Source organism: Loxodonta africana, chromosome 5 (genome assembly GCF_030014295.1).
Source record: "Loxodonta africana isolate mLoxAfr1 chromosome 5, mLoxAfr1.hap2, whole genome shotgun sequence".
NCBI lineage: Eukaryota > Metazoa > Chordata > Mammalia > Proboscidea > Elephantidae > Loxodonta > Loxodonta africana.
In genome coordinates this window covers 1,959,015-2,103,193 of record NC_087346.1, presented here as the reverse complement: position 1 = coordinate 2,103,193, position 144,179 = coordinate 1,959,015, and the positions used below count along the sequence as shown (strand labels likewise).

Sequence of the window (144,179 nt, the reverse complement as noted above, 5' to 3'; positions counted from 1 at the left end):
GGAAGACTGAGGACAAGGACCTTTCTCCAGAGCCAACAGAGACAGAAAGCCTTCCCCTGGAGTTGACACCCTGAATTTGGACTTTTAGCCTACTTCACCGTGAGAAAATGAACTTCTCTTTGTTAAAGCCATCCACTGTGATATTTCTGTTATAGCTAAGACATAAAGTATACTTTGTAATATTAAAATATACATTTTTGAAAATAGACAGGGATAGTTATCTCAGATCCATTGTTCAAGACTGCTCAATACAGTCCTTTCAATGATTAAAGTAATATTTAAATTTTATGGGTGTGTCATTGGATTGGAAAGTGTGTTTCATTTGTCTAAACTAAGTCCCTTGTCTCCATCAAACATAAACCACCTGGTTGTCTGATTCTGGTGCCAATGTTTATCTTTTGCAATATATTTCACCTTCAAGGCCCCATACTCTGTTTATGCACCCTGACTTTTCTAATGCAAATATTTTATTTAACTAAAATCAGTTAATGGTCTGACAATTAAAATGCTGCTTACTGAATACTACTGTTCAATGCTCATTACTCTGGTTTTTAAATTAGAAAAAGTGAATAAAACATAAATGACTTTTGGATTTGTTTTAAAAAGGCAGTTCCAAGTAAATACTGAATTTTAAAAGAAAAATCCTTCTGTATGCAGTCACATTTTGGCATTTGGTGGTTCTGAAAAGAATTTCAGAAAAGGCAACAATTGGCCAGGAGGCTAAGCCAGACAAACTCTTAATTCTTCATCTCTTTTGAGTAATGTGAAAAGCAAGAGCACTACAGCTGTTGTTGTTAGTTGCCTTCAAGTCAATTCCAACTCATGGCAAACCCATGTGTGCAGAATAGAACTGCTCTATAGAGTTTTCTTGTGGAAGTAGATCAGCAGGCTTTATTTCTGAGGCATCTCTGGGTAGGTCTGAACTGCCAACCCTTTGGTTAATCATCCAGCGCTTAACCATTTGCACTATCCAGGGACTCCCACATTAAAACTAGTATGCACCCAAATTCAAAGTTAAATTGTATTTCCTAACTACCTTAATTATCTATTGCTGCTTGACAAACTACTCCAAAATTATACAACCCTCTTATTTGCTCACAGTTTTGTGGGTCAGCAATCTGGGCTGGATTCAGCAGGGTGGTTCTTTTGCTGGTTTCATCTGGGGTCACTCACACAGTTGCAGTTTTCTGGTAAGGCAACTGGAGCTGAATGGTCTAGGATGGCCTCACTCACTTATCTGGGGTTAGTACTAATGGTGGGTTGGGGCTCTTTCTGTATATGGTGTCTCATTCTCAAGGAGGCTAGTCCAGGCTTCTTCACATGGCAGCCTCAGGATTCTAAGAGGGTGAAAACTCTCACAAAGTCACTTCTACAACGTTTTATTGGTCAAAGCAAAGTACAAAAAAAAAAAAAAAAAAAACTAGTGCCATAGTTTTTTTTTGTTTTTAGCTAGCCTAAATTCAAGGGGATGAAGAAATAGATTTCAGCTCTATAGTAGAGCTATAAAGAAATACTTGACAGTAGCATGCATGCAGGGGTGGGAAGAATTTGTGGCTGTTTTTTCCAGTCTACTGTACTATAAAAATAACTCAAAATCCAGAACCAATAAGAAAAAAGTTAATCAATTTGATTATACACACACACACACAAAAAAATTTCTTGTACTACAAAAAACACCGTAAGTAAAAAGACAAATGAAAAATTGGAAAAAAAAACTGTGAATTTTATATCACAGACAAAATTTTAATATTTCTAACATGTAAAGAGCTTCTAAAAAACAGAAAAGGAAGAAACAAAACACTATAAAAAATGGGCTAGAGATATAAACATACAGGTGACAGGAAAAGAAATCTAAATGGTCTTTAACCATGAAAAATGCAAAAAAATGCATATTAAAACTACATGAGATGTCATTTCCCTCCATCACCTGAAAAAAAATCCAAACTTTTGATAATGTAGTCTTATAGGAAACAGACACTGTCATATACTGCTGTATGCATACAAAATTGTATTACTCCTATGGAAGAAATTTTGCAATAGTTAGCAAAATTACATGTGAGTTTGACCTAGCAATCCCTCTTTGAGGAGTTTACCTCAACAATATACTGGCAAAAATGGGAAAACACATAGGCATGAAGTTATTCATTGCAGCACTATTTATAATAACAAATAATGGGAAAGATCCAAACGTCCATCAATAGGAGGCTGGTTGAATAAATTATGGTACCCACACAATGGAGTTCTATGCAACTGTGAAAAGGAATGATGAATATCTCTATGTACTACCACTATAGAGTGATCTCTAGGTATATTGTTAAACGAAGTGGAAAAATGCATGTATAGTATGCTATAAATATCTAAGAAGGGAAGATAACAATTTTATATACATATAAAATCTCATAGCAAAAAATGTAAGGAAAGATAAGCTATAAAGTTTTCTTCCTTTTTTTTTAATGGTTACTTCTAGGGGGATGGAAGAATAGGATGAGAGGAACAATGCCAGAAGTTAGACTTCTCTGCATATATTTTGTTTCATAGATTTGACTTTGGAATCAAGTAGTTTAAAAAAAAAAATCATTACAAAATAAAATTAAAATAGTTTAAAAAGGCAATTCCCCCCAAAAAGCAAAAGGAAACTATGGTCTGAGTTGTGGCACAGACAGGAGCAATTACAAGTGATTTTAAATCATAGTAATTTGAGAATATATGTACTATATACGCTAAGGATACGGAGCACTCCAAAGGAATCTTAAAGTGTTTTTAGTAATTATACTATTAATAGTAGTTGTCTTAGGCTGGGTTCTCTAGAAAAGCAAAACCAGTAAAGTGTATAAATACATAGAGAGATTTATATCAAGGAAACGGCTCATGAGGTTGTCAAGGATGGAATGTCCCAAGTCCATTGATCAGGATAGACTTCTCCTGACTCATGTAGCACTAGGGGCTGGTGAAACCAAGATCGTCAGGTTAGAGAACAGGACTCTTGCTCACTGGCTCTGAAGATCTATGAGTCCCGAGATCGGCAGGCAAGACCGCGAGGGTTCTCCTGATTCTTGTAAACACGGGCTGGTGAACCCAAGATTGGCAAGTTGGAAAGCAGGGCTTTTGCTCACAGGCTGTGAAGATCAACAAATCCCAAGATTGGCAGGCAAGACTGTAGGTAAGTTGCTAGCTCAAGACTCAAGAACTGGAGGTCACAGAAACAGGAGCCAGCTGCAGGATCCAGAGCAGGGAAAAGCCAGAACTTCCACTTATATTCAGATGCTGGCTGCAAGGCCGGGAAACTCCCTTTCAACTGATTGGCTATTCACAGCAGATCCCATCATAGCAGTAATCACATATCGAATCTCATCGGGGAAGTGATCATGACATCACACGACTGCCAAAACACTGAGAAGCATGGCCCAGCCAGGGTGACACACAATCTTAACCACCACAGTAGTATTTGTTATTTGTGACACTATTGTCTGTGCATTGCGGGATTGGAAACCCTGGTGGTGCAGTGGTTAAGTGCCAAGGCTGCTAACCAAAAGGTCGGCAGTTCAAGTCTACCAGGCGCTACTCAGAAACTCTATCACGCAGTTCTACTCTGTCCTATAGGGTCTCTATGAATCGGAATTGACTCGATGGCAATGGGTTTGGGTTTTCTTTTTTTTAATTGTGAGATAAGTCACATGAGTAAATATGTTACTATCCTGGTGTCTTTGAGATTCAGATTTTTGGAACTGGAGAAAGGAGATAGAGATAGAAGATGAATGAGGTTAAATAAAAACTGTATGCTCTATGGTCCTAACTTTGAACTGGAAGTAACAGTATGAATTCACAATTAATTTTATCTTAAACAGAAAAAAAAAAAGGAAACAATACTTCTTGGCTGTGTTTACTAGAGGTCTAGATACAATGACCAGCCCAGCAGCAATGGACACTCTATACACTCAAATTGTAGTCTTTAAATACCATTTCCAATTAAAAATACTCCTTAAAGAAGTAGGTGGTTCCAGGTGTAGGGTAGGAAATTTGCATCTTATTATACCAGAAAGCAAAGACGCTACCTAAGACTACTACGGTTATATCAAAAGGACCCAGAAGTCAACTTGAAGAATGTCCCATTTGTTAAAGTTAGGACAATTTGAACTTTAATAAGGATAAGTACAACTGATTGAAACATATAAACAATATTTAAATCCCTGATTGCATATGATGATACTAAAAAATAATTTATTAGTTACCTATGGAAGATGCTAGGGAGCTATTTTATTATTTTAAAACCCAAAAATAAGAACAGGCATTTATGCTGTCTTTCCTGTATAAACTGTGGCTTACTATAACCAAATAGTTGGTGAAGGGAAATTTCTCTTTGTAAGAGTAGTCCACCTAATAAATAAAGAGGAATGATAGAATTAGAGTATCACCATTTTACAACTCCTAATGAATTAATGCTCTTGCGGAACCTGTACACAGACCAGGAGGCAGCAATCAGAGCAAAACAAGGGAATACTACATGGTTTAAAATCAGGAAAGATGTACACCGGGGTTGTATCCTTTCACCATCATTTCCTTATTCAATTGTATGCTGAACAAATAATCTGAGAAGCTGGACTATATGATGAAGAACATGGCATCAGGATTGGAAAGAGGCTCATTAACAACCTGCAATATGCAAATGACACAACCTTGCTTGTTGAAAGTGAAGAGGACTTGAAGCACTTACTGATGAAGATCAAAGACCACAGCCTTCAGTATGGATTACACTTCAACATAAAGAAAACAAAAATCCTCAAAACTGGACCAATAAGCAACATTATGATAAAAGGAAAAAATATTGAAGTTGTCAAGGATTTCATTTTACCTGGATCCAAAATCAACACCCATGGAAGCAAGAAATCAAACAATGTATTGAATTGGGCAAATCTACTGCAAAAGATCTCTTTAAAGTGTTAAAAAGCAAAGATGCCACTTTGAGGACTAATGTGCGCCTGGTTCAATCCATGGTATTTTTAATCACCTCGTACACATGTGAAAGCTGGACAATGAATAAGGAAGACTGAACAAGAATTGATACCTTTGAATTATGCTGTTGGTGAAGAATATTGAATATACCATGGACTGCCAGAAGAATGAACGAAATCTGTCTTGGAAGAAGTACATCCAGAACGCTCCTCTGAAGCAAGGATGGGGAGACTTTGTCTCAGGTACTTTGGACATGTTATCAGGCCTGGAGAAAGACATCATGCTTGTTAAATTAGAGGGTCAGTGAAAAAGAGGAAAACCCTCAACGAGATGGATTGACACAGTGGCTGTAACAATGAGCTCAAACATAGCAATGATTGTGAGGATGGAGCAGGACAAGTCAGTGTTTTGTTCTGTTGCACATGGGGCCACTATGAGTTGGAACAAACTTGACAGCACCTAACAACAACAACAATGAATGAATAGGTATTCCTGGGTGGCAAAAACAGTTAAGTGCTCAGCTGCTAACCAAAAGGTTCAAGTCCACTGAGAGGTGCTTCTGAAGAAAGGCCTGGAAATCTACTTCTGAAAAATCATTTATTGAAAACCCTGACACACATGGGATCTCCATGAGTTGGCATCAACTCAATAGCAAGTGGATTTTTTTTTTTTTGGTTAATGAATTAATGGATCCAGGCAATGACTTAACATCACAAAGATAAAGACAATGAGATACTGTACACCTCCTGATGGAAGTGGAAACACCACCTATGAAGTGTTCTTGTGAAAAAAATAGCAAAACCCTGAATCTGATCAAGCCTCTAGATCTAAATACCAATTTCCAGGCAGTACAAAGGAGAACATGTTAAAAACACAACAAAACGAACCAGTTAAATCCAAACTGTGCAAAACTCAACAGAGCAATTTACCTGTTTGTTAATAAATAAATAAATCACAAAGAAAAATTAAAAAGAGATGGAGGAGGAACCTATAGAAAAATATGATGTAAAGACATATTGACCAATTGCAATATATGGGCTTTAATCGGATCCTGATTAAAAAGTCAAACAAAAGTGTGTGGGGGGGAGGACCTTTTATGAGACAATTGGGGAATACAACCTCTGACTAGATAGTAATACTAATTATATTATTATTTTATATGGGGGGGGTGTGGTAGAACATAAGTGGATGGGAGTATGGATCCAAGATTTGTCATGAGAGAACAGTTGGTGATAATAACTGTAAGGCACATGAAGGTTTGTTATACTTATCTTGCTACTTTTGTTTAAATTTTCTACATTAAAAAGTTAAAAAGAATATTCTGTATTCTACTTTGGTGAATAGTGCCTGGGGTCTTAAAAGCCTCTGAGTGGCCATCTAAGATACTCCACTGGTCTCACGCCTTCGCAAGCAAGGGACAATGAAGAAAACTAAAGACACAAAGGAAAGATTAATCCAAAGGACTAATGGACCACATCTACCACGCCTTGACCAGACTGAGTCCGGTACAACTAGATGGTTCCTGGCTACCACCACTGACTGCTCTGTTCGGGATCACAATAGAGGGTCCTGAACAGAGCTGGAGAAAAATGTAGAACAAAATTCTAACTCACAAAAAAAAGATCAAACTTACTGGCCTGAGAGAGGCTGGAGAAACCCTGGAAGTATGGATCCTGGAAACCCTTTTAGCTTAGTAATGAAGTCACTCCTGAGGTTCACCCTTCAGCCAAAGATTAAGCAGTCCCATAAAACAAAATGAGACTAAAGGGGCACACCAGCCCAGGGGCAAGGACTGGAAGGCAGGAGGGGACAGGAAAGCTGGTCATAGGGAACCCAAGGTCGAGAACGGACGGTGTTGACATGTCGTGGGGTTCTTAACCAAACAATACATGTACTGTTTAATGAGAAGCTAGTTTGTTCTGTAAACCTTCGTCTAAAGTACAATAAAAAAAGTTAAAAAGAAAAAATGTATTTAAATTATTATTATTTTTTTAATGAGGAAACTCTTCCTTCTGAAAGACTCCTGGTGTCCATTCTTGTGGCTGAATAAGATGCATCGAATTGTGGTGATCCATCCTGTAATTGTGAGGAAAGCCTGTGAAGGATGAATCCAAAACGTTCTTGATAGTAAAAAAATAGAGCAGAATAATAGAAACAACCTGATTCTTAACAACAGAGACACAGAATAAACCAACCCTGGAGCTATCTGACTTCTGGATATCTAGGTGGACAGTAACTATTATAAAATAAAAAGGAAGATCCATTTTAAGCTGGTTTCTGTTATTTGCAGTAGAAACCTTTCTAACCAAAACAATGGGGATGAATACATTTTGTGTGCATATGAAGATCTGTAAGAAGGGTGATGTTTCTGCTGTAACTTACAGTGTTCAGTAAAACAGCATCCCCCCTTATTGTTTGTTGTTGTTGTTGAGAATATTCACAGTAAAACATACACCAGCTCAACAGTTTCTCCATGTAAAATCCTGGGATGTTGATTACATTCTTTGAGTTGTGCAATCATTCTCACCCTCCTTTTCTGAGTTATTCCTCCGCCATTAACATAAACTCACTGCCCCCAAGGTTCCTACCATGTCTTTCAAGTTGCTAAAACAGCATCCCTTTAATTGCACCATAGATCTTAGTCTTGAACAGAGAGCTGATATTGAGATAAATCAAAGATAAATCCAAGGTACCATCCCATACCTCCGAGTAACCCCTGCTCTATAATGAGTGAGTCTTTACTAAGGATCAAGCTTGTCATGCCAGGTCTCCTCTTCCCATAGAACACACTTTCTCTCAGGAATACCTTTAATCCCTCATGTGGGCAAACTTCGGGTTGGTCAGCTTTTCCACTGTGCCAGCCCAGCCCAGACATGTCTGATTCCCAGAGAATGTTCAAGCTGGCACACCTGTTAAATACATATATAAATTTTATCCTGGAGTATACCATTGGTTCTTTAAGTGCAGACACTAGAAGATTTCACTTATTTTGTATTCTCTCACAATGCCTAACACATACCTAGTACATAGCTGTTGTTGTTAGTTGCCATTGAGTTAATTCCAACTCATGGCGACCCCATGTGTGCAGAGTATAACTGCTCCATAAGGTTATCAAGGCTGTGACTTTTCAGAAACAGATTGCCAAGCCTTTCTTCCAAGGTGCCTCTGGATGGGTTCAAACTGTCAACATTTCAGCTATCATCGAGCATGTAACCATTTGTGCCACAGAGGGTACGTATAAAATCAAAAAAACCAAACTCGTTGAGACGATTCCGACTCATAGCAACCGGATAGAGTAAAACTGCCCCTTAGGGTTCCCAAGGAACTACTGGTGGATTTGAACTGCCAGGCTTTTGGTTAGCAACCGAGCTCTTAACCACTGAGCCACCAGGGCTCCCCCATAGAGTTAGGCAAGTTAAGTTTGTTGAGTAATCAAAGAGATACTTATTACAAAAAAAAAAGTGGACACAGGGATAAAAGAATAATAGGAACAGAGTCCTAAAATTCTTGAAAGCTAAGCTGAAGTAAGGCAATCACAAGCAGCAAGGGCATGGGGCGTGCCTTAAGAAAATCAAGAAGCATAGCCTTAAAAAAAAAAAAATGGAAATCCTGTGCCCAAACCAGGTTGCCTGTGAAAGCTAAATCAGGATCTGCAAAGATTACCTGCCACTGTCCAGCGGATCAAAATCAGTCTTGGTCGGTCCTAGGTCCTAATGTGGTGATGTCTACCGGCCTGTAAACAGAGGGATGACAATCATAGCATGGGTTCTAAGCAATTCAAGAATCAATAGGTCTCTCTTCTCATGTGATCTTAATGTTTCTTCCACAACAAATCTCGGTGCACAGTTCCATGAAATGTGAAAATAAACAAGTCACCCTCATGGCCCAGAACTCTGTAATTGGTGGTTTCTGCACATCAACAAAAACCAGATGTGTTTTTTTCTTTACATCATGGCAACATGTTTTAGCAGTTTTATGTTAGATCAAATCACTAATGTTTTGGGGAAAAAAAGAGCTTTCTGTGATTCATTTTTAATAGGGACGTAAAACACTTCTTTGTGAATTTAAATAAAAATTTTTAAGGTGCTTAAGATATAAATCCTTAAAACTTAAGAATAATTAAAAATTTCAGTCTTTCAGCAGGGTTGGAAATAGTGTGGTTGGATATGTGAATTGTATGATGATATCTTGTGGGGCTTCATTGTATCAAATGAGACTGAGCCAGATGTATACTATGTAAAAAAGCACAGAACTTACTTTTTGTACAGCTTTATTGAGATCTTATTCACTTAGCCTACTGCTTACCTACTTGCATTGTTCAGTTTAATGGTTTTCAGTATATTCAGAGCTGTGCAACCATCACTATGATCAATTTAAAGCATTTTCATAACCCCCACAAAAGAAACCCCATACCCATTAGTTGTCACACTCCATTTTCTTCCAACCCTTCCAGCCCTAGGCAATCTCTAATCTACTTTCTGTCTCCATAGATTACAGCAGCTTGATTTAAATAATATAATTCAAACACTTGTCTTGTTTAAAAGTCATAATGTGCTATTTCTTTAAATCAATGTTTTTCTTCTATAAAGACATGCCAAAGCTATTTCATTGTTACAGAAGTTAGGAGAATATGTTTTCAGGATTAAAAAAAAATTTTTTTAATTGTAATTTTATCTTGTATATATTTACATAGATCTTCAAGGCTGATGTCTTCATGAATATTTAAAATTAAATCTTTTCTTGGAGTCCTCTTTGGGGCTCCCTGACCACAGGCAGGGTCACCTGCCAATGAAGAACCCTAGCTAATTTTTCCCCTATGTGTATTTTTCTTTTCAGAGACATCTACATACACAGATAAGCTTTACTATCAAGGTCAAATATTAAGACTAGCAGTAAAGTATAAGGACATTAGTTCTAGAAACCATACATGAAAATCAACTCCATCATCTTAAAACCTGTTTCATCAATAAGTATAAATTCATGATATCTGTAAATAGACCTTAAAAATAATGTTTGTTTGATTAAAATGTAGATAAGATAGGTCCATTAATGGTTTTAAGTTACTTCTATTTCAAAATAAGAAATGCTTTTCATACTGATATCCAAATTACATTGAAGATTTTCCCCTGTAATGCTGTAGTAATAGTGTTAGAATCTGTCTAACTTCAGGGGGGATAATGAAAATGAAGATCAGCCCAAAGCTGATCCCTATGAGGTGGAAGTCAGGCATGCCTCCACTCTCAACTTTTTACCAATTCTGACACCAGCCTTCCCTCCCACGGCACTCTCTACTTCTCCTCTGGGTTTGATAATTCATTGCAATGGCCACAGAACCCACATACCGTACTTACAGTTGAGTGGTTTATTAAGGAAGTAATAGGGTACTACTCAGGATCATGATCAACACGCTACAACTCAAGATCAGGATCAGAAAGCATGTAGGCAAAGTCTGGAACGTTCTGCTGAAGTGGAGAGCACATCCCACCCTTCTTCAGTGTACAAAAGTTCTCTCAGCTCCTCTCGGCTATGCAAGGAAGCTGGCTTTTCTCTCTGCTGTGCACGCCCCTCTCAGCCACGCAGGCCTTCTGTCAGCCCCCTGACGACACACCTTCTGTCAGCCCCCTGACGACAGGCCTTCTCTCAGCCCCCTGCCCTTGGCCTCTCCACTGCTAACTGACCCAGGTGATAGCTGCGACTGTTTTATTCAGCTCTCTTAGCTACATTCCCAGCAGCAGGTTTCTGCCATCACAGCTGACTCTGCCACAGGGTCCCTTCCTAGCTTCTCACTGTCTTCAGCCCTTGACCCATGTTACAGCTTTTTTAAGGAGGTTCCTTGCCTCCTCTCTTTCTGCTTCGTCTCTCTTCTTGCCTCTCTTGGTGTTTCCCCTTGCTCCTTTTTTCTTCTTTTGTCTGCCAACTCTCCGTGGGGTTAACTGCATATATAAGCAAACTCCTGGTCAATTTCAAGGCATGGCCCAGCTGGCAAGCCAACAAACTGACCAATCCTTTGTCAACCACAGTCACTTAATTTCATCGTCTATAGTATATTGGGAAACCCTGGCAGTGTAGTGGTTAAGTGCTACGCTGCTAACCAAAAGGTCGGCAGTTCAAATCCGCCAGGCGCTCCTTGGAAACTCTATCGAGCAGTTCTGCTCTGTCCTATAGAGTCGCTATAAGTCAGAATGGACTTGACGGCAGTGGGTTTTTTTTTTAGGTGGGTTATAGTATATCGACCAATCCCAGCCAGGTACATAAAACAGACCAATCACAGGCAAGCTACAGCTCAGGGACAGACAAAAAGTTATCAAACTATCAAGCTGTTTACAGCTTACCCAGAAAATGTCAGTCAACCTGGACAAAAGTATCAAACCCTCTGGGGTAGAAAACTAGGGCAAAGGTAACTCCTCAGGGGGTAGGGGAAAAATCTTTTAAGCCGTTTTTCCAAAGAACCAAGGTAAAAGGCCATATAAAGCAACTCATTTTACCACATCCCCATTTATCATTTCCTAGGATATATATATAAAGCCTCATTGATAATTACTGGCCATTGGAATATGAAAGCTGGAAACAAAGAAGAAGAATTGGTAGTTGGAAAATAAGGCATTGGTAATAGAAAGGATGCCGAAGATGGCATGATAGAATTTTCCAAGACCAGTGTCTTCTTCATCACAAATAATTTTTTTCAACGATGTAAATGGCAACCATACACTTGAACCTCGCCAGAGGGAATACACAGGAATCAAATTGACTACATCTGTGGAAAGAGATGATGGAAAAGCTCAATATCATCAGCCAGAACAAGGCCAGGGACTGACTGTGGAACAGGCCACCACTTGCTCATATGCAAGTTTGAGTTAAAGTTGAAGAAAATTAGAACAAGTTCACATGAGCCACAGGACAACCCTGAGTATATGCCACCTGAATTTAGAGACCGTGTCAAGAATAGATTTGATGCATTGAACACTAATGACTGAAGACCAGACGAGCTGTGGAACTACATCAAGGTCATAGTACATGAAGAAAGCAAGAGGACATTGAAAAGATTGGAAAGAAAGAAAAGACCAAATTGGATGTCAGAAGAGACTCTGAAACTTACTCTTGAATGTGCAGTAGCTAAAGTGAAAGGAAGAAATGATGAAGTAAAAGAGCTGAACAGAAGATTTCAAAGGGTGACTCAAGACGACAAAGAAAAGTATTATACTAACATGTGCAAAGAACTGTAGATAGAAAATCAAAAGCATTTCTCAAGCTAAAAGAACTGAAGAAAAAATTCAAGCCTCGAGTTGCAATATTGAAAGATTTTACGGGGAAAATAAAAGATGCAGGAAGCATCAAAAGAAGACGGTAGGAATACACAGAGTCACTGTACTAATAAGAATTGGTCGACATTCAAAAATTTCAGTAGATAGCATATGATCAAGAACAGATGGTACTGAAGGAAGAGGGCCAAGCTGCACTGAAGGCATTGGCAAAAAACAAGGCTCCAGGAATTGATGGAATACTAAATGAGATGTTTCAACAAACAGATGCAGTGCTGGAAGTGCTCACTCATCTATGCCAAGAAATTTGAAAGACAGCTACCTAGCCAACCAACTGGAAGAGAATCATATTTGTACCCATTCCACAGAATGGTGATCCAACAGAATGCGGAAATTATTGAATAATATGATTAATATCACACGCAGGTAAAATTTTGTTGAAGATCACTCGAAAGGAGTTGCAGCAGTACATCAACATGGACTACCAGAAATTCAAGCTGGATTCGGAAGAGGACGTGCAACAGGGATATCATTGCTGATGTCAGATGAATCATGGCTGAAAGGAGAAAATACCAGAAAAAATGTTTACCTGTGTTTTATTGACTATACGAAGGCATCCGGCTGTGTGGATCATAACAAATTATGGATAACATTGCAAAGAATAGAAATTCCAGAACATTTAACTGTACTCATGAGGAACCTGTACTTAGAATGAGGGGATACTGTGTGGCTTAAAATCAGGAAAAGTGTGCATCAGGGTTACATCTTTCACCGAACTTATTCAATCTGTATGCCAACCAAATAATCCTAGAAGTTGGACTATATGAAGAAGAACAAGGCATCAGAATCGAAGGAAGACTCATTAACGACCTTCGATATGCAGATGACACAGCCTTGCTTGCTGAAAGTGAAGAGGATTTGAAGCACTTACTGATGAAGATCAAAGACCACAGCCTTCGGATATGGACTGCACCTCAACATAAAGAAAATAAAAATCCTCACAACTGGACCAATAAGCAACATCATGATAAAGAGAGAAAAGTATCGTCAAGGATTTCATTTTATTTGGATGCACAATCAATGCCCACGGAAGCAGGAGTCAAGAAATCAAACAATGTATTGCACTGGGTAAATCTGCTGCAAAAGACCTCTTTAAAGTGTTCAAAACATGTCACTTTGAGGACTAAGGTGCACTTAACCCAAGCCATGATATTTCAATCACCTCATACTCATGTGAAAGCTGGACAATGAATAAGGAAGACTGAAGAAAAATCAATGCCTTTGAATTATGGTGTTCTCATAGAGTATTGACTATACCATAGACTGCAAGAAGAACCAATAAATCTACCTTGCAAGAGGTACAGCCAGACCTATGCTCATCCAAAGACTTCACCAAAAAAGTAAAAAGATTACCTACAGACTGGGAAAAAGTTTTTAGCTATGACATTTCTGATCAGCACCTGATCTATAAAATCTACACGATACTGCAAAAACTCAACTGCAAAAAGACAAATAGCCCAATTAAAAAATGGGCAAAAGATATGAACAGGCACTTCACTAAAGAAGACATTCAGGTAGCTAACAGATACATGAGGAAATGCTCACAATCATTAGCCTTTAGAGAAATGCAAATCAAAATTACAATGAGATTTCATCTCACTCCAACACGGCTGGCATTATTCCAAAAAACACAAAATAATAAATGTTGGAGAGGTTGTGGACAGACTGGAACACTTCTACACTGCTGGTGAGAATGTAAAATGGTACAACCACTTTGGAAATCGATTTGGCGCTTCCTTAAAAAGCTATAAATAGAACTACCATGTGATCCAGCAATCCCACTCCTTGGAACATATCCTAGACACGTAAGAGCTTTTACACGAACAGATATGTGCACACCCATGTTCATTGGATGGAAGCAACTAAGGTGCCCATCAATGGATGGATGGATAAATTGCGGCATATTCACACAATGGAATACTACGCATCGATAAAGAACAGTGATGAATCTGTGAAACATTTCGTAACATGGAGGAACCTGGAAGGGATTATGCTGAGTGAAATTAGTCGGTTGCAAAAGGACAAATACTGTAGAAGACCACTATTATAAGAACTTGAGAAACAGTTTAAACAGAGAAGAAAATATTCTTTGATGGTTATAAGAGGGGGGAGGAAAGAAGGTGGTATCCACTAATTAGATAGTAGTTAAAAGCTACTTTAGGTGAAGGGAAAGACAACACACAATACAGGAGAGTCAGCACAACTGGAATAAACCAAAAGCAAAGAAGTTGCCTGAATAAACTGAATGCTTTGAAGGCCAGCGTAGCAGGGGCAGGAGTTTGGGGACCATGGTTTCAGGGGACATCTAAGTCAATTGGCATAAAATCTATTAAGAAAACATTCTGCATCCCACTTTAGAGAGTGGAGTCTGGGGTCTTAAACACTGGCAATCAGCCATCTAAGATGCATCAATTGGTCTCAACCCACCTGGAGCAAAGGAGAATGAAGAACACCAAGGATACAAGGTAATTACAAGCCCAAGAGACAGAAAGGGCCACATAAAACAGACTACATCAGCCTGAAACCAGAAGAACTAGATGGTGCCTGGCTACAACCGATGGCTGTCCTGACAGGGAACACAACAGAGAACTCCTGAGGGAGCAGGAGAGCAGTGGGATGAAGACCCCAAATTCTTGTAAAAAGACCAGACTTAATGGTCTGACTGAGACTAGAAGGACTCAGTGGTCATGGCCCCCAGATCTTCTGTTAGCCTAAGATAGGAACTATTCCAAAAGCCAACTCTTCAGGCAGGGATTGGACTGGAAAATGGGACAGAAAAAGGTGCTGGTGAAGAATGAGCTTCTTGGATCAAGTAGACACTTGAGACTACGTAGGCATCTCCTATCTGGAGTGGAGATGAGAGGGCAGAGGGGGTCAGAAGCTGGCGGAATGGGCACAAAAAGAGAGTGGAAGGAAGGAGTGGGCTGTCTCATTGGGGGAGAGCAGTTAGCAGTTTATAGCAAGGTGTATACAAATTTTTGTATGCGAGACTGACTTGATTTGTAAACTTTCACTTAAAGCACAATAAAAATTAAAAAAAAAAAAAAAGAAGAAGAAGTACAGCCAGAATGCTCCTTAGAAGCAAGGATGGCGAGAATTCTTTGGACATGTTATCAGGAGGGACCAGTCCCTGGGGAAGGACATCATGCTTGGTAGAGTAGAGTGTCAGCGAAAAAGAGGAAGACTCTTAACGAGATGGATCGACTCAGTGGCTGCAACAATGGGATCAAGTGTAACAAGGATTGTGAGGATTGTGCAGGACTAGTCTGTATTTGTTTCTGTTGTACAGAGGGTCACTAAGAGTTGGAACCAACTCAACAGCACCTAACAACAACAAAATGTGTATCTTTAATATATTTCCATTACACAGCAATAAAAAACGAATACACCTGGAATTCATGTCAATCATGGCAGGATGAAACACTGTCGCTTACAGAATGGAAGTGATCTGATTTAATCAACTTGTCATCAAGTGGCTGATTGGTCTCCTTAAGGGATGATATCATGTCAGAGATTCAGTATTGGTCTCTGTTGCTGGCAAGCTGCACATTCAGCAGCAACAGTGCTTTGATCAGCTTCAGTGAGAGGGAGCTCATGCTGTTGGTCCCATGGAGAGGCTCCATGTCCACCACCATGGCTACTCCACTCACCATCCTTTTGCTCATGCACTGGGGTGGCAGAGGGCAGAGTCTTGCTGATACTTGCTGGCTGAGTCATCTGGTCCAGTTGGTTGTTTAGTGCCCCTTCTATAGTGGATATTTTTCTAGTGGATTAACATGAGATACAAAGATCCTCAGGCTTCCTGCCTGTTCTCATAGGTCCATCCACATTTCTCTTCCTTAGTTCTCCTTATACCTGATCTTCCAATATTGCTTATCCAGATCCCTGATCCCCCAGCTAAGCCATTTTCTAGTGCCCTTAAGTCTACTGATACCCTTATCTCAGACCACTTCTGCCTCACCACAAAGTGGATTAAAAAGTGCACTGCCTGAAGCTCTACTACTGCAAAAAACAACAAACAAACAAAAGGGCTCCATAGCAGGTACAGGCTGTCATAAAGCAACACTTCCACTTGGCCTGATGCGATTTGGAAGATTCCATGGTACTAGTATCTGTGGCAGAGAAATGTGCTGGCAAGCCTCAATAGGAATAGAGTATTGAATAGAAGCTCACTTGGGTCTCTACACTTGCTCAAACCCATCCCAGGTATAGCACTTCCGTTTTATTCCACTATTGTTCCTGATAACCTATCTGATCTTATGATTTGATGGGTTAGACAGTACCTAGCACATGATAGGATGTTCTTGCTGTACAATTCATTTGTCATTTCTTGATCAGATGCTCAGTAGTGTATCAGGAGCTGCTTTTCAAACAGTGTATAGTTGCCAGTGGCAGATGGTCTTGTCTTGCTCCAGAACTCTAGGGGCCTGCACTCCAGCAATCCTATCAAAGCTTGCCAGAGGCACCGCCCAGTATTTTCTCTGCCAGACACCTCTAGTACCATGGCAGCTGCCACTTTGCATGGTCAAGTGGGAGGGCTGCTTTACCACATCCTGGACCTGCTACAGAGCCCTTTTATTGCTTTGAGGCCCACTCAAAACTAGCATTGTTCAGGAGATCAGTGGGATACAGACCCGAAATTCTCATAAAAAGACCAAACTTAATGGTCTGACTGAGACTAGAGGAATCCCGGCGGCCATGGTCCCCAGACCTTCTGTTGGCACAGGACAGGAACCATCCCCGAAGACAACTCATCAGACATGAAAAGGACTGGTCAGCGGGGGGGAGAGAGACACTGATGAAGAGTGAGCTAATTATATCAGGTGGACACTTGAGATTGTGTTGGCAACTCTTGTCTGGAGGGGGGATGGGAGGAGAGAGAGAGAGAGAAGCCGGCAAAATTGTCACGAAAGGAGAGACTGAAAGGGCTGACTCAAGAAGGGGAGAGCAAATGGGAGTAGGGAGTGAAATGTATGTAAACTTATATGTGACAGACTGATTGGATTTGTAAACGTTCACTAGAAGCCTAATAAAAGTTAATAAAAAAAAAAAAAAAACTAGCATTGTTTCATGTCACTCAATCAGCTGAAACAGTATTCCCAATTGCAAAATAGGTTTTTCAAGCTTCCAAGAATCATTCCATCAGGGTATTAGAACTGGCCTCCACAGCCCTTGTCAAGGCATTAAATCCCATATGAAAGCAAAGTGCCTCCATGTTGACAAACTCTCTCTTACCTAGATCTAGGTAGATTTAACACATGCCTACTAGTCCTAGTCCCCCAACTTGCTCTAACACTCTCAGGATTCACTCCCAGATGTACTCTTCCAGTTCCTATTAGCTCATGTTAGCCAGGTCCTGTAGCTCCTTGGGTGTAAATCTCTCTTCTCCCTAAATAGGTGCGGTACTGTCCTGGACAGATTATGCTGAGATTTGACCCTAATTATGAGTCTAGAGATGAGGGGAGGAAGAGGCAGATCCTGACGCAGCCAAGTATTATTTTATGTGGCATCTGCTCATTGGAAGTCACTTTAGAGTCTTCATACAAGGGGGGCTTCCATTCCCAATGGGGGGAGTGGGCTCTTCTGTAGGACAAGAGGGTTTAGGAAAACCTAGGAAATCGAGGCTTTTTAACTATCAAGTGATCCCCATCTCAAATCTTAGGGTCTCATTCCTTACCTATAAGGGCCCTGATTTGGCACAGGAAGCTTACCTAGGTTGACAATTCAGTTTTCACTTACATTCTGCCATGCTTATAATGAAGTCCTATTCCTGCCTGGTCTTCTCTGTCTTCCCTCTTACTACAGGAAGTTGAGGGTCTTTGACACTTTGCTTTACATAACTAATTGATAAGCTTGTCATTTTCTGCCTTCACTAGTACTCAAACAAGAGCCACCTAACTCCACAGCCCTTGTAGTTAATTTTTCTGTGTACCTTTCAAATGCCAGAAACACTGAGCCAGCCCATGCACTACCTTCTACCTATATTGTGCCAGTTTACCATGGGTGAAAATCACGCTGTTACAGAATACCAAGGATTGGCCATCCCCCACCTACTCCCTGTGATGGGGTCCTCATTGCCATTTACCTTACCTGGAGAGCAATACAAACCCAGAATCTTATTCTCGGAGTTTGTTTCCTAGGACCCCATCCACTACCAATTACCCAGAGGCAGAGCTTGATACAGGGATTCTTGAGTATTTTATTGAGGGAGTGTCTTCAGGAAAACGGGAAAGAAGAAAGCAGACTACAGCAGAGGGGTAGAAAGCTAAGCAAGGATTTAACCTCAGCTGTAAACTGGCTTCAACCTGAGTGTTTGGGGAGCTCTGGAGCAAGATTTGCACCGCAGCGTTGACCCCATCTTTTATATACTACAGCAGTCAGTCCCTGGCTGTGAGCTGCCTGGCATGGGGGTAGGGGTTGGGGGTATAACAGTCATGGCAGCTGGGGGTAAATGTACTTGGCCAGTAAGGGGAATCTAGGCAGTGCATCAAGTGTCCACTAGTTTCCCAACTTACTCCAAGTGAAAGCTAACTTCCTACATGACCCTACATGAGCTAGCCATCCTTCCGTACTCAGTCCCTTTCCTCTCTGAGACCATCTTAAGCTACTCTCCCTCTGTCTTATTCCATTTCAGCCACACTGGCCACTTTGCAATTCCTCAAACTCTCCACATTCTCTTGCTTCAGACCCTTTGCACTGGTACATTTGCTCCACCTGGAATAGTCCTCTCCCAGATACCCTCTTGACTAGGTCTCTTCTACATCTTCAGGTCTTTACTCAGAAAATACCTTCTTAGTAAGGCTCCTCTGGCCACCCTATCTAAATTTACAATTTGCACCCCTTATAATCTACCCCCTAGAATTCCCTTACTTTCATTACTTTTCTCCTTAACATTTAACAGTTTTCTTATCTTGTTTATTATTTGACCCCCATCTAAAATATAAACTGGACAGAGTAGAAATTTTTATCTTTTCTTTTTTAATTCCCAGCACTTAAAACAGTGTTTGATACGTAGTAGATGTTCAATGAATACTTGTTGAATATATGAACGAATTTTTCCTGGCAGAAAGTGTTAAGTCTTCAATAAACATTGCTTAAACTGAAATTGAAAATATCTGCATAGTGCCCCATGTAATATAAATAGCATAAATACTGTTATATATAGAGTTCTCCTCAGAATATATGCTCTTTCTTCAATAATATTGCAAATACTTAATTTCTTCATGTCATTTATATATGCCTCGTGGCATAGTGGTTAAGTGCTACAGCTGCTAACCAAAGGGTCGGCGGTTCGAATCCACCAGGCGCTCCTTGGAAACTCTATGGGGCAGTCCTATAGGGTCGCTATGAGTCGGAATCGACTCAACGGCACTGGGTTTGGTTTTTGTTTTTGGTTATGTTAATATGCAATGTATTTTGTATAAATATAAGTATTAGTGAATAAAAGTAGAAGCACTGAAGATTTTTCAATTTTATTTAAATGAGTTCGAATCAAAATCCAATAATCCAGATCTACATAATAAAGGTAAAGATATAGCAAAAGTAAAGTGAATAGGAGTTACGTGGATAGTTCAGTTCCTACAAGATTTAAATTAAAAAGTGAAACCATTTAAGCTCATTACTGTAATTTTATATTCTTATTTCGGAGAGTATAAAACTCTTAAAACATGTAAAATCTCAAATCTCTCAATCCTAAAATCTATCAGTAGATACCAAAAATCTTGAAGGTATGTTAAGGTTTTCAAGAAAAGAAGCCCCGTTAAAAACTAAGATTTCCAAAAATACGAAAGCACCTCTCCGACACTCTGTGGCACGTCTGCTGAAACGTCTACAGCGTGAGATCAGCCCTGAGCTTCGACGGCCTCGGAACCAGCACTGGCTTCTTGCTGTGAAACACCCCCAGCAGGGGGTTCTGATTCGGCTGCGGAAGTCCCTTCTTCTCGTTCGGCGTGTCCGCCAGAGCTTTCCTTCGCCGTTACATCTTCGTCATGACTGTGGGCAGCAGCCTCACGCGGAGCTGCCTCCGTAAGCCCTCGGGTCGTTTCTGTACCGACTTCTGTGGTTTCACCTGGGGGTGCATCTGCACCTTCTAGCCCAGTTTCAGCACCAACTGCTGCCTTCCCCACCCGAGCAGCGACCACACCTTCCGGACAGGCTGAACCCTCTTCTGTGACTGCGGCCGCAGCACTGGGAACTTCTTCAGTACCAACCACCTCGGCTTCCACTACAGACACCTCAGGGGCTTCCGCGCTGGCTCTCTCTGCTTCCACTACATTCTCTTCTTCACCTGTAGGATTTTGTCCACCAAGCAAAGTATTAATTTAAAGAGCATGGAGTACAATGGAATACTGTACAGTCATTTAAAAAAATGAGACAGCCTACATGTACTGATATGCAGTGGTCTTTAAGGGAGAGTGTTAAGTGAAAACAAGGAAAAGAACAATGCAGAGCATATGGTACTATTTGTGTTAGGACAAAAGGGGGATAAACTATATAACTAGATAGTTGTATTGTCAAAGACTCTCGCCAGGAGAATTCAAAGATACTTGTAACACTGGTTGTCTCTGGAGAGGGGAAGTAGGGGTCTCCTTTTCTATAAACCCTTTTGACCCTGTTAAACTTTTTTTAAAAAGTCATTTGCACATATTACTTGTGCAAATACAAGGAACATGAAAATGAACAGCTAACCTGTCATGTGAGATAGCCAACTTACTAGCTGTGTGACTCTGAGGAACCACGTATCGTCTCTCAACCTAAGTTCTGTCATCTGTAAAAACAGGGATGTTGGTTGATAATACATATTTCCCAGGCCTGTTGTGAGAATTAATCAATACAATGTATATGAAAAGGAGCTTAAAACCAAAAAACTGCTAATAATAAAATGCATTGTTTTATTATTATAACTGGGGTATTCAATAATATTTGTTGAAGATATTCTGTTGTTCATTGGTATGACTAAAAGGTTAAAACTGTTCCATAAGCAACTAATATCTCTGCACCTGAATAGGGATTATAGTAATTAATAATAACAGGATTATATTGAGGGTTGTATCCTTTCGCCATACTTATTCAATCTGTAGGCTGAGCAAGTAATTCGAGAAGCTGGACTATACGAAGAAGAACACGGCATCGCGATTGGAGGAAGACTCATTAAAGACCTGAGATATGCAGATAACACAGCCTTGCTTCCTGAAAGTGAAGAGGACTTGAAGCACTTACTGATGAAAATCAAAGACCACAGCCTTCAGTATGGATTACACCTCAACATAAAGAAAACAAAAATTCTCAGAACTGGAACAATAAGCAACATCATGATAAATGGAGAAAAGATTGAAGTGGTCAAGGATTTCATATTGCTTGGATCCATAATCAACGCCCATAGAAGCAGCAGTCAAGAAATAAATGATGTATTGCATTGGAAAAATCGTGCTGCAAAAGATCCCTTTAAAGTGTCAAAAAGGAAAGATGTAACATTTAGGACTAAGGTGTGCCTTGCCCAAGCCATGGTATTTTCAATTGCCTCATATGCATGTGAAAGCTGGAACAATGAATAAGAATACCCATGAAGAATTGATGCCTTTGAATTACAGTTTTGGCAAAGAAGATGGAATATACCATGGACTGCCAGAGGAACAAACAAATCTGTCTTGTAAGAAGCAAAGCCAGAATGTTCCTTAGAAGCAAAGATGGCGAGACTTCATCTCATGTACTTCGGACACGTTATCAGGAGGGATCAGTCCCTAAAGAAGGACATTATGCTTGGTAAAATAGAGAGTCAGTGACGGGGAACACAACAGAGAACCCTTGAGGGAGCAGGAGAACAGTAGGATGCAGACCTCAAATTCTCATAAAAAGACCAGACTTAATGGTCTGACTGAGATTAGAAGGACCCCAGAGGTCATGGTCCCCCAAACCTTCTGTTAGCCCAACACAGGGACCATTCCTAAAGCCAACCCAACCCTTCAGACAGGGATTGGACTGGACTGTGGAATAGAAAATGATACTGGTGAAGAGTGAGCTTCTCGGATCAAGTAGACACAGGGGACTACGTGGGCAGCTCCTGTCTGGAGGGGAGACGGCAGGGCAGAGGGGGTCAGAAGCTGGCAGAATGGACATGAAAATATAGAGTGGAGAGAAGGAGTGTGCTGTCTCACTGCGGGGAGCAACTAGGAGTATATAGCAAGGCATATATAAATTTTTCTATGAGAGACTGATTTCATTTGTAAACATTCACTTAAAGCACAATGAAAATTAAAAAAAAAAAAAAGAGAGAGTCAGTGAAAGAGAAGAAGACCCTCAGCGAAACTGACACAGTGGCTGCAACGATGGGCTCCAGCACGGCAACAACTGTGCGCGTGGTAGGACCGGGCAGTGTTTCGTTTGTTGTACACAGGGTTGCTATGAGTTGGAACTGACTCGATGGCACCTAATGACAGTATTGAGATGGAAAAAAGTATAGTTTAAAGCAAGCAGTTCAAGGCAAGGACTATATATTAGGGTGAAAATATAAATTTTCTATCCCTGTGGTCATCATTTTATTATCAACCAGACCAACTGAGGGACTCAATATACACGACTGATTGTACTGTTAAGTGTACTCTGAAAAATGACATATGGGTGATCTTAGCCACAACTGAAACAAAAATTAGTTTTCTGATCTAAAAAAAATGAATGAAATAAAAGGAAATCTGTTATCTCAAGCTGCTGAGAGAGACAGATGCCAGAATTTTGCCAACATAAATGGAACTAAGTAGGGGAAAAGTAATATTATCACACAAAGAAGTCAAAGCTACTGGTCAACAGTATAATGTACAACTTTTTCATTCATCAAATGCCCTCATTCCAAAATAAAAAAATACATAGCAATATTAATTTGATTTTGGTTGCGCTTTGCCTTTCTGAATGAACTAACCACAACTATTCTGGAGTAAGTTAGTAAAGAAGCCAAAAGCAAATAAGTGTTCATTGCTGGACTAAGATGATGGGAATTATTACCTCAAGAAATAATAATAAAGAAATTCATGTTACCTTGAAGTGAATATAACTCTGCTTTGTTGTTTTCTTTCAAATTTGTCATATGTTCCGTGTGTCTGGCTTGCTCTGATCTGACTGCCTTGTAAGTCTGAAAGTAAACATATCTTTAGTTCATTTCTTGAGCGCTTAGATTTATCATGAAAAGTTCAAAGGTATATGCAATTCTCCGTGTAATCATCATTAGAAGCCTAAACCATAATCACGACATAGTAAAGGAGAGAAACCATATCTCCCACCCACTCTTGCACTTTCCCTTTGAAACCTTTGTCCTTAGGTAGAACACTTAGAATAGGAAAGAAACAAGTGCTCTAAAAGGGGTCAAAGATAACCGAAAGCAGGCTCACTAGATAACCAGATAAAGACAAAGGAATAAATTATGCTAGGACCAAAATATCACGTCAGGCATTTAAAAATACCCTCTAGCATTTATCCCAGAGAAGTGGAAATTTATGTTCACACAAAAGCCTGTATAAAAATGTTCATCACAGCTTTATTTGTAAGAGCCAGAAACTACAACCAGCCTAGGTGTCCTACAGTGGGTTATACCACGGAATGCTACTCTGCAATAAAAAGGAATTGATACACACAATTTGGGTGAACCACCAGAGATTTATAATGAGTGAAAAAAAACAATCTCAAAAGGTTACATACCTTATGATTCCATTTATATAACATTCTTAAAGTGAAAAAATCACACTAACCTGGAGAACAGGTTAGTGGTCGCCAGAGGTTGGGAGGTGGGGATGGGAGGGCAGGAGGGAAGTGAGTGGAATTATAAAAGGGCAAAACGAGGGATCCTTGTGGTGATGAACTGTCCTGTATCTTGACTGTGGTGATGAATACATGTATCTACATGGGTGATAAAATTAAACAGAATACATACATACAAACACATACAAATGAGTGCATGTAAAACTGGTGAAATCTGAATAGGGTTAAAGGATTGTGATATTGTAGTACAGTTATGCAAAATGTTACCATTGGAGGAAACGAGGTAAAGGGTATTCAGGGTCTCTCTGTATTATTTCTTATAACTGTACGTGAATCTCAACTATCTCAAAATAAAAAGATTTAAAAAAAACTTCCAAAATGTCATATTTGTCTATACTAATGAAGATTCCTCTGGGGAGCTAAGGTTCGTCGTCGTTGTGTACTGACAAGTTGATTCCGTAAAGCAGCAATATGACCTGATTATAGGTTACTCGAGAGCCCTGGTGGTGTAGTGGCTAAGAGCTCAGCAGCTAACTAAAACGTCAGCAGTTGAATTCACCAGCCACTCCTTAGAAATCCAATGGGGCAGTTCTACTCTGTCCTGTAGGGTGGCTATGAGTCAAAATTGACTGGTCGGCAATGGGTTTTGGTAGGTTACTTGAAAACAGTATTGAGAATAAACCTATCGACAACGCACAGGCTTCCTTTCATTTTATAGTCAAATGGTCTTCTTTGGGCTGTATTCATATTAAAAACCAAACCCTTTGCCATCAAGTTGATTCCGACTCATAGCGACCCTATAGGACGGAGTAGAGCTGCCCCATAGGGTTTCTAAGGAGCAGCTGGTGGATTCGAACTGCCAATCTTTTGGTTAGCAGCCATACTTCTTAACCACTGTGTCACCAGGGCTCCGTATTCACATTAGACAACAATATTTAAAAAATGAAAATGTCACTATTCAGATAATATAGTTATCTCAGCTTTGTTAAAAATGTTAGTAGTTGTTTGTCTCTTAGTGATAGGAGTGTAGATTTTTAAATTTAAATATTTATACATAGTATTTTCTAAATTTCTTAGAATCAGAAACAAAGCTTATTAAAATTATTTGCAAATTACAAACCATTTTATAGTATGGTAAGATTAGACTTTAAGATGGAAAATCTGTGATCTAAAGGGGGGAATGATTCAAAACTGGCCCTTTAACAAACTCCCCAAAGTCTGGTGAATTCAGATTTGAATCAGCTGGCTTGGAAACCTGCAGAGCAAACAGATCAGCAGAAATGACAATGGCCATTTTTGTTTAACAGCAGGGAGTATTTTCCTAGTAGAGTGGGATCTCCTGACATCTACAGGACCAACATGCTGAGTCAGTCTCCTCAGTTCTTGGTCCACTAACGCTGAACCAGGACAAAAGTTCATGACCTGGAAATGACCATCCCAGCATCATCTCAAGGTACATTAGTCTTATGGCTCCAGGGGCTAAAACAGGAAGGTGAGGAAAAAGACTAACATTAGGCAGAACTGAAGAGATGACAATATTAGAATAATTCACACTCCAGTCTGGCCCAGAGAATCCAGCACAGCCAGCACAGAGTAGAAGTAAGGACTATTAGAAGACAGGATCTCAAATTTAGACTTTGGAAGTCATTTCCAAATTAAATTATTCCTTTATTAAATGTTAGCATTTAAAATATGCCACGAGTTTTATAAACTGGTCTGGCATTTCTTTTTTTTTTTTTTTTTTTTAACACACCCAGGTTATTGGCTTATATTGACTTAATCTGGGCCTCTCTGCTTCCAAGGGGCCCTAATAGTAGATTTTACTTGGAAATGAAAAGCTACTCTTGGGTACTGAGCAACCCTGGGGTCAACTGATCAAAATAGAATATAGACTTTATTTTAGCATGGGACATGGAAAGGGGTAAGGGGGTACGAAACACAGGTTTTCAAGTTGCTCACATTCTGTATTTCCTCCTAAAATTAGCCTAAGAGTCCTGGGAAGTTAGGCTTCCAACGTTCAAAATTAAAACGACATAATCTTAGAGATGGAAGGGGATTTAGAGATCATCACCTTGTTCAACTTCCACCCCCACTGTGCTGAGAGAACAAGGGCAGGAAGGGTTTTTATGAATAGTAACGTTATAACTTTCCAGTTTAAGATTCCGCTTTGCAAAGAAAGAATTTCCAAATGGAAAGATTCATGTCTGGTGCTGGTAAACATACTTAGGGGGCATATGGAGGTCCAGGTGAAATTCAGTCTCCCAGCTTCCCAGACTGTTGCATGGCCTAGTCCCAATCTGTTTTCCAGCAGCCTGTATCCAACTAGAATGGCCCTGGGCTGTCGATTCAACATTCTAAGCAGTAGAAAGACAGTAGGAGCAAAGAAGTCTGGGTGTGGGTGAAATCTGGTGGATTGGCGGCAGACAACAATATGAGGAACAGGTTTGAAGTCTGCTATCTTTTTGAGGTTCTCAAAATTCTGAAGGTTAGAACACGTATTCTGGTTTGGCCATACGGAGTCCCATGGAACGGCTCCTAGTGATGACTGCTTGTTGTGTTTGATGGCCACGTAGCCACACCCGAGTCGCGGCGGCTTTACGTGTAACAGAACAAAACGTTGCCCGATCCTGCGCCATCTTCGTGATCTTTGATATGTGGGAGCCCACTGTTGCGGCTATTGTGTCAGCTCATCTCACTGAAGGTTTCCCTCGTATCACTGACCCTCTACTTTACGCTTTTATGCATATTTCTGTAGGATTATAGCAAAGTGTAGTAATTGTATATCCTCACAGTGTTTGAATAACTTATACTTGTTTTACTTTTATCCATAATGAAGATTAGATTTTGATTTAGAAAATTTATGACAAAATGGTGACTGATTCAATAGGCTTATTTTACTTATTTAACTCACAACTGCTCCATTATTTCAGCTCCAAAGTCATGCTATTAAAAGCTTTGTCTTACAAATTTAACAGAGGCTACCTTGGGGGAGGAGCCCTGGTGGCCCAGTAGTTAAGAGTTCAGCTGTTAACCAAAAGGTCAGCAGTTCGAATTCACCAGCCGCTTCTTGAAAACTCTATGAGGCGGTTCTACTGTGTCCTATAGGGTCACTGTGAGTCAGAATCAATTTGATGGCACACAACAACAATCTTGGGGGAGTGACAGAGCAGTTGGGGAGAAATGCACATTTTTTATTTTATATATGTCTATACTTTTTGAATTAAAAAATTTTTTTTGAATATTAATATTTTAAACAATAAAAAGCTAATCTTTCAACAATACTTGCTGTTAAATATTAATAAAAGTACCTACTTTAAAGAACTGTTGTAATTACTTAATGAGCCATGAGTCTGGCATACGATAAACACTTAATAATTGTCAGCTATAATAAAAAAAAAAATTTTTTTTATTATTACTAGTATTTGTAATAGCACCAGTTTTAATGAAAGTCATGCATATTTAAATAGTATTAAGAAATGTTATCTTATGCTTCAAAAAAATCTTTGTAATAGTTTAGTTGGTATATCTTATGAAAACTTTATACTTCTAATAACTGTGAAATATTTTTCAAATGTATATGCTTAATGACATTTAAACAATTGGTTATGTTGAAAACTTAATTAATTTCATGGCCTGATCTTGACATTGCTTTGAGTTTTACCACAGGCTGTAAAACATCTGAATTCCTCAACACTGCAGTTACCTAAACACTTACATAATATCCACCAGCACTGACTGTGACACCTACAACCAGATAATACATCAGATTTGAGCCAGATGATCCAGGAAGTTTGTTAGATGACAGCCGGTGAAGAGATGCTAGGAAAACAAGTGTAAACACAGTTAGCACTGCCACTGAAGTAAAACTATTTTAAATAATTACATCTTTAAAAAAAAACTTCCCCTTGGTGAACCCAGAATCTATTAACATCAAGCGGCTTTAGCTTAAGGGAGTACAGTGTAACAAGGCAAGTGATAATTCTACTTGACATTCTCCCAGGCTGATCTGAGAAGTGCCTATGAAACCTGTCGTCGTGATGCTTTAACATCGAAACCTGTCATCCTGATGCTTTAACATCGTGCTCTTCTTGGAAAAGGTGCAGGTGTGGGTAAAAGGAAATGGCAAAAGCATTAATCATTGTCAAGCGAAATTCGTATTAGCAAACAAAATCCATTTATTGCATGTACTCCACTATAGGATTCAATGGAAACTATTATATTTTTAAAAAACTGAATTAAATATATGTATAATTAAAATGGAAACCCTGGTGGCATAGTGGTTAAGTGCTACAGCTGCTAACCAAAAGCTTAGCAGTTCAAATCCACCAGGAGCTCCTTGGTAACTCTATGGGGGCAGTTCTACTCTGACTTGTAGGGTCGCTATGAGTCAGAATCAACGTGACGGCAATGGGTTTGGTTTTTTTGGTTTTATAATTAAAATATGATAAAAATTTCTATTTATTATATTAAAGAAAACATTTATGTTGGAATCCAACACGTCTATAAATCAATAATACTAATGTAGAGAGTGGAAGAAACCTAAGTTTTTTTAACATACAACAAAAATGGACAGACTTGTTTATTTAAGGCAAATGTTGCAACAAGATCATATTTGAAACAGAAGTACAATTCTATACAAACTAGATAAAAGTGCTGCATTATTATATTTAAATATATTTATTCTGTAGTGCTACAATTTGTGCATACCATAATACCCCGGAATTAAAAAATTTACAATAGACTCTTAAAGCTGGAAGGAGCTTAAAGTTCGTATTTTAAGCTCTTTATTTTAAGGATAAAGAGACACGTATTTACTCATTCAACAAATACAGCTGAACACCCACTATGTGTCTGACATTGATAGAAGCATTGAGAATACAACTGTGAACAAAACAGATAAGGGCCCTAGTCTCAAACAGCTCACAGTCTAGAAGGAAGAGACAGATGTACAGACAAATCACTGTAGATTAAAAATTGTGATACAGTATAGCAAGTGCTACATATAACAGTTGTAAGTAAAAGGTACACAATAGCATGAAAGTACAGCGAAAAAAGTCAGAGAGTTGGGTCAGCTGTCATAATTGAAGAGACACTTGACCTGAGTTTTGAAGGAAAGTAGGAGTTTGTGAGAAAGTGGGAAATGGCACTTGAGGCAGAAGGCACAACGTGTGCAAAACCATTGAGAACCATTACCAGGAAAGTGCAAAGTAGTTTGATGTGGCCTCACAGATGGGGTATGGGTGTGGGGAGTAGTCAGAAATTATAATTTGCAGAGGGGAAATCTATTTACACTAGTTACAAACTTTGTTAGTAGCAAAATTGCAATGATTTCACAGTTATGCTCTTTGTTTGGATATAACAAATGGTTGTGTTGGAGAAATATTTTTTTTCCCTACAAAAGTGCGTTAAAGATTTCATAACATGGAGGAACCTGGAAGGCATTATGCTGAGCGAAATTAGTCAGAGGCAAAAGGACAAATATTGTATAAGACCACTATTATAAAATCTTGAGAAATAGTAAACCTGAGAAGAACACATACTTTTGTGGTTACGAGGGGGGGAGGGAGGGAGGGTGGGAGAGGGTTTTTTATTGATTAATCAGTAGATAAGAACTGCTTTAGGTGACGGGAAAGACAACACTCAATACATGGAAGGTCAGCTCAATTGGACTGGACCAAAAGCAAAGAAGTTTCTGGGATAAAATGAATGCTTCAAAGGTCAGCGGAGCAAGCGCGGGGGTCTGGGGAACATGGTTTGCGGGGACTTCTAAGTCAATTGGCAAAATAATTCTATTATGAAATCATTCTGCATCCCACTTTGAAATGTGGCGTCTGAGGTCTTAAATGCTAACAAGCGGCCATCTAAGATGCATCAACTGGTCTCAACCTACCTGGAAAATGAAGAACACCAAGGCCACATGACAACTAAGAGCCCAAGAGACAGAAAGGGCCACATGAACCAGAGACATACATCATCCTGAGACCAGAAGAACTAGTGGGTGCCCGGGCACAATCGATGACTGCCCTGACAGGGAGCACAGCAGAGGACCCCTGAGGGAGCAGGAGATCAGTGGGATACAGACCCCAAATTCTCATGAAAAGACCAAACTTAATGGTCTGACTGAGACTAGAGGAATCCCAGCGGCCATGCTCCCCAGACCTTCTGTTGGCACAGGACAGGAACCATCCATCAGACATGAAAGGGACTGGTCAGCGGGAGGGAGAGAGACACTGATGAAGAGTGAGCTAATTATATCAGGTGGACACTTGAGATTGTGTTGGCAACTCTTGTCTGGAGGGGGGATGGGAGGATAGAGAGAGAGGGAAGCCGGCAAAATTGTCAAGAAAGGAGAGACTGAAAGGGCTGACTCAAGAGGCGGAGAGCAAGTGGGAGTAGGGAGTGAGATGTATGTAAACTTATATGTGACAGACTGATTGGATTTGTAAACGTTCACTTGAAGCTTAATAAAAGTTATAAAAAAAAAAAGTGCGTTAAAGAACCTATGATACGAGGTTCAGGCTTTGATTTGGGGCAGAGCTTTTGTATTTTTACAAATTTTAAAATACACTTTTTTATCAGATAAGGAACATAGTGTTTTTATTTCTCAACCAGACAGAAACATCAAAAAGATTTTTTAAATTGGAAGAAATAAAGTTATCAGAGATTTAAGACTTAAATACAAACACAATTATAACAAAGTCATTTAAAAAGAGCAATGACATGGGAAAAGACCATCCAGTAAGGATTAATTAAATGTTAGACAAATTTTAGTACAATCATGCAATGTGAAACGAACAGACACTATAAACCTCAGAGAAGAATATTTACTTACATGAGAAAATATTTACAATATATCAAGTGAAAAGTCATAGCAAAATAATCTGTAAAGGACTATTCCAGATTTGTGAAAGACATGTGAATAAGGAAAAAAGAATAAAAGGCATAAGAGGGAAAAAAAATCTGTAACACTACACCAAAATGTAGACAGTGGTCTTTTCTGAGTGGTAGGATTACAGACGACTTCTATTTTCTATCTTCCTCTCTGTGTTTTTTCCATCTTCCTCTCTGTGTTTTTTCCAATGATCTAATATAGACCTTGTACCCCGGTGGCGAAGTGGTTAAAAGCCCGGCTGCTAACCAACAGGTAAGCAGTTCGAATCTACCAGCCGCTCCTTGGAAACCCTATGGTACAGTCTGGGTTTTGGTATTATAGATTTATTTATTCATTAAAGAGTTGCATTTTTAAATGCAAAAGGGGAGAACAAAATTTGTTGTTTTTATATAAAACTGAAACAATTTTAATTTTTCATCGAAGTAAAAAGTACCAATGAAAGTTACTGTCCATGACTGAAGACAAATTTGTTTCCAGTCAATAACAGTTCCTAAAATACATAAACAAAGCAGTGCCGCAAAAATAGCAATTAGGTGAAAATTAAAGAAAGACAACCAGTATTGCTATGTATTTAGAAGTTATAATTACTTTTACTTTGCCCTAAGTTGAGGAGGAAAATATTTGAGACACGAGCGGCTGCAAAAAAGGGTGTATATGTTTGTGGGTCGTGACGGTGGGCGCTGCGGACAAACAACACAACAAAGGGCCGTCATGAGGCTCATTTCTCCCCCTTCCCCCAACACCAGCAGCCTCGCTATCTTTAGAAGCTTAAACTAAATAAATGGCTTCTCTCTAATTTGATCGGTGAAAAAATTGCTCAATCTTACTCGGTGTAAAGATTTACGAAAACGCCTTACTTCTGTTATTTGGGGGGCAACTTCTTCCCACTAGCATTCTACAATAAAAATAAAGCTAGCTGGACCGACCTTCTTCCTCCCCCACCACCAAAGACCTAATCAAAGGTTAAAGAAAGAAAAAAAAAAAAATGGCCCATGGAAATTCCCGCAGGAGTCATTCTCACTCTCCAGCTCGAATCCACGTTCTGGGCTGAAGCGACTTCACCAGCCTCAGGAATAAACAGGCAAAGTAAAGGGAGACTAGGAACTTTCCATGACTTTGTCTAAGGACCCCCTCCCACCAGTCGGCACGGGAGTGGGATGGAAAAGGGTAGGGTGACCGGTAAGGACTAGGAAGGAGCCGGCTGAATCAAGGCTGCACTTGAGCGCAAAGCTGGACCCAAGGCCGCGAGCTGCTGGGATGAAACACAACCTCTCTGGTTCACAGTTACTAAGCACCTACTACGTTGCAGGCAGTATACTAAACGCTTTCGTATATAAATTTTTATTTAATCGGCTTCCAGCTCGCACTGCAACCTCTCCTTTAGGAAATTTCTGAGTACGCTCCTCTTTCCCCGCTTCTCCAAATCTCAATAAAGGTGATACCTGGACGACAGAGCCAAACTGCTCAATAGCTCCATGTCTACATTCAGCCCCAAAGGACAGTGACCCGAAGGCCGCTTCCTGGCCGGGCGTGTGCCCAGAGCCCAAGGGCTCACTGGGTTCAGGCTGCTGAGCCCTGGACAAGTCATGCGTTTATTTATTCAACATTTACTGAACGTCTACCGGGCCGGACACTCGCTCCCCACGCCCAGCCAGGCTCCCTGATCAGTGCTTATCTTCCCACTCATTCCTCTGATTCCCCAAGTTAGAGTGCGAATTGGTGCCCATAATAACAACAGTGGTAAGCCACACGTTTGTTAGTCAGGCACTCTTCTAGGCACTTTTAGTTATTAACCCAATTTTACAGATGAGGAAACTGAGGTTAGAGAGCTTCTCCGAGATAAGGATTCGAATCCAAGAAAAGTCTAGTCTGGATTCAGAAGACGCACTGGAAAAACTCCCTACTTCCAAAGACTCCAAGGTTTTCGGAGCGCTTTTTCCGTGACCCACCTCCCCCATTCCTGTCCCCACTCCCAATCCCAAGCTTCTGCTGCCTTGGGTCAGGTTTGGGCGACTGGAGGGAGTCCTCACGCCGGGGTGCAGGTGCGCCCGCGGAATCCGTGCTCGAGGCGCCGGTCTTCCTCACGCCTGGACTGCAGGAGAGGCGCCCTGCTCCGTACGCGGCACTCACCGTCCTTCCGGAAGGGCGTGGAGCCGGGGGGCGCCCGCAGAGGCAGCGCCAGGGTCTTGGAGACCACCCTGCGTAGATACATCGCGCCCGCCGCTCGCCGCGCTGCAGTGGCGAGTGCCCGGCGCCGGCTACCCGGGCGCGGCGAGTCGGGGCGCGCCCCGCCCCGGGGAGGGGCGCCGACCACCGCCCAGCACCGCCCGGGCGGCCCTGGGAGACCGGCAGGGGTTGCTCTCCAGGCACTCTTGCTGTCTTGGGAAGTTCATGGAGGCATTTCAGAAAAGGGACCGTAACCGAGAATCCGCCATCACCTGCCTGACCCCTTCGTTTCCTTCGAATGTTATCGCCTCAGAGCAGCCTGGAGATGTTTCGGGATTCTCACCGGGATTAAGACATGGATTTGATTTATCATGCCGGATCTGCTCTGAAGCCATTTTATCTCACGCACAAGGTTCGCTTTCCTAGAGGAGGAAAAAGTAGCGGTAAGTTTTCTGGAGACATGGAGTGATCCAGTGGTAGCTTCAGCCTTCCAGTAGTCCAGTGGACGATGTTCAGAATCACAAGAAAATCCCCAGGCAACCGCTGAATCTCTAGGCAATCCGTTGTTAAAATGCCTTTAAGTCCCAACGGTGCTGTAAAACACACCCTTCACTGATACGGCCTCTTAACAGAGAAAACTCATTCCCAAATCGGATTATAACTACAGGTATACCAAAAAACCCGTTGTCATTGAGTGGATTCCGACTCATAGCGACCCTGCAGGACAGAGCAGAACTGCCCCATAGGGTTTCCAAGGAGTGGCTGGTGGATTTAAACTGCCGATCTTTTGGTTAGCAGCTGAGCTCTTAACCCTTGCGTCCAGGGCTCCAACCACAGGCATAGGGGTTAGAATTTTCAACACATATTTTTAGAGGACACAATTCAATCCATAACTGGCACTTGACAGTTTATATAGCACTTTCACCTGTAGTATCTCCTTTCATCCTCTCTCTAACCCTTTAAAAGAGATAAGTTATTCCCTTTAGCAAATGACAACAGTGGGTGGCATGGAGGAGGTCTTGGGACTTATTGATGGTTATGAAAAATAATAATAATAAAGGGCATGAACATAGTTTTTCCATCTCCAAGTTCTCTTGCATGTACCTGGCACAATATTTGCTTCTTTGCTATGTGAATGATTTAAATATTTCCCAGATGTTCTATTCCTGAACCCAATTCTAATATTTAACATATTTCACACGCAGAGTACAAGCCAATGATCAGAATGGTTTTTTAGATACCTAGGAAGAGTAGATTTTTGGTGATTAAGCACTTAACAAGGGCAATTAGGTAACTATAGTTGATGAGGGGTCAGGTTTAGACTCCCAAGCAACACAAAGAGGGGCTAGACCCGGACTCTTCACGAAGAAGTTGGTAGTCCTGAAAATAGCAACATGCAGAGTACAGGTTATATTTGACCAGCATCAAGTACACACCCTCTGGTATCTGGCTATTAGCTATCTCACTGGTGGTGTAGAATGTTTAATGAGCTGCCAGCAACTAGGATAAACTGACAAACCAAGCCAAATCTCCTACTGCGGCTCATTCCTTGTTGGACTTAGAGCTGAAGTTTGACTAGGTTGCCCGGGAAAGAAAACAGCCAAAGGCAGCAAATCCATTGAAATGAATTCATGCATGCATTATATTGGTATTTAATATGATATAACCATTAAACCCCAAACATCCCTAAGAAAAAGGATTCTTTCTGAGTAAACATTTGTAAGTGATGATGGCCCCCAGGATCCCATTTTTAGCTCCCTTTTGGAATTCAGTTATAGACTCAGGGTCTGGTGTGGCCTGAGGTCTTCTGGATCAGCCCCCGTTTCCACAGCAGTCACCCAGTCTGTCAGTTGAACTATCTATATGTCGAAATGCCTACAATATGTTAGGGGCAGTGCTAGATGCTGGGGCTTCATTACCATTTATTTCACGAGTATTTATCAAACATCTATTAAGCGGTCGGCACAGTTCCAGGACACTTTCCCATGAACAAGACCGAATTTCTGCTGTGACTCACAGAGGTTATAGTTTAAGGTTACAGAGACATAGAATCAACATTTTTTCTCAAAGTTAGCTGCAAAGGCCAACATCAATGAGATCAGAAATATCTGACCACATATCAATAATAAAGCAATCTAAAGACTTTGGCAAAGGCCAATGTAGTGTAAACAATGCAAAAATAACACACATTCATACAGGGCTTTGCAAACTTTTCCCAAAGTATTGTCACATCTATTTTGTACTTCACTCTCTTAACAATCCCAAGGAGTAGGTGGGGCAATGTTGATTATTCCTGTGTTGCATATAAAAAAAATCAAGATAATATAAGACTAGTTAAAAGCATGGGTTTCAGAGCCAAACACCTGTTCTGACTTTGTGCTCTGAGCCTGTAAAATATAGATGTGGATTTTAAAGCACATTAGGTATGAAATGTGCTCAGGCAGTTGGAGGAGGCAGTACTAGATTTTGACTTCCAGCCTGAACCGAAGCTTAAGGCTCCTTACAACCCTCTTCGTAGTGCAGCACATGATGGGATTCATTGTATTCCATCATCGCTTATCAGTAGGCAAGATCCAATGGGGAGCTTATCATGTCCTCTAGGATGAAGGTGCCCATTCTAGCTGGGAGATGCAAGGTGTGAAAATAATTTCTCCCATTCCACAATCAATATACCTGGTCCACACTCTTTGACACTTACTGAAAAAGTAAAATGGACAAAGAGATCATGATTATATCAGAAGTTTCTAAGTTTTCTTCACCTACTTTCCTTTTAAGCAGCCTTTCCACTCCAAAACTTACTTGCTTCTGTTATTTTTCTCTTCACTTTATCCTCCTCCTAAAATCCCATATGATAAAGTTCCAATTTCTCTTTACTGTTTTTTCTCTGAAAAGTAGGGGTATCATATTTGGCAAAGTAGATAATGCTGAGTGTTAGTATTAAAAATGCAGTTTGTTTAAAAAAAACTCATCAGTCTGAAAGAAAAAGTTTGTCAAACATGAATTATTTTAAGATTTGAGACATATGTTAAATAATCACTAAATGTGGAGAATCATCATGGTTGTTGTGTATAAAAATGTACAGTATGAACAAAGAGAAGCCTGGGTGGCACCAGTGGTTTGCAGTCAGCTGCTAACGTGAAGGCTGGTGGTTTGAATGCACCCAGCAGTTTGAACCCACCCAGCGGCACCACAGAAGAAAGGCCTGGTGACCTGCTTCTCTAAAATTAGTGTTGCTATGTGCCATTGGGCTGCTGTGAGTTGGAATCAACTTGACAGCAATGGGTTCGGTTCAGTTTGTATGTACCATTGAGTGGATTCCAACTCATAGCAATCGTCAAGGACAGAGTAGAACTGCCCTGTAGGGTTTCCTAGGCTAAAATCTTTACCAGAGCATATTGCCAAGTCTTTTCTTCCACGGAGCAGCTGCTGGGTTTGAACTGCTGACCCTTTGGTTAGCAGCCAAGCGCTTAACCATTGTACTGCAAGGGCTCCTCTCTGTAAAGATTAGAGCCAAGAAAACCCTATGGCGCAGTTCTACCCTGTAATACATGGGGTTGCCATGTGTGATGCGATGGATTGCTTTTATATGGACTTTCTCACCATGGCCTTGTAACTCCCACCAAATGACTGGGTGGGAATATGCAAATGAAGTGCTTGTGGCCCACCAGGGGGATTGGATAGCTTTCTAATAATGCAAATAAGGCGTATGGCACCTTTGTGAGGGTTGGATCATGCAAACAAGGTATATGGAACTCTAATGAGGGGACTGGTCATTTTTACCATCCTGTTAGACTTAAAATGAGCCATCTTAAAGGTGGACAGGGGGACCTCACTACCACTAAGAAAGAAGAGCTGGGAGCAGAATGCATCCTTAGGACCTGGGGCCCCTGTGCTGAGAACCTTCTAGACCCAGGTAACAGAGAGCTCTAACACCAGAGATGGCTCAAGACAGGAAGAAGCAGTGGCAGAGAAACAGCGGCAGCAAAAGCAGCAGACCCATGAGACTGGCACAAGATGGCAAAGTGTGCTTTCCAGCCCACATGGGACGTGCCAACCCATGTAGCTAGCGAGCTGAGTGGCTTCAGGGAAGAGGCCTTGTGGCAGAGTGAGGTGCTCCCGGGCACTTACTGGCAGAGGTAAAGAGCTTTGTAACACTTACCCAAGCAGGGCAGAGGCTGGGTCAGCCCAAGAGGCCCTAGGGGCCAAGGGCCAGGGAGAGGCCTGCCAGTGGGCATAGCCGAGAAGCTGTCCTGGCCAAAGAACTGTATCCTGACTCGTTCCTGATCCTGAATTGTAACGTGTTACTTCCCTAATAAACCTCATAACTGTGAGTATTGTCTGTAAGTTCTGTGTGGCCATTGCAATGAAGTATGGAACTCAGCAGAGAAGTACAGAATGCCGTGGGAGGGATGGCTGGTGTTAGAATTGCTAAAAAAGGTTGGAGAGAGGAGGTACGCCTGACCTCCACCTCAAAGGAATCAGCCTCGGGCTGTTAACCTTGATTCTCCTCCTGCCTGGTGAAGTTAGAGGAGGTCAGATGCCCCTACCACAACAGTGTTACACCATGAGTCAGGTGCCAACTTCACAGTAGCTAACAACAACAGGGACAAAGCAGCTTTTAAGTTGCTCACGTTCTGGGAGAAATTTTTTTTTTTTTTTTAATATTAGCATTCGAGAACTTAAAAAATCTAAACATAAAATAGAACTGTGAGATAAATAGTGCCACTTCTCTAGATTCTTTATCTTAGTTAAAAGCTCATGCTTTTCAGATCAAGGCAATTTTCTACCAACTCTACTGCTCCCATAGGATATGTGGCTTTCCATATTGATGGCAAATTTCATTTCACAGTTTGTCAAATTCACTCGATGGCAAGCGGTTTCTCTCAAACCTGAGAGAATTTACCTTAGGTTTTTGCTACGGAAGAGTGTGAGGCTTGGACAGTGGTTTCCTAGCCATTACTCACATTGTTTATAATGCTGCCCTTGAGTGCATCCTTGACATTTTTCTTACTCTGCTTAGGAAAACAAGACTCTATGGGCAGGGATAACTTGTCCTACTTCAGATGACCTCCACTTAATTGTGATCATTGACCACGATCTATTAGTCTGGAAACATACTGTACAGGTCCATTATTGGCAATGTTAATTATATGTATTTGAGGCTTAGGTGCTATATAATTAAAAGCAATTCTCAAAGACTGAGTGATTTCCTAGATTCCATAGAAAATTAGAAACTGCTTTGTTTTTCTTTACACTTAATTTTTAGGCTATAATCTGTACTTCTCAACAGATCAATATGGGTATAAAGTGAAACAATTTAGAAGTATATCTGCGAAGACAAATTGGCAGGAAATTAAAAGTCCTGATAAGCACTCTTGATGGCCTAAGATATTTAGGTAAAATGAAGGGGAATGGGTAATCGAGTTGTTAAATATTCTTAGTGTATTCTTGGAGGTCACTCAGTACTCTAAAATCTATTCACTTCCTCTTCTGTAGTAAAATAAACATGAGATTCCCTAACACTTCTTATACCAGGACCTTAGTTCATTCAGTTTTTCTATGGCAACTTAGTAATTTACGTGACCACCTCGTTGATACTGTGCTGTAGTAATGTCAGACCTCAGACCTCATCTAACATTAAGATGAGGGATGAGAGTCAGAGTCATCCGAAGCTGACTCCTGTGAGGTTGAGGTCAGACACACCTCAAATTTTTTCACCATATCTGACACCCATTGTCTTCCCCTGGCAGTCTCTACTTCTCTGCTGGGTTCAGTAATTTGTTGCATTGGCCCAGGACTTCAAATCCGTTCTTTCTTGCTCGAAACCCTACTGAGAATTTGTATTTCCACTCCATGTATGCTGAGCCAGAATCTACATTTTAACAAGGTCCCCAGGTGATTCTTGTGTGTAATAAACTTTGAGAACCACTGCTCTACTAGGCTTCTCAATATTGGTCCCTAACCAGCATCATTAGCATCGCTTGGGAACTTGTTAGAAACGCAGATTATTAGCAGGGGTTTGAACCGCAATGAACCAGTTGGAAGCCCTGCACTGGCCACACAGAACTCGTAGACCATACTCACAGTTATGAGGTTTTTAGGGAAATAACAGGCTACAACTCAGGATCAGGATCAACGTGGAGGTAACAGGATACAATTCAGAAGACAGGAACAGTCAATCAGGACAGCTTCCAACCAAGACAGCTTTCAGCTTCTGTGGCCGTGCCCACTGCTGGGCCTTCTTTTGGCCTTTGCGCTACTTGGGCAAATGTTACACCTCTTTAGCTCTGCCAACAAGTGCTTGGAGGTACCCCACTCTGCCAGCCACTATGCCTCCCGCCCAGAGGTGCTCAGGTTGCTCTCAGTGGTCAGTAAGCCCACTACAGCTGCCTTGCACCTTGTGCTGCTGCTGCTGCTGTGCAGTCTTGTGCCATCTCTTGCCATCTTCAGTCTTACAGTTCTCTTCTGGATCTAGGAGGTTATCAGCACAGGGACCCAGGTCCAAAGGACATGCTGTGCTCCAGGCTCCTTTTGATGGTAGTGAGGTCCCTCTCAACCTCTGTGTAACTGCCTCTTGTGTAAGCCTATTTCTTGTCAATTGCGAATCGTGGTCCTTCCACCAGACCAGCATCCACCGATCCCCTTCGCTGTGTGATTATATTTGTGTGTGGCCTTCCTAGCCATGGTCTTGTGACTTCTACCCAGGTGATTGGGTAGGGCTGTGCAAATTGCAGCCTATCGAGGGAATTGGTCAGTTTTGCCTTAAGAGCCGATTTGAGAGGAGAGCCCACCACCACCAAAGCAGAGACCTGCAGCAGACACCCGCAGGAGATGGTGCAGTGGGCTTCCTGGCCCACAGAGTGAGAAAGCTGAGTGCCTTTGGGCAGAGACTGAGGGCCAGGAAGAAGTCTATGCCTGACCCACGAATTTGGGACTTGCCAGCCTCTACAGCCACATGAGCCATTTCCTTTAATGGTTTATGAGTTTTGTGAAACGTTGCAGCCAATTAGGGAACCCCAAAACAGGTGAGAGAGTACTGAAGTGAGAGGGAAGTAGTTTATGTTACAGATGATGGAGTGGTACAGCAGTTTGGAAAAGGAAGACATTTGGGACATCTTTAACCTTCACCTATAGGAACCAGCTTTGTGCTGATTGTTATAAAAAAAAAAAAATTATTTGTTTACCCTTGATAGGTCACAGCCATTTAACGTGCATAGTAATTGACCAATTCCCGAAAGGTCACTTTATCCTATTGGGTGGCTTTATGCACCCTATTTGCATTGTTGAATGATCCCGGCAAGGTGCATAAAATAGACCAATTGCAGGGGAGGCCAAGTACAACGAAAGTAAATGAACAGATACACAGAGCAGGAGTCTTATTTGAGTTCCAGGCTCGTTATTCCTGGGCCCTGGTGCATTTCTGTTCTTGGGATCTGAGTCACTCTGTATCTTTATAATAATGATTTTTCTTTTTTAGGTTAGCACAGCTTGAGTTAAAAACTCGTTGCCACTGATTTTGATGCATAGTGACTCTACAGGACAGAGCAGAGCTGCCCCATAGGGTTTCCAAGAAGCAGCTGGTGGATTGGAACTGCTGAACGTTGGTCAGCAGCCATGCTCTTAACCACTGCACCACCATAGCTTAAATTAGGTTTCAATTATTGAGTTTAGGATGCATTTCACTGTACCTGGGCCTTCTGATTTCCCTGATCCATATTGTAAAGAAAAGGCCACAGCCTTAGTTGCTGCATTTACTTCTCAGTTCAAGAGTAGCTGGACTGAACAAGAATCATTTTCCAGAGGACTTAGAATTATCTCTGGTCAAAGGATGGTGCAGGATGGTTCCTTTGGTAATAATGTAAAAAGAGAGTTTCCATAAAAAAAAGAGGGTACAGATAGAATATGTGTTAATCACAGGCAAGTTTATTAGATCAAAATCAGGTAGACCTTTTTTTCCACTTAGTGTCTGAAATGCAACAGGTTTCTCTTTATATATGGCCTTTCTGGTCTTGGGTTTATAATGCTGCCAAAAATAATCAGCCTGGTTATAGGACTTGCCTTTACTCTATGGCCTACCAAATGGGCTCCTCTAGAAGAAAACAATATTTGGGCTCTTTTGTATTTTCGGTAATAATTTCTATCTCCCCAACATAATAAAGAATAAGTGTTTTGATTAGAAATTTAAAGTTGTTATAAAGAGTGTTATGGATTGAACTGTGTCCCCCCAAGATGGGTGTCACTTGGCTAGGCCATGATTCCCACTGTGGTGTGGTTGTCCACCACTTTATGATCTGATGTGAATATCCTATGTGTTGTAAATCCTAACCTCTATGATGTTAATGAAGGACTCAATCTACAGGATTAGGTTGTATCTTCGGGCAATTTGAGATATGAGAGAATTGAGCAGAGAGGAAAGGGACCTTATGCCACCAAGAAAGAAGCACCGGGAGTGGAATGCGACCTTTGGACCTGGGGTCCCTGTGCTGAGAAGCTTCTAGCCCAGGGGAAGATTGATGACAAGGACCTTCCCCCAAAACCAACAGAGAGAAACCCTTCCCCAGGAGCTGGCGCCCTGAATTCAGACTTCTAGCCTCCTAGACTGTGAAAGAATTTGTTAATGCCATCCACTTGTGGTATTTGTTATGGCAGCACTAGATAACTAAGACAAACAGTAAATCACTTCAGTAGTGATTCCTGAATCCATTTCCATACGAAGTTTTCTTGCCAATGTGTCCTCAATTACTGCTGACTCTATTATCAGATGATGAAAGTAACAAAAATCACTCCAAGTATTCAACATTAGGTAGCAGACTGAATTTACACTGAAATTGTTTATTGATTAAATTTTTCAACTTGCACATTTAACACAATGTACCTTTCATATGGAAATACTTTCAATACTATACCTTAGAATGAACATTTTCTGCTAGTTATCACAATATGCATTTTCTGAAGAATACAGATGTATTTTTATTTTATCACTTAATGATGCAACACACAAATGCTGACAATATACATTCACAAAAACTTTTTCTCTCTCATTTACAATCAAAAGATTGGTGAATCCAGAGGTATTGCTGTAATCACTATACGGAGCATACCTATAACGAAGAAAAACAAAACAAAAACAAACACTATAGCATTAGCCAGCAGAAATATTAAAATTAGACCACTCTAAATAATTCAACTTACAGCATCAAGGAACTTTTAGAAAACAAATCCACAGAATATCAACCCTTCATTTTACTTAAATTTCAACAAGAAATATTTTATTGTACTATTCTTTAGTAAAAGCATCTGGTTTCTACTTAAAACTGTATTAATTTTTATCTCTTGATTCACTGATTGAAATAGTGAAATGGGCAAGGTGATAATCAGTGGAACGGAAAAAACAAAAGTCAGTCAAACCCCCAAGACCTGAGTTTGAGAGTTGTTAAATATGAAAAAAAAAAAAAAAAGTGAATGTTAGTGATAACTATGTTTATTATCCAGCAGATAAAAGTTACCTACTTTCGTCAACCTAATCCATGAAAATTGAGATTTTTTTAAGAGAGATTTTTTACTTTACAAAAGGACAGTTATAGGATTTGTTTTCAAGCATTTTCAGAAATACACCTAGAACATATATAAAATAAGCTCTCTGTTTTATATCACAGACTAGGCAGAGTATGCAATCTTGTTTGCAGCTAGGTTTTACCAGGAATTCTCCAACTGGGTGTCATTCATGAAAAAAAGAAAACAGAACTATTGCCCTTATACATTCAACAAATATTAAGGTCTTAGATGGGCCAGGCATTGGGCAAGATGCCGATATGATGATTAATGAAATATACATGGTTCCCGCCCTCACGGAATTTACAGTCAAGTATGGAATTTGTCAAACAGATATTACAACATATACACACAATAACTGTAACTTAAAATAAGTGCCTGAAGGAAATGTGTAAGTACTGCTTAAGAAAATAATGATTTTGTTCTCATTCTTAAACACAACTTCTTTTGAACAAAAAGCCAAAGAGTAATGATTATGTTAAAAGATGCTAAGAGTCAAGGTGTTAAGTATTCATAAATTTGTCACAAACAGAAATATGGATGCTGAAAAGCAAAAACCTAATAAAAAGACAATCAATCAAAATCCATGATCTAAAAGGAAGTCATGTTAACTTGCATAATCCATTCATTCTATAAAGCTGAACACTTACTATGTTGGTATTTCAGTAGTTTATTCCAACCCATTTCTTCTTTTATACTCTAAAACATCTTCATTATGTTGTTTGATGAGCTAGAAGTAGGTAAAAATTAAAATTAGAAATGAAATCTTTCTGGCAACTTAAAGACGAGGCTACTGACGCTACTTGTGTATCCTGTGATATTTTGCAAGAGATAATAATAGATTAACAGGGGAAGTCAGCACAACTGGACCAAAGCAAAAGCAAAGAAGTTTCCTGAACACTTCCAAACACTTGGAGGTACAGAGTAGCTGGGGCTGGAGCCCAGGAACCATAGTTTTGAGGGACATTTAGGTCAACTGGCATAACAAAGTTTATTAAGAAAATGCTCCACATCCCACTTGGGTGAGTGGTGTCTGGGGTCTTAAAAGCTTGCCAATGGCCATCTAAGATACATCAATTGGTCCCAGCCCACCTGGAGCAAAGCAGCAAAGGAGAATGAAGAACATCAAAGACACAAGGAAAATATTAGCCCAAGAGGTTAAAGCCAAAAACCAAAACTCATTACCATCAAGTCGATTCTGACTCATAGCGGCCTTATGGGACAGAGTAGAACCGCCCCATAGAGTTTCCAAGGAGCACCTGGTAGATTCGAACGGCCAACCTTTTGTTTAGCAGCCATAGCTCTTAACCACTATGCCACCAGGGTTTCCCAAGAGACTAAAGGTCCACATAAACCAGAGGCTCCTCCAGCCTGAGACCAGAAGAACTAGACAGTGCCTGGCTACCGCCAATGACTGCCCTAACAGGGAACCCAACAAAGCCCTGGACAGAGGGACAGAAAAGCACAGAGCAGAATCAAATTCACGTAAAAAGATCAGACTTAATGGTCTGACAGAGACTGGAAGAACCCCCAAAACTATGGCTTCCAGGTGCTCTGTTAACCCAGAGCTAAACCATTCCCAAAGCCCATTTTCAGACAAAGCTTATACAGGACTATATAACAAAAAATACACATGAGGAGTGTGCTTCTTAGTTCAATCAGATACACGAGACCAAATGGGCAGCTCCCATCCAGAGGCAGAATGAGACAGGAACCTGGGATGGAAAGGGGGAGCGTGCTGTCACATTGTGGGAATTGCAACTTAATATCACAAAACTATGTGTATAAGTTTATGTATGAGAAGTTAACGTCTGCTGTAAACTTTCACCTAAACTACAACTGAAAAAAAAAAAAGATAATAAAACAATTACAACTATTCTAGTTAGAAATAAAAGGCTAAGAAATTGAAAAGTCCAAAAACGATGAACGCTGTAGACGTGTTCAGCACAATTTGGCATACTAAGTTTGAGAAGGCAACCCTTAAGGTTTGGATTCAACTTTTGCTGTATTACTTTATTCAGTGAGTAATAAATATAATGGAATGCCCTAGCACAGAGGGGCTAAATCAACGTATGACACAGCAAACTTGGTTATTAAATAGGATCCAGGCTGGTTGGTGGGTGTGTGTTATACTTCTAACTTTAGAAGTCTGATGCTGTGAGTGAATGACCAACCCCACCCCCAAACTATAGGTGTACTAATTAGATTTTGTGGAGGACAACCACTTTCTTAGACAACTACTGTCTGACAGAATATGCAGCTGGAATGATGGCTGATACTGGATGACGGTCACTGCAACTGAAGATCCAATTTTAATCATTAGTGCCCTCAGCAGCAATCAAGATTCTTCTATTAAAAAACCCTAACTCAAATTAATAATGTATAAAATTTCATTATAACAAACACTGAAAAGGATTGGTTACTCTTATCAAGCAGTAAGTGATTTTCAACATCTCTTACCCCTTCCCATGCCAGAGATCTGAACTACTTTAATGAGAAAATCAAAGATAAGAGATCTAAGAGCTGAGGTGGAAGGCAGTGGAGAAAGCACTGAATACATTAGATACAAAACAAAAACTTTAAATGCTGTTACTTTGAGTCAACTTAAAAAAATTATTAGTAGAGAGGCAGTATTTCACACAGGTCTATACTGTGGCCTCTGAAGTCAGCATGAACTAGGTTCAGCAAAGGAATTTCTCTAAACTTGTTTCTTCATCTGTAAAAGGGCAACAATAATAGTGCCTACCACACATTGTTATTGAAAAGGTTAAATAAGTTATTAATGTAAAGCACTTAGAATACAGAAAGACTCAAAAAAAAAAAAAGGCTGCTACACACTAAGTACGATTTCCAACAATGCACTTATTATACACATTGATTAAAGCCCAATGTTTTGGAAGTTTAAAAGTCTTTTAAAAAAAAAAAAAAAAAAGGGCAAACTAGTTGCCCTCAAGTTGATTCCGACTCATAGCCATGCTACAGGACAGCACAGAACTGCCCCACAGGGTTTCTAAGGAGCGGCTGGTGGATTCGAACTGCTGACCTTTTAGTTAGCAGCCGATCTCTTAACCACTGCACCACCTGGGCTCCTTCGGAAGTCTAACGGTATTGAATTTGCATAGCTTGTTCATTATTGGTTTGTCCCTGTGGCAGCTGAAAAAAATGCTTTCACAAAATCCTCAATCCTCATTAAAAACTAAAACTATAATTAATACTTAATAAAGTCGCCATTCTTTACAAAACCATGCTTTTAACAATGAATGACAGATATTTCAGCCCCATCATACTTTCTCTAGGCCAGTGATATTTTAATATTTCTTTTTAGGCCTTCCTGGGATTTTCTTTGTGTTATTAGCAATTACCTAAATCTGCAACTTTATGAGAGTCTGTCACATTGATCTTCTTTCCGCCTACTCTACTGGGGTTTCAGGACAGTGAGGTACTCACATAGGCCCACAGGAAGGCTGTGGTGCCCAAGGTCAGGCCCACTTTCAGCCAGTTCGGCTTGCTGTTCGGCGGCTCTCGAACGTAGAACTTTGACCGAGCTGAAACTGAAAGGGGACAGTGAGAGACAGAACGTAAATCTGTAACTTACTGCCTGGCAGAAAAATCCGAACATTTTCGCCTGTCTTATCGCATTTCATTCTCCCTTCAGCCCCCACTTCAACAGCCCAGGAAGCAGATCCGAGGGGAGCCCGGCCCCAGGGCGTCTCCCCAGCCTCGTCTAGGGGCGCGGCGCGCGGACGGAGGAGCTGGGAGCGGCGCCTCCAGGAGGGGCTGCCCTCCCCTCCCCTTCAGGAGCGAACCAGCAGGAGGGCCGGTGGGGAGCCAGCAGGGGTCCCGGAGCGCTCGGAGGTGGGCCGGCGGGGGGTGACCGGCAGGGGCCGGGGCGCGCGGGGGCGGCAGGCGGGGGTGACCGGCAAGGGCCGGGGCGCGCGGGGGCGGCAGGCGGGGGCTCCGGGCCCAGAGCCGGCGAAGGTCACGGCAGGGCTAAGCCGAGCCGAAGCCGCCCCCGCCCTCGCCAGCCGGGCTAGCCCTAGGGGCGAGTCGGGTCTGCCGTGCAAGGAAGGACACTCACGGCCGCTCGGGAGCCAGGCCGGGGCCAGCAGCCGGGAAAAGCGGCGTAGCAACGTGGACGGCGCCATCTTGCCGGCAGGGCTCCGCCTCCCCCGGCTTGAGCGCCCCCTGGCGGGCGGAAGCGCAGGGCTCGCCGGCACCTCGGCCGCGATCCCCGTGCCGGTGTTACAAGAGAATCCTAGGTAAGGATGGTAACCCAGCTCCCCTGGCGGCAGTTTTCTCCCTGTAAATTGGGGTTGGGAAGGAAATGATTAAAAGGTAGTTCATCCAATTCTCTGTCTTCTGCAATTTTATTTCACACCCCCTTCCTGGGGGTCCTCATCAGGAGGTTTATTACGATCTTCCTGCATGAACCAGAAAACTGAAAACGAAGTGTATCGAATGACTACCATTTTTACTGGGTTCTGTGTTCCAGGCATTGCGCATTGATGCACTACATGCATGGTCTCATTTCCTCTTCAAAATAACCACATGACATGCCGTGATTATTATCTTCAATTTACAGATGATTCCAAGGAAGTCAAACATTTTGTATGTGAAAAAAAGTTACAGTTCCCAAAATCCGTTTAAACGCACGATTGTGTCATAAAGCCTCACAACTCTGTGAGAAAGAGAAAATCCTCGTACGAGTCTGAAATCGACGGCAATGGGTTATAAGTGGAAATCCCAGGACCTGCCCAAGATCACACAGCCGGAGGAGGTGATTCAGACTGAGGTTTTCGGTAGCCCACCCAACAGAAGTCATGCAGTGTACAGCAGCACTCAAATTGCGAAGTTCAAAGGACTGCTCCTGCTCACCACTTTCTAGCTGTATATTTAGGCAAATTATTTGGCCTCCCTAAAGTGTCTGAGCAGTAAACAACTTGTTTTTGTCTATCAAAGACTTACTAATAGGTTTTATCTTTGCACAGTTGAGCCAGATTTTTGTGCATTCAAATTTTAATTCAATCTAATGTCTAAAAACCATGTAAAATGTTAGCAAATATATGTATTTTTCCCTCTATATTTTCCTTGGAAACCCTGGTGGCGTAGTAGCTAAGGGCTGGCTGCTAACCAAAAGGTCAGCAGTTCAAATCCACCTGGAAACCATATGGGGCAGTTCTACTCTGTCCTATAGGGTCACTGAGTCAGAATCAACCCAATGGCGATAGTTTTTTTTTTTTCTTTAGAAATGTTATGAAAAAATTTTTTCACCAAAAATTACCCGGCAAAGAGTAAAATAATTGTATTTTCTGGATCAATTTTACATGCAACTGTTGGCCAACTGGATTGCTAACTTGTGACTCACCTTACAGTTTTGTAACCTAGTTTGAGCCTCTAGGACTCATGCTCAAATAAGCAAACAACCCAACTAATGCGCTGAGTCAGTGGTTGCTTCTCAACTTCTTGGCTTCTTGTCCACTCAGCAACCTGTCAGCTGTATATCCTTTTTACACCATCCTTCATGAGCTTGTCTTAACAAAGCTTTCGCTATTATCCAACAAGTTGAAACAGAAGCCGTGGTTACTCAGAGTACACAGAACGAGAAAGCAAATTACTAATTTCAGTACTGCTGTTGGGAAAGACTGTTTTGTTCTTTTTTAGAGCTTTGGTCCCTATATCCTTTTACTAGTGTATATTTTTGGAAAGTGATGAAGTATGACTGCCTTTCTCTCAGCATGTTAGAGCTGATGGAACCCTACACTTGGAGCAGGCAGCTGTACATGACACTCCATCTTGAAAAGAGTCCTAATGAAGCAATTCCAGTCAGGAACTAATAGCTGTATTTTGGCAGAAGTTGCTTCATGACATTTGTTTAAACATCTCTAGGATTTGAATGTTATAACCTTATTTATGACCTAGGCAAAGGCAGAGAGCATTGAGTTAAAAAAATTTTTTTTTGTTTTTTTTTTGCAGCTAGAAAACCCAAGTTTAGTCCCTATTTTTCTGCTGGGAAACATCCTACTCGGCTCACACTTCCCAGGGAGAGTTTTAAAGGGCAAGAATTGAAAACAGTACCACATGCAGAGTTAAAAAAAAAAAAAGTACAAAACCACTATATACATTGTTTATTGATTTATGATTCATGAAACTAATACAGATCAAAATCAGGCTCTGAGAAGTATGGAGCTCCCAATGTATATACAACTAAAAAAAAGATGAAGTAATAGCGAAATGTTAATATTTGTTAAATCCTACTGGCAAATACATTTCTTTGACATTGTTTTTCTCTAAAATTTAAATAATTAGGCTGTAAAAGTGTCAACTGAGAGCATCTTACATATATGAAGGTTTTTCTTCAGTGGAAAAGTTATACACTGTGTATTAATTTTGTAGAATTAAAGCTTGCAAGGTAAATGATTTTTTTATTTGGAAGAGGCATTTTGACCATAAAACCTGCTGCCATCAAGTCAATTCCGACTCATAGTCATAGTGACCCTAAAGGATAGAGGAGAACTGCCCTGTAGAGTTTCCAAGGAGTAGCTGGTGGATACAACTGCCAACCTTTTGGTTAACTGCTGAGCTCTTAACCACTGTGCCACCAAGGCTCTGGGATTTTGACAAGAGTGATATGCAAATACACGGGGTGGGATGAAAGAACTAATCATTTGGCCTTGGATATGTTAACTTCCTACATAATATCATTCACAGCATAACTCAAGTTAAATGGGATTTCCATTTGTCAAACAGTGGTGATCAGAGTAGATATTTATTGTTGATTGCAGGCTATCAAGTCACTAGACTGTGTGGTCAGACTGAGATTATCTGTGGGCGCATTTTAACTAGAATATGAATCAGATAAATGTTGAACCATTAGCATTCTAATCTGGTCCTAAAAATTGCTATTATCATCCAAAAAGAATAACATTTGCCAAACTGTATTACTGACTCATCTATTCAGGTACTCAACTTCTGGTAGAAACTACAGTTTGTTTCAAAGGCCACGAATTCCCTCCCTACAAAGGGGAAAATATTATACAGGAGAAATTTCAAAAAACATAGCAAGTAATATTGGTGTAAGAATTTTTGGATATGAAGCCAGAGATTTGGAAACCCAAATTAGTAGCTAAGCTAAAATTATCACCTGTAGTTGAAACATTTTTCTAACTTTTAATAATTCAGATACATTTGACTGAAAGTTCTCTTGGGGGCAGTGAAGTTTGCAGCTTATCACTAAATTGCTGTTGTGTGTCATCTATTCAATTCAATAGCGGCCCTATATAACAAGAGTACAACTGACCCGCAGGGTTTCCTATGCTGTTACCTTTATGGGAGCAGATCGCCAGGTCTTTTCTCCCACCAGAGTGAACCGCTGACCTTTCAGTTTACAGCCAAGTGCTTAACCATTGAGCGACCAGGGCTCTTTATCACTTAATAAATGCCAGGACAAGATGGGACATGGGAGGGAGAGGAGCCAAGAAAAGGAAACAGGGAAAGAGGGGCTTCCAAGGAGCTGCCAGAGCAGTTGTTGTTCGTTGCCAGCTAGTTGATTCTAACTCATGGCAATCCCATGTGTGCAGAGTGGAATGGCTCCATAGGGTTTTCAAGGCTGTGACTTTTGGGAGCACATCACCAGGTTTGTCTTCCAAGGCACCTCTGGGTGGGTTTAAACTGCCAATCTTTTGGTTAGCAGTTGAGCATTTAACTGTATGTGCCACACTCAGGCTCCTACAAACCAGTTAGTGACTACTTCGTTCCCCCATAAGAGCCCCCAGCATAATGCAACCCCTTCCTCAACCCCATCAAAGTGAACTGGAGCTCACAACTCAAGAGCCCAGAACAAAAAATAAAAAAAGTTGAGGGTAAATATGTATAGTATGATTCCATTTATGTAAAAAAAAAAAAAAAATCCTCAGAACAAAACACAAACTGGCCATATTCTAAAACTCAAACATGGTTTGTGTAGATTTAATCTTCTTAATGAAACTTTTGAAGAGAAATGACAAAATTCAGAGAAATCCCACGATTTGAATGTTAAAATCCTATGACCCAGGCAAAGGGAGAGGGCATTTGAGATAGCAGCTAGAAAACCCAAGTTTTAGTCCCATATTCTTACTCAACTCACACCTTCAAGGGAAGATTAGAGCAAATTGAAAATCCAAACCAAACCCGTTGCAGACGAGTGGATTCCAACTCAGCGACCCTAGAGGACAGAGCAGAACTGCCTAATAGGGTTTCCAAGGAACGGCTGGTGGATTCGAACCACCAAACTGATCACCATTTAGTTAGCAGCTCAGCTCTTAATCACTGCGCCACCAGGACTCCAAGGTTAAAACCCAAAACCCAAAACACCAAACCCGTTGCCGTCAAGTTGATTCGGACTCATAGCGACCCTATGGGGCAAAGTAGAACTGCCCCATAAAGTTCCTAAAGAGCACCTGGTGGATTCAAACTACCCACCTTTTGGCTAGCAGCCATACCCCATAACCACTATACCACCAGGGTTCCCAAGTTGAAAACAGGTCTATGTAAATAAATAAAAGGCAAAACCACTACATGTATTTTTCATTGTCTTGATGCAAAGAAAGCTATAGATCAAATTCAGGATTTGGAAAAAGATAATCAAAAGCCAAGGGTAAAAATGATGTGAAAAAAATGGAAATAACCAAAGAAATGCCACTTTGATCAATATTTTACTGCCAGTTGTTCATGAAATGGCATCTACACATTGCTTATATAGAATCAATAAAAGGGATCCTATTCAGTATCTAATCTGGCCTCGTTAATACTGGTGGTGTAGTGGTTAAGACTTAAGGCTGCTAACCAAAAAGTTAGCAGGTCAAATCCACCAGGTAGGTGCTCCTTGGAAACCTTATGGGAGCAGTTCCACTCTATCCTGTTTGAATTGACTCCATGGCAAGGGGGTTGTTTTTTTGTTTGTTTGCTTTAGTCTGACCTTGCCCCTGCAGTTCTGCTCTCTAGTATCCTTGCCAGATACTCATCAGGATTCTGGTGGTGAGGAGTTCAACTCGGCACTAGCTTGAGGCCAGCCAGTTCCAGAGGAGTCAATGTCGCTGAGCTCTCTACTACCCAAAGTACCGCATACAGTCCGCCAACACTGCACTGTATGGCCTCAACGTGCAATAAAAACACCTGCTATCAACTTCAAGATCGCTATGAGTCGGAGTCGACTCGAGGGCAACGGGTTTGATTTTTTTGGTTTTTAACGTTCAGAAGCTCCTTTGAAAGAGCAAATATGGCACGTAGGATCTGGCTAACTACCTCTCTAGGCTCATCTTAAGCAATATTCGCCAAATCAACCACACTCATTTAATCAGTCAAGCTCTTTCACACCCTTCAGACTCTACTTAAGCCCCTTTCCCTTGACATCTGTTCACAAGTCCCACTGCGTTGACGTCTTCTCCATTTCCCCTCCGTCCGTGCTCCTTAAATATGCACTTTCACGTCCACAGCTCTTCTTAAACACCTGCGTTTTAGCTAGCACTTACGGCTCACATTCGGATCCCACAGTCTGGGAGAGTCTACCTAACGAATGAGAGGCCAAGCTAGTGCAGAATGGCTATTTTTCATGTGAAGGCGGTCGCAACCGGAGTTAGCCCCTGCCCTTCTCTCCCCCGGCTCGTCCGGACTTTCGGCACCAACAGGACGTGCTGAGCCCGCGGCGACCCTCGGGGCCCCCGTCCTCAGGCCGGCGTCCAGGTTTCCCGGCAAGCTCCAGGGCAGAAGAGGTGGGGCAAGGAGGTCATCGCGCCTGCGTGCTAGGAGGCGTGACCCGGGTGGGAAAGCCCTCTGCGTCCGCCATTTTGGCTGCCTCTGTCGGTCTGTTCAGTTACCACGTGAACCGCCGACAGAGACCCGTGGGGCGGGGGGAGGCGGCAGCAGCGTTAAGTGAGAAAAGGAAAAAGACAGCGACGGGAAAGGGGTGTCCGGTTAGGGCGACGTGGCGATACCCAAGGCTTAGGGGCGGCGGCGGATCGTGGTATTCTAGGCTGAAGCAACCAAGGAACGGCGGCGGCGGCGGCGGTCGGACAAACAGCCTGACCGAGCCGGGTGGTGGCGGGAGCAGCGGGAGGAGCCGGAACGATGCCGGCCGTGAGCCTCCCGCCCAAGGAGAACGCGCTCTTCAAGCGGATCTTGGTAAGTGCGAGGCTCCGGACAAGCAGTGGGTAGGGTTTAGCTCGAACCCGGCCCTGTCACTCCTAACATCGGCCCGGCGGGCACCGAGCCACCCCGTCGGGACTCCGCCTTCGGACTCCTAGTCCTACCGAAGGCACTCCCTCGTTGCCTCCCTCTGGATCCCACTTGGGCCCCCGCGCTGGCACCACAGGCTACCCTGTCGTCCCCTCGCTTCGGGGGCCCTGGTTCTAGACTAGGCCCGACCTACCGGCTTCTAGAGTGCCGGCTTTCCTCGGCTGCGGGCGCAGATCGGCGCCGCCCGGCCTGGAGCTGGGCAGCGGGCGGCACGGACAGGAGCCGCGGCCCGGGTGGTGCGGGAGCCCTGCCACCAGGCCGGGGCATCCGTGGAAGGAACAGGTGGCGCCGACGCAGCGCGGCTCATTCATTGCCTAAGCGCGGCGCTCCCTGGGTCGTCCCTCCCTCCCTCTTCCCTTCTCTTGGGATTCACCTGTCCCCGCCCGGCCGGGTCACTGAACGAGGTGTGAGGGGAGGAAGGAGTCCAGCGGAGGAGGGGAAGACTCGCGAATGACTGCCTCCAGCAGTTGGTGGCACACTTCAGACTGCTGCTCCTTGGCCTGTCTTGTTCCCTCCTTTCTGGAGTAAGGGAAGAGCATTTATTTCTTAGTTTCCGAGCGGGAAACAGCCGCACCCCATCACCCCTCGGGAGGTGGGGCCCATCGCGAGGGGGCGGTCCGGTAGGAAGTAAAAAGTTATCAGTCTTTAGTACTAGACACAGACTTTTCAAGTGTGTAACGCTAGGGAGAAAACTTAGCATCAGAGAAAAGAGAATGTGAGAACTTTTGCGATGGAGCTTGTTTAGTTAGGCTAGCTCAAACATATTTCCTACCTTTCTAACATGTTCAGTTTGCCTTTTTAAAAAAACCTTTAACGCAGTGATGTTTGGAGGACTGTTAACATTGTCGAGTGTGGCCTGTAGCCTTGGCGCTATAATTAATACATTGTAGCATGTTTTTTGGCATTTTAGCGTGTGGGTTGCCCTTTTCATGCAAACATTTTTTTAATGAAAGAATTAACTGTATTTGCGCAGCTTAAGACTTAAAATTTGGGGCGTGTGTTATAGAAGTGTTAGTTTTCTCTCCTATAATTAGAATTTATTTTATTTGTTTGAAAAAAATGGAAGTACTTTGGGGATTCAGTTTTCCTACAAATAAAAAAGTGATCTATGTCGAACTTTGTTATTACAAAAATATCCATGTGCCCAATATATCTAGTTAATTCATGTTGAAAAACATGAGCAAGTCATGTCTAAAACTGTGTAACTCTTGATTAACTTGAAATCCTTATTTTTTCTTTTAGGACTAAGTGGAGTGTAGGTGGAACTGTTGCATAGTTTTACAACATCAGTTTATTTACTTTTAAACATTTTAAAAGACTAATTGACTAATTGGTGTGTAGGACTATTTAGGATAGCTTTAGGAATTTTTAGGATAGCAATTTATCTTTAATCTCCTCCAACTCTTTATATTGAAAAAATTCAAACTGAAAAAGGAAGAGTGCAAGGAACACTCATAAGTCTTTTACCTAAGTTTAATAAACATTTTGCCATATATGCTTTCTTTCCTTATATATGTAAAACATATAAGGTGCAGACATAATACTTCATCCCATAATATTTTAGCAAACTTCTCCTAAGAAGGACATTTTCCTGTTTAACTGTAGTACCATTAACAATTATTCCCTGTATTGCCTAATATCCAGTTGGTATTCAGATTTTCACATTTGTTTGGGTAGCACTTTTTTAAAATAAAACTATTGCAATAGTTGTACATTCATACATAGTCATAAGAAATAATATCTTTTAATCTTTACCCAATTCTCCCCAATACTGATGCCTTCCAAAACCGTAGTTCAATGTCACAACATTGATACAATCTACCAAATCTTATTCAGATTTCCCCAATTTTACTTGTGCTCATTTGTGTGTATTTAGTTTTGTGCAGTGTTATCACATGTAGATTCTATACCCACCACTGGCACAATCAAGATACATGTAACAGTTCATTCGGCTCAAGAATCCCTGTGTTGCCTTTTTAGAACCACAACCACCTCCCTCCCACTCCCTTTGCCCCTCAACCTCTGGCATCCACTAATCTGTTCTCTATTTCTATAATTTTGTCATTTTAAGAATGTTTAATAAAAGGAATCATACAGTATATAACTTTTTGGAATTAGCCTTTTTTTATTCAACACAATTGCCTTGCACTTCACCCAGGTCGTTGTCTGTATCGATAGTTTATTCCTTTTTATTGCTGATTAGTAGTCTCTGATATGGATGTACCACAGTTTGTTTAACCAGTCATAGGATAGCAAGTTTTGATTAAGTATCTAAAGCAATAATTTTAGTTGTGAAGGAGGGTAAAAGCTTTAAATTCCTTGCTAAAATCAAAGTGCTAAAAAATTTATTGTGATAAAAAAAAATTTATTGTGATAAGGCATATGCAAAAGATAAAGAAGTTCTGAGAAATTTGAAAATCAGTAAATGAAGAAAGGGGAATATAATGTCCTTATTGATCTCTTACATTAGAAATGAAGAAAATGTTACTAACCGAAAGGATAGTTAGCATTTGCTTTTCTGAAAGCTTCTGCTTCGTCAGCTTTTATAGTAATTTGTTATGTTTTTAAGCTCCCCCCCGCCCAATAATCAGAAAAACTGGACATACCCTGTTGTTTGTTGTTGTTAGGTGCCATCAAGTCGGTTCCGACTCATAGCGACCAGAGCTCTGTACGACAGAACAAAACACTGCCCGGTCCTGTGCCATCTTCTCAATCGTTCCTGTGTTTGAGCCCATTGTTGCAGCCACTGTGTCAATCCATCTCATTGAGGGTCTTCCTCTTTTTTGCTGACCCTGTATTTACCTAGCATGATGTCCTCTATGGACTGATCCCGCCTGATAACATGTCAAAAGTACATAAAACACTAAGTCCTGCCGTGCTCTCTTCCAAGTAGCACTCTGGCTGTACTTCTACCAAGACAGACTTGTTTGTTCTTCTGACCATTAAAAACCAAACCCGTTGCTGTTGAGTAGATTCTGACTCGTAGTGACCCTATAGGACAGAGTAGAGTACCCCTTAGGGCTTCCAAGGAGTGGCTGGTGGAGTCCAACTGCTGATCTTTTGCTTTGCAGCTGAGCTTTTAATCACTGGGCCACCAGGGCTCTGTTCTGTCAGTCCATGGTATATTCAGTATTCTCCGACACAATATTCTCTGAGACACAATATTCTCTGTCGATACTGTAATTAAAAGACATCAGTTCTTCTTCCGTTTTCCTTATTCATTGCCCAGCTTTCACATGCATATGAGGCGGTTAAAAATACCGTGGCTTGGGTCAGGGGCACCTTAGTGCTCAAAGTGACATCTTTGCTTTTTAACACTTTAAAAGAGGTCTTTTGTAGCACATTAATCCTAATACCTTTAATCAAGTGTTGCTTGGTCAGTGTTTTGAAATCATTACAGCGGCATTCAAGTTTTAAGCTGTTTATTTCTTAGTGGTACCATACTTGTTTTTAGTAAACTTAAGTAGGAGATGAAATTATTTGTAATTTTTTTTTTTAATTGAGACCTCAATTTCAAATTAATGAAGAATGTTTTTACCTTAATTTTTCGATAGCAATTAGGGTTAGACATTAGCTTGCAAAAAATTCATAGTTATTACAGTGAATTTATCTGACTTGATGTAGTCTAATATCTGAAATTCAATTTTGTTACATATTTGTCTCATCTTTTTTTTCCAAATTACTCTAAGTGCACTTTTTAGAGTCCTTCTTAATTCTCACTCTTTTCAAGGTAGGGGATATTTTTATTAAGGAGACAGACTAAGATTAAGGTTAAGCAACTTGCTCAAGCTAAGCAGCTAGTGTTAGAGTCAGGAAACAAACTTTGTTTTTCCAGTGACGGTTACACCATAGCTGTCTAGTGCTAACCTGCTTTTGAGGTGGCGGGGTTGCCGGGGGGAGGTGTGAAGGGAAGAGAGTTCTTTGTTAGGTAGAAGAGTTGTAATAATTATTAGGTTGAACGTATTATAGGTAAAGAACTTCATTAGATTTATTGCCTTGGAGAAAGTGGTGTTTACAGTAAAGGATAGGTTAGATTTAGTTGCAAATGAAAGTAAAATTGAGAATTTTTAACAGGTAGGTTTCCTTATGCACATGGAAGGTCAGTTGATTTAAACTAAATTTCTTTGTGACACAATTCTAGTTTTGCAACTAAACGTGCACAGTAGCTTGAAATTAGTTTTAATAGACTTTGCCTGTACTGCATGTGTTTAAAATATGACAAAGAACAAAAAATGGAAATACGGCATTAGTTTGTGAAATCACTTCTTTTGTACATAGTAGGTAAGCATATATTTCACTTAGAATACATTTCTGTTTTAAGGTATACTAGAAAATGAAATGCAGTTTTGCGGTAATGCAAATATAAAAACCACAATGCATTTTTCAAAAGGCCTGTAAAATTCTAGTAAGTAAAAAGCCATTTGATCAAAGTGTGTGTGTGTTTGTTTACTTTTTAATTTCTGCCCTAAATTCTTTCTGGCTTGAGGTGTAGTATGAATGAGCAAATTATATTTTTGTTTTGAATTGACAAAGCATATTTTTAAATATTGTGTCAGAGACCTGAAATGTTTTCAAAAAAGGATTCTTATGGGTCAGGTGAGTAGGTTAAAAATACTTGCTTGAGCAGATTATTTGGGGGAATAACATATTCTGGTTAAAAAAAAAAGAATACAGTTGTAGTTTTCAATCGCAAACCAGAGCTGTTGTGTTTGAATTGATTCCAACTCATAGCGACCCTGTGGGACAGAGTAGAACTGCCCCATAAGGTTTCCAGGGAGCAACTGGTGGATTTGAACTGTCAGCCTTTTAGTTGGCACCCAAGTTGCTAACCACTGCACCACCAGGACTATAGAAGTAGACAAAACTACATTTTTAGAAAAGTAGACAAAAGCTTAAGGCTCTGGATTTAATGTTTGATTCTGTAGGTATTTCAAAGTCTTGCATCCTCCAGGGTCATTATTGGTACTCACACGAATTATTTGATGATAATAGACTTGCCATCCCAACTATGGCTTTGAGCCACAGGTTAAAGGACAGTCCCCAGACATGATGCACTGCGTGTCTGGAGCACTGGAGAGCTACTGGGTGACCTGTCTCAAATGAAGTGTATCTTTTTCCTTAGTGTGCATTCTTATTTCCTGTAGTATTTCTGTTCCTGATGGCATTGATTCAAATATATCATTCTTGTTCATAAAAGCATTTTTGGACATAGAAATTTAGGTTATATAAAAGATCATATACAAAAAAAGATCATATACAAAGGGCCCCCACGTGTCTGTCACTTTGTCGTACTCTGGGGGCTTGTGTGTTGCTGTGATGCTGGAAGCTATGCCACCGGTATTCAGATACCAGCAGGGTCACCCATGAAGGACAGGTTTCAGCTGAGCTTCCAGACTAAGACAGACTAGGAAGAAGGACCCGGCAGTCTACTTCTGAAAAGCATTAGCCAGTGAAAACCTTATGAATAGCAGCGGAACATTGTCTGATATAGTGCCGGAAGATGGGCCCCCCAGGTTGGAAGGCACTCAAAAGATGACTGGGGAAGAGCTGCCTCCTCAAAGTAGAGTCAACCATAGTGACGTGGATGGAGTCAAGCTTTCAGGACCTTCATTTGCTGATGTGGCACGACTCAGAATAAGAAGAAACAGCTGCAAACATCCATTAATAATCAGAACCTGGGATGTACGAAGTATGAATCTAGGAAAATTGGAAACGGTCAAAAATGAAATGGAATGCATAAACATCGATATCCTAGGCATTAGTGAGCTGAAATGGACTGGTACTGGCCCTTTTGAATTGGACAATCATAAAGTCTGCTGTGCTGGGAATGGCAACTCAAAGAGGAATGGTGTTGCATTCATCGTCAAAAGAACGTTTCAAGATCTATTCTGAAGTACAATGCTGTCAGTGATAGGATAATATCCGTACGCCTACAAGGAAGACCAGTTAATACGACTATTATTCAAATTTACGCACCAACCACTAGGGCCAAAGATAAGAAATAGAAGATTTTTATCAGCTGCTGCAGTCTGAAATTGATCGAACATGCAATCAAGACGCATTGATAATTACTGGTGATTTTAATTCGAAAGTTGGAAACAAAGAAGAAGGATCAGAGGTTGGAAAATATCGCCTTGGTGATAGAAACAATGCCGGAGACCGAATGATAGAATGAATGAATTTTCTTCATTGCAGATACCTTCTTTCACCAACATAAAGAGCGACTATACACATGGACCTCGCCAGATGGAGCACACAAATCAAACTGACTACATCTGTGGAAAGAGACGATGGAAAAGCTCAATATCATCAGTCAGAACAAGGCCAGGGGCCGACTGTGGGACAGACCATCAGTTGCTCCTATGCAAGTTCAAGCTGAAACTGAAGAACATCCGAGCAAGTCCAGGAGAGCCAAAATATGACCTTGAGTATATCGCACCTGAATTTAGAGACCATCTGAAGAATAGATTTGATGCATTGAACAGTGGTGACCGCAGACCAGACGAGTTGTGGAATGCCATCAAGGACATCATCCATAAAGAAAGCAAGAGGTCACTGAAAAGACAGGAAAGAAAGAAAAGACCAAGATGGATGTCAGAGGAGACTCTGAAACTTGCTCTTGAGCGCCGAGCAGCTAAAGCAAAAGGAAGAATTGATGAAGTAAAAGAACTGAAAAGAATATTTCAAAGGGCCTCTCCAGAAGACAAAGTAAAGTATTGTAACGACATGTGCAGAGAGCTGGAGATGGAAAACCAAAAGGGAAGAACGCGCTCGGCGTTTCTCAAGCTGAAAGAACTGAAGAAAAGATTCAAGCCTCGAGTTGCAATAGTGAAGAATTCCATGGGGAAAATATTAAACGACGCAGGAAGCATCAAAAGACGATGGGAGGAATACACAGAGTCATTATACCAAGAGGAATTAGTCGATATTCAACCATTTCAAGAGGTGGGATATGATCAGGAACCGATGGTACTGAAGGAAGAGGTCCAAGCTGCTCTGAAGGCATTGGCGAAAAACAAGGCTCCAGGAATTGATGGAATATCAATTGAGATGTTTCAACAAACAGATGCAGCGCTGGAGGTGCTCAGTCTTCTATGGCAAGAAATATGGAAGACAGCTTCCTGGCCAACTGACTGGAAAAGATCTGTATTTATGCCTATTCCCAAGAAAGGTGATCCAACTGAATGTGGAAATTATAGAACAATATCGTTAATATCACACAGAAGCAAAATTTTGCTGAAGATCATTCAAAAATGGCTGCAGCAGTATATCAACAGGGAACTTGCAGAAATTCAGGCCAGTTTCAGAAGAGGCCGTGGAACCAGGGATATCATTGCTGATGTCAGATGGATCCTGGATGAAAGCAGAGAATACCAGAAAGATGTTTACCTGTGTTTTATTGACTATGCAAAGGCATTTGACTCTGTGGATCATAACAAACTATGGATAACATTGTGAAGAATGGGAATTCCAGAACACTTAATTGTGCTCATGAGGAACCTTTACATAGATCAAGAGGCAGTTGTTTGGACAGAACAAGGGAATACTGATTGGTTTGAAGTCAGGAAAGGTGTGCTTCAGGGTTGTATTCTTTCACCATACCTATTTAATCTGTATGCTGAACAAATAATCCGAGAAGCTGGACTATATGAAGAAGAACCGGGCATTAGGATTGGAGGAAGACTCATTAACAACCTGCGTAATGCAGATGACACAACCTTGCTTGCTGAAAGTGAAGAGGGCTTGAAACACTTACTAATGAAGATCAAAGACGACAGCCTTCAGTATGGACTGCACCTCAACATAAAACAAAAATCCTCACAACTGGACCAATGAGTAACATAATGATAAAGGGAGAAAAGATTGAAGTTGTTCAGGATTTCGTTTTACTTGGATCCACAATCAACAGCCACAGAAGCAGCAGTCAAGAAATCAACAGACGCATTGCATTGGGTAAATCTGCTGCAAAGGACCTCTTGAAAGTGTTGAAGAGCAAAGATGTCACCTTGAAGACTAAAGTGTACCTGACCCACGCCGTGGTATTGTCAATCACATCATATGCATGTGAAAGCTGGACAATGAATAAGGAAGACTGAAGAAGAATTGACGCCTTTGAATTGTGGTGTTGGCGAAGAATATTGAATATACCATGGACTGCCAAAAGAACAAACAGATCTGTCTTGGAAGAAGTGCGGCCAGAATGCTCCTTAGAGGCAAGGATGGCAAGACTGTGTCTTACATACTTTGGACGTGTTGTCAGGAGGGATCAGTCCCTGGAGAAGGACATCATGCTTGGCAGAGTACAGGGTCAGCAGAAAGAGAAAGACTTTCAATGAGGTGGATTGACACAGTGGCTGCAACAGTGAGCTCAAGCATAACAAGGGTTGTAAGGATGGTGCAGGACAGGGAAGTGTTTTGTTCTGTTGTGCATAGGGTCACTATGAGTTGGAACTGACTCGACGGCACCTAACAACAACAGCATACAAAGAGTTATATACTGAAAAATTTCTTCCCCAAATACGTGCGTGGCTCACTTCCTCTCATTTCTTTTAGGACTCTGTTCAAATGTCCTGTAAATATTGTAGAGACTTTAATTGACCATATGCTCCCCAGTCTTATTTTTCTCCCCTGCTTTATTTTTCTTCGTATTACTTATCGCCATCTGAGATTTATTTGTATGTTTATATGTCTTATGCAATTAAAGTGTAATTTTCATGAAGATAGGAGCTTTTTGAACTGTGAACTACTTGTGTCTGCATGTTAGAATGATGTACATACAGATGTTTTATAAATATTTGTTGTATGAAATGACCATTAAAACAGTGATTACAGGGCAGGAGAAGAAAATCTTTGGATTATGTGCTAGCATAAAGATATTTGAGAAGAGAGGTAAACTGGGCTGTGGCGTTGCAGAGCACATTATTACGAAAGGTAATTGTAGGATATTGGGCAGAACCTGTATTATCAGGTAGGACCTTGGAAGTTTCATTTGTGAATGAATCATAATATTTCTTTACATGGCTTTCTTCTCGTCACAAAAGCCTAGTAAGAGGGAGGTCTTATTTTTGGACTCGACGGCACTGGGTTGCTGGGTGTTTGCTTGTTTTAGCATTGGAGGAAAACGGCACCCAAAGGAAATGAGTTTGTTGCGAGGCCCCTGCTGAATCACAGTCTCAGTAGGGCTTCGTCGTCTGTAGTTTTATAAAGCCGTACAACTGATTTGACACAGTCAAGGTTGAGGACCACTGTATATGACCACGTGAAACAGGAATATAAAATGGAAAAAAAAATCATAGTTTCAAGTTGTTTTATGAGTGTAGTTTCTGGGAAAAAAAAATTTTAAATCAAGTTGAGTTCGTGGAGTTTGGAAAGGTATGCTGGGATGTTGGTGTGGGAGTGCAAGCCACTTAGCTAATCAGTAAGCTTAATCAGCCATTAGCATTCACATCTAAAAACAGCTTTACTCTCTATAGACAATAACTCTATCGAAGCGAGAAAAACTTAGTTTCTTAGTATAAAATGGTTCTGAAAGAATGTCGGTTGCCAGTGCTGATGGTGAGACAAGAAAGTGAAGAGCTTTACGAGAGTGGTGATTCTTAGTATAAATATTGTGTATTGTGGTGTTGGAGGGATTTTATGCTGTGTTTGTAGTCTTAATTCAGGGGGATTTCCCTGCAATGTTAGCTGTACGCTTATATCTAAGTCATTTTGTGCTGCGTGTTGTGCAAAATTACATTGTATTGAAGTTGTAACTTAAAAAAATGAGCTTAACTTGTTGTATTTAGTCCCCCCTCCATAAGCTATGAATTATAATACTACTTACTTAATGTGGAATTAAAATAATTTCTTAAATTTTTCATTTAATAAAAATGATCTTTGTTTTTTGCCATTTGAAAGTAAAATAAAAATTACAGTGTAGAAATAAATGATATGGACGTTAGTAGTTTTCTTACCTGGTATATGTTACTCAACTGAGATTTTTTTATTTGTATAATGTGAACAAATCTTCAGTTGCAGTAATTTGAAATTTCTATTAAGGCCTACTGGGAAACCTATAATCTTGTTTGAAGTCAGTAATATTTGTAATCTTGTAGATTCCATTTGATTTTGTTACGGAGGAGATTATTTAACTTTCCTCTATAGCATCTGTGAAGAGTTGTTTTATCTGAGTGTATGTAAAAGGAGAAATGAAAGTTTGCTTTAAAAAATGCAGACCTAAAAAAGCCTTAGAGTTGGCCATCTACTTGCACACGTGGCTGGCGTTCCAATATAACAAAATATTTTTTTTTTTACATGATAACGTCTTACAGTTTATATGCTACTCTTTGTTTTTCAGGGAGAGCTCACTAAAGATTGCAAGATCTCCTTTGGTTATCAGTACTTGAGGCTGAGTCAGAGTCTTTAAGAAGGGAGAAATGAAGTAAACTGACATATATTGAACGTCTGTTTTGAGCCAGATTTTATGCCAGGCTTTTTACATGTTAACTGATAGAATCCTTGCAACACTCTTTTGAGGGAATTATAAGTGCAGCTAGTATTCGTGATTACATTGTTCAAAATTTACTTCTGTTTGCTTTTTATACAGTCAGTCCTGATATATCAGGACATGTGGGTTCCTGAAAGCCACTGTGCTAGGCAGAATTACTCATTAAAAACCATAGGATTTATGGGGAAAATGGGTTCGGACACAGCACTCAAAACCTTCATTAGTGACAGATTAAGAACAAAGATAGAATCTAATAAAAATGGCAGCACAGTTTTGTATATGTCAGATGGTTAACAAATACATAAATACTACAATAAATACAGCATTTGTACCTTGAAAAAGACCTGCAGTTTGCTTGTGAAAGTGGGCATTGAAAGAATTGCAGCTTGTGAGTTATTGTGAAGTGGTTGAAGGAGGTTATCTGACACCTGACAGAAAGTTAAAACACCAGATGTAGATGGGTGTGGCTCATAACACACAAGGTGAACTGAAGTGGTAGATGTTTGAGGTGTGTGCATATGTGCTATGTTTTCCTCTTTGGCTGGTTTCAGCTCAGTGCAGTTTTCTACGTTCACCTAGTTTCTGAAGCAAACATGAAATATGACATACATTGTGCTCAGACTGTTTGGTAATATCTCAATAGTGTTGTAGCAAATGGGTGTTTTCAAAACAAGTGTTATAGTAAGAACTAACTACATTATCTTACATAGTGATGTAGAGATCACATAATCAGTGTTTGGTTAGCTCTTACTTTACTCTGGAGCCCTGGTGGCGGCGTGGCTAAGAGCTCGGTTGCTAACCAAAACACCGGCGGCTTGAATCCACCAGCTGCCCTTTAGAAACTGTATGGGGTACCTCTACTGTGTCCTGTAGGGTCGCTCTGAGTCGGAATTGACTCGATGGCAGTGGGTTTGGTTTGAGTTTTCCTTTACTCTGGACTCCCTGGATAGTTCATTCATTTTACATGCTCGGCTGCAAACTGAAAGGTTGGTGGCTCGAGTTTACCCATAGGTGCCTCAGAAGAAAAGTGTAGCGATCTTTTTCTGAAAATTAGCCATTGAAAACTCTATGGGGCACAGTTCTACTTTGACACACAGGGTCCCTTGAGTCGGAGCGGACTCGACGGCAACTGATTTTCTTTTTCCTTACTCTGAAGTATGGCCTTTTACTAAGCCAGGGCCCTATTCTTGTATCTAGTACCTGAGACCATGTCACATTTTTTGCCATCCTCATTGCTGCTACCACTGAATGATAATGAAGGAGACTTAAGCCTCTTCCAACTATTTTTTCTTTGTTAGAAACTTTATACCTAGAGTATCAAAAGTTTCACTCTAATTCATTCTAAAGATTTTTGTGGAGAGGCTAAGAAATGTTTTAAAACCAAAGAAATAAAATATTATGCATTTGCTCAATTTGTGTTTTTTTTCCTAATTATTGTACTTTAGATGAAGGTTTACAGAACAAACTAGCTTCTCATTAAACAATTAGTATACATATTGTTTTGTGACTTTGGTTACGAGCCCCATGACACGTCAACACCTTCTCAACCTTGAGTTCCCTATTACCAGCTTTCCTGTCCCCTCCTGCCTTCTCGTACTTGCCCATGGTCTGGTGTGCCCCTTAAGTATTCTCCTGTTTTATGGGCCTGTCTAATCTTTGGCTGAAAGGTGAACCTCAGAAGTGACTTCATTACTGAGCTAAAATGGTGTCCAGAGGCCATACTCTCGGATTTCTCCAATCTCTGTCAGGGCAGTAAGCCTGGTCTTTTTTTGTGAGTTAGAATTTTGTTCTACATTTTTCTCCAGCTCTGTCCAGGACCCTCTTTTAATGATCCCTGTCAGGGCAGTTGGTCGTGGTAGCTGGGCACCATCTAGTCGTGCTGGACTTGCTCTGGTGGAGGCTGTGGTAGTGGTGGTCCATTAGTCCTTTGGACTAGCCTTTCCCTTGTGTCTTTGGTTTTCTTCATTCTCCCTCGTTCCACATGGGGTGAGACCAGTGGAATAGCTTAGATGGCCACTCACAGGCTTTTAAGGCTAAAGTAGAATGTAGAAAATCAATTTGTGTTTTGAAACAATTTTGATCCTAAAAGGAAGAGAAGCCAGGTGTGAAAAGAACTATAGATTCAGAGCTGGAAAGTCTGGGTTTGAATCCTTGCTCTCTGTTTGTTTGTTTTGATTTTTTGGGATCACTTAGCTTCTTTAGGAACTCTGGTGGCACGGTGGTTAAGAGCTTGGCTGCTAACCAAAAGGTCGGCAGTTCAGATCCACCAGCCGCTCCTTGGAAACCCTATGGGGGCAGTTCTACTCTGTCCTCTAGAGTTGCTATGAGTCAGAATCAACTTGATGGTAACAGGTTTGGTTTTTGGTTTTTAGCCTCTCTAAGAGTCAGTTTACAAATCTGAGTACAAAGAAAAATATAATACTTCTTTGGCTTAGCTCACAGGGCATGTAATGAGATACGTGTGAAAGTGCCTGGCAAATGGTAAAGCGCATGTATTAGTACGTGCTGTGTTGTAGGTATAGTCTATTATGAACTTTGGCTTTTTTTTTTAATAACTTGACCTCATCTTTGTTTTATGTTATCCTTACTGTGTATTTTGTTTGATGGTGTTTTGCTTTATTTTTTGTATGTTTTTCTCTTTTTAGGAAGGTTTGTGTTTTTTCCTAGCCTGTTACTTTTATATTAATACTGTTTCAAAATTCCCTTAGACATCTTTTTTTCTTATTTAGGTGTCTACTATTTGGGTTGTCGTCTTTATTTTTTCTTATTTAGGTACCTACTATTTGGATTGTTGTCTTTAAATTAAATCCACTTAATCTTACCTCTTCTGTGTGACACAGTGAATGAGCTTAATCTACTTTCTTCTTTCCTGTTTTTTTTTTTTAAGTTATTTTTAATTTGTAGGAGCATATTATTTTACAGATGATTCTTGCGCAGCCATCAACACCTTTTTTTAGATTTACTTCTGTAATTAAATATAGTTAATACTCATTGGCTGACCTTTTGCTGATTTTTTTTCCTCCAATCATCTCTAATTTGGATGAAGCGCATCATCCCGTAGATTCTTCAGGAATGCTTGTGGAAGTAATTCTTGAGTTCTTACAAATTTGAACTGTTTCCCTATACCCTTGATATTCGAAGAAAAGTTTGGCTGGACATAAAATCTTTGGCTCACACCTTAAGTTTCTTGACAATATTGCCTTGCTGTTGTCTTGCTTGTATGTTGCCAATATCAACCTGATTTTCTTTTCTTTGTAGATGACTTGGTTTTTCTGCTTGGACATTGGAGGGTTTTTTCTTTATTTTTAAAATTAAATTGTTTTATAGGTTTATAGGTATGTTTCTCTGTGTTGACTATTCTGAGTAAATTTTCCACAGGTATGTGGTTTCAGCATGTAGACTGATGTTTTCTTTTAATTCAAGAAATTTTCCTGAATTACGGTTTGACTAATAGCTTTGTTCTATTTTAACATTCCCTTATTGTATTTTCTCTGCCTTTTTTTCTATATCACTTTTTCTTAGATTCTTTTCACTTCTGTTTCATTTGTTTGAGAACCATTCCTATTTTTATGTCTCTTCACAGCATATCTATTCTTTCTAGGGCATCTTCTAATTTAGTCTTCATTTTTGAGATGATTTTCTAGTATTTTTCTGTTTCTTTTCTGAGTCCAGTCTGTTCCCATTTTATATCTTCCTGTATTGTCCAATCTATTCTAAATTTTTGTATTTCTGATTTGGTGTGTTCTTTCATGTCTGCACAGTGATTAAGAGCTTTGGCAAGGTACAGCTGGTTGGCAGTCCGAATAATCTACCAGCTTCTCCTTAGAAACCCTATGGGGGCAGTTCTCTATCCTGGGGTCACTGAGTCGAAATCGATTCTATGATAAATTTTTTTTTTTAATGTCTGCATTCGTTACTTAATTATTTTTAATTTGCACAGTGTTGTATTGCATCTATACTGTTTAGATAGCGTAGTTTTTGCTATGTTCTTTATCTACCAAAAAGTTTTTTTACTTCTTGTAAGTAACTTGGTACGGATGCTAGTTTGTGCTAGATTTTATTTGTGCTAGATTTTCCTGGACTAGCAATATAGGCAATTTTATTTTTGGAACAGAGTTTGGATGGTTTACACAGTGTCTTAGTTCAAGACTACTGTCTTTTGTTGCCACAGTGAAATACTGTTTTTTAAATAAATGGCCTTCCCCACTTATAGTTCTGTCTTGTTTTAGTACGGTCCTTATATTCATTTGTTTTCTTCTTTCCCTTCACCTTCTTTAAGTGACACCTTCTCCTAAAATGCCACCCTCTCTCCCAAAAGTCTCTGCTAGGACTGACACCTTTAGTCCTCACTTTCTAAACCTTTTTTTTTTTTTTTTGATTCCTCAGTGGCCATTGGCTCTCATCATTTATATTTCAGATCTGCTGTCAGTACTTGCTCTCAGTATGGGACCCTCTCCTGAGGGAGAATCCTAGTTAATATTACATGTATTCACCCACCAGTAGGACCTTGATACATTCTTTTCTCTTTTGGACAGTTCCCATTGGAGCTTCGGTTTTGGATGTTTATACACTTACACGTAAGTTGGAGTTTGTAGTTGCTTCGTCTCTTCATAATACTGTGGGGGTGGCCTATGAGCGTTTTATATGCTCTTTTTCTTGGCCTGTATGGTTTTATGGGGATTCATGGAGTTTTTAGAAATTAAGAGGTAACCATTTTCCTATAAGATTTCATGTTTATTTTTATGTGCTATGCTTGAAAATAATAGTGGTTGCTTTAAAATCATCTATACTTTAGTTTTTGTGTAATTAAATAATTGATTATACTTGTTTCTCTGCCCTCATAGCTCCTTTGTTGCCTGCGAACTTGAGTGTTTCTCATTAAAATTGTCAGATTCTATTATATACCTGGCTCTCAATCATAGGTACATATCTTGAGTTTTGTTTAGTTTTTATTCTGTCCCTAGCATCAGGGTTCATAGTTTTTAGCATTCCTTTAGCAGAATTCTACTCATGGTAGTTAGTCGTCCTCCTTCGATTTTCTCTTCTGAAGTGACATAATTTAATGCCGAAAAAGAAAGGAAGAAAGATAAGATAAAATTAATCTGGCAGATTTCACACTTTATTAACAGGGATATGGCAGTATCCAGAAAGCAGGTAGTGATTATCACACTCAGTTTTGCTGATAGTAAGACCATACTTATAATTTTAACTTCTAGGCCCAAAACCTCCAGAGACTCCCTAATACTGATACACCACAAAAATATAGTATGAAATTCTCACAGACCTTTCTTATCTGTTTTGAAATTCATTCCTTGTTACTTTAAAAATATTAAGATACATTTTGTTTTGTGAAATACTGATAGATTTTTTTTAAATATCTTATTATTTGGAAAAATTAAAACTTAGCAACCCTGCTTCAATTCTCAATTTTTTTTTTGAAATTTTACTGGTTTTTTAAAATCCAGGAGTATGGGAACAATACCTGTTTCAACCTCAGAGCGTCAGAATGTCAAACGGACTTAAAGCATTCGTATAAGGAAGCTGGAAGAACAAAGATGTTCAGCGTGAGTGAGAGAAGACCGAACTCTTACAGAGCTGGGATCAGTAAGCAGAAGTTAGGCTTGGCTTAGCATTTCAAAGAGTGTTTAATGGTTAGGGAGCCCTGGTGCTACAGTGGTTAAAGCACTTGTCTGCCACCTGGAAGGCCAGTGGTTCAAACCCAGGAGCCACTCTGCAGGAGAAAGATGTGGCAGTCTGCTTCCATAAAAATTTACAGCCGTGGAATCTCTAAGGAGCAGTTCTAGTCTGTCCTGTAGGGCCATTATAAGTTGGAATCAGCTTGACGGCAGTGAGTTTTTTGGTTTTAATAGTTACTCAGTGAAAAAAAAGGATTGTGGTACCAATAGAGCAAGAGAGTGAACTGGCACCAGACAGTTGTTGCTATGTTCGAGTCCATTGTTGCAGCCACTATGTCAGTCCATCTCATTGAGGGTCTTCCTTTTTTTTGCTGTCTCTTTGTTTTACCTAGCATGATGTCCTTCTCCAGGGCCTGGTCCCTCCTGATAACATGTCCAGAGTACATGAGACCAAGTCTCGCCATCCTCCCTTCTAAGGAGCATTCTGGCTGTACATCTTCCAAGACAGATTTGTTCATTCTTTTGGCAGTTTTAGTCTTCACAAACACTGTAATTCAAAAGCATCAATTATTCAGTCTTTATTATTCGTCGTCCAGCTTTTGCATGCCTATGAGGCGATTGAAAATACCATGGCTTGGGTTAGGTGCACCTTAGTCCTCAATGATACATCTTTACTTTTTAACATTTTGAAGAGGTCTTTTGCTGCAAATTTTTCTATGCAAAATGTCATTTGATTTCTTGACTGCTGCTTCCAAGTGGGTGTTCATTGTGGGTCCAAGTGAAATGAAATCCTTGACAACTTCAGTCTTTTCTGTTTATCATGATGTTGCTTACTGACCCAGCTATGAGGATTTTTCTTTTCTTTATGTTGAGGTGTAATCCATATACACATGTAGTTCCCGATTTATGACGGGTTCCATTCCAACTAATTTGTTGTAAGCCAGCTCTGATAGAAATCGAATACCTCTTTTTTTTTCAAGTTTTTATTATTACTGCCTTTTTTTTATTTTAATCAGTATCTTTATCAGTCCTTTATAAATCCGATCTTTATTTGTCTTTGGGGATTGGAAACATTACATGGAAACTTGTAATTGTGTTTTAACAATGTACATATATACAGTCGTACATACATAAAACACAAATCATGAAAATTTACTCTGACAAAGAAGAGTTGAACAATGTTGGCATTTTGTCAGTTGTGGTAATAACTCCACTTGTAGAAGGTTCTGGATCATCTGCCTATCGACTTTAGCAAAGTGATCAGTGTTTAGACCCATGTTTTCAATCCACCAAAGCCTCTGATTTAGTTCAGAAAACTGTATATGGTAGTGTTTTGAATAGTAAATCATAAAATTAAACATTTGTGAGTGAATATCTGAGGATAATATCAGCAAATTACATGCTGCAACGTTGTATGTAGTACATATTACTAATGATAAGATGTACCAAAAAAAAAAAAAAAAAAAGATCATAAGTGCGGTTTGTCAGAATTCGAATACATTGTAAGTCGGGGGCCACCTGTAATGAACTTTCTTTTTTGTAATAGATCACTTTACATAGTTTTTATGGGTTTTTCACAGCTTGTCCAACTGTTCTATTTATGTAAGTAGCCAGCTGTCTTGGAGATTTCTTAACCTTTTTCATGTTCTTATTTGTGAAATTAGAAATCCTTTTTCTAGGAACATCGGTGGAATGATCCTCAATATTACTATGAAAGTTCTGTTTCTTTGTGGGTTTTGGATGCCGTGATTTATTAAATACTGATGCCTCATGGGTCCCTGGAGCCCTGGTGGTGAAGTGGTTAAGAGCTCCGGCTGCTAACTAAAAGGTCAGCAGTTCGAATCCACCAGCCACTCCTTGGAAGCCCTGTGGGGCAGTTCTCTGACCTGTAGGGTCACTATGAGTCAAAATCGACTCCACCTTGACTCCACTGCATGCAACAACAACATGGTTCTGTAGTGCCTCAACTCAGTCCCAGCGTTGATGAGCGGTGCTTGGACACCACAAGTACCCCCTTCTGCAATTCCTGTGACACAAATGTTAGACCTTTTGTTATTATTCTACAGGAGCCTGAGGCTTTGATCATTTTTTAAAAATACCTGTTTCCTCTCTTGTTCAGAGTGGGTACATTTTATTGATTCCATCTTCAGGTACACAGATTCTCTCTTCTGTTATCTCCATTCTGCTTTTGAGCCTTTACAGCGGTGTTTTTTTTGTTCGTTTGTTTGAGTGTTTCAAATTGTTTAGTATTTCTTGCACCAGCATTTTTATAATAGCTAATTTAAAGTCTTAAAATATCTGTGTCATCTCCGTGTTGGCATTTGTTGGTTGTCTTTTTCCATGAAAGTTGAGTTTTTCCTGTTTCTTCACATGCCTTATAATTTTGAATTTTATCCTAGATACTTTGAATATTATGTCATCAGACTCTCGGTCTTGTTTAAATCCTGTGAAGGAAGTTACTATTTCTGTTTTAGCAGCCAACCAGTCTGGTTAAATTCAGGCTGCAAGTTCCAGCTTTTCTGTGTGCTATGGTTCTAATGTCAGTTTCCAGTTTCTTGGCAGCCTTACTTGGGTCTGTCCTGCATACGTCCCACTCTGTAGCTGATTTGGGGTTTGGCCAGTGTACCTATTCATTGAGTTCTCAAAGTTTTTGGCATTGTAAATAGTATAAGATCCTTGAGTGCACAGTTCGGAGGTGAACCCAAGAACCCAAGAGTTCATAAATTACTTTGCAGGGTAGCTTTCCTGAGTTTCTCCTTCCCTGTGATGTTCCTGCTACTTCCCATTTCCTTAAGGCTTGTCTTTTCATTCTCTGGCTGAAATCTGAGGCTTTAGTTGCTCTTCTGTGCTGTATACTTCAGTGATGGTGCCCAATTCTGACTAGATCTTTTTAAAAAACCAGATTTTGGTCTCACTTTTTTCCTCTAATTTTCTATTTCGTTGATTCTACTCTTTATTATTTCTTCTGGTTGCTTTGGGTTTAATTTTCTCTTATTTTTCTTATTTCTTGAGGTGAGACCTTCTTTTATGATACAAGTTTTTTCCTCCCGACAGCGTTTACATTTTCCTCTTGTATCATTGTTGCTGTTGGGTGCTGTTGAGTCAATTTTGACTCATAGCGTCAGAGCCTATCTGACAGAGCAGAATTGTCTCATAGGGTTTTCTAGGCTGTGATCTTTATGGGAGCAGATTGCCAGGTCTTTCTTCCACAGAGCAGCTGTGTGGGTTCGAACGGCCAACCTTTCAGTTAGCAGCCGAGGGCTTAACCATTGCACCACCCGGGCTCCTCCCTTTATCATTACTTCTCAGCAGTTGGATTGTGGTGTGCCTTTTACATTCATTGCAGTGGCTCCAAATTCACTGTAGTATCAAATATTTTAAGCCTATATGGTTGACTTTTTATTTTAGGTATTTTACATTTTTGTGTTCTCGAATTTCCATTTTTTAATATTTTCGTTATTTCTTTTGAGATTTCCTATCTGTTTTCTGATTATGTTCATGTTTTCCTTTGCTTCTTTTGATATTACATCATGATAACTTTTTTAATTAATTTTTATTAAGCTTCAAGTGAACATTTACTATTCCAATCAGTCTGTCACATATAAGTTTACATACATCTTACTCCCTTCTCCCACTTGCTCTCCCCCATTGAGTCAGCCCTTTCAGTCTCTCGTTTCGTGCCAATTTTGCCATCTTCCCTCTCTCTCTATCTTCCCATCCCCCCTCCAGTCAAGAGCTGCCAACACTCTCTCCAGTGTCCACCTGATTTAATTAGCTCACTCTTCATCAGCATCTCTCTCCCCCGCGCTGACCAGTCCCTTTCATGTCTGAGGAGTTGTCTTCGGGGTTGGTTCCTGTCCTGTGCCATCAGAGGGTCTGGGGAGCATTGTCTCTGGGATTCCTCTAGTCGCAGTCATACCATTAAGTCTGGTCATTTTATGAGAATTTGGGGTCTGCATCCCACTGATCTCCTGCTCCCTCAGGGGTTGTCTGTTGTGCTCCCTGTCAGGGCAGACATCGATTGTGGCCGGGCACCCACTAGTTCTTCTGGTCTCAGGATGATGTAGGTCTCTGGTTCATGTGGCCCTTTCTGTCTCTTGGGCTCTTAGTTGTCATGTGACCTTGGTGTTCTTCCTTTGCCTTTGCTCCAGGTGGGTTGAGACCAATTGTAATCATGATAACTTTTAAAGCATTTGCCTGCTGCTTCCATTATTGTCATTTCTGGGTGTGATTTTTTTTTTTCTCCCCGAGGGGGCATAGATCACAATTTTTTGCCTCTTCGCATTTCTAGTAATTTTTGGTTTTTCATAATTTTGGATATTATGGACACTAAGATACTGAGCATCTGAATCCTGTTGTATTTCTTAATATAGTTTTGTTTTGGCAGGCAATTAATTTATTTGCAGATCAGCTTGTGCTTTTCATGGCTTGTTTTTAAGCTTTGATCACTGTGAGTCTGGATTAGCTTTACTCTTAAGGTGTGGCCTTTCTGGTTCTCTCCTGAATCCTGTATCATTTAATGAAGTCTCTTAACTGGATGTTTGGAACTAGAACATCTCCCAGCCTAGTATGAGCACCAGTGTTGCTCAGTGCACATCTACCTGGTAGTTCTTTACCCAGCTTCAGTGGAATCTTGCTTCGTACCATAGCTTGAAGTTCCTAAGTGGTGCAGATGGTTAATCGCTGACTACTAGCTGAAATTTTGGCAATTAGAACCTACCCAGAGGCACTTTGGAAGATAGGCCTGACAATCTGCTTGTGAAAGGTCATAGCCTTGAGAACCCTGTGGAGTAGTTCTACTCCTGACATATGAGGTTGCCATGATTTTGACTCAATGGCAACAGCAACAACACAGATTAATGTTTGATTAAAGATTTCTATGCAGATTTCTGAAGCTTCTACTTACAGTTTTCTCTGGTACCCTGCCCCATAAATTCCAGGTTTCCCAGAAGTTTTTTTTTTAACTCTGATATCTGCTTTGGGTTCACCCTCTCTATTCTGTGGTCTGGGAAATGCCTCCAGCCAGAAACAAGGATGTTTTTGGGGTTTAACCTCATTTGTTTTCCTTATCTGACATCACAGTCCTGCCTTGGTTGTTGTCCAACAATTGAAAATAATTATTTCATATATCCTTTCCAGTTCAGTACTTGGCAAGAGCACTATCTGGTATCAGTTATTCCTATATAATTAGAAGCATTTAGTGCTGGGAATTTTATTATCTATTAGAATAATTCAGTCTCTTTTAATTGTATCCTATTTTGCTTCATTGTTTCCATAACCAAACCAAACCCACTGCCGTTGAGTCGATTTCAACTCATAGCAACCCTATAGCACAGTGTTAATATTTAAAATTTTTAATTGCTGGTGAAAGATAATATTCTACTGTATGTTTGATTTGGAATTAACAATTAAGAGTATTACAGCAGTCATTCCATATCAAGGGAAACTCTTACTATTCTGACATTTCCGAAACTCCCCAAACTCAAGAGTTTCAGATAAGGGATTGTAGAATAGTATTTTTATTTAATGCAGTGATTGTACTTTGGAGAACTTAATATGTCTGTCCAACATGCCATTTTACAAAACCCATTTTATAATGAATTGAATAGGAAACAAAATATACCATACGTAATATTTTGCATCTGTTTTCCTAAATAAAAGAGTAAGTTGTCTAAAGACTTACTTTAAGCCTACTGGTTTTGTTAAAAAAGACAACATTAAGAATCTTGTCATACCTTTTCTCTCATATGGTCCTGTAGAATGAACTTTAGTAGTAGTGTTACAGGTGAGTCCTTGAACAAGCAGATAAACCTGTATTTTTCATTTCGTATGTGCCTTCAAAAAAGGATTCTTTACAATTGTCTTCTACTTTAAGACTCCTTTTATGAGATTCCATTTTAATTAGACAAAACCTGTATTAAGGCTGTGTTATACATAGATCTGACCTTCTCTAATATACCTCTGTAGGGGGAATGGAAACCGTTAAATATGATGCACCATTTCCTATTTTTCTTATTCTTTGCTACTAGACTTTCTGAGCGGGCAAGAGCAGAAGTTTTAATGGACATGAATGTGATTAAACTAAATTGAATATATGCAGTCAGTTTACGTTTTACTTTAAGCCGTGAGAAGACTACTCATTTGTAATGAGTGACCTGTTTGTTGTAGAAGCAGGGCTTTTAGTGAAAAAAGAGATCCATTTCCTTAAAAACATACTGATTCTTGTTGTGGGGAGAGGTGAATCCTTAGCAATTATTTGGAGAGTTATGCCATTCTAAATTATTTTTGCTAGTCAAATTGACAGGAGATAACTGGTTAATGGCACTGAGTGTAATTTCAGTATGGAAGACCACCAGTTTTATTAATTGGGGGTGGAATAATCGTTAGGAACTAACACTTAATTACTATTCTGAAGTGTGATAAAATAAAAAGCCAGGTACTATGGTATAATCATATCTCGTTCAGAGAAAGGGGCAGGGCTTGAGTTTTAATTTTCATGTGGTAAGCTCAATTATATGGAATAATCCATTTGGTTATTCCGTGTTTGTGTATATGTGTGTTTTCCTTACCTTATTTTTGGTGTTTTTATTGCCCATTTGGTTAGAAACCTGAGTAAGCAATGAAAAAAAAGGTGTAATAACAGTTGAATTTGTTTATTAAAAGATCGGTTAAAGGATTTAAATTTGTGGCTTTGATAACATTTATATTAATAAAATTTCCGTATGTGGTGGAAAGAGCTCTAAACCAAGTCAGAGGGCCTAATTTGCAGTCTGATCTTTGCCACTATCTAGGTATGTAAACTTGCACGTGTTGCTTCTTTTCTAAATCTTATCTGTACAATGAGGACTGAGACTGAATCTTTTGTGCTTAGTTTACAGGATTCTCATGAAGATCAAATGAGATGTTAGTGTGAAATCTCTTTGAAAAATGTGGCACTATAAACAAATACAAGTTATTTCCAGTAAGACCAAGAAAAAACAATTGGAATCCTGAATATTTTAAATTCAGCTGTACAAAGTAAAGTCACTTTGTGCATGTCAAGTAAGAATATCGTGTATATAGCTTTCATATGCTTGTGTGAGTTATATTTTATAGGCTTACATTTACACTGTAGGATAATAAAATGTTCTGCAAGTTTTGGATTAAAACTTTCCTGTTAAAAAAACATTAGAATGTTAAAATCAATTCTCTCTAATGAGGTTTTTTTTTTTTTTTAAGTTTTCTGCAATGGCTATATATTGCGTTAATAGCTTTACATTTTTTTAAAGACAACATTTTCTTTTCTTTTAATGGACTACCAGGCACTGTCATAGAGAGGTAGTTACAGTATAATGGTTAAGTGTAATGGCTCTGGAGCCAGTTTGTTTGGGTTCAAATCTTGTTACCATCATCAATTAATAGCTGTGTGACTTTGGCCAAGTGAAATAACTTTCCTGGACTTTAGTCATCTCATCTGTAAAATGAGGAAAATAAGAGTACCTACCATTGTTAGGATTGAATGACTTGTTGCTTTAAAGCACTTAGCACGGTGCTTGGCACACAGCAAATTTGAAGTATTAACCATTATTATTACTAAGTGTTTTGAATGTCATTTTCTGATGATTCATCTCCATGAGTTAGGGATTATTATTCTCTTTGATACTCAGCAAAGTACTTAAGGTTACATAGCTAGTTGTGTTGTTTAAAGTCAAGGTTTGAAAACAGAGCTGTTTGATTCCAGATGGAGCTGTTTTTATTACTTCACTAACTACTTAGCTGTTTGAAGTAAGTTTTTTTTTTTAATTTTTCACTACCTTCTTTGTTATGACTATAAAATTATAGTTTGTATGTATACATATGTATGTAACACTGAAAACTATACTCAGTATGACACCGGTGAAATGCTGTTGTTCTGTAGTTTTTTCTGCTTTGACCTCCTTTAAAGAGGTGACAACGATCTGGAAAATGCTTTATTGTATCATGCCAGTTTACTACAAAGAGTATTTCAAAATAATACTGAAATAATCTATAGACTTGATTAAGTAAAGATCAAATGGTCCAAACATTTTTTCTTCCTAAGTTTTCATAGCAATTGTTAAAAGTCTTTAAGCTAATTTTTCCAAGAAAGAATATTTTAATAACTTTGACTATTCAATCTGTGCTGTGGTCTGGTGTCTATGTTACTTAATGCTGCCATAATAGAAATAACACAAATGAATGGCTTTAAAGAACAGAAGTTTTATTTTCTCACAATTCTGGAGGCTAAGAGGCCAAATTAGAGTCTCAACTGTGTCGATTCTTTCTGTGAGCTGCGCTCCTAGTTCTGGTTTCTCTGAGAGATCCTTGGCATTCCTTTGCTTAAAGAACATCTGTCTTCCCTGTGTATGTGTGTGTCTACCTATTCTGGTCTTTTTGTAAGTCAGAATTAATTAGGTTTAGGATCCACCCTGTAATGGTATGACTTCAAGTAATTGATTACATTACATTAGATTGCATTGTGGAAGGTGATTACATTACATTACATGGTGGAGGATGATTGCATTATATTACCTTACATGGTGAGGTGCCTTGCAGGGGATACTGAGGGGTTCAGAATTGGAAAAGGTGTGCAGCAGGATTGTATCCTAAGAAGCTGGACTATATTAAGAAGAATGTGGCAAAAGGATTGGAGGAAGACTTAGTAACAACCTTGCTTGCCAAAAATGAAGGCAATTTGAACCACTTATTAATGAAGGTCAAAGACTACACCCTTCAGTATGGATTACTAAAGAAAATGAAAATACAACTGGACCAGTAAACAAAATTATGATAAATGAAGAAGAAACCCAAGTTGTCAGTGATTTTGCTCTGCTTGGATCAACAATCAATATCCATGGAAATCTAGCAACGTATTGCATTGAGAAGATATGCTGCAAATGACCTTTTAAAGTTCAAAAAGCACATATGTGGCTTTGATGACTAAGATGCACCTTTCCATCAGGGAAGACCAGTTGCTGGAAAAGAACATCCTGTTTGGTATAGAGTCAGTAAAAATGAGGGAGACCTTTGATTAGATGGATTGACACAATAGTCCCAAAAATGGACTCAAGCATACCAATGACCATAAAGATGGCACAGGACTGGGTAACTTTTCATTCTGTTATACATAAGGTCTCTGTGAGTTGGAGCCGACTTGACAGCAATGAACAACACAGTTACAGTACATTACAGTACCTGAGCAGTGCAGATGAGTTAAGTGCTTGACTACTAACTGAAAAGTTGGTGGTTTGAACCCACCCAGAAATCCCTTGGCAGACAGGCCTGGTGATCTGCTTCTAGAAAGTCAGCCTTGAAAACCCAATGGAACAGCTCTACTCTGCAACAAATGGGGTTGCCATGTTTCAAAATAAACTCGTCGGAAACGAATAACAACAACACGTTCCATTACATTAACCCATTGCCGTTGAGTCAATTTTGACTCATTGCAACCCTGCAGGACAGAGTAAAACTGCCAGGGTTTCTAAGGCTATGAGTCTTTATGGAAGCAGACTGCCACATTTTTCTCTCCCAGAGCAGCTGGTGGGTTTGAACTGCTGACCTTTTGGCTTGTAGCCAGCACTTAAGTGAAAGTAATCTGCCCTACCTAAGGACATCCGATTTAATCACATGTAACTACTTCATTACAGCAAATAGACTAGAGTTTGGCCAAACAACCGGGAACCATAGCCTAGCCAAGCTGATACGTAAAATTAATCATCACATCTAATTAGGCTTCTTGGGTAAAATCCCTCTGAAATTCATAGTTTCACAAAGAATTTTTTTAGTTTTTTCATTCTCAATCCCCCAATTAAAACAGGAATATATTGACTCCATTTGAAGTTTCACTGGGGATGTTGGGATGGGTTAGATACCAAAAGCATTTGGCAGCCTAGTAAATGGAGATGTCTCCTGTTGATGTGTATACAGTTACATCTATGTTGACTAGCACAGGCATTTTTGTGGTTGTCAGGCAGTGAAGTAACCTTTTATTTCAATACATGTAGCGCCTCTTTGGCTGTAAGTTCTTCCAGTAGTCAAATTTACACGGTTACAGCAATTTAGATACAGGAGTAAAAGCCTGCTTTGCTCCCTCTCTCTGATCCTGAACTTATGGTCAAAATAAGCCCAGGCAAGGAAGGCATAAATTCGAGTTGAACCTAGTTGGGGAAGGTGCCGAGGATTCTGAGCAGGCAGTGCCCTGGGCAGCTCAGCCACGTACGGAGGAAATTGGGCTGCTCCTCAGCTAAGGCAGTAGCAGAAGTAGCAAAGCATGGCGAAGGGAGGCCTCACCTCAGCCTCGTCGAAGAGTACAGAGTCGGATGGCCTCCCTGGACAGCAGCCAGGAGCACAGCAACCAGGGCAGTTGGCTAGTGGCCGGTGCCATTTTTATGGCCTTTCCTATAAGTTTTATAAAATTAAATTCATTCTGCCAAATGGTTTTCCAGAGTGGTTGAACCAATTTTCACTTCTACCAGCAGTATATGAGAGTTTGTTCCAGTTGCTCTATAACCTCAATAATAGTTGGTATTGTCTTTAATTCAATGGCATTACATTGTGTTTTCAATGTAATTGAGCACTTTTTTTTCTTTTTACACGTGCTTATTGGCCATCAAGGTAACCTCTTTTGCCATATGTTTGTTTAGGATTCTTGCCAATTTTTTATTGGACTGCCTGTCTATTGTTGTTTGTAGGAGTTGTGTATATATTTTGGGTATAAGATTTTTGTTGAATATATTTATTGCAGATGTCTTTTCTCTGACTTGCCTGTTTTTACACTCTTTGTTGAATGTTTAAAATTTCCTCTGTAAGGAATCTTGCCTACCCCAAAGTAGTGAAGACATTTTTTTTTTTCTGGATGATTTCTGTTTCTACCTTTCACATTTAGATCTGCAGTGCTTTTGCAGTTTATTTTTCTGTTGTAAACAAGGGTCATTGTGGCTCCGCTAGTTTATTTTTTCTATTTATATTTCAGTTTGGGTAGTTTTTATTGCTATTCATTCATCTTTTCTTCTGCAGTGCCATAATCGTCTTTTAATCTTATCTGGTCAGGTTTTCATTTTAGATAATGTACTTGTCATCTCTGGAATTTCCTCTTTTTTCCATTTATCTTGTCATATGCTTATACTTTAAATTCTTGAGCATATTTATAATAGTTGTTTTGACATCCTTATCTCATAATTCTGTTATTTCTTTTTCATTTCTCCTGCTTATGGGTCATGTTTTTCTGCTTCTCAGTTTGTCTAGTAATTTTTTATTTGATGCTGGGCATTGTAAATTTTATTAGATTTTACTGTCTTGAAAGAGTATTGGACTTTGTTGTGGCAGCAGTGAAGGCATTCGTATATCAACCTGGTTCTTCTTAGGCTTTGTTAGGGTGGGTGTAGAGTAGCTCTTACTCTAAAACCAAACTCGCTGTTGTCAAGTAGATTCTGACTCATAGCAACTCTATAGGACAGAGTAGAGCTGGCCCATAGGGTTTACAAGGAGCAGCTGGTAGATTCGAACTGCCAACCTTTTGTTTAGCAGCCTTACACTTAACCACTGGGCCACTAGGGCTCCCAGCTCTTACTCTTGGGCTGGTTTATGTCTACTAAGTAAGTGTGACCGTTCTGCAGTCTTTACTGAATTCTGACTAATTGGAATTCCCAGCCCTATGTGAGCCCCGAGAATTTTTCACCTTATTGCTTCATGATCATTCTTTGTCTAGCCTCATGAAATTTCAACCGATGTATTCATGGCTTAGTGTTCAACAAACTCAGCAACAGATGCATGGGAACCCCAGGCAGATTTTTGAATCTCTTTCTCTGTATAACGCCATCATTTTCAGCATTCTGCCTTGCAGGGAGTATTTCAGCCACTTTGAACTTCAGTCTCTTGTCTCTTCAGCTCTGTGGCCTGCTGTACTCTACTTGGGATCCCTTTCCCTGTTCTGTAATCCAGAAAGTGCCTCCAAGTGTAAAGCAGTGACATTCCTAGAGATCATCTTGCTTTCCTCCCCCTCTCATGGTTTGGAACCCTGATGGTACAGTGATCAAGAACTATGGCTGTTAGTTAACCAAAAGGTCAGCAATTTGAATCCAGCAGCCGCTCCTTTGAAACCCTGTAGGGCAGTTCTACTCTGTCCTATGTCGTTAATGAGTTAGAGTCAACTCGACAGCGACCGGGTTTTTGTTTTTGTTTTTTTGTCTCATAGTTGATAGTCCTGCACAGCCTGTTTTATAATGGTTATTTCATATATTTGTCCAGTTTTATTGTTTATAGTGGAAGGGCAAGTTCAGCCTTACTTACTCTATCATAGCCAAAAGTGGAAGTCTCCTAACTATATTTTTATAGAAATATTTTCAGAAAACTAATGGAGATTTTAAGAACAATGATAATTAAACTCTTCTTTGTATATAGTTCCAGAAAACAATAACAAGTCAAGAGTAATTCTTTTAATTGGTTTAGTCTTTACATCACAACTTCCTTTACTTCTTTTTACTAAGTAAATAAGAACACTGAATTTAGTTGCTCAATCTGGTTAGGCTTTTTTAGCTACATGCGGATAACGAAATGTCTCAAGTTCCTGCTTCTGTCGTTTTTTCCGCCTTGTCCCTGAAATCACTCTGCAGAGTTGATTGGTGGGAGCAGAGACAATATTTGCACATCAGTTTGGAAGTTATTACAGAGAAGGTGGAACTGACAGAACCTACCTGAGGATCGGAGGATAAGGAAAGGAGAAATACTAAGGATGATTAGGTTTTTGCTTTGATCATTGGTTAAATGGATTGAGGGGAGGGTATTTATTGAGGTGGCAGAGACTTGGCAAGGAATAGGTTTTGGGAAATTATCAGTTCGTTTTGGGTATACTGTGTTAAGTTTGAAATGTGAAACAAATTGAGATGGCGAGTACATAGCTGGCTATATAGAATGGCTTTGTAGTTGGCTGGGATGTGGTGTTAAGCAATTATTTCTTGATCTTAAATATAAGATTTTACATTTGTTATTGTTTCGTTTCTATAAAAAACCCAAACCAAATCCGTTGCCGTTGAATCGATTCCAACTCATGAATTTGTTTCTTTACATTTTCCTAATTTTTCTATTATGATTTTATCATCACTTGCATTAATTATCCCTCCCAGGTTTCAAATATATTATTTTAAATATTGTAAATAAAAATTGAAAAAATTATGGCAGTGAATTCTAGCATAGATTATCGTGCCTTTTGGATACAGGTTTTTTCCTGTGACAAATACAGTGCTTTAAAAAATAATTTCTATTATGAGAAGAACACATGTTAATACTTAAGTCAAATAACAGTAAAAGGTTTATGATGAAAAAATATACCCCTAACCTGCCCCCCGCTTAGCTTTCCCCTCCAGATCAGACTCTTAGTCCTCGTAGCTGTTTTCTCTGGTAACGTTTCTTTTAGGCATTTGTTGACTTCTGGTTATGGAAGGTGAGGACTTAGAACTTCCTCATTCACATCTACCTGCTTTTCTTTTCCCCATTCTCCCAACTTACTTATATCACAGGTTTTTTGTTGTTGTTGTTAATGAACTGGTACTTTATATCTTTATAACTATGCATGTGTTGTTCACTGTTAAGCCAAATATTATACAAAGGCCACATAAATAATATTTTTCATATTGTCAGTTCCATTTTTGTCTTTGCTGGAAGCCTATTCTTTGATAGCCTTTGACTTTGTACTCTATTGTAAACTGGTTGTCTCTAGTCATTTTTTCTGTATTAGATTCCTTTTTCACTGAATCCCACATTTTCTTTTTTTTTTCAATTCCCTTTTAGCAGTTTCACAAGGAAGAGTGCATTGAGATAAAATTTTAGCTTTCTCAGAAGCCTTAAAATGTCATTTGCCTGTGTAATTGATTGATAGTTTGGCTGTATTTAGAATTCTAGGTTGAAACTTAACTTTCACTCTGAATTTTGAAGGCTGTGTATAGTTGTTTGCTGGCTTTCAGCAACATTCCATTATTTGGAATAAAAGTCTAGTGCTGTTCCGACTGTATGCATTCCTCACTTATGGACATGGTTAGGTTTCAAAGACCAGGTCATTACGCGGAAATGCCCAGCGGCCTGGCGCATGCAGTTTTTTTACTATTGTCGTTAATGCAAAATGTATGATAGGTGATAAGTGAGGAGTAGTTGTACGCTCAAACCCAAACCAAACCCAGCGTCATCCAGCCCATTCTGACACATAGCGACCCTATGGGACTGAGTAAAATTGTCTCATAGGGTTTCCAAGACTAAATCTTTAGGAAGTGGGCTGCCACATCTTTCTCCAGCAGAGTGGCAGATAGTGGGTTCAAACCACCGACCCTTGGGATAGGAGCCAAGTGCTGTAACCACTGCTCCACCAGGGCTCCTTATCTGAATACAAATCTTTTAAAAAATTTTTAGGGTGATAACGTACACCAAACCAACCAAACCAAACCCAGTGCCGTCAAGTCAATTCCGACTCAGCAACCCCATAGGACAGAGTAGAACTGCCCCATAGAGTTTCCAGGGAGTGCCTGGCGGATTCAAACTGCCGACCCTTTGGTTATAGCAGCCATAGCACTTAACCACTATGCCACCAGGGTTCCCGATAATGTACACAACACACACCAATTCAGCAATATTTGTCCTTTTGTAATTGACTTATTTCAATCACTGTAATGTTTTCAAGGTTAATCCATGTTGTCGCATGTATCGGTTCTCCATTCTTTATGGCTGAGTAGTACTCTACTGTATGTATGTATGACATTTTGTTAATCCATTCATCTGTCGATGAACATTTAGATTGTTTGCACCTTTTGGCTGCAGTGAACATTAGTATACACATCTCTGTGTCGCTGCCTTTAAGTCCCTTGGGTGTATACCTAGGAGTGGGATTGCTAGGTCATATGGTAATCCTATTTTTAATTTTTGAGGAACTGTCACGCTGCTTCCCATAACAGCTGTACCATTTTACATTCCTACCAGCAGGGGATAAGGATTCCAGTTTTCCCGCTTCCTTGCCAACATTTGTTATTTTTCACCTTTCTAAAATATTTTTTCTTAGCTATCCTAGGGGAGTGAAGTAGTATCTCATTGTGGCTTTGATTTGCATCTCTGAAGACAATTGAGTATCTTTTCATTAAATATAGATCCTTTTTTATGTGACTTCTTTTTTTTCTCTCTGGAGGTTTTTAAGGACCTTTTCTTTATTCCCAGGCTTTGAAAGTTTACTGTGATGTGCTACGGTGTGGGTCTTTTTTTCCCATTCATTTAGTAGGTACTTGTTTGGCCCTTTTTGCTTAAGAGACTTCTGCCATTCAGTTCTAGAAAAGAAAATATTATTTTAAAACAATTTCCTTGCCTATATTATTCTCATTTTTCACTTTCTACAATACTTGATTGTTGGATGTTTTGGAGTGAGCTTATGGCTTTCTTATTTTCCGAATCTATGTTTATTCTGTTCTTTTGACTTTGTGGATTTATACCTTTGTATTTTTTTTACTGATGTTTTAGTGGTAGTTAGAAGAACATGGAAATAAAATTAGGTCATTCTGTTATACTTAACAGAACAAAAAAATTTAGAATTGAATTTAAAGTTGCATTTCTCGCTAAAGTTTGCATTTGTTTTAACAGAGATGTTATGAACATAAACAGTATAGAAATGGACTGAAGTTTTGTAAACAAATCCTCTCTAACCCCAAATTTGCAGAGCATGGAGGTAAGTGTGAATACCTTGTACCTGTAAGTGTAAGTAAATGTTACTTGACTTGTCTGATTTCTCTTATTTGGGTTGTATTATTTCTAGTTGCCTTAAGTAAGACCCATTACCTTCTTATCTGTGACTCCTGTAAGAAGATAAATTTGAATTTGGATGCCATATTTTGAATGTAATGCGAAGAAAATGGTAACACATTCTACTTGTTCTGGTTATTTTCTTATTTTGAATGTTAGCTGTGAAAAAGGCAAGAGAACGTAGTAGGGCAATATTCTTTATTCAAGTAAAATTCTGTTAAAAAAATTTTACTTTAGAACTTTGGTTTAGCTTATTGAGAAACTGTCCATTTGGTCCCTTGCTCATGAACCAGCATCTCTTTAACGTTGTACCTTAATTGTATTTTAAGATTAAGTCATCTTTAAGACATGATTTGTATATTGTCAAGTTCTGGAAGTTTGCTTACTTTTACCTATGGGAGAGTAGACGACTGGATGGTGAGATGCTTTAGAGCGAGGGGAAAAGGTGATGTGCCTAGTGAGGAGGCAAAGGAAAAACAAGTTTTCACAGATCTGATTTGCCGCAGGAACAGGAAATATGATTTTTCGGATATTAATTTGATAGTGTGAAAAGTATCTAAATTTATCTGCTTTTCTTTGTTTAAAAAAAAGTATTTCTTTTAACTGGCCTGCTGGGTATTAGGTTGTTTTTTATTAATTTCTACCATGTGAATACTGGTAATATGACTTCTAGTAATGTAGTCATAATAGAGTTTTAGTACAGAAGAGTACCAAATTTCATTGATCTATAAAATGCTGTTTTCCTGCATGTTTTAACATATCCAAAATCAAGTTGCATATGGAGTATCATAATGACAGTATTTTTTAATGGTATTTAAAAAGGTAGTGTGTCTTACGCTTGTAATGACAATCCTAGAGTTGATAAAATATATAGTACTTTAAGATATTTGGTAAGATTTGTTAAAATGGATTTTACCTGTTTGACAAAAAGGGTTACTTTGAAAGGTTCCTTGCTGGTGTGGTTCTTGGCCATATGTATTTGTTTGACTTGTATTTGCTTCCTTGTCATTAATATGTGATTTCTCTCCCTCTATTTTGCTTGCATTTCTTTATCTGTACTTTGCACAAGTGTTGATGCTTCCCCAGTATGTTACCGTTAAAAGAGAAAATTGAGGAAAACGTTAAGTCCTCAAATAAAAAAGATTTCTAATTTTATAGTGTGTACCTTGTGATGTATAAAAGAATGCAAAAAAATTGTTAAGGTTTATACTTGCCTAACATTTATGACCAAAAATCTAGAATTTATTGAAAAAATAATTAAGAATAAAAGGTAAGGATTAAAGGTAACATACTGGGGATTGCAAATGATAGGCCTCTGACTTATTTTTTTTACTTATATATTTAATCCCAAAGAGTCATTTTAAAATAAATTTATGAAAATCAAGAATATAGGTAAGCTGTGTGTGTTTTAATCATTGGACAGTGAATTTAACCTTTATGTAACTTGGGTTCACAAGAAATAGTCTGTTTTCAAGGTAAAATTTATCATACTTTAAAGGAGTATAAATATAAGGTCATCCCTTGGCATTGCCATGAAGAACAGCGATAGAATCACTGTATCTTGACAGAATATGAATTACTAAATATATCTTTCTAATTAGATGTACATGCATTTTTGTATCTTTTTCACTAATAAAATTTAAGAGGGTTTAGTTCCAAGAAGGTAGTCTAGAAATCTGTGTTTTCTTCTTTGTCAGTTTTTTAAATGTTTTAATTCTGCATATACCTGGAAAATTTCCCAGTAATCTCTTTGAAGTTCTTCTTAGGCTAATGTAACATTTGTTTTTTTTTTCTTCATTTTTTAAAATAGAAACTCTGGCTATGAAAGGATTAACATTGAACTGTTTGGGGAAGAAGGAAGAAGCTTATGAATTGGTTCGTAGAGGTTTGCGAAATGACTTGAAGAGTCATGTGTGTATCCTTTTTGAGATATTTATAAGGATTGAGTGGGGGTGTCTTGAGGAAAGGGTGCAATGTGGGAGTCAGGACTTGTAGATCCCTCTTACCATGTAACTCTGGAGGAAATTATTCTTAAATTGAATAACAGCAACCACCTTCATTCAGGGAACGTTTGTTGTCTACCTACATGTTCTGGTATTGTTTCTGTCTCACAAATAAATGGGATTTGCCTTAAAAAATAATCTATGGAAGTTCTTCCCAGTCTTAAAAATGGGCATTATGTAGCTTTTATCATGATCATAAATTTAAGAGAATGATATACCATAAGAGGAATATTCCAAACAAAAAAAACCAGACCCATTGCTGTCGAGTCAATTCCCACTCACAGGATTTCCAAGGAGCACCTGGTGGACTCAAACTGCCGACCTTTTGGTTAGCAGCTGAGCTGTTAACCACTACACCACCAGGGTTTCCAGAGGAATATTAGAAAGGCAATATAATCTACTAGTTAAGAGCACAACTTTGGAGTGTACTTCATCTAGGTTTGAATCCTGGTTCAGATAATATGCTTAACAAAACCGCCAATAACAATAAGCAGTATAAAACCAAAAAGAAAAAAAACCCAAACCTGTTGCTGTTGAGTCGATTCCGACTCACAGTGACCCTACAGGACAGAGCAGAACTCCCCCACAGAGTTTCCAAGAAGTGCCGAGCGCCTGGTGGATTCAAAGTGCCGACCTTTTGGTTAGTAGCTGTAGCACTTAACCATTATGCCACTAGGGTTTCCCCTAAGCGCTATACCAGATAAATATTATTTTATTAAGAGGAGGACTCATAGAGTCACTATGAGTCAAAATTGACTCAATGGCAATGGGTTAAGGGGGTGGGTGAGAGCAAGTAGAAATGCCTGAGGGAAAGTATAGAAAAATTATGGTTTCCTATTCATTTGTCTTTTAACAAATATTTCTGTGCCTAGTTTGTGGGCTAACACAATTTTAAGTGGTGAAACATTTAGCAAGGTTTCAAGTGTTTACCAGGCCCCTGGCACAGTATAGATGAAGAAAAGATGTGGATTTTGCTCTCAGGGAACTTAAATTTTAGTGAAGGAAGATTTACTTATTGGAACTATATACAGAACACTTTTAAAATTTTATGGTTTGTTCAGAGAATTGTCACTAACCCAGTAAAACAGAACTATGTGAATTGGAAGTGGATATCTTTTCATCATTTTAAATGACTGTATAGTATTCTGCTGGTATTTACCATGATTTACTTAATTGGATGCTCTTGGTGGATGTAAGCTGTTTTAAATTTTTAGCATTGTTAAATTCCTGGAGCATGCATTTTTAGGAGATGAAGGTTAAAGCAGTTTACAAGGTTGTTGAAATGTTCAAGAGAAGTGATCAGATCCTGAAATATAGGGTATTGGTGATAGAAATTGGGAGGAATGGGAAAATGGGTAATAGACGGCCGAATTATGAAGGGTAATGATTCTTAGACTTTTAAAATCCATGTTCCAACCAACTCAGAAGATTTCGCCAGGCTTTGACTTACCATTTATATTATAAAAACAAAATTTATTTTCAAAAAAAAAAAAAAAAATTATCATGTTAAATGTATGATTTTTCTCACACAATACAGGAGAGGTCAGCACAACTGGACTAAACCAAAAGCAGAGAAGTTTCATGAACAAACCAAATGCTTTGAAGGCCAGTGTAGTAGGGGGCGGGGGTTTGGGGACCATGGTTTCAGGGGACATCTAGGTCAATTGGCATAATGAAATCTATTTTAGAAAACAGTCTGCATCCCAATTTGGAGAGTGGCATCTGGGGTCTTAAATGCTAACAAGCAGCCATCTAAGATGCATCAATTGGTTTCAACCCACTTGGAGCAAAGGAGAATGAAGAACACCAAAGACAAAAGATAATTATGAGCCCAAGAGACGGAAAGGACCACAAAAACCAGAGACTACATCAGCTTGAGACCAGAAGAACTAGATGGTGCCTGGCTACAACCAAGGACTGCCCTGGCAGGGAACACAACAGCAGGAGAGCATTGAGATGCAGACCTCAAATTCTTGTAAAAAGGCCAGACTTAATGGTCTGAATGAGACTAGAAGGACCCCAGAGGTCATGGTCCTCAGATCTTCTGTTAGCCCCAGACAGGAACCATTCCTGAAGCCAACTCTTCAGACAGGGATTGGACTGGACTATAAGATAGAAAATGATACTGGTGAGGAGTGAGCTTCTTGGTTTAAGTAGACACGTGAGGCTATGTGGGCAGCTCCTTTCTGGAGGGGAGATGAGAAGGCAGAGGGGGACAGAAGCTGGCTGAATGGACACAGAAATACAGGGTGGAGAGAAGGAGTGTACTGTGTTATTAGGGGAGAGCAACTAGGAGTATATAGCAAGGTATATGTAAATTTTTGTGTGAGAGTGACTTGATTTGTAAACTTTGACTTAAAGCACAATAAAAATTAAAAAATATGTATATATGTATAGTTTTAGTTATATATTACCCTAGACATTCTGCGTTTTACTGACTCTTGAGAATCACTGAGAGAAAAACATTGTAAGAGTTTAGAAAGGAAAGTGGATTGACTTTTTTTTTCGGATTATGTGTGTTTAGAGAGATTGCTTGGCAGGATTGAATAAAAGGAAAGAGACCAAAGGTAGGATGGTTGGGTAACCGTTGCAGGAACCTGGACCTAAAGTAAAAGGACCTCTGTTAGATTTTTCCCTTTCTAGCATTGTTTTTTTTTTTTTAACAGCTTACTATGTTTTGCTTACTTATATGTGCCCCTCACTGGATTTTTAACTTCTTGGAATGTGGGAGCCTGTCTCTATTTTTGTCACATACACCCTGACTAAGAATTCTTAATAACTACTTGTTAAATAAATGAATGTTTTTATTTTATATGTGGTTGATTTTTAGGAACTTTACATCACACTAAGGGCTGCTACAAGGCCTTGTTAAAGAAAGAAAATTCACATTGAGTTTATGTAATTATATGTCAGGGAGTCCTATTTCCTTTTAACAATAAAGATAATTACTAGCATTCATTGGGCATTTACTTTCTGCCAGCCATTAAGCACTTTATATATGTTATCCTGTTTAGTCCTCACTACTGTTATGCTTTGCCGTATAGGTACAATTTCTGTTTCCATTTTACAAATGAGAAAACTTGTCCAAGGTCATAGAACTAATAAGACAGGCGAGGCGTAATTCTCCTCGGCTCCAAAAGTTGTGCTCTTTTCAAATGTATTAAACTGACTTCTGTCTTTACATCCCCCCTCCTTTTTTTTTAAAGCTTGTAATGTTATAAATAGCTATAGTTCTCAGAGTTTTATGGGAGATTGTTTGGAATGTTTTTTGACTCGTGGGTTGTAGCCTTAACTAAATCCTTTAGGTTGGCATGTTTATGGCCTTCTCCAAAGGTCAGACAAGAAGTATGATGAAGCCATTAAGTGTTATAGAAATGCGCTAAAATGGGATAAAGACAATCTTCAAATCTTAAGGGACCTTTCTTTACTACAGATTCAAATGCGAGATCTTGAGGGTTACAGGGTAAGTAGAGAATTTTTTTTTAAAGGGAAAATACTAAATTATAATATTTTGAAGCTTTTAAGTACTTCATGTTAAATAAATTTTGTATTTTTCAAAGGAATGTAATTGAATACCCCCCCCCACCAGTGATTCTGTTTATGATGGGAATAACGAGATATTAAAAATAAATTATTTTACTATGTGGGAAGGATCCGTATCAGTGTACTGGGCTGATTTAATCAATTCAGTGACAATTAGCATTTATACTCCTCAAATAGCCAATGCCTATAAATAAACCTTTACTGTGTACATTTTTTCTGGAAAGCAAACTTTTTTTTTTTCCTACGTCTTTGTAGCTTTATTTTTAACCCTTAAATCAGTGTTGAATCTACTTAGTCCCTTTTTCACATTCTTTTTTTTCATGCTGAGTTTTTTTCTCTGTTATGTTAACTCAGTAATTGGGTACTTTTTGGGAGAAGTTTTGAATAATTTTTTTCCTTGGTGCTGTGTTTTCCATCCTGTCTCTTTTTGGAGTAAATATATCAGGAAATAAAGGTATCTTAAAGTTTTTAAAAACATAAGATTAACTTGGAGGCTTCATTGTGCTTCTTAACAGAGATTTCTTTGGCTATACGTATAAAAGTTGTACAATACAGGTATTTTGAAACTATTTTCTCTTATTCTCAGCATTGTGTTACAAAGTATTCATTGTTGTGGGATAAATTAATTCAGTCTTTTTGAGGAGTATTTGCTTTATCTCTAAGCCTAAGGAAAAGTCTTTTTCCTTAAAGGAAACGAGATATCAATTACTTCAGCTTCGACCTGCGCAGAGGGCATCATGGATTGGCTATGCTATTGCTTACCATTTATTAGAAGATTATGAAATGGCAGCAAAGATTTTAGAAGAATTTAGGAAAACACAACAGGTAATACCCAGAAGCCATTTTAATGGGTCTGATTCTAAGTATAACTAATCAGAAGAGGTATGTACAAAGCCTTGCTAATTTTTTATTTTGAAATAGTTTCAAACTTGGAGAAAAGTACAAAGAATTCCATACAGGAGTTCACCAAATTAACCAATTGTTAATAATTGACCCATTTTCTTTATAATTTATCTAGCTGAATTTTCTTCCTGATATATTTGAGAGTAATTGCATACATCGTGCTCTTTTATCCCTAAATGCTTCAATGCCTATTTCCTAAGAATAATTTTATGGTTGTCAACTCTATAGAGAGTATGATTATCAAAAGTCAAGAAATTCAACTTTGATAGACTGTTATCAAGCCCATATTCAAAATTTACTAATAGTTCTAATTACATCCATTTTAGCAATTTTCTTTCCCATTTCAGGATCCAGTTTAGAGTCATACCTTGTGTTTACTTATCACTTCTCTTTAATCTCTTTTAATCTAAAACAATTTTTGAGAGTTTCTTTGCGTTTCATGACATTGATACCTTTGAAGAGTATAGGGTGGTGCTTTTGTAGTATGGCCCTCAGTTTGGATTTGTATGATGATTTCTCCTTAGATACAGTTTTACATTGTTGGCAGGAAACCACAGAAGTGATATTGGGTCCTTCTTGGTTCATCATATCAAGAGGCACATAATGTATGTCTGTTGTGTTTGGTCATTCGGCTAAGGTAGTGTCTGCCAGGTTTCTGTACTGTCAACTTGCTGATTTTCCTCTTTGTATTTAATAAGCAATTGTAGGGAAATAACTTTGAGACTTTATGAATAGCCATCTCATTCCTTATCACATTTTCACCACTAATTCTAGCGTTTATTGATTATGATTCTTGCCTGAATTAGTTATTACCGATAGTTATAAAATGATGATTTTCCAGCTCCGTCATTTTTCTAGATTTATTATTTGGCATTCTACTGTTAAGTAAAAGTTTCCCTTATTCTCCATTTATTTATTTAATATATGTAAGGACTTAGGGAGTCTTACTTTATTCACCAGGTTTATAAGCTGATATTGTCATTATTTACTTAGTTGCTCCATAGACAGATATTTAGAAATTGAAAAAAAAAAAAAAAAAAAGCCAGTTTTATCAATCAAATGATATCCTTTAACTTCTTAAATATTTTTGAGAGTGTAAACAATTTCCTAATATGAAAATAAAATTCTTACTCTTAGTATTCTTTATATCCACATACAGACATCCCCTGATAAAGTGGATTATGAGTATAGTGAACTCCTTTTATATCAGAATCAAGTTCTTCGGGAAGCAGGTCTGTATAGAGAAGCCCTGGAACACCTCTGTACCTATGAAAAGCAGATTTGTGATAAACTTGCTGTAGAAGAAACCAAAGGTAAATTAATAAGAATGTCATTTATTCTAGAATTGAATTATGGCAAAGAGAAGGGCTGAAAAGTCGTCTTGTTGCTCCTGACAGTTTCATATAACAGAGCTTTTTGATGATAAAAATTTATTTCCTAATCATACACTTTGAGTAATTCATAATGTGGAAAAATACATGTTTAAAAAGTGGATATTGTTGTTAGTTGCTGACAAGTCAATTCTGACTCGTTGATATAGGGGAAAATAATTGTGAATAATAAAAAAATTGTCGAATGACTCAATCAGACATCCTTCCTTTAAATGAAGTGTCTTTATCTTTGATCTGAAAAGACAGTATTTGATGAAACAAAGGAACCAACTGTTTAATTTTATAAGGCAAAAGATTAAATATTTCAGAAATGGCTTATTAACACTTTATAAGCAAGATTTTCTTGTCAGTAAAATATGTTGATAATCTAATCTTTACTAAAATACAGTATAGGGCATTCCTAGGGTGTTTGTCACAGTTTTATTTGAATGTCTTCGTAGACAGAGAAAGAAAATGAATTCTGAAAGGAACGTAAACCGGAGCTTTGGGTTTATGTGTGTGGATTGAGATAAGAGGGGTAGATTCCTAAATAAATGGATCCAATGCTACCATTTATCAGAAGCGTGATAAAAAGGAGCCCTATAGGCTTAAATGCTAACAAGCGGCCATCTAAGATGCATCAATTGGTCTCAACCCACTTGGAGCAAAGGAGAATGAAGAACACCAAGGTCACATGACAACTAAGAGCCCAAGAGACAGAAAGGGCCACATGAACCAGAGACCTACATCATCCTGAGACCAGAAGAAGTAGTTGTTGCCCGGCCACAGTCGATGACTGCCCTGACAGGGAGCACAACAGAGAACCCCTGAGGGAGCAGGAGATCAGTGGGATGCAGACCCCAAATTCTCATAAAAAGACCATACTTAATGGTCTGACTGAGACTAGAGGAATCCCGGCGGTCACGGTCCCCAAACCTTCTGTTGGCACAGGACAGGAACCATCCCCGAAGACAACTCATCAGACATGGAAGGGACTGGACAGTGGGTAGGAGAGAGATGCTGATGAAGAGTGAGCTAATTATATCAGGTGGACACTTGAGACTGTGTTGGCATCTCCTGTCTGGAGGGGGGATGGGAGGATAGAGAGAGTTGGAAGCTGGCAAAATTGTCACGAAAGGAGAGACTGGAAGGGCTGACTCATTAGGGGGAGAGCAAGTGGGAGTACAGAGTAACATGTATATAAACTTATATGTGACAGACTGACTTGATTTGTAAACGTTCACTTGAAGCTCAATAAAAGTTAAAAAAAAAAAAAAAAAAAAAGGAGCCCTATAGTTTTCTACCCCTCATCTGTTAGTTTGTCAGACTGTGGTGGTTTGTACATTGCTGTGATGCTAGAAGCTCTACCACTGGTATTTCAAATACCAGCAGGGTGGACAGGTTTCAGCAGGGCTTCCAACTAAGACAAATTAGGAAGATCTGGTGGTCTACCTCTAAAAAAAATAACTGGCCGGTGAAAACCTTATGGTTAGCAGCAGAATGTTGTCTGATATAGTGTCAGAAGATGAGCCCCTCAGGTTGGGAGGCACTCAAGAGCCGCCTCCTCAAAGTAGAGTTGACTTTAACGACATGGATGGAGTCAAGCTTTTGGGACCTACATTTACTGATGTTGTATGACTCAAAATGAGAAGAAACAGCAGTAAACATCTATTCTTAATTGGAACGTGAAATGTGTAAAGTATGAATCTATTTGAAATCATCAGAAATGGAATGGAATGCATAAACATTGATATCGTAGGCATTAGTGATCTGAAATGGACTGGTATTGGCCATCTTGAATTGGATAATCCTGTGGTCTACTGTGCCAAGAATGACAAGTTGAAGAGGAATGGTGGCACATTCATCATCAAAAAGGACATTTCAAGATCTATCCTGAAGTACAGGGGTGTCAGTGATAGGATAACATCCATATGCCAATAAGGAAGACCAGTTAATATGAATAATATTCAAAATTTCACGCGGACCACTAATACCAAAGATGAAGAAACTGAAGATTTTTACCAACTCCTGCAGTCTGAAATTGTTCAAACATGTAGTAATAAAGGAATCGTAGGTTAGGGTTGAGACATTAATTTGGATGTTAAAGTTGTCCATATGATGTCAGGAATAATCGAGGACTAGATGATGCTTAATAAGGAGCCCTGTTGGCGCAGTGGCTAAGTGCTTGACTGCTAACCAAAAAGTTGGCAGTTCAGACCACCCAGCAGCTCCCCAGGAGAGAATATCTGGCAATCTGCTTCCTTAAAGATTTACAACCTAGGAAACCCTGTGGAGCAGTTCTGCTCTGTCCTATAAGGTCACTATAAAAAAAAAAAAAACCCATAGTCGGTAACAAATCGAGGGCGAACAACAGCAACAGATGATGCTTGGTGACAGTGTGCTCAGTGAATGTGGGAAGGTGGTCTGGAGTTGGACAGATAGGTGAATAAATAAGAAGATGGCGTTTCTAAATAATGTGAACTTAACAGAGGAGGGGATAATAAAAGTATGTGGTAAACATTCTTCTTGAATGAGATGGGGAGTTCGGGAGGATACCAAATCCATTTACTTCCCAACCTTGATTTATAATGAGATTATAAGAGAAAATTTGAGGAAAAATTGAAATTACAAAGATTTTTTGGTCAGATATTTTGTTAATTTTTTTTTTTCATCAGGGGAACTTCTGTTGCAATTATGTCGTTTGGAAGATGCTGCTGATGTTTATAGAGGATTACAAGAGAGAAATCCTGAGAACTGGGCCTATTACAAAGGCTTGGAAAAGGCACTCAAGCCAGGTAGTGTTGTTTAAGACTTAAGATTTAATTGCTTCTTTTGTTAATGTGTGTGTGTCTGTGTATTTTAAAATTTGTAATTAAAATATGTAATAGAATTTGCCATTTTAACCATTTAAAAACGTACAACTCAGAGGCATTAATTACATTCACGGTATTGTGCAGTCATCGCCCCATTTCCAAAACTTTCTCATCGCCCCAAACAGAAGCTCTGTACCCAGTAGGCTGTAACTCCCCATTGTCCTCTCCACTCAGTCTCTGCAACCCTCTAGTCTACTTTCTGTCTCTAAGGATTTGCCTGTTCATACGATTACAAGTACTTTAAAGAGAATCATACAATGTTTGCCTTTTTGTGTCTGGTTGATAACATTTAACATAATGATCGTAAGGTTCATTCATGTTGTAGTGTATACTAGAGCTCTGTTTCCCTTTATGGCTCTATCTGTATCTCTCTGTGTGTGTGTATATATATATATATATATCACTTTTTTTTTAATCCATCTCCTGATGGACACTTGGGTTGTTTCCACCTTTTGGCTGTTGTGAATAATGTTGCTGTGAAGCGAACATGGGTGTACAGGTATCTGTTTGAGTCCCTGTTTTCAATTCTTTTGATTATATACCTAGGAGTGGAATTGTTGGCTCATAAAATAATTTTACATTTAACTTTTTGAGGGCCACTAAACTGTTTTCCATAGTGGCTGCATCATTTTATATTCCCGCCAGCAATGTATGAGGGTTCTGATTTCTCCACATACTCACCAACACTTGTTATTTTCCATTTTCTTTGTCATAGCTGTCCTAGGGAGTGTAAAGTAGTGTCTCATTGTGGTTGTTAATATATATTTTATTAACTCATTGAAAAGCACAACCAAAAAAATAGTAGTTAAGAATTGGTTCAAAATCTGAATACAGAAGTACATTTGTAAACTTCCATGTTAATACAGTAGACCAAGCACATTCTGAAACCTCTCCTATTACAAGATTGTAGAAATGGATGAGAAAAGAATTTTAAAAAACAACTTTAAGGAAAACAAATGCATAGTAACTTAAGAACATGACAGGGAAGTTTCTACTGACCAAATGAAGGTGTCTCCCAGGAAGAAAGATGCAAGCATAATTTATGTGGTAAGCTGTGTCTGTAGTGGCCTGGCCCGCCAGGGGCCTACAAATGTAGCCAGGCACAGCCCTGTTTCCTGCGTGGGAAGAGGAGCTAAATTTGCATCATTCAGGTAAACTTGGGTTCAGAGATTCTCCCTGTCTCTCCTTCTTCCCCGCCAAATGTGGTCTACTTTTGTGGACAGGCCCAGAAATAGGTAGGTTCCTGAGCCAAATGATCTGGTTGAAAGGTGTTTCCCTTCGGGCTGGTACTGAGCCACTCCTGATACCATTGATAGATACAAGGGAAATCTCTTCTTGAAGATTGTTACAAAGAACCACAAACTACCCCAGGGACACCAACACAGTGAATAGTAATTAATCGTCAGTGCCAGCAAAAGGGAAAGGGAGGATGGGAGAATTTAAGGTTAAGAGAAGGAAGTGCAGCCATGAAACATGAAATTGCAGCCATGAAACAAAGTATCAATTAGCAATCTGGAAAATGGAAAGGAAAATCTTAATAGAGTGAATAGAAGAGAGGCTACAACTGAGGAAGATTTAGTGAAGTGGAAGACTGAGGAAAGCTTCTGCACAGAGTGTAAGAGAAATAATGGAAAAATGGAAGATAAAGGCTAGATGGAGAATCTCCAAAATAAGTCAAAGTAGAGAAGTTAAAGAAGGAGAGGCTCAAGAGAGTAGTGGAGAGACAATATATAGAAACACAGCAACATGATTTTATCAAAACTCGAAGAAAGAAAGGAATTCTCAGATTTTGAAAAGATACCCAAAGCAGAAGAGGATAAAGGAAATAATTTGTTCTATATGATTAAACCTGTTGCCGTTGAGTCAATTCTGACTCATACCAACCCTAAAGGACAGAGTAGAACTGCCCCCGTACAGCTTCCAAGGAGCGCCTGGTGGATTTAAATTGCTGACCTTTTCGTTAGCAGCCATAGCTCTTAACCACTGTGCCACCAGGGTTGCTTTTATATGATTAAACCCACTACCACTGATTAGAAGTGTTTATATATAAAAATATTGGAAGGAAATATTATAAAATAATGATTTTTTGATATGGTTGGGGTATAAGATTAAAATATTTTTTTCCCATCTTCAAATTTTCTGTTGAATAGACTAAATTTTAATGTACTTTTAGAAATTTAGTTTGCTAGGAAAATATGGTTTGTAATTTGTGTTTAAAACCTTTTTCTTTGTCTGCAGCTAACATGTTAGAAAGGCTAAAAATTTATGAGGAGGCCTGGACTAAATATCCTAGGGGACTGGTGCCAAGAAGACTGCCATTAAACTTTTTATCTGGTGAGTGAGAATAATTGCAAAGGAATGAAAATGTTGTTAGGACTTGAAGCTTCTTTTCTTGGTTTTAAATATATGAGTATGTGTATTAATATCAAGGTCAAAGTGTGCCTTGTTAGAGTTGTCTGGAGAAATGTAAGCTAACAGGATTTTTTTCTTCCAAGGTGAGAAGTTTAAGGAATGTTTGGATAAATTCCTAAGGATGAATTTCAGCAAGGGTTGTCCACCAGTCTTCAATACTTTGAGATCATTATACAAAGATAAAGAAAAGGTAAAGCAAAAGTCAGTGGAGTTTTTTTTTTTAACTTTCATTTCTTTGCTCAACGTTTAAGATAGTTGACGCTTGATTTCTGTGCACAATAGTACATGCTTTGTGAACCTGGCATCAGTCTTTCCAGCTTGCCATTTAAATGCCTCTGTGCCTCTTTTGGAAACCCTGGTGGCTTAGTGGTTAAGTGCTACGGCTGCTAACCAAAGTGTCGGCAGTTCAAATCCACCAGGCGTTCTTTGGAAACTCTGTGGAGCAGTTCTACTCTATCCTATAGGGTCGCTATGAGTCGGAATCGACTCGACGGCACTGGGTTTGGTTTTTGGTTTGGTGCCTCCCTTTTCATTCCCCTTTCTCTGTAGCTCAATAACTTACTGCTTATTTGTTTTCTCTGTCCTTTGTTTCTGCTCTGTATTTCAGTGAGTCAGCATAGGTATGAAAAGTTGGAAGGCAGTGATTTCTCCAGCATTTTCCCTAATCCCTGCTCATGGTGAAAGTCAGAAGTGACTTTTTTTTTTTTTTAAAGCCAAGTTTTAGTTTCATAATCTTTTTCCTTTTTTATTTGGTAGAAAAAAAATTCTGTCAGAAGAGTTTGTTTGTTGTCCCAGTCGGTCAGGGTCCCCTTTCAGCTCTGTGTTATTACACTGCGGATGCTTGTGTAGACGGTAGTGTACTCTTTTCTTAGGTGAGTTTGCTTGCAACTACAGTGGCATCAAGATACATTGTTTAGATTTTTTTTTTTTTAATAATGAGTTACGGTGAAGAATCCTAAAGATGGAACAAATTAAATGTGCTAAACATTTTTACCTAAAGCACACAGCGTGCATTTATTTGCCAGTCTTGATTAAAGACCCTATATAGGAGCTTTATTGATTGGTGCTTCACATTTTTTTTTCTTTGCATAAATTACATTTATAAAATGTAGTTGGTTATTTCTGGTTTTGGTAGAGTGAGAACTAAGATTCTTTTGAAGCAGCTTTGGTGTATAGAATCGTACATTTTTATGATTTCCCCTTCTTTTATTTATGGTTGTCTTATTTATTCCTGAAATTGGTTAAGTATCTAATTTGTCTTTGAGTCTTTTCACAGTATTCAACCTGTGTAAACATTTCTTTCCTTTTGTTCTCATTTCTTAAGTTGACATAATATTGAATTAAATTATGCAATTATGATAATAAATGCAACTGATTCAAACAGGTTTGAGAAAACAAAAGTGACTCTTAGTAAGCATATAGTTCAACTTGTGGGAGCAGAAGAACATGGGCGTACCAGAGTAACCTAGCTGCCACTTTTCAGTCCTCACAGTTTACTGAGGTAATCAAGAGAGCTGGTGTTAACCTCTTGAGTCAGTTAAATTAAAGTTATTTAAGAGAGCTTGTATAGTAACACTCATCCATTAAGGCCGGATTAAGCAAGGAACGGAAAACATAAAAAATACAGATCTTTCATGAAGCTAGGAGCAAGTAGTGTAGACAGGACTGAGGAGCAAAAATGGACAGCTGTCCATTTTCCTGGATCTCATAAACCCACCCACTGTTCTGTGTTGCAGTTTCACTAATATTTTTCCCTGAATTATGAAATTAAGAGTTGATTCTTATCATCTCCTTGTGGAATTTGTCTTTGAACATAGCATTTAATTTTGAATCTTTGAAAACAAATGGTAACTCCAGGTGTTGTTTATGTGAATTGAGATAAAAAGGAAGCAGGATATAACTCATTCACAACATTGCCTCCCTTTTTCTAACCCTTTCCTGATTCTTGGTTAAGCTTGGTGCTTTATTCTCCCTTTCCCAAAAGAGAAAAGGAGTTTACAAGAAGTTCTTAGAAAATTGTCCTTGTACATACCTACACGAACGTGTGATCCATTTGATTACTTTTAAATTTTTATCCAGAGGTTAAGAGATTTATAAAAGGGTATGTGTGTGTATGTAACTGGCTGCTAGAATATTTATTTAGGCCTTCAGTAATAAGTAACACATTTTGCACAAGAATAGCAACTGTTCTTTTATTTTTTTAAATCAAAGTGTGCTTGTGTGTTTGTACTCTAGGTGGCAATCATAGAAGAATTAGTAGTAGGTTATGAAACGTCTCTAAAAAGCTGCCGGTTATTTAATCCCAATGGTAAGTGCTCAAGTTTTATGTTTTTAAAACATCTTGAGAAAATTTTAATATAAAATTCTTAACCAGCCAGTCAGTATTCTTAATTCTCAAGGGTGAGCATAGAGCGTTAAAAACTTTTTTTTCCCCTTAAGGTGGAGATATATTAATTTGCATGTTATGTTTAGCTATTTGGTTACAAGAGTCACATGAGTTTCTTAGAAAAAAAATTATGTACAATTGAAAACATTTATAAAACTAGATGGCAATAGTATAATGATCCCCCATTTACTTAGTGCCTAGCTTCCATAATTTTTAATTCATTGCCAAACTCACTTCATCTTTATCCTCATCTGCTTCCTCTAGTCCCACATTATCCTGAAGCAAATCCCAAACATCCCATTATTTCAACCATGAATATTTCCTTATGTCTAAAAGTTAAGGACTTAAAACATAACCATAGTACCATCACACCTGAAATTTAATACGTTGTTAATATCAAATATCTAGTCCATATTTAAGGAACTACAGTGGAGCAGTGGTTAAACACTCAGCTGTTTCCCAAAATGTTGAAGGTTTAAACTCACCCAGCGGCTCTGTGGGAGAGAGACCTGGTGATCTGCTCTCATAAAGATCACAGCCAAGAAAACACCAAGGGGCACTTCTGCTCTGTCACATGGAGTCGCTGTGAGTCGGAGTCAACAGTCTGTATTCACGTTTCCAGTTGTCTTATAAATGTCAAGATTTTTTTTTCCCAGTCTTTGTTTTCGAAGTTGTTTGTTTGAATCAGGATCTAGATAAGATCTATGCTTTGATATTGGTTGATACGTCTCTTAATTCACAGGTTTCTCCTCCATCTCTTTCTTTCTGCAATTTACTTGTTTAAGAAATTATTTTTTTTTCCTTGAGTTTTACCACAGTCTGGACTTTGCTGGATGCATCCCATGGTGTTTAACATATTACTCCTCTGCTCTCTGAATTTCCGGTATAGATTGGTAGTTGGATCTAGAGCTGTGTTGTCCATTATGATAGCTATTACATGTGGCTGTTAGAATTAATTCAAATTAAATAAAATTAAAAATTCAGTTGCATTAGCCACATTTTAATTGCTGCTCAATAGCCACATCTGGCTAATGCCTGTGTGTTGGGCAGGGTGGATGTGGAACATTTCCATCACTGCAGAAACTTCTTTTGGACAGATTGGATTAAGTTTTATTTGTTTTGCTTTTGCTACATAAGAGATGAGAGCAAGAGTATTTCACAGGTGGTAGTGTGTTCTATATCAGGAGGCATATAGTCTTTGTTTCTTCTCTTGTAACTCTTAGGAATTATAAACTAATGATACCCTATTACTCATTCCTTATTTTGAAGGAGAAACTTCCCTTCACCTACTGTTTGCCTACCCAGTATTTCAGTTTGTATAGGTGAAGCACGGCTGATATTTTTTTTCCTCCACCCCTCCTTTGTTTTCCTTACCAATTTTCAAAATAATGAATTGGTTCAGTAGTATCCTTCAGCAATGATGAGAAATATATTTTTTGAAGTATTATTATGAATTCATGTGTTTAAACATAGTCGATGTTTTAAACTTTCGTAATTTCAGATGGTACATACACATCCTTTACACACCACTGTAGTAGTTGATAGCTTCCTTGGTGTTTGACATGACAAGATACTCTAGTTCACATAGCAGAGTGCTCACCACAGACCTGAAATCTGTTATTTTTACAAGGAGCCTTGGTTCTTCTAGTGGAAAAGCCCAGCATGGAACCTGGAATGCTTATTGCTGTTGGATTGTTTGTTGTTTCTAGGTCTCAGATTAATAGTATTTTTTAAAAGACTTTGCCATGGTTTCACTGGTTAATCATAACGATGTTCCTTTGACTGTCAGCATTTTTCTACACATTATACAAATGTGGAAGAGGTTCAGTGACATGCCCCAGAATATGCAGCACTTTTGTTGCAGATCTATCTGGTCGGAAGTTGGTGAGTTCCACTCCTGTTTTTTGTCGACTGAGCCATCGTGCTTTTAAAAAAAAAAAACTAGGCTAAAAATAAGCAATCCGTTGCTTTATTTTAAAGGGAAATGATTTTTGCCAGATTTCAGAAATTTGTATTAAAACACTATTTTTTTTAATGTGTGAGTTATAGATTTAACTTACACATTTTTTTGTGAGTATATTAAAATTAAATCATGAACTAAAATAGAGAATAAGCCTCTTTACTTTTCATCTCATTTTTTGGTATAGTTTTTATACCAAAATTAAGCATCTATGCATGTTCCAGCATAACACTAAAATCTATTAAGGATATTATAATTACCAAAATTCAAAATAACCACATCACAAGTACATTTATATATGGTTTCGTACATAAGCTAGAAACCCAATTAAGTAGTCAGAGCTTTTTTTTTTTTTAACCTCATTAATGGTAAAAAAATTCTTTCAATTTTTCTTTCCTTTTCCCCCTTTCTTCTCGTAAGTAACATCTTGATTGAATACATTCCTAGTTCTAGTACAGCTTGTCTCCCCCTCCCCTTTTTCTTTTTAGGTAATTAATTTTAGTTTATCTTACTTATCTGCCATATTTTTCAAGCCCATACTAAATGCAAGGCATTGTGCTAGGGGCTGTTAAGATACAGAACTGAAAACATACTCCTTTCCAAAGATCTCGTAGACTTAGGTGCAGTTTTATAGCTAGATACATAAATGACATGGTTCAAACTATTTTACCTTATTAATAAAGATAAGACCATTTTGAGGTGGGGAACTCTCTTAACATACGTAATGATCTTGTCTCCTTCTATCCTTCTGCCCCTTTTTAAGATGATGGAAAGGAGGAACCACCAACCACATTACTTTGGGTCCAGTACTACTTGGCGCAACATTATGACAGAATTGGTCAGCCACCTATTGCTCTGGAATACATAAATACTGCTATTGAAAGTACACCTACGTTGATAGAACTGTTTCTTGTGAAAGCTAAAATCTATAAGGTAAAACGTCCCTCCCCTTTTTAATGAAGTATTAAAACATGTTATAAAATAGTTTTGTATTTTATAAATTCTAAATAAAAAAAAAAGTGACATATTTGACAGTTTGGAAAACATGGGATAACAAGTATAGTACATGCATCCTCAGTCTGATTCCTTTTAGACTTTGAACTTATGGCTATTTGATCCTTCACTTATACACACGTGTACGTGTGTGTGTGTTGTGTGTGTATCTCGCTATTCATATATATATGTTCACACACACATCTGGTTATTCTCTTGGTTGTTGATAGAGATAAGTAATCCCAAGTTAATTATATTTGCTATGAAGTGTGTGTTTATTTTAACATTTGAATATGATCACATACCAGTATACAATAATGTTAATAAAATGACACTGTGAAGATTCTAAGATGAATTTTACATATCACCCCTTTTGCCTCCTTAATTCCTGCCCCTGCTTGAGAATCTCCAAGGTTACTATGGGGAGAAGTTGTAAACCAATGATTTATATAGTTAACAAAATAGTGAAATTAAGTTATATTTTAATTCCTTTTTTTAAAACCAGATTTTGCTTATCAGTTTGGCTTTACCAAATGGACTAGTTAGGTAAATTAGAATGAGGAGCATAGGGGAGTATCCAGTAGTAGTCCCACCTAATCAGTAAAGTTTCCAAGCTTCCTCTGGAATAGAAATTTGACCACCCAATTGCTTTTTTTTTTCTTTTTTTTCTTGTGTTTTAAGTGAAAATTTACAATTCAAGTCAGTTTCTCATGTGAAAACTTATACCCACATTGTTATGTGACCCTAGTTGCTCTCCCTATAATGTGACAGCACACTCCGCCCTGTATTTCCAGTGTCCATTCAACCAGCTCCTGTACCCCTCTGCCTTCTCATCTCACCTCTGGAGAGGAGCTGCCCATTTATTCTCACGGGTCTACTTGAGCTAAGAAGCACACTCCTTACCAGTATCATTTTCCAGTTGCATTTATCTTTAATACTGAACTGTATTCTGACTAATTTGAAGATTTTGGCTATTATTTACTCTTTGATTAACAATTATTTTTTAGTATTTACTATGTGCCAGTCACTGTTCTAGGCAGTGGGGATATAGTAGTAGATAAAACAGTTCAAACAAGTCTTTATTCTCAGAGGGCCTACATTCTAGTTGGACAGCTAACAGAACTTATGGTGGAATGCATGCATTTACAATGATTAGCATTTTAAGAGTTAAAAGAATACTTTTCTTCTATTTGCTTTGTTAATAATTTATCAGCAGATAACTTAATTTCTGATAATACAATTAGAATACTTACCAATTTGTTTAACTTCTGTACCCTGTAAGCATGCTGGGAATATTAAAGAAGCTGCAAGGTGGATGGATGAGGCTCAGGCCTTGGACACGGCAGACCGATTTATCAACTCCAAGTGTGCGAAATACATGCTAAAAGCCAATCTAATTAAAGAGGCTGAAGAAATGTGCTCAAAGTTTACAAGGGTTTGTACAGCTAGTGTTCTTACGTATGAATAAACAGGACATGAGCCAACTCATACTTGTTTATACTGTTTTTAACATCAGAGTAGTCAGGACTTTATATGACCATATTGAAACAAACAAATCGATGTTAGTATAAAACAGTATTTCTTTTTAGATGATTGTACCAATCAGTTTTTAAACTCTGGTTGATTTTGTTATATGTTTAGAGGACTTTTTTTTTAGGGGTAAGAAAACTGTTTATTGAGCACCTGCAGTGTGCTAATGTTTTTTTCATATGTTGATCCCTACCTCCTACTATGTTGACCTTCTATTTAATCTTTTGCAAAAGTGCATATTTTTCTCAGTGGTTAGAAATACGACGTGAATTTCTTTCCCATATTAACTATTCCTTCTTACTCTCAGAATGTTAAAAAGTTTCTTACTCTCAGAATGTTAAAAAAAATACAAAATGATTTTGAAAGAACTGTTTCAAAATCAGTTGGCCGTCTTTTCTTTCTTAAATTCTGTGGGGGAACAGTATACGTGGAAGAAGTGGCCTTGAACACGTGTGATTTCCATGCAGGAAGGAACGTCGGCGGTAGAGAATTTGAATGAAATGCAGTGCATGTGGTTCCAGACAGAGTGTGCCCAGGCTTACAGGGCGATGAATAAGTTTGGTGAAGCACTGAAGAAATGTCACGAGATTGAGAGAGTGAGTACCTGATAAGTTCTCGTTTTATTCTGTTGTCATGTGAAGGTTTTGGGCAAATCCGATAGCTTGTTTTCTCCTCCCTCTTTTAATTCAGAGTCGTCGTGTTGTTAGTTGCTGCTGAGTCTGTTCTGACTCAGTGGCGACTTCATGTGCGCAGAGTAAAACCTGTACTTCATAGGGTTCTGAGGCGCTTCTGGGTGGATTTGAACCACCAACATTTCCAGTGCTTAACTGTTTGCATCACTCAAAACCAAAACCAAACCCAGTGCCATCGAGTCGATCCCAGCTCATAGCGACCCTATAGGACAGACTAGAACTGCCCCATAGAGTTTCCAAGGAGCGCCTGGCGGATTCGAACTGCCGACCCTTTGGTTAGCAGCCGTAGCGCTTAACCACTACGCCACCAGGGTTTCCTTTGCATCACTCAGGGACTCCTAATTCAGAGTAGGTTATTTTAAAAATCAATAATCACTTTTTTCAGTTTTTATAATGGAAATATTATAGACTATATTTTGTCTGTTCTGCCTATAAGAGTTTATTTTTTAAACTGTATGGAAATTTTGCATCTGGTTATGTTTTTATTGATTTTTGAACCTTTCTTTCAAATTGGTGCTGTGTCTTCCATACAAAGCTCATTAAGTAATCCTAGGAGCCTATTTGCTGATTGGTAATGCCATATACACTTGAGGTAAACACAGACACACACACACACACAGACATACAGACACACGCACACACACGCCCTGAGCCCTGGTGGCACAGTGGTTAAGAGCTATGGCTACTAACCTAAGGTTCACGGTTTGAATCCACCAGGCGCTCCTTGCAAACCCTATGCGGCAGTTCTACTCTGTCCTATAGGGTTGTTATGAATCAGAATCGACTCGACGGCATTAGGTTTTTTTGGTTTTTATATGTATATATATGTGTATATGTATATATATGTATATAAATGGTATAATCTTTGAAGCCTTTTGACAATATTTCTGTAGCATATGTAATTTCTCATTTTATGATTAAATCATTGTTTTCTTAGTTCTCTTTTTTTTTTTTTTTGCATTTTTCACAAATAAACATAGTTTATGTAATTTCATATTTGTAGTAGTATCAAGTAGAGAACACCAGAGCTTAGTGGAAATGTGAAAGTTGCTAGTTGCTTGACTTACTAATTGATTTCTCTCCCTCATGTCAACTTTACATTGCATAGGGTTTATATGTGTAGCTCAGAAAAATTGCCAGAGATGGCATGTTATAATCCTTTGGGAATGGTTCTAAATATAACAACTGAATGCTTCGTGTGTGAATCTACTGCACGGCATCATTATGTGTACGAATAAATTGTTTGTTATGATAGCTTTATGTAAGTATGATTAAGGAAGGAATAAAATATAACCAAAAGCCAAACCAAACCAGTTACTGTCGAGTCAATTCTGACTCACAGCAACCCTATAGGACAGAATAGAACTGCCCTGTAGGGTTTCCAAGGAGTGGCTGGTAGATTCGAACTGCCCACCTTTTGGTTAGCCAAGCTTTTAACTACTGTGCTACCAGGGCTCCGGAATAAAATATATGTGTATATATATTTTTAATTATGCTATCTTTCTTTTCAACAAATAATTCAGTGCCTATTTTGTGCCATATCCTGTGCTAGGTGATGGCCAACTGTGTTTGCTTATTTGGTATGTAAAGTGTTTATATTGAATGATGAAATTTTTAATATTTTTTTATTTTACCCAATTTTTTCACACTAAGAAAATGGGTAATTCCAAGGCTTTGATTTTTGTAATGTTCTTTTACATTGCTGTAATTCAAATTACTATAATTCAATTGCTGTAATAAAAAAAGATAATTTTGTTAGCATTTTATAGAAATCACTGATGACCAGTTTGACTTTCATACATACTGTATGAGGAAGATTACCCTTAGATCTTATGTGGACTTATTAAAGCTAGAAGATGTACTTCGACAGCATCCATTTTACTTCAAGGCAGCAAGAATTGCTATAGAGATCTATTTGAAGCTTCATGACAACCCCCTTACAGATGAGAATAAAGAACATGAAGCTGATACAGGTATAATATTTAGATTTGTTATTGTTTGCTCTGGTGCACATATGTGCGTTTTTGTTTTGGTGTAATATAGCTTTTTCCTCAGCTTTTTATTGGGAAGGTGTTATGCACGGATAGAAGATGATGGTCGTTGTGAATTTCTCTAAGGAACAAAAGAAAAATATTGGTTACTTTTACATTTTCAAAATAAGAGTTTTCTTTATACTGATTATTACATTTAAAAAGTTTGAATTTCATGAGTTTTACACTTAATATCAGGTTTATCCACTACTGTAGGTTGCTTCCTACTCTAATAGGATGTATTCTGCTTCAAGTCCATAATTAGGGTTGAAACTCTACATTATTACTGGCTGTTAATATATCTAGTTCTCCCTTTTTATAGTAATTTATTATTAAGCTACTGAAAGGTGACTACATGAACATTAAAACCTTTGGCCAATTTTTTTTTCTTATTGTGGCAGAATTTGTGTGATAAAACTTTGTAATTTTAACCATTTTTATGTGTATAATTCAGCGACATTAATTACATTCACAGTGTTGGGCAGCCATCATCACTGTCCATTTCCAAACTTTTTTTATCACCCTTAACAGAGACTTGGTACCCCTTAAGCAGTAACTCCCCATTTTCTCCTTTTATCTGTCCCTGGTAACCATTAATAAATGTTGATCTCTATGCATTAGTGTATTCTAGATATTTTATATAAAGGGGATCATAACAATATTTTTCCTTTTGTGTTTTGAAATTTCCTCCATGTCATAGCATGTATCAGAACTTCTTTTCTGTTGCTGAAGGCTTGACTAGGACTGAAGGAGCCGTTTCCCACATGGCTTACTCACATGGCTGTTAGCAAGAGGCCTTCGTTCCTTGTAACTTGAGTCGTTCCATAGGATTGTACATTAGAGAGAGCAGGGAGGAAGTCTTAATGCCTTTAATGTTCTGTTCTCGTTATTACATCTTCTGCATTTTAATTGGTTAGAAGTGAGTCACCAAGTATAGCCTTGATGGTAGAAGAATCAAAGAATTATTTCCACATTGAAAATACACTCAACCCTCCCGAGGCCTCCAAAAGTCTCATCTTGTTACAACTTTAGCTCTAAGTCTAGACTCTTACCAGGATTCTGATACAGGTGCTGATAAGCTTCTTTAGCGTAGTTCCTTATGTACAGCTCCTCAAGTGTAGTTCTTCTTCCTGTGAAGTCTTGTAAACTAAAGAGACAAGTTTTCTACCAACCACACAACCAGCATAGGACAAGCACAGCACAACCACTGTAGGTATTGTTCAGAAAGGGAGGGAGGGAGAACAGGAGACACAAGTCCAGCTGGGTACCAGTTAACAGTTTTTTGATTAGGACTGTGAAGACCTAATCGTAATTAGGGAATAATTCCCTGGGGCTCTTAGCTCTGCCCTTTTGGGTTCTTGGTTCTGCCTTCTGAGTCATCTTTTTTTTTCCCTTGTAAGTTAGCATTTGCTTGCAATGGAGTAGTTTTTCAGCCTGCTTCCTGCCAGTAAAATTTTGAGGGGTTCCGGAGGCCTATTTTCATTTTATACTGTTTCTTTAAGTCCAAATTGGCAGTGTTTCTGTCCATATAATTATCTTCAAGACATTCTGGATCTTTTGTGAATATTATTAGAACCCACAAAGCCAACCCCTCTGCTTTGCCTCCTGGCATGTTTTCCTGGTAGTGCCCTGGTTTTGATATTTGCTCAGTAGCCATGCCTGGAGAGATTGAGAATTTTCAAAATCATCAAGTCCCTGCCCCTGCCTTTAGTTTGTCTTTCTCCTCTAGCATTTTACAATAAGCAGCAAGAACAATCAGGTGGCACCTTCCATACTTTGCCTGGAACTTTTCATCTCTGTATCACTGAGTTCATTTGATAAATTTTATAAGTGTTGCTAGACTTTCTGCCACTACATGAAAATACCATGTACCTTACCTGTAGCCTCCTCAGAGTCCAGACTTGTACTAACAGTCTAAGCTCTTTAAGCATTGACTAAAGCTTTCTTGAGAGTCTGTCTACCTTTTGCCACTCCCTGTTTGCAAAGTAACTCCCACATTTTAAGCTTTTGTTTCAGCAGTACCCCGACTTCCAGGTACCAAAATCTATTGCTGCATAACAAATTACTAAAACACTTAGAAGCTTTAAATAACAAATGTATGTTATCTCTCAGTTCTGTGGGCTAGGAATTCAGAAGTGGCTTAGCCAGTAGTTCTGAAGGCTTATTGTCTCTCATGAGGTTGCAGCCAAGGGCATCTGAAGGATTGACTTGGGCTGGAAGATCTGTTTCCAAGGTGGTTCACTGTCATTGCAAGAGGCCTCACTCAGTTCTTTGCCATATGAGTCTTTCCATAAGGTTGCTTGGGTTTTCTCACAACATGGCAGCTAGCTTCCTCCAGAGAAAGTGAGGAGGAGTTTATAGTGCTTTTATGTCCTGATCTTGGATGTCACACGCTTTTACTTTTATCACTTCTGTTCATTAGAAGTGAGTCATGAAGTATAGCCTACAGTTAAGGGGAGAGGAAATAGACTGTACATTTTGAAGAGTGGAATTTGTGAGCATGTTTTTTAAATCAACAGTGAATACACAGTGATGTATTTGGGAATGACTTTTTTACATTTCTCAATAGTAACATGTATTATCCTAATACTGATTGAACATGTAACTTTGAAATGTATTGCCTGAAGTCTAAAGAATATAGATTTTTCACTTTATTAACAATGATTTCCAGTCTTTTGAGACATTTCAGTTTGTGCCTCAAGGGATATTGTTAAATTAAGGAATATAAAGTTTTAATTTATCATATAGTTATTTACTCTTCTTTAAGTATTTGAGTGTTTTCTGTATGTTTCAGCATGGTGTTAGGCCCTGTGGATAGAACGATAAGTAAGACAAGGTCCCTTCCAACAACAAGCTCACAGTTAAAACAGAGAGAGGCATATAAGCAGAGTGTCTGTGACAAGCAAAATATATAAGGCATAGTGGCAGTACAGAGAGGAGAATGGATAACTGTTTGGTCAGGTTAGAGAAAGCATAGCTAAGGAGAACATAGTCCAAAGCCATAGAGAGAAGAAACAGCTTATTAAATGCATGGAATTGCAAGCAGTTTAATATTGCTGGAAGAACATGTATGCTTTGCCATGGATGCATTTTACACATAGCCAACCCGGTTCAAAAAATATTTTCAGAAGGTTACTTTGTTCTCTAATGTGGAACCATTGAAAGGCTAGGTACACATAGTCACATGTATATGCATACCGTGCATTATTTTTTATGGGAATTTGTGTGGCAGTATTATATAATAGTAGTAACTGATGGTTACTAATCTCATTAATCCATTCATAATTTCATTAATACTTATTGCCTACAGCAAACATGTCTGACAAAGAGCTAAAGAAGCTACGTAATAAACAGAGAAGAGCTCAAAAGAAGGCCCAGATAGAAGAAGAGAAAAAAAATGCAGAAAAAGAAAAGCAACAAAGAAACCAGAAAAAGAAGAAGGATGATGATGACGAGGAAATTGGAGGTCCGAAAGAAGAACTCATCCCCGAGAAACTGGCCAAGGTACTTAACAATAGCCTTTAGCACAACTGAGTAAGACAGTCACTTTTATACTATCTTATTTGACCAATTTAATTATAGACGTTAGAACCAAAAATCATTTTAATTTTCATCTTCTTTTTTCCTCTTTCTGTTCATATTTGAAGTTTAAAACTTGAAATAATGATTCTGGTCCAGAGTAATCTCCAGTGGCGTCATATACAAGGTAGTTCCCAACCTAAGACAGGGCTCCGTTCTGATGATTTCTTTGTAAGTCGATTCTGATATAAGTTGAATACCTCTTTTTTTTTTTGTTAAATCAGTATCTTTATAAATTTGATCTTTGAACGTCTGCGAGTAAACATTTGAGAACGGTAACATCACCAGATTATGGACTGCAACATTGTATGTAGTACATATTACTAACTATAAAGTGTAACCCCCCCCCACCCCCCAAAAAAGGCAGATGGTCCTATGTGCTGTTCATCGTAACTTAAATACATCGTAAGTCAGGGACTACCGTAGTAGAAAAAGGTCTGGTTTTCAAGACGTTCTGATCTGGGTCTAGATCTCAGCTCTGGCACTTTAGCTGCGTGACCTTGGACACTTTAACCTCTCTGATGGTTTCCTCATCTATAAAATGGGACTAACAACTAGGCAGAAATGTGAGGATTAGAGAGAATAAACATGTAAAGCATCTAGTGTCTGTTAAAGCGTAACATCCAAGTTCTTTTTATCTAGGCTAAATTGAGCTTGTTATAAACTAAGGATTATATGCACACCTCTCACTAAGTCGTGTTTTCAGTTTGCAGTACATCTTTACTGGACTTTCCCATTTGAACTTAATTTTTGAAAGTTCCTAAATATTTTCCCCAAGCCAAAATCTGATCTGCCATTTTTAACCATTAAACTGAAACCAGGATGTTCGTTGTTATTTTGAGTAATAACTTACCTATGTGCTTTCTTCTGATCCTTCACACCCTCTTAGTCCCTCCGCAGATACTTGCAGCATTTATTATGTTAAAGCAATATAGTGAACACATGGCCCTAAAGATCAATTTTGTCCTTGTTAGTAACTAAAAATTCAGAATTATTTGATCAGCTGCTTTATAACTAAGAGAAATTATGATACTAGTGAAATAGAGCTGGAAATGTTTTTAAAACTAGAGCAGGTAACATCACATAGATACAGCAGTATTGCCATAAGAAACAGATTTTCAGAGGGGTTTTTTTTTTTTATACTAATACTCTTTCACAAATAATTTCATACCTTCTAGGAACAGGGATGCTAACTTTTTAGTGTTTAGAGTGTACTGGAATAATACGCAGGGAGTGACAAAGCACAGAAAATTGACCATTTAGGTCTCAGGAAGAATTGCAGAGTCATTCAGAGCACGACAGCTTTTGGGGCCTTCCATGTTCATGTCTTACCTTTCTTTATTACTGCTACCACCACCGTCACTGACTGCCTACCACGTCACTCTTTCTGCCTGCTTTCCCTCTATCCCATGACTTTGTTAATGACTTTTTTTTTTGGTAACTCTTCTTGTCTTACATTATAACTCTTAAAGAAATGATATGTTTGGATTGTTTAGTCACTGTCTAATAAAGAGTACCACTACAGAGCAAAATTCTTCCATTAGGGAGCTTACAGACTTTTGGCGTTCTTTGTGTCCAGCCTGTAATGATAGCTTATGGGCCAGATGTTAGCTGTGGACTAGTTATTTGTAGCTAGGCTTGTGGAGTTTCAGAACAAAATAATGACTACAGAAAGTACTTCTGACTGCTTTGTTTGTGAGGAGCCTAGTAGAAGGCATTCTGATTTATTCTGCATATACGATTCTTACCCTTGTCTTTGGTCAGCTGACTCCAGTGTGCCCCCATCTAATAGCATCCACGCTTTCTAGTATGGTGGCAATGCCAAATTACACTAAGCATAACCAGGGGTGGAATTGAAGACTTTTAAAAATCTTCCGGCCGAGTCTGAGCCTACAATCTCTAATTGCTTTTTCTGATATCAGTATTCTTCCATGTATTAAGGGCAAATTTAATGTCACCAGTTCAGGATAATATATAAAAAATACTGAGCAAAATTAAAGCGTTATTAAGCTAGCGGTAATTCCAGTTAATGAGAATAGGAAAATGGGAAAGAGTTTAGTTAGTAGTTTAATATGCGGTCTTGGTGGAAGCTGAACCACCTGTTTCTGCAATTTACCATGAGGCAGTAGTTGGTATTTATGACTTCACGCACCACCCATTTCATGTTCCTCTTGGCCTCCAGCCAGCAAGCATCTCAGCTGGTTTGTGTTTTGTTTTTCTTTTTCTTGTGTACATACATCTTCCTTATCAAGAGCTGTGAGTCGTCGTAGTTCTGCCTGTATATGGTTATAATAGTTTTAAACTTTTGTTGCTATGCTGGGAGTGTAGGGATTATTTTATTCCTACCTGAATATGGGGATTAGATTTCAGGCTAGTTTATGAATTAAAAAATGACATGATCAAAACTGCCCTTGCAGGTATTTTATTTATTTATTTTAAATAATTGATTATATTTTATTTTTGTTGTTGAGAATACACATAGCAAAACATATCCCAGTTTCAGAATTTCTGCATGTACAAAATTCAGTGACATTGATTTACCTTCTTCGAGTTGTGTAACCATTCTCACCCTCCTTTTCTGAGTTGTTTCTCCCCCGTTAACATAAACTCACTGCATGCTAAGTTTCTCATCTAATCTATCAGTTTAATCCTATATAAATAGTTCTTAAAGGAGCACAATGCTCAAGGCAGACATTTTTTAAAGTGTTTTAAATTGTCCATCAAGCACAGTGCAGATTCCAGTATACATGCATTTAACTTAAAAGAGATAAAACTCTTCATAACTGAGTGTAATTTTTAATTTTTTTGAAGAGAGACAAAGAAGAGTATTCATAATGCTGGCAATTCCATCCGATATTCTACTCAGTAAACATATGACCCCATGTTAGTATGAGATGAGAGGTATGACTGTCATTTGCTTAGTCCGTCTCAGTTCTTGTGCACCTCTCATAGTAGGAACATACTGCTACACTGATTGTGATTTTAGTACTTAAAGATGGTTTTCATAAACGTATTGCAAACTAGTAACTTTATATATTCATAGGTATATATACATATGTACATACACACACAATTTAAGGACTTTTCAAGGGTAGTTTGACAATATTTTTGTTTTAAGCTTTGATTTTAGAGCCTCATTCCTGAGTAAGATGTATGTGCTTCTGTATATACAACCCTATACTGTATTATATGTGTGTAACTGTAGACCATAGTTACGTTGTATTGTGGGTCATATGCGTATATTAAAATACTTGGATTTAGCCTGACAAAATCTAATCTATGCGAGGGTCACAGAAACTGAGACAACGTGTGGGAACAATAGACCCAGATTATCCTTTAGGGACATATGTTATCATATTGTCTGCTATGTCAGGAATGACAGATTAAAGAGGAATGGCATTGCATTCATCAGTAAGAACGTTTCAAAATCTATCCTGAATTACAACGCTGTCAGTGATAGGATAATATCGCTGTGCATACAAGGAAGACTGGTTAATATGACTATTATTCAAATTTATACACAGACCACTAATACCAAAAAAAAAAAAAAAAAAAGATGAAGAAATTAAAGATTTTTACCAACTCTGCAGTCTGCACTTACTCGAATGTTGCAATCAAGATGCATTGATAATTACTGGTGGTTAGAATAGGAAAGATGGAAACAAAAAAGATCAGTAGTTAGAAAATATGGCCTTGGTGATGAAAATTATGCAGGAGATCACGTGATAGAATTTTGTGAGACTAACAACTTATTTATTGCAAATACCTTTTCTCAACAACATAAACGACAACTATACATGTAGACCTTGCCAGATGGAGTACACAGGAATCAAGTCAACTACATCTGTGGAAAGAGACGATGGAAAAGCTCAATATCATCAATCAGAACAAGGCCAGGGGCCACCCAAGGAACAAACCATCAATTGTTCATGTGCAAGTTCAAGTTGAAACTGAAGAAAATTAGAACAAGTCCACAAGAGCCAAAGCACGACCTTGAGTATATCCCACTTGAATTTAGAGACCACCTCAGGAGTAGGTTTGACACATTGAACACTAATGACCGAAAACTAGACGAGTTGTGGCATGACATCAAGGACATCATACGTTAAAAAAGCAAAAAGTCACAAAAAGATGGGAAAGAAAGCAAAATGGATGTCAGAAGAGACTCTGAAACTTGGCTTTTGAAGGTAGAGTAGCTAAAGCAAACAGGAAATTATGAAGTAAAAGAGCTTAGAAGATTTCAAAGGGCAGCTCGAATAAACAAAGTATTATAATGAATGTGCAAAGACCTTGTGTTAGAAAACCAAAAGAGAAGAAAACACTCTGCATTTCTCAAGCTGAAGGGACTGAAGAAAAATTCAAGCCTCAGGTTGGAATATTGAAGGATTCTATGGGCAAAACATTGAACCATGCAGAAAACATCAAAAGAAGATGGAATACACAGAGTCACTGTACTAAAAAGAAATGGGTGTCATTTGACCATTTTAGGAGGTAATATATGATCAAGTACCAATGTTACCGAAGGAAGAAGTCCAAGTTGCTCCGAAGGCATTGGTGAAAACAAGTCTCCTGGAATTGACAGGATACCAACTGAGGTGTTTCAACACACGGATGCAGTGCTGGAGGTGCTCACTTATCTATGCCAGGAAATTTGGAAGACAGCTATCTGGCCAAGACTGGAAGTGATCCATATTTGTGCCCATTCCAAGGAAAGATGATGCAACGGGATGCAGAAATTATCGAACAGTATCTTTAATATCACACACAAGTAAAATTTTGTTGAAGATAATTAAAAAATGGTTACAGCAGTACATTGACAGGGAAATCCTAGAAATTCAAGCCTAATTCAGAAAAGGATGTGGAATGAGGGATATTATTGCTGATGTTAGATGGATCCTGGCTCAAAGCAGAGAATACCAGAAAGATGTTTACCTGAGTTTTATTGACTATGCAAAGGTACTTGCATAGGTATTACAACAAGTTATGTATTGTGAAGAATGGAAATTCCAGAATACTTGATTGTGCTCCTGCAGAACCTGTACAAAGACCAAGAGGCAGTTGTTCAGAGAGAACAAGGGAATACTGTGTGGTTTAAAATCAGGAAAGGTGTGCATCAAGGTTAATACTTATTTAATCTGTATGCCAAACAAATAATCCAGAGAAGCTGGACTGTATGTAGAAGAACGTGGCATCAGGGTTGGAGGAAGACTTGTTAATAAAATGTGATATTCAGATGACACAATCTTACTTGCTGAAAGCAAAGAGGACTGAAAGCACTTACTGATAAAGGTCAAAGACTACAGTCTTCAGTATGGATTACACCTCAACATAAAGAAAACAGAAATCCTCACACCTGGACCAATAAGCAGCATCATGATAAAAGGAGAAGGTATTGTAGTTGTGAATGATTTCATTTTACTTGGATCTACAGTCAAAGCCTTTGGACCCAGTAGTCAAGAAATTAAACGATGTATTGCATTGGTCAAATCTGTTGCAAAAGACCTCTCTAAAGTCCTAAAAAGCAAAGATGTCACTTTGAAGACTAAGGTGCACCTGACCCAAGCCATGGTATTTTTCAGTTGCCTCATATGCATGAGAAAGCTGGACAATGAATAAGGAAGACCAAAGAAGAATTGATTCCTTTGACTTAATGGTCTTGGTGAAGAATATTGAATATACTGTGGACTGCCAGAAGAATGAACAAATCTGCCTTGGAAGAAGTACAGCCAGAATGCTCCTTAGAAGCAAGGATGACAAGAATTTGTTCCCAGTACTTTGGACATGTCAGGAGGGACCAGTCCCTGGAGAAGGACATCATGCTTGGTAAAGTAGAGGATCAGTGCAAAAGAGGAAGACCCTCAGTGAGATGATTGATAATACAGTGGTTGCAACAATGTATTCAAACAAAGCAATGACTGAGGGTGGCATGGGAACAGGTTATTTTCCTTTCTGTTGTACATAGGGTTGCCATGAGTCAGAACCAACTCGAAGACACCTAAGGACAACAAAAGTTTTCCCCTTTTTTTCCCTTCAAGTTTAAGTACTTGATTTTAGCAAGTATGATGTTTGTATTGATTCTTCTTCACTATATTCCTCTTTGTCTCCATTTTGACATAGCAGTCGTATTTCCCTGATAGTAAATTACCCTCTTTGACAGAGTGACCCTCAGTTCAGTCTCTCATTTCAGTAATACCCTGGAGACCTGAAAAGCTTGATACAGCTGGGTGGTAATTTCAGTTTCCAGTTCTCTACTTGTTCCTGGTAGAAATGACTCTCCCATGTATACCACAAATTCCAATCCAGTAGAACATAAAGCTATGGGGACAGGAAGTAAAACATTTATGAATGTGTGAAAAAAGCGTATTTACGAGGGAGGCCCTATCTTCCCTATTTCTTGGTTCCTCATTCTGTGATTCTTCGAGTGATGGTGTCATATGTTGGATTCTGATACAGAGCATGTATTCTTCAAAAAAGCACCATCTGGAACTGTAACTGGATGTTTAATTGATTTTATTGTTCTGTACAGCCATCTGCTGACACTCTGGGGCAAGGTGAATCCCAGAGACAGTTCATTGCTTAACTTTCTTTTTTTAATGCTATGAAGTAATTTCCTTTGCCAGAACTGTATTGGTAGAATCCTAATGACTGTACTAGCAGAAGCATGTTGGGCAGGTATGGCAAATCCAAATTCCATTGAGTACAAATTGTTATTGCCTTTGTGATGATAGAAGACATTTAACACAGAACTCAGGTATTTAATGACCTTCACATCACTACAGTGTTTGTTCCCCTCCTTCCAGTCTACAATGCCCCATGCAGGAGTATAACAGTTATGAGGTAAACATAATATCTGCCTGTAATGATTACAAGTATAGTTAATATGACATTTATATAATTAATAAAGGGTTAGTAGGAACAAAGTTTTGTAAATTTATATCTTTTCAAATGCCATATCACCTTTAGTATGGCATTTAATGTGCATTTCTGTGGATTTTGTACTAGAACAAAGGGAGACAGAATTGATATTATACTATTTTGAACACCTTGATTACACTCTCCTTTGTTTGAATTTATAAAGATTGTTCACTTATTTGGTAATGTTCTCTACCGTTTCCTTCTTACCCCATCTTCGACCTATTTCACGTCCCTCTTCTTTTCTTTTTTCTTTGCTATCTTACCTGTTTTTCTTGTCTTTTTTCCCCTGGTTTGGTTTTGGTTCTTTTTTCATCGGACAGCTTCTGCCCAGAGATACTATATGTGATCTCTGTGGTTAAAAAGCTAGCAAAGAATTATAGAGTTCCAAGTCCCCCTCTTTTAGATTATGAGAAGTTAAAATATGGCAGTATTATTTCTAGGTGACTGGTAAATGATTCTTTGGGAAAAAAAAAAATGTTTTTAATAGAGAGAATAAAATCACACTCCCCAAAAATCTTGCTTCCATTTGTATAATATCTTTTATTTTTGTTAGGTTGAAACTCCATTGGAAGAAGCTATTAAATTTTTAACACCGTTGAAGAACTTGGTGAAGAACAAGATAGAAACTCATCTTTTTGCCTTTGAGATTTACTTTAGGAAAGGTAGGCAATTAGGGTGTAGTGGCTTTTATAAAACTGATCACCCAACTCTGATAGCCCCACAACTGTGGAATTTTTTTGGCAAATGCCATGCAGCTTCTTCACAGAAATACCTGCTGTCGACAGAATGTTGTGGGGAGGTACAAAGACACAATTACTTCTTCAGGATATTAAAATCAACTGTGGATTTGTGCACATAACTAGGATTTAAGGTTGAAAAGGTAGTTAACATGTAAGTTGTTCAGTCAAGGCTTTAGGAACTGGTGATTGGGTGGATAAAATTAGTTAATACATGTAGAGCTCCGAACAGTTCCTGACACATAGTAAGCATTAAATAAATGTTAACTATTATTAGCTATTGTTATAAATAGAAGACGTGATCTTTGAGCTGTATCCTGAAGGGTCAGATTTGTGAAGTTGCGTAGAAGGGGAGAATATCAGTTAAGAAAACACAAGTGTATAGAAATAATGTTGAGGTTGTCCATATCGCCTGGAGCCGTGGAAAAGATAAATGAAGGGTCTCGTTTGCTGAGCTTAGAATGCATGAACTGTGTACGTAGAAAGTAGCAAAGCACTAATCACGGAGATGGCACAGGTCTGGGCAGCACTTCGTTCTGTTCTGTACAAGCTCACCGTGAGTTGGAGCCGCCTCAGTGGCAACTGACAACACCAACAAGGAAGATTTTACCATGTTGAATTGATACAATCCAAGCAGTTTGTTGGGGAAAAAAAAATCAAGGCGATGCATATTGGTGGGGAAACCAGCTAGTGAGGTCAGTGGGAGATTGCTGCATAAAGCAGTATAATATACTACTGAAGAAATCTGAACCCTTTGCCATTGAGTCGATTCTGACTCATAGCGACCCTATAGAACAGAATACAACTGCTCCATAGGGTTTTCAAGGAGCAACAAGTAGATTCGAACTGCTGACCTTTTGGTTAGCTTCCTAGCTCTTAACCCCTGTGCCACCAGGGCTCCATATTACTAAAGGAAGATTGAATAAAATGATAACCTCTGTATACAGAGTATCCATTAAAAGTGATGATTTTCAAAAGTAATTAATAATGTTGGGAAAAGGTTACTATATAATGTTTCAAAATAAGGTCCCAAACTACCTGTGGCATTATTTTAACTTTTGTTATTATACTTAACATGTATAAATAGAAAAATGGCTGGAAAGAAATAGATCAAAAAGGTAACAGGTTGCCTCTTGGTGAAATTCTGAGTGATTAAAGTATTTTCTACTGTCATTCTGTTTTCTATAATGATTATGTTCTAATTTGAAAAATGAAGTTTATTCAGTAGTCCAGTAATTTTCAAGCTTCCCTTTTAAGAGTTAATACAACTCCTCTTTTAAAAAATATTCATGGGACTTTGAAGTACAGTGACTGTTAAGTGCAGATTTCCCTTCATCAAGTGGAAGCACTACTAAAGCTTGGGAAAGATGGGAGGTGAATGTGGTGGGTAGCATAGAGAGATTAAAACATGACCGAGAACATAACCTTGGTGAATACCTCACCTTTGGGAGAGGAAGAAATTGACAGGAGAGGAACAGTCAAGTAGGAGGAAAACGATTTCTCATGTCACAAAATACAAGAATGGTGATGTTTTGAGCACACACCCCGGGGTTTTCTAAGTAGTGGAAAAGTGGGGGAAATCCCCTTATTTTTATTAAAAAAGGTTAGGAAATGAAATGGCTTCAAATTTTGTTTCTTCGTTTATATGGTATTAGTTAAAATATTGCTGAATGCTATCTAAATTTTTTATATTTTATAAAAAATATTAATGTTGCTAATTGGAAGAAATAGTTTGCTTCAACCATATGTTGCACTTCAGATGAGACTGACTCTAAATTTAGTTTTTCTATTTGTAAGTTCCTTCCAAAGGAGGGCATCTTATTTTATCAAGTGATCAAAATATATCTTACTTTTTCTTTTTGTAGAAAAGTTTCTTTTGATGCTACAATCAGTAAAGAGGGCATTTGCTATTGATTCTAGTCATCCCTGGCTTCATGAGTGTATGATTCGCCTCTTTAGTACTGGTATGTTTTTGTTTTCCATTACTTAAGTATTTGATTGTAGTAGTTGTGACTGTATAACTGATCTGTACACATTTATCATAAACTGAATCCTTTTAAAGCTGTTGAAAAGTTAGCTGAGGAGACAGCAGGGCTCTTTTCATTGTGATCAAGGTCATATTTTAAGGCTAGTAGTGTTACCTGATTTTGACATGGAATTGTTCGGTCCAGATATTTGAGAATCAACTTTGTTTCTAAAAAGTGACATGTAATTGAGGTTTTGAATTATATTTCATTATGTTTAAAGCTTCTTAGTAAATAGTTTTAAAATTGAAGAATCTCTTCGTATTGACTGCCTCGTTCCTGATCTGTTTTGTAGAGTCATCTCCTTATTTATCTGTCTTACAGGTCTGAATTTACATGAATTAGGTTTACTTAGCACAATTCTTTGAGTCATAAATTTTTTTTGTTGCTAAAGATAGGTTAAAGAAGCTTGATAACAATTATCTGTGCTTTTTTAATATTTTGATAATCAGATCCATATATTAATTTTAATGTGAAGTAGAACCACAGAATTTTAAAGCATGAAGGTGAAACTTTATTCTAATTATTGTATTTTATAATTGATGAATCTGGGACCCTAAAAGGTTAAATTACTTGTTCAAGGAAACATAACTATTTAGTAAGTGCTCTTTCCACTATAAGAGTTTTAAATTTAGAATAAAGTACCTCTGTAGTCAAGTAGTGTTGGTAGGTTTTTAATTTTTAAGTGACTGGAGAAAGAGAAATTGAATTCTCTTCTGCATTCTACGGAATTTGGAAATATTAAATTACATATCTTATTGCCAAATCTAAACCCCATATGAAGCCATACATTATATAAAATGACTAAATTAAACCAGGCACCCCAATTATTCTTTTGAAAAATGCTAAATTGCCCCAATTAAGAAAATTGCTTTAACTTTTAAGAAAAAATAAAGCTTTATTTAAATTACATCTATGCTTGTCAAAAAAAGATTTCTTATGAGGCCAAATCAGTTTTTTAAAATTCTGCAAGTATTAAATAATATAATTATGTTATAGAAAAGAGAAGAATTACTGTATTTAGAGAAAATAAGTTTTTTTTCTTTTTTGCTTTTCTTTTTTAAACTTTGAAATCATGAATCATAGAAAATTAAGTCTAGAACAGATCGTTTTAATTCATTCTCTGTTAGAATGGAACGCACTTAAACTGTTCCCAGAGCGAACATATACACTTTTCTGAAAGGTAATAATACTTGCAAGCCCTATGGGGTTAGAGATTTCCCTTTGAAATGTAAATTAAAAGTGGCGTATTTAAATTTATTTGATTGTAATGAATGTATGGACTGTAATGAGTATGTGAATTGTGTAATGAGTGTATGTTGTTGAAAATTAAAAGGCCTGAGGACTTCGGAGGGTCAAAGACAGATGGGTCTTGATGTAAAAGTTGGAGTTACTGACGTCCACCCTGGCTGTGCCCATCGCTCCAGGTGTTCGGCTGAAATCATTTTCAGGAAAAGACTTTACAAACCGATTACTTTATGGAGTGATTTTAGGCAGTGAAAGCAGTGATTGTTTGCAGTGGTAAGGATGTCCTGTCCCTTGGAAAAGCTTTTAAGAAATTGGTTCTTATAATTCTTTAACAGACAGGTACATTGTAAAGGCATATGTGAAACTATAGATACGTAATAGTAGAAGTTTGTTCTACTCTACAGGGTTCCTCTAGTTAACATATCAGGTGCTTTAAAACATAATTTTAAAGTATTTTTTCAGGAACATATTTGTCGTGTTAAGTTATATTATTGTATACAATCAATTATTCAATTGATAATTATGTGTAGAATATTTTACTTGGATGTGCACTACTCAGAGTTCAGTATTTTAAAAACTGAGTGATGACCCATTAGTGGGGTGAGATGAGTTTAGTGGGTCATTACCAACATTTGAAAACCGAAAAAAGAAATAGAATAGAGTAGCAAACATCAGAGTGCATTGAGCGTAGTAAGAGTAAATATTGTCTGTGAAACTTTTGTTTCATATAAGTAATATAAACAAGGAGTCCTGGTGGCACAGTGGTTAAGTGCTCAGCTGCTAACTGAAAAGTCAGCAGTTTAAACCCACCAGCTGCTCTGTAGGAGGAAGATGGGGCAGTCCGATTCCGTAAAGATTACAGCCTTGGAAACCCCGTGGGGCAGTTCTGCTCTGTCCTCTAGGGTCGCTATGAGTCAGAATCAACTCGTATGCAACAGGTTTGGTTTTGTTTTGGTATATTTTATGTGTTTACTGGTCACAGTGTAAAAATATTTCTCATAGTACAAATACTTGATTGCAGTCAGAGTTTGAAAGCTACCACCATAGTTTCTAACCATATGGAAAATCTATTCATGTTTTCACACTATAACACAAATAGTAACTACAATTTAATGAATACCTGGTATATAATTAGCACTTTTATACGGTGGCTTTTCTCACTGCAGTCCTGCTAGGGTGGATATCACTCTGATTTTATAGATCAAGAAACAGGTTCAGAGAGGTTATGACTTGTCCAAGGTAATGGAGCCCAGATCTATACCCAGGTCTGTCCGGTTCCAAAGCTCTAGGCTTTCTCTCTATACAAAATACCTATACAGTGAAATAAGACATAACTTGAATTTAATCTAGAGAGATTGGGGTCCACTATTTCATTTCCAAATCCCAAGGACTGGGAATATGATGACTACAACAAGAAAATGCTTTGGTGGTCTTCTGGAATTTACTATATAGTAATACGGTGATAGCTCAATTCACGAGCGTCTGAAAATAAAAGTCAGTGAAGTCAACCATTTTTTTTTTAATCATGTTTTTGTGGTGCCTTACTTGGGTATAGAGGGAATTGGGCAGAGTGAAGGAAACTTGTCTTTAGCACTCCATTTTTGCTGTGACATACATGTCGGTCGGTACCATCAAACCCCTGCTTTGCAGACCCTCTTTAGAGTTGAGGGGGAGCTGCCCTAGGGGCTTAGAAGGATATGGAACTACATCTCTGTGTTTTGTTTCCTGTTCCTTTCTGGAAGTGAATTATCTGTCAATGAAATGTCTTTGAATGCCTTTAAAACAAGCATTGTTTTACTGACACATGCTTTAAATTTATATAGGTAAGCTCTTCTTTAAATGTTGATTTATCAGTTGGTCTTATGTAGTCTTTGTACATAATAGCTGTTTCACTAGCTTCAAGTATGTAGTTTTTGAGCTCCTCCAACTGTATTATTATAGTGTTAACCACTAAGAGAGTTTGTTTTTGATTTATTCAGCGGTATGTGAAAGTAAAGACTTGCCTGATACGGTTCGAACAGTATTAAAACAAGAAATGAATCGTCTTTTTGGAGCAACAAATCCAAAGAATTTTAACGAAACTTTTCTGAAAAGGAATTCTGATTCATTGCCACACAGATTATCAGGTAATCACTGTCCTTCTCTTAGTCTTTAACATAAGTTCAGGATTTATCTTAATGAATCAATGACAAGGTCACACATTTTTAGCATGGAAAGGCAGTATGTGTATATTACATTTTAATCTCATAAAAACAGGCAGCTTAAATATGCTTCTTACAAATTTTTTAATTTCTTAGAATTATTACTGTGAAAAAGGGTCAGTAGTTTTCCCTGGTTTAGCATTACAAAGAAGCAAGTATGACTGAATTTAGCTGTATGTTTATTACATATAATGAAGATGAAGCTTTTTCCCATCAACATGCTCTTAAAATTCACTTGGGTGGGCCAGTCATCCTTCATTTCTCATGATAGTGTAAGGTATCATATTTGATAATGCTAAACACCTGAAACCATCTCACAGTCAATAAGAAGTCTAAGGCACAAGGGTCTATGCCATTGAGCCAAAATCTGGACTTTGTGGGACCATGTGGGTAATGCTTTGGTAGCGTGCTTTTAAAACAACTTGCTAAGAAGCCTAGCGGCTATTACACCTAAGTGGAATTCTAAATTCAATTTTTTAGCTCATACCATCAAGATTGGGTATCCCCCCCTCACATTTAATGAAGTATTCTCTGACCCCAAATTCTTACGCTCATTCTATAGAGAAAATTATCCATGGCTCCACCATACAAAAACAGGTATTAGTGGGAATATTTGGTGTATTTTTTCTTAGTCTCTTTCATTGTGTATGTTTCCCTTACACATTTTATATAACAGGAGAGAGATGTACAGTGTGCTTGACCATTCTCCTTGCTTGAACAGTTAGGCTATTTCTGGTCTACCTCCCTCAGGATTTTTTTAAATAACAGTTTTTCAAATGGCTATTCCCATTTTTCTAATAGTGTCATACCCAGTGTGCATATACACCTAGGATAAGATGTTGATTATACTTTGATATAAAATAAATCTTTTTTTCCTCATTTAGCTGCCAAAATGGTATATTATTTAGATCCTTCTAGTCAGAAGCGAGCTGTAGAGTTGGCGACAACACTCGATGAGTCCCTCAATAACAGAAACCTCCAGGTAAGTTTTTTCATAATCTCTCTAAAGAGAGTACCTGCCTACTCTTTGTTTTTTCTCTTTTCAATAAGAGAATAATTTTCAGCAAGAAATACTTTTTTTGTTATTGATGTATATACTACTCTCCAAACCTTTATGAATCTTAGTCAGAAACTTATTTAAATTTATTTAGGATTGTGTGTGTGTGTGTGTGTGGCATTTGTTAACTAGTTTCACAGCTGTTACTCAGAATAATTTTTTTAAAAACTGTTTTAGTAAAATCACATATACATTCCATAGTTATTTTTTAATTCCTATCTGTGTGTTTCTGAGAAGTGGTTCAATGAAGATTCTGACATATTTTAGGTATGTCATTTACAGCAGGTTAAAATACTCATTTTATAGCTTACAATGTAATACGAGATTAAGTACGATAAAAGATAATTTGGGTGTCTTGCAAAATGTGAGTTCTAGTTTAGACTAAAAATAAAGGACAGACACCTTATGTGAGATAATTGGCCAGATTAAAAACAAAAAACTACTTGTTGAAAGACAGTTAAACATATCCCTTTAAAAGCAAGTCAAGGAAGCATCTTTTAAAAAAAAAAAATTGACTTGCTGGTTGCTAATTAATACATCATTTAGATTAGAACCTGGATTTAAGGTCCTTTCTAGACTGGCCAAGTTGGCAAGGTACTGGAGACTAAGTTGTGTTTTCTAAGTGAAAAGAATGAAAAAACATGAGAAGTACAAGTCAACATGAATCATTTAAAAATATGAGAAGCAGACTTATTTGGGGAGTTGACTGAAAGAATTGCCACTTTTCAGGAGCCAGTTTGATTTTTCTTGCATCTGTGCACTTTATATTTGAGACACTCTTTTCTGCTTAGTTACAGGATGTGTCTTAAGATTCTCTTTAATTCGAATAAAAGGTTGAAAACAGTGTCTGATTTTGCAGACTAGCTTTGGGCGTCCAGAAAATATTAAAAGGCGTAAGTGCAGTAACGACTTTGTAAAGTTTGAGGTTTCTATCCAGGGGCCAGGCTAGGCTGGGGCAAAGGTGGAAAATTTAAGGAGGCGCCCAGTCTCAGGGTCACGTCCTTGGTGAGGGTGAGCGCCTCCCGAAGTACAGCATGGCGGGCACCTCACTGGCTTCACCTAGTCCTGGCCCTGTTTATACATTCATCATTTTGTATAAACCCTGCACTTCTGAAGAAACAGTTAAATTCGGCTTTGAAGCACATTCTGATGGAATGTGTACGTGGGAGTAAATGCTTTCGTAAATGCTTGTGGGAGTAAATGCCTTTGTAACTATGTGTGTTTATCCCTCATTTTGGAAATCTGTTGATCTTAATGAACTGTCTAATAAATTCGCAGTAAAAACTTTTTTTTTAAAACAAGGTATAACGTGACCTTTTTTCTCTCTTTAGACATGTATGGAGGTATTAGAAGCCTTGCGTGATGGTAGCCTAGGAGACTGTAAAGAAGCTGCTGAAGTTTATAGAGCAAATTGTCATAAGCTTTTCCCTTATGCTTTGGCTTTCATGCCTCCTGGATATGAAGAGGATATGAAGATCACAGTTAACGGAGATAGTTCTGCAGAAACGGAAGAACTGGCCAATGAAATCTGAACATCATTAACCAAGCAAATGGAATGACTTTGGTCCATATCTAAGTGTATAATATTTTTGTCACGCACCTGCTGCATTGCTCTAACTTACACAGAATGAGAGGAGTAAATGTTCTTGCCTTCAAATAGTGTTTTACTTTTCTTATCCTGCTGAAAAAGTATATATAAAATATCTAACATATTACAGGATATAGATTCAGTTTCTTAAAAAATTAAAAGCTGCTAAAATTGAGGGGTTAAAAAAAAAAAGATACCTTATCCTATTCCTACCTACCCATCCGTGTTTTTAAATTAATTTATATAAAATCTGGAGGCTGTTACAGCTAACAAAGCAGGTGTGTGGCAGAAATATTACTTTAAATTTGTCTTGTGAGATTTTACTATATCTCAGACAGCGTAAACGCTGTTTTAGCACTGGATTCTTTCACTGAGCACAAAGAGTTGTTGGGGCTTTAGCATCTGACTGATTTTGTTACGGGATTGATTCTGACAATAGGAAGTATGCAATGTGAATTACTATTTACAGAGAAACCTACAACAGATGCTTGATGTTGTAGAAACTGGGACATAGAGATAACAAGCAGAATTACTAAGAAACCTAGAGGGTGTTCAATATGCTTGTTGTGTTTTCAAAATTCACTGTACATGATCAGTTTGTGTTCTTGTACCACAGTTTTTAACTGAAGGAACCAGTTGGAACAATCTCAATTTTAATTAAAACTTGAAGAAATAAAAAGTAACAATGCAAACCTTTCAGCATTGTTTTGGCCAAACTTGTTAAAACTGTAATGCAAGAACCAAATGCACTGTGATGTGGCACCAACTAATTAGCAAGCATGAATTTTCACCCCAGAGTGAAAAAAGAAAATCTACCACGGCTTGAAGTTACAGAGCAGAACTCCTGACTACCATTCTATGACTGATCAAGAGACTAATAGTTAAAAACCTCAGCAGGCCTTGTTCACGATTTGCAGAAAAAAAAAGTGCTGCAGTTTAGATACCTCTGGAATTTTTCCACAGTGTCACAGGTTTGTAATACTTGAAGCCCTACATTTCTAAGAATATATTTCTTGCTCAGTTGTTTCAGGCAAGCCCAAGACTTTGTAATTTTTAAAGGGCCCAAGATTTTTTTTTTTTCCAAATAACAGACCAGCTTCTTTTTCCTGCAGTTACAGATGTAATTTCCTTTTTGTTGTCAAATATAAGGTACCAAATATGATGCAATAAATTGTTTTGAAAAACAGTTGTGTGAATTTTAACTAATCTGTGTTGGGCTTCTGTGAAAATACACAGGTGGAAATAGAGGTGTAAGCCAGAGGCAGTGTAACTTGCTGCTGAGTTAACCTGTTGGTGCGGTGTGGCTAGTAGCCCAGGTGGAGCTTTTCCGGATGGGCTGAATGCTGGTGTCAGGGCCATTCCAGGGTGCAGGTGCAGCGCTGCTCCTGCAGTGAGATTTCATCGAGGGCTAGGATGGTGGCAGGTACTATGAATGTAATTCATTATTTGAAAGGAAAGCTAAAAACTGCTATTTTGATTGAGAAAACGAGCCTTAACATTTTTACACCTGTACGCTGAGAACTCGTCTCAGGCTCACTATTCTCATTGCATTTGCAGGATCTGAGCAAATAAGACGATTTAAGTAAAAAAGAATCAACTGTATATGTAACTGACCTTTTTGTGGTACTTTTAGGTATAGAAAGTATAAAGAGGGAATTTTCAGGAGACTTGATCTTTTTACTGACTGAACAGTTGTGCTAAAAGCCAACCTTTTCATAGCACATGACTGTGTCCCACATCCCAGTCTAACGATTTAGTGATGTAAACAGAAGTACTAAACTGAACTCCAGTGCTTTGTTATATTTTATTTACTGGCCCTGTCTCAGGAACATCTTTATGGATGGCAAAAAAACAAACAACAAAAAAAAACAACTCTTTTTCAACTTCTCCTGTGAGTGGCAGCTGAAGTTCTCATTGTTGGGAAAGAACACCAGTGCTACCTCTGCCACTAATGAGGTGTTTGGAGGAGGCACCAGCCATACAATGGGGGTGTGTGTGTGAATTCTGTTTAAACTCTACTGTATATTGAAATTCATATATTTGTCTTGACAATGTTCAAATGATATAGATTGTCTTAGAATGAATATTCACAAGTAGTCAGAACTCTTGATGCAGATGCCATCCTAAGGAGCTAAATTCCTAACATGTATATTGTATTTCAACCCAATTTTACTGGAACTATTGAATAAATCTTTTATTTTCTTTCAGGTTTACTTGATAGTGGATACATTGTCTGGTGTCAGAGGACCTTGGCTGGGTTCATTTTATGTCCAGACATCACCCCTCTAAAACATTGTACTGTACTCTCTTGCTCGGAGTAGAATTAACTGGATCATCTCACATTTGTCTCATTCATTATATTAATTTCACATGCTTCTGGGGGAAAAACAGGGTTAGAAAAACACATGGAAAAAATGGAGTGATGTTGTAATCTAAACAAGTGCCTTATGTTTATTGCTAAGAACTGGTGTTACAAGCTCTTTTGAGAAAGGGTCCCTTGACCTGTATTAATATAGGAAAGTAAAGTTCTTTTTGTTTTTCTTTATAGTCAACTACTCTTGTCATTTCTCATCTAAAAACAAATCTGACTAGGTTGGTTTACTCAAATTTAATTAGATAGTTGAGTCATAAAATTTTAACATTTTTCTGTATTATGCACAAGAATAAAGTGTGTTCTATATTAGCATGACTAAAAGTAGTCCCAGTATTAGCAAATAGCTTTCTCTGGGCTTTATCAGGCCCTTGTTTTTCACAGTGTTGTTTGTGTTCCATGGTGTGTTGCTGTTAGAGCTGTGACATGAAAGCTGTGAATTTATGAAGAGGCCAAGAAAGTGTGGTCTAGATTCAGGTAGGTTGTGATAAATTCAGGGAAGTCTCTCTTCTGTACAATTTCTAGGATTATTTCAGTTGCCATGTGTAGCATCTCTTTGGTAAAAGGTAAAAAGTGAAGTGTTGGGCTTCTTTACATGTCTTTGATAATTATTAGCCCAAAATTTTGAAGTTAATTTTAGTAAGAGAATTCAGAGTAAGACTTTTTATCTTTGATCGAGGCTGTCTTCTTCCAGTTCTAGCTCATGCTCAACTTTAAGTTACAGACAATGTTTCTTGATACCATTGTGCTATCGTTTAAACTATGCCAAATCTGCTGTCAAATCTAGATTGAAAACCACATTCCTTGAAATGGCTATATTGCACTCTTGGAAGCAGAAACCTTAAGTTTTGTTCCAATTTTAATGGTTGAAAATCTCACAACTTGTAGCAATAAAACATTTTTGGAAAAGGTTATTCTTTATTGAATTACACTATTACCTTTCAGTGTGCAACCTATAAGATGTTAAATAAAAGTTTTAGTAATGTGCAAGAAGTTCTGGAGAAAAAAATGCTCTTTTGATATAGCAGAAGAGTATCTGTTACACTGTTCAAAACCGCCACCTCCGTCAAGACATACCCCTTCTTGTGATAACACAAATAGGCAGAGGGAAAGGGAATGGTATGTTGTAAAAGTCTCTAGCCTGTCAGTTTATCCAGTTGCTTTTGAAGAGATGCCATCTTGGCATTGTAGCCAGAAGAAAGAAAAAAGTTGGTACTACTGAAATGAAAACTTCTACTTGTCAACTACAGACAAACTTGAAAACTTAAAAATCTTCAGTGCTCTTTATAGAGTTCTGTGTGCCAAAAACAATATGGACTTTGTTTCAAGCCTGCTTGTAGCAAAAGTAAAGTTGATACTTTGCAATCTAACAAGATTATACTGTGGTTCTTAAAATTTTAAATCAGGCCTTTCTGTGTCTTGAGTTTGAGGGTCTGTGTTATTCCATACAAGTATAATTCTTCCTGAGAAAATTGATGATGAATATATGATAGAGAATTTTCTCTTATAAAAATTTCTGCTGTTGCTCGGTCTTCAACTTGGCCTCAATAGTACAGAGAAACAGCATAGGAAGTGAAGAGATTTTTGGAACATTTTCTGGATCCCATGGCTTGACTTCAGCTAATAATTACAGTTACTTTGGATATTTAATTACATGTGTGCTGTCTAACAAAAAGCCCTGGTGCCGCGGTGGTTAAGTGCTTAGCTGGCTAACCAAAAGGTCAGCAGTTTGGACCTATCAGCCACTCCGCAGGAGAAAGATGTGGCTACCGTACAGCATCGCTACGAGTCAGAATTGACTCAATTGCTTTTTTTTTTTTTTTTTTAATCTAACAAGACGCTTCTGTCTGTACCATTCTATGGTTATCTTCCCAGTCTATCATAGTTTCCTAACGTTGGGCTTTTATAAACTTGCTACTTGTTTGCCTTGACCTGCAGATCTATTGGGTCCATTGTCTAGTGTTCGATGCCTTTACACAGATGGGATAGGAACTGGGTTTTCTGAAGTATTCTTCCAAAACCATCTTTTTTTTTTTTTTATTGAACTTTAGGTGAAGGTTTACAGAACAAACTAGTTTCTCATCAAAGAGTTAGTACACATGTTGTACGACATTGGTTAATAACCCCACGACAAGTCAACACCCTCCCTTCTCAACCCTGGGTTTCCTATTACCAGCTTTCCTGTTCCCTCCTACATTCCAGTCCCTGTCCCAGGGTTGGTGTGCCCTTTTAGTCTTGGTTTGTTCCATGGGCCTGTTCAATCTTTGGCTGAAGGGTGAACCTCTGGAGTGGCCTCATTGCTGAGCTGGAAGGGTGTCTGGGGGCCATGCTCTCAGGGTTTCTCCAGTCTCTGTCAAGCCAGCAAGTCTTTTTTTTTTTTTTTTTTTATAATTTTTATTGTGCTTTAAGTGAAAGTTTACAAATCAAGTCAGTCTCTCGCACAAAAACCCATATACCCCTTGCTACACACTCCCAATTACTCTCTGCCTAATGAGACAGCCCGCTCTCTCCCTCCACTCTCTTTTCGTGTCCATTTCACCAGCTTCTAACCCTCTCCACCCTCTCATCTCCCTTCCAGGCAGGAGATGCCAACATAGTCTCAAGCGTCCACCTGATCCAGGAAGCTCATGCCTCACTAGCCTCCCTCTACAACTCATTGTCCAGTCCAATTCGTGTCTGAAGAGTTGGCTTCAGGAATGGTTCCTGTCCTGGGCCAACAGAAGGTCTGGGGGCCATGACCACCAGGGTCCTTCTAGTCTCAGGCCATCAAAACCATCTGTTTCTTAATTACAGAAAAATTAGCAACCATAGCTCATTTTTTTGAACTATTTATTTGCCTTCAAGTACTCATACCACTGCTTGATATCTTAAAAATGAAAGGGGTCATTAAAGAAGTAGATAACAAACCTGTCTCCCAGATCCTTCCCTCCCTTATGTTCTGAATTCTGGAATACTTAACAGTAAAAAAAATTGCTATGCATTAATAACGAATAGAAGTATTCATAAATGTGTTTAATATTGTTCTGTTAACATGTTCCACAGTTCATTTAAAATGATCTGAGAACAAGTCAAAATCAGTCCAACTGTCTCGTAATTTTTTTTAACTTAAAAATTTTATTTCAAGAGCTTAAACTTGTTCTTTGAAGTATTCCGTTTCACACGTCATTCTCCATTCACCTGCAAGGATCCTTTATATTTGAGAGAAATGTCTAATTACAATAAAAAGTTAAATAATGCTTTGGTGTAGACTCAAGTAAATCCATTTCTAATGTGATGTATGAAATCTTAAGGATTTACACTGTATAAAGATACAGTGACTACAACAGTACATAGTAGATATTAAAATTCTTGTTGAATTTGCTGTGAATATTGCCCTATAGGTTGTAGAAAATAGCAATAAATTTTCAGGTCACCTGCAAAGGTTCACAAATTTTTATCCTTATGTGTTAAATGTTGAATATTCTCCATCTTCCCCTCTTTCTCTGCTGGTGTCATGATTTTACTCAAAATACCACAGATCCATTATACTGTACTTAATGTTAAGAGTGGATTTCTCACATCTAATTTTTATGTTTTTTTTTTTTTTCCTATAGTTTGTCAGAGGAATGTTGTGACTGACCTTATAAGAAGCAGATACCTGGAGGACCATTCTCTTGTTTTCTCAATTGTCTGTTCCTTGTGGCTTTGGTTGGCAGTGAATCTACTCATCCTTCATGTCGTAAGCAACCAGCCACCCAGGTAACCTCATGCCCAGCAGAATTAAATTCCTACAAGGATTGTCACACAGTAGGTTTTCATCTTTTAAACAGGACTGGTAACACCGTCTACGTGGAAAGTGTCCCCTGTTCTAATTTCCACAATTAGGGGGACACTAGGTGGGGATCTGCTTTAGGTTTATCTGAACCCTTAACCCCCAGCCACTGCCTGTCACAGCCAGTATCTGTGATCCACAGCCGATCTTCTGTACTTACCATGGGCATGGGGTCCATTAAGCTGCATACTTAACCCTAGCTGTGTATTAAATCCCGAGGAACTATTTAAAAAAAAAAAAAAATTCTGGTGCACAGGCCCACCTGCAAGGATTCTGGTTTAAATGGCATGGAATCAGGCTCAGGAGTTAATCTTTTTCTAAGACTACATCAGTGATTCTAAGGTACATTCAGGGTTGAGAACCACTGTCTTTGATAGTGAGGTAAAAAAATTTAAATGTGATATAATACTGGGTTTTTTTCCTCAAGGAGATAAAAGAGTCAAACTATGTAAGTTTAAAGAGATTTTCTGTCTTACATTAAGTGGAAGAACCTGGATTTGAACCCCTGTCTGGTTAATTTCAAAGTCCATGCTTTCCCCTGTTTAAATCATGCTGTTACTACACTGCCTGAGACAGTAGGGAAAAAAAGTCAACTCTTCACATTTTTGTTAAATGTCATAGTGACTTGCTTCCATTGAAACTACCCTTTAAACATATTTGCCATAGGTAGATGTTTAAGTTTTAAGGATGGGTGGTAGATACTACTCTGGGAAAATATACACCTAGCCCCCAGTCAAGTAGACATCCCTTTGTAATCCCTAAAGGACTGTAATTTTCCCTAACTAATAAGTCACTATTAAAAATGTCAGATATCAAAGGAACCATGCAGAGGAAGATTCTAGGACAAACCGTTCAAAACTCAGTGTTGGCCTATTAGTGTAGAAACTGGAAAGGAAATTTACATGCTACAGAGTCACAGCTCAAACTAAAACCCACTTTATGAGATCTATTGATAATACCAACTAGTCATTCTGGGTAGAACTCCCAAATCTATCCAATCGAGTATTTTTCTTCAATAAACTAGTATAAGGATCATGTTAAGAGACCATTCCTCAACTCTATGTAGTTCTTGATTGGTTAAAGAATATTTGGTAATTGAGTCTGGCTGTAGTCATACTGTTTTTCACTAGTCTTGAGTTTAGAAATCAAAAGATGCATTGCATTGGGTAAATCTGCTGCAAAGGACCTCTTTAAAGTGTTGAAGAGCAAAGATGTCACCTTGAAGACTAGGGTGCGCCTGACCCAAGCCGTGGTATTTTCAGTCACATCATATGCGTGTGAAAGCTGAACAATGAATAAGGAAGACCGAAGAAGAATTGACGCCTGTGAATTGTGGTGTTGGTGAAGAATATTGAATATACCATGGACTGCCAAAAGAACGAACAAATGTGTCTTGGAAGAAGTACAGCCAGAATGCTCCTTAGAGGCAGCAAGGATGGCGAAACTACGTCTTACATACTTCGGACATGTTGTCAGAAGGGATCAGTCCCTGGAGAAGGACATCATGCTTGGCAGAGTACAGGATCAGCGGAAAAGTGGAAGACCCTCAATGAGGTGGATTGACACAGTGGCTGCAACAATGAGCTCAAGCATAGCAACAATTGTAATGATGGCTCAGGACCGGGCAGTGTTTCATTCTGTTGTGCATAGGGTCGCTGTGAGTCGGAACCGGCTCAACACCTAACAACAACAACAATCTTCACACAGAAGCTTTGTCTTATGCTTTACTCTTCTCCAATCCTTGTGACTCTGAATGCCAAATTTTGTGTATAAGCATTTTGTGGTTTGGTACAACAGTAGTATAATGTAGTTAACATAAGCTTTTGGGTCAGACAGAACTAGGCCCATGTTCTGGCTCAGGTTCCTTAGACAAGATACTTAGAATTTCCAAGCCTCTGTTTATAAAATGGAGATGATACACCTAGCTCAGAGCTTTTGGAAGGATTAAGAAAGGTATGTAAAGTGATTACCACAGGCCTGACATAGTAAATATTCATTATAAATATTAGTATTTACCGAAGGGTGTTATCTCCATTTGTTAATATTCTATTTTATTATCCTCATCTGTCTACCATAGTACATTGGGCCAGTGTATTCAGGAACTAGTTTTTTACTTTATATACTTGCTATTACTTTACACTATTTTGCCTTTTTACACAGTAGAGAAAATTACTTGTTAATATCCCCATCAGTGTTAGCAAACTTGGCAGATTTCATGATACTGTTTAAAATTATTTAGATGATGTGAAATAAAGCCAGTCCCAGTCTCCTTTCCATTCATCTTGTAACTGTTGAGTGCCTACTACCTCCAGGCGCTATACTTTATACTGGGGATACACGAAATAGTCCTTGCTCTCATTTTCTTCACAAGATGGTAAGGGAGAAAGACAATTCAAGAAATGATTGTAATAGCAATATATAAACCCCAAGAAGTCAGTACTCATTTCTGTTTGGATGGACTTCGTGGTGCATCAAAGCTTCACAGAGAAGGTTGAGCTGAGTTTGGAAAGATAAAGATGAGTTTTCCAGACATACAAAGGATGGTAATGCCTAAACTTAGGTAGAGATACATGAAACAGGATAGTGTACTTGGGGACTTTATGTCGCCTTGTGTGAGCAGGACTTGGGGAATGAGACTGGGACTTAGATTAAAAAGAGACATGTGATTTACTAAGAAGGCTGAATGTGGCCTGTGTATGCAAAAACAGTTGTGGAAGAATTAGGGAAGAATGATAAACGCTTGAGAGGATTTGGTAACATGCAGTGGAGGGGCTGGGAAGCAAGATTGCGGGCACCTAGACTCGTCAGGAGATTCAATAGTGAAGCTAATATTAACTATAACTCACCGAGCTCTTAAGTATGTTCCAGGCAGTGTGGTATTTTACATCCATTTGCTCATTAGATGTTTGTAAAAACCATATGAGATAGGTATTATTCCCATTTAACAGAATACTGAGGCTCAAAGAAGTTAAGCTGTAACTTGACTGCAGTCACACAGCTCGTAAGTGATAAAATCTGGATTCAAGCCCATTTGTGTTTAACTCCAAAGTGCTGGCTTCTAACCACAGGACAGTGGAGCCTCAGGCAAAAAGTGGTGAGAACAGCAGCAGGAAGTGTGGAGAGGATACAGGAGACGTTAAGGAGGTAGAACTTGTTCAGTTGGCTGTGCTTTGAGGGCAAGGGATGGTGAATGGAGAAGGAAGAGTTAACGATGATGTCAGGGCTTTGGCTTAGCTTAAAACACTGAGCCTTCAATGATATCATTACACAGAATGAGAACTGGGAATGGGGGTTGGGGGGGGAGTGGAGAAAAGACAGCTCCATCTTACATGAATTCTCCAGAGTCCTGGTGGTACAATGAATGGTTAAGCACTCAGCTGCTAACTGAAAGATTAGCCATTTGAACCCACCCATTGGCTCAGTGGGAGAAAAGACCTGATGATCAGCTGTCTAGGGAGTCCTGTGGGGCAGCTCTACCCTGTCGTACAGGCTTAAGGTGAGTTGGAGTCGACTCAGCAGCACACAGCAACAACATGAGACATTTAAGTGGAGATGTCTAGCAGGCAGTTAGGTATATAGCTCTGAAACTTGGAAGAGAGGTGACTATAAGAGTGAGTTGTGAGTGGTGTAGCCTGCACAAGACTACCCAGAGAGTAAACAAAGACGATGACTCTGGCAAATACCAACAAGTAAGCAGAGGAAGAGAAGCTGGCAAGAGACCAAGAAGTGGTAGACACAAAGCTAGAAGTAGATGATGGTGCTGAGGAATCAACGTGTTCAAAGATTGGTCAGCAGGGTCAGAATCAAGGTACTATGATTCACACCTCTCCATTCGGTAAAAACATGAAGTCTGAATATCAAATGTTGACAAGGATGTTGAAAAACAACATAAGGACTCTCAGACACTGTCTTTGGGACAATTGGCAATATCCATTTAGCAAAATTAAGCATCTGCATCTCCTATGAACCAGCAATTCCAATCCTGAGTATATGCCTTTTAGACATTCCCACACATTGGTAGGGAGATGTGTACAATAACGTTCACTGCAGCATTGTTTAAAAAGCAAAAAATTGGAAATATTTGTCAACACAGGAATAGAAAAATTGTGCTACAGTCATGCAGCGGAAGGCTTTGCCATTGAATAAGCCAGCATTAAGTGAAGCAATAAAGCAGCAGAAGTTTAAAAACAGGTTTTGGAGTTGTAAACACAAAATTCATGACAGTATCTCTCTTAGAGGAGGGAGGGGCACATAAGTGGCCTTACCTCTATCTATAAACTTTATTTTTTTAAATGTGGCAAAATGTTAAGTTTTTGTCTCTTTGTTAAAGTGCAATATTTGGAATACCTCTTAAGTTAAAAAGGTAAAATACTTTTTTTTTTTCTTTAAAAGTGGGGGTGGACAAAAATAGTGACAAATACTATTTCACTGAGAATTATCTATAACTGAAACAAATGCCGCTTTGGTTCCTGTAATCTCCCAAAATATTGAGAGTACTTTTACTGATTTATCAAGAATAAACAGAAACTGAAAAGCAGGAAGTTTACCTGCATGTGTAACACAATTTGCCATGAGGAAAAGAGGCTTGATAAATATCTAAAGTATTATTACCCTTTGTAATTTCCCAAGTGCTTTACATATACAGTATCTCATGTGTAGGTATTATTATCCCTTCTTTACAGGTGAAGATAATAGGGCTGAGAGCTGTGAAATTCCTTGCTCGAGAGCACTCAGCTCGTGGCAGAACTGTGCCGAGGAACCCCTGTGTACTGATCTGTCCCCTGTGTTGCCCCTTCCATTATCAGCTGGTTGTTCAAGGACACAGAGCAACAGATGTTAGACCAGGAACTTGGATCCAGGTTTCTAGTTTCAAGGAAACTACACTTTTTTCCTGGATCCCACTATTTTATTCATTGGTCCATTCATTTTTTGGTGAAAATAGATTCAACAAAACATACACCAGTTCAGCAGTTTCTGCATATACGTACAGTTCAGTGACGTTGATTACATTCTTTAAGTTGGGCCACTTTTCTTGATATCCTTTTCCTAATTACTTCACCACTATTAACATAAACTCGCTGCCTGTAATCTTCTCATCTAAACTTTTGAGTTGTCCTTGTCAGTTTCATCACAGATAATTCTTTAAAAGCGCAATAGTCAAGGCAAACATTGTTCACTAATTAAGCTAAACTACTGTTTGGTTTAAGGATGACTTCAAGGGATAGTTTTGGTTGATGGTTTTAAGATTTCATCAGGGCAGTAGTTTTGGAGGGGGTGGTCATCCCACCTCTGGCTCCATAAAATTTGGATTCCATGAGAGTTTGAAATTCTGTTCCACACATTCCTCCCCTTGGGATCAGGATTCATCTTTAGAAGCTTTGATCAAAACGTTCATTAACGGTAGTTCCAATCTGCCAGGTGCTCCTTGGAAACTCTATGGGGCAGTTCTACTCTGTCCTATAGGGTCGCTATGAGTCAGAATTGTCTCTTCAGCACTGGGTTTTGGGGGGCACCATCTAATTCTGATCTCATAGCAAAGGAGGCAGTTGTTCATCCTAGATCCTGTTGTTTTGCCTCAGGGAGCTACTCCTGGAGTTAAATGCTTTGTACTATTTTCCTTTGTGCGTCCTAAAAATTTTCTTTTTGCTACCTAAGAAGAATTGTTGAAATTAAAAAACGGGTATTTTCTTAACTATGTTTTTTTACATAGTATTTGCATATCCCTTTTGGTATATACAGGAGCCGTGGTGGCCCAGAGTTTAAGTGCTATGGCTGCTAACCAAAAGGTCGACAGTTTGAATCTACCAGCCACTCCTTGGAAACCCTATGGACCAGTTCTACTGTGTCCTTTAGAGTTGCTATGAATTGGAATCGACTCAATGGCAACGGGTTTTTGGTATACGCAGCATACTTTAGCTTATACCACTTTATGTTTCAGACTTGTCTCTCTTTCTCTTCCCCACACCCCCTTGTTATGCTGGCATTTGGATTTCCTTTTACAGTGGGAGGTAGAGCTTTAAGGTGGTGAAGATAAGTGTCTTCAGATCATTCACCAAATCCACGAATTAGGAACTGCCATCTCTGTTTCCCTTACAATGAAGCACAATATCCTGCAAAATAAACCACTCTAGTGGATAACATGCCAGTAGTAAAATGGTTGAGAGCTGTATGCTACAGATGTATTAGTTATCAGAGATTACCAGGTTGACAAACTGTTTTGGTATTGTAATTAGAAACCAGGAAATTAGGTCTGCCTGCACTTAACTTTCATGAAGATATGAAGAGCAAAGTTATATTTCAGGCAAAAAAAAAAAAAAAAAACTAGAATCCTCCTTAATAAAATGAGGAAAAGCATTACTGCAAACTATTCTAAATGGACAAATTCAATGTTTATTAGATTTTGCAATTAGGAAGCCCTTTATCAACTTAGCAAAAGCAGTTTCCACACAGTAGTGGGAAGAGAAGCCAGGGAAATGAGTTGAACAGTGATTGGGAAGTGAAGATATAGAGACATCAAGAGGAATAACACTTTTTTGAAAAGCTTTGAATGAGATGGAAAGGAGAGATGGAGGGCAGAAACCAATAAAAAGATATAGGATAAATGGGGAGAGGTCATGATATTTGAGAGATCTGAGCATGACTGTAATGTGAACGAAAGGAACTTAAAAGAGATGGAGGGGGAAATTAATGGAGCCAGGTCCCAGAGAAGCTAGGAAGGTAAGTCTTGAAAAAGACATCTTTTCACAGAAACTCAAAGGAAGTAAGGAGTGGTTATAAGTGAATTTTTAGAAGTGAGAGAGGGGAGGTTTACACTCCTAGATGGTCTCAATGTTTTTTGTGAAGTAGGAGGTGGTCTTACCTGCTTAAAGGGAGTAAGAGGTTAGCTTGTGGGGCTTGAAGAGAATGGATGGTTTAGAATAGCCAGCTGACTAAAGACAAAAGCATTAATGAACAGTGCTAACCACCAAATTGAGTTTTGAAATCATGAAAGTATAGTGGTTTGTTTATTGTTTCTAGCAACCCAGCTGAATGTCTTACAGAGCCAGACAGATTATAGGACCAATCCAGAATTGTGGGTTATAGGACAAATGAAAGAATGGAAGGGAGCTGGGGATATTTGTCCCAGGCAGAATATAGAACTGATCTAGAATTGTGAATTGGAGGCAAGATAAAAGGGAAGAAAAAGTATTGAAAGCACCCATGAGAGAAAAAAAAAGTGAGACCAGGAGTAAACAGGAATCAAAGGTAACACTATGGGGTTGGAGGTTCTTGATGAGGCTGAGGATCAGACATAGTGAAGGTAATGTGAGTGGAAACATAAGGATATTGAAATCACTCAGAACTGTTCCATACAAAGAGGAGAGTGGCCAAGGAAATGAGGTTAAAGTGGCCTCGGAACTGTGATGCTTGGGTGTTCCACAGACAACCACATCAATGTTGAAATCTCCCAGGAAACGATGAAATGAATTAGGGTTTAAAGGAATAACATGATCCAGATAAAATGCTATTATCCTAGCATTCCTCCATCCCAACAATACCACCACTATTTTCAGTTTTGGTATTGGACCCTTTTGTAACTTCAGACATTATAGACATACCTTTATTTTTTCTTTGTCAATTATGGACAATATTTGTGGGCTCCCTACTTTGCAAGATGAAGATCTCAGTGCTCCTTATTCTTCCCATCTTCTCTCTTCCTCCCTTACCACCACCCAAGTTTGGCATCTGCACGTTCACTTTTTTTTTTTAATAATTTTTATTGTGCTTTAAGTGAAAGTTTACAAATCAAGTCAGTCTCTCACACAAAAAGCCATGTACACCTTGCTACACACTCCCAATTACTCTCTCCCTAATAAGACAGCCTGCTCTCTCCCTCCACTCTTCTCTTTTCATGTCTTTTCGCCACCTTCTAACCCCCTCCACCCTCTCATCTTCCCTCCAGGCAGGAGATGCCAACATAGTCTCAAGTGTCCACCTGATCCAAGAAGCTCACTCCTCATCAGTATCCCTCTCCAACCCATTGCCCAGTCCAGTCCATGTCTGAACATTTGGCTTCGGAAATGGTTCCTGTCCTGGGCCAACAGAAGGTCTGGGGGCCATGATCACTGGGGTCCTTCCAGTCTCAGTCAGACCATTAAGTCTAATCTTATGAGAATTTGGGGTCTGCATCCCACTGCTCTCCTGCTCCCTCAGGGGTTCTCTGCTGTGTTCCCTGTCAGGGCCTTCATCAGTTGTAGTCGGGTACCATCTAGTTCTTCTGGTCTCAGGATGATGTAATCGCTGGTTCATGTGGCCGTTTCTGTCTCTTGGGCTCACAATCAGCTTGTGTCCTTGGTGTTCTTCATTCTCCTTTGATCCAGGTGGGTTGAGACCAATTGATGCATCCTAGAGGCTGCTTTTTTTTTTTTTGTAGAGGCTGCTTTTAGTGTTTAAGACCCCAGACGCCACTCTTCAAAGTGGGATGCAGAATGTTTTGTTAATAGATATTATTATGCCAATTGACTTAGATGTCCCCTGAAACCATGGTCCCCAGACCCCTGCCCCTGCTACGCTGGCCTTCGAAGCATTCAGTTTATTCAGGAAACTTCTTTGCTTTTGGTTTAGTCCAATTGTGCTGACCTCCCCTGTACTGTGTGCTGTCTTTCCCTTCACCTAAAGTAGTTCTTATCTACTTCTCAGTTTAAACTGTTTCTCAAGTTCTTATAATAGTGGTCTTACACAATATTTGTCCTTTTGCAACTGACTAATTTCACTCAGCATAATGCCTTCCAGGTTCCTCCATGTTATGAAATGTTTCACAGATTCCTCACTGTTCTTTATCGATGTGTAGTATTCCATCGTGTGAATATACCATAATTTATTTATCCATTCATCCATTGATGGGCACCTTGGTTGCTTCCATGTTTTTGCTATTGTAAACAGTGCTGCAATAAACATGGGTGTGCATATATCTGTTCATGTAAAGGCTCGTATTTCTCTAGGTTATATTCCAAGTAGTGGGATTGCTGGATCGTATGGTAGTTCTATTTCTAGCTTTTTCAGGAAGGGCCAAATTGATTTCCAAAGTGGTTGTACCATTTGACATTCCCACCAGCAGTGTAGAAGTGTTCCAGTCTCTCCACAGCCTCTCCAACATTTATTATTTTGTGTTTTTTGGAATAATGCCAGCCTTGTTGGAGTGAGATGAAATCTCATTGTAGTTTTGATCTGCATTTCTCTAATGGCTAATGATCGTGCACATTTCCTCATGTATCTGTTAGCTACCTGAATGTCTTCTTTAGTGAAGTGTCTATTCCTATCTTTTGCCACTTTTTTAACTGGGTTGTTTTGCACGTTCACTTTTACACTGTCAAAGTTGATAACGTTTGCATTCTACCTATAATCATAATGAAGTCTTCCATGGTTTGGCCACAGGTCAACTCTAAAAGCTGAAAATTAAAAAAAATAATGTTTTTACTATGAATATAGAACTATTCCATATAGAGTCAACTGGCTTATTGCCTTCCTAAGTTTCCATTTGTCAAAGATAACATTCCTATTTCTTGACTCTCCTTTTTACCTCCTCCTAGGAGACTTTTTTACTTCCCTTCTAGAAGACTTCACCTCCTACTCTGGTCTGGACTGTCATCTAGGTCTTCGTAATTTCCTTGAACTGAATCTATGTTTTCTACATCCCATGTCTCTGAAATTAACTTGGTGTGACTATCACCTCAGTAAGATTTTTTTTTTTTTAATTAAAACAAGGAATTTTTAAAAGCTCAAAATCATTTACACCTGAATAATTATTTAGAATTTCTGTGACCAGACGCTCCTTGGAAACCCTATGGGGCAGTTCTCCTCTGTCCTGTAGGTTTGCTATGAGTTGGAATTGATTTGACAACAGTAGGTTTATTATCTCCAAATGATTTTAACATGGAAAATTTTCATTGTGATCATTTTTTTTTTAAAGCTGTTTAAATATTAACACATCAATGTTAAGCACACCATTGCTTGCAAACTGTCTTAATCAGTTTTAGGATAGAAAAGAAAATCAAGGGAATAATAAACTCGAATTTCAGGACAGTAATTTACTCTGAGAATAAATGTGGATGGTGGTGTGGGAGACTGAGTGAGGGTGCTAGGGCAGTGAAGAGGGGATAGGTGGTCCCAACAGTATTGGTAATGTTCTCAAATTGGGTGATGGCTTTATTGTTATGTACATACTATTGTGTATATAAAAATATCACAAAATAAAAATGAAAAATAATTTTAAAAAGAAACCAGAGCCAAACAAAAAATAAATCTAAGAGTTTAGGAATGAGGAGGAAGCTGTGGTGTGAAATACCTGGTAGTATTTATAGAATCCATTCATATATAGAACTAAACTGCCTTGGGAATGTCAGTTATGGAAAATACAGCCACTTCTTACGTGGTTATGTGAAAATCAGCATTATAGGAACATGGAGGATGACCACATCAGATCATAAAGTATTATGTGGGACACATGCCCCTCTGGACCCAAGAGGCAGAAAAGGTAGGTGTGTACTGTATGTCCCACTGATCATGAAAGTGTTACTGCCAGATATATGTTGTGTGCAAAATAGTCGGATAGTAGATTTTTTTTGCTATTATAAATGTGAACTGTTGGACAACGAGATAGTAAGAGTGGGTATAATGTAAAGCTTAGAAATTTTTTAAACAAAAGCTAAAACATGGAATAATAATATAGCAATATTGAACTGGGAAAACTCCTTCAGAGCTTAGCAACAAAACCAGAAGTTGGGGGGCAGGTGTGGGGTTTGGGTGGCAGAACAATAAAAGTATATGTAAATTTTTTTTTCATTATTCATAGCAGTCAATAGAAAATGCTTCATTTAAAAAGTTGTTAAAATCAAGAAACTTGAGCTATATTATTAAAATCATAAAGTAGAAAACCTTAAAAGTGATGATAAATATTCCAAATTACTGAAGAAAAGGAAAAAAAGTTAAAGCTGAAAATCAACGTTAACAGCAAGGAATCATTAAAAACAACTACAAAAAAAAAAAAAACTGAACAAAATAAAGTTAAGATAAAAATTCTGAAATTATTCCTTTTAGTCTGTGAAGCCTAGTCTTGAATCAGATATCTGTTTCCTTCAAGACAGGTTTGATGCAAGAAATGGGTTAGAAGGTGAGGTGGGGCCCTGCACATGCC

At 38.7% G+C, this 144,179-nt stretch overlaps 3 protein-coding genes across 9 annotated transcripts; 1 reads left to right on the top strand and 2 right to left on the bottom strand.

Moving 5' to 3' along the window:
• Positions 1–19,702: 19,702 nt before the first annotated feature.
• MGARP (mitochondria localized glutamic acid rich protein) lies at positions 19,703–33,118 on the bottom strand. Its single transcript, XM_064286269.1, has 4 exons — positions 33,037–33,118; positions 27,730–27,833; positions 23,298–23,391; positions 19,703–20,556 (listed from the first exon to the last, which is right to left on the bottom strand). Exons 1-4 carry the CDS (start codon positions 33,116–33,118, stop codon positions 20,111–20,113), a joined length of 726 nt encoding a protein of 241 aa, XP_064142339.1. The 3' UTR covers positions 19,703–20,110.
• Positions 33,119–41,884: 8,766 nt separating this feature from the next.
• Positions 41,885–46,826, bottom strand: NDUFC1 (NADH:ubiquinone oxidoreductase subunit C1). Its single transcript, XM_003410441.4, has 4 exons — positions 46,703–46,826; positions 46,072–46,175; positions 43,275–43,354; positions 41,885–42,173 (listed from the first exon to the last, which is right to left on the bottom strand). Exons 1-3 carry the CDS (start codon positions 46,767–46,769, stop codon positions 43,295–43,297), a joined length of 231 nt encoding a protein of 76 aa, XP_003410489.1. The 5' UTR covers positions 46,770–46,826; the 3' UTR covers positions 41,885–42,173; positions 43,275–43,294.
• Positions 46,827–52,443: 5,617 nt separating this feature from the next.
• NAA15 (N-alpha-acetyltransferase 15, NatA auxiliary subunit) lies at positions 52,444–127,909 on the top strand. 7 transcript variants are annotated; one of them, XM_064285308.1, is made up of 21 exons: positions 52,444–52,779; positions 75,887–76,056; positions 84,622–84,706; positions 86,591–86,695; positions 90,089–90,246; positions 91,017–91,151; positions 92,389–92,542; positions 95,275–95,394; positions 97,711–97,806; positions 97,968–98,074; positions 100,120–100,192; positions 102,994–103,163; positions 104,506–104,658; positions 105,221–105,349; positions 107,205–107,418; positions 110,786–110,979; positions 118,523–118,631; positions 120,572–120,670; positions 123,958–124,104; positions 125,064–125,161; positions 126,568–127,909. In XM_064285308.1, exons 4-21 carry the CDS (start codon positions 86,602–86,604, stop codon positions 126,766–126,768), a joined length of 2,451 nt encoding a protein of 816 aa, XP_064141378.1. In that variant the 5' UTR covers positions 52,444–52,779; positions 75,887–76,056; positions 84,622–84,706; positions 86,591–86,601; the 3' UTR covers positions 126,769–127,909. The 7 variants fall into 7 exon arrangements, 5 of the variants coding, with proteins under 5 accessions (XP_064141378.1, XP_010588868.1, XP_064141379.1 ...); XM_023548689.2 differs by lacking the exons at positions 52,444–52,779; positions 75,887–76,056 and adding exons at positions 67,924–67,956; positions 68,845–68,943; XM_010590566.3 differs by lacking the exon at positions 75,887–76,056.
• Positions 127,910–144,179: the final 16,270 nt, after the last annotated feature.

Bases quoted from the DNA above. Each gene is read 5' to 3' on its own strand.
- MGARP (XM_064286269.1), bottom strand. From the start codon at position 33,118: ATGTATCTACGCAGGGTGGTCTCCAAGACCCTGGCGCTGCCTCTGCGG. The intron at 23,392-27,729 runs GTAAGTGTTTAG...GTTTACTTTCAG, and splicing joins TCAGTGCTGGTGGATATTAT to ACTTACAAGGCAGTCAGATC. The intron at 20,557-23,297 runs GTAACATGAATT...AAAATCCTACAG, and splicing joins AGAGTTATATTCACTTCAAG to GTGAAGAAGAGAATGTAGTG.
- NDUFC1 (XM_003410441.4), bottom strand. From the start codon at position 46,769: ATGGCGCCGTCCACGTTGCTACGCCGCTTTTCCCGGCTGCTGGCCCCG. The intron at 46,176-46,702 runs GTGAGTGTCCTT...GTCCCCTTTCAG, and splicing joins GGCCTGGCTCCCGAGCGGCC to TTTCAGCTCGGTCAAAGTTC. The intron at 43,355-46,071 runs GTGAGTACCTCA...ACCTACTTCTAG, and splicing joins CAGCCTTCCTGTGGGCCTAT to CTCATCAAACAACATAATGA.
- NAA15 (XM_023548689.2), top strand. The intron at 86,696-90,088 runs GTATCCTTTTTG...TAAATCCTTTAG, and splicing joins TGACTTGAAGAGTCATGTGT to GTTGGCATGTTTATGGCCTT. The intron at 98,075-100,119 runs GTAAAGCAAAAG...TTTGTACTCTAG, and splicing joins TATACAAAGATAAAGAAAAG to GTGGCAATCATAGAAGAATT.